General features: G+C 35.8%; 13 protein-coding genes, 2 long non-coding RNA genes and 4 pseudogenes across 47 annotated transcripts in view; 11 read left to right on the top strand and 8 right to left on the bottom strand.

Annotated features, from left to right (window-relative positions):
• The window catches only part of ATR2 (P450 reductase 2), a 4,996-nt gene extending 786 nt beyond the window's left edge, over positions 1-4,210 (bottom strand). The window contains exons 1-17 of the mRNA XM_008225472.3: positions 3,717-4,210; positions 3,524-3,583; positions 3,329-3,405; positions 3,153-3,210; positions 2,927-3,010; positions 2,749-2,785; positions 2,538-2,607; positions 2,232-2,429; positions 2,043-2,135; positions 1,684-1,909; positions 1,500-1,583; positions 1,245-1,396; positions 961-1,057; positions 577-726; positions 403-480; positions 157-279; positions 1-61 (exon numbers count right to left, since the gene is read on the bottom strand). The exon at positions 1-61 is cut by the window's left edge and continues 53 nt beyond it. Coding sequence (XP_008223694.1) covers positions 1-61; positions 157-279; positions 403-480; positions 577-726; positions 961-1,057; positions 1,245-1,396; positions 1,500-1,583; positions 1,684-1,909; positions 2,043-2,135; positions 2,232-2,429; positions 2,538-2,607; positions 2,749-2,785; positions 2,927-3,010; positions 3,153-3,210; positions 3,329-3,405; positions 3,524-3,583; positions 3,717-4,067 — 1,999 coding nt within the window. The 5' untranslated portion in view covers positions 4,068-4,210. The remainder of the gene's footprint in view (positions 62-156; positions 280-402; positions 481-576; positions 727-960; positions 1,058-1,244; positions 1,397-1,499; positions 1,584-1,683; positions 1,910-2,042; positions 2,136-2,231; positions 2,430-2,537; positions 2,608-2,748; positions 2,786-2,926; positions 3,011-3,152; positions 3,211-3,328; positions 3,406-3,523; positions 3,584-3,716) is intronic.
• An 11,573-nt stretch (positions 4,211-15,783) lies between these two features.
• Positions 15,784-21,844, top strand: LOC103323474 (Afadin/alpha-actinin-binding protein). Of its 3 annotated transcripts, none has more exons than XR_513537.3 (16): positions 15,784-15,952; positions 16,035-16,063; positions 16,194-16,305; positions 16,387-16,484; positions 16,774-16,870; positions 16,954-17,043; positions 17,151-17,213; positions 17,363-17,437; positions 17,533-17,598; positions 17,674-17,751; positions 19,517-19,627; positions 19,711-19,788; positions 19,882-20,001; positions 20,938-21,012; positions 21,081-21,138; positions 21,558-21,844. XR_513537.3 is itself a non-coding variant. In XM_008225470.3 (16 exons), exons 1-16 carry the CDS (start codon positions 15,920-15,922, stop codon positions 21,570-21,572), a joined length of 1,137 nt encoding a protein of 378 aa, XP_008223692.1. In that variant the 5' UTR covers positions 15,784-15,919; the 3' UTR covers positions 21,573-21,829. The 3 variants fall into 3 exon arrangements, 2 of the variants coding, with proteins under 2 accessions (XP_008223692.1, XP_008223691.1); XM_008225470.3 differs by having other exon boundaries at positions 20,969-21,012; positions 21,111-21,138; positions 21,558-21,829; XM_008225469.3 differs by having other exon boundaries at positions 15,785-15,952; positions 20,969-21,012.
• Positions 21,845-22,875: 1,031 nt separating this feature from the next.
• LOC148920056 (uncharacterized) lies at positions 22,876-23,946 on the top strand. Its single transcript, XM_089046617.1, has one exon. It carries the CDS (start codon positions 23,131-23,133, stop codon positions 23,761-23,763), a length of 633 nt encoding a protein of 210 aa, XP_088902743.1. The 5' UTR covers positions 22,876-23,130; the 3' UTR covers positions 23,764-23,946.
• Positions 23,947-25,098: 1,152 nt separating this feature from the next.
• LOC148920055 (uncharacterized) lies at positions 25,099-26,012 on the top strand. Its single transcript, XM_089047186.1, has one exon. The coding sequence runs from the start codon at positions 25,126-25,128 to the stop codon at positions 25,792-25,794; it is 669 nt and encodes a 222-aa protein (XP_088903312.1). The 5' UTR covers positions 25,099-25,125; the 3' UTR covers positions 25,795-26,012.
• A 4,782-nt stretch (positions 26,013-30,794) lies between these two features.
• Positions 30,795-35,832, top strand: LOC103323552 (replication protein A 32 kDa subunit B-like). 2 transcript variants are annotated; one of them, XM_008225553.2, is made up of 10 exons: positions 30,800-31,010; positions 31,347-31,457; positions 31,530-31,627; positions 31,732-31,773; positions 32,056-32,133; positions 33,649-33,727; positions 33,835-33,894; positions 33,974-34,053; positions 35,386-35,454; positions 35,571-35,832. In XM_008225553.2, the coding sequence occupies exons 1-10, from the start codon at positions 30,909-30,911 to the stop codon at positions 35,653-35,655; spliced, it is 804 nt and encodes a 267-aa protein (XP_008223775.1). In that variant the 5' UTR covers positions 30,800-30,908; the 3' UTR covers positions 35,656-35,832. The 2 variants fall into 2 exon arrangements, with proteins under 2 accessions (XP_008223776.2, XP_008223775.1); XM_008225554.3 differs by lacking the exons at positions 35,386-35,454; positions 35,571-35,832 and adding an exon at positions 34,236-34,522 and having other exon boundaries at positions 30,795-31,010.
• Positions 35,833-39,789: 3,957 nt separating this feature from the next.
• Positions 39,790-43,504, top strand: AIL5 (AINTEGUMENTA-like 5). The gene is made up of 9 exons (XM_016791837.2): positions 39,790-40,270; positions 40,386-40,803; positions 40,967-41,049; positions 41,480-41,488; positions 41,741-41,829; positions 41,936-42,009; positions 42,132-42,182; positions 42,268-42,344; positions 42,434-43,504. The coding sequence occupies exons 1-9, from the start codon at positions 40,147-40,149 to the stop codon at positions 43,150-43,152; spliced, it is 1,644 nt and encodes a 547-aa protein (XP_016647323.2). The 5' UTR covers positions 39,790-40,146; the 3' UTR covers positions 43,153-43,504.
• An 8,848-nt stretch (positions 43,505-52,352) lies between these two features.
• LOC103323563 (uncharacterized) lies at positions 52,353-53,288 on the top strand. Its single transcript, XM_089044532.1, has 2 exons — positions 52,353-52,832; positions 52,920-53,288. Exons 1-2 carry the CDS (start codon positions 52,353-52,355, stop codon positions 53,286-53,288), a joined length of 849 nt encoding a protein of 282 aa, XP_088900658.1.
• Positions 53,289-63,082: 9,794 nt separating this feature from the next.
• LOC103323551 (VIN3-like protein 2) lies at positions 63,083-71,010 on the top strand. Its single transcript, XM_008225552.2, has 5 exons — positions 63,083-63,474; positions 63,631-63,717; positions 64,899-65,577; positions 68,860-69,179; positions 69,502-71,010. The coding sequence occupies exons 2-5, from the start codon at positions 63,693-63,695 to the stop codon at positions 70,692-70,694; spliced, it is 2,217 nt and encodes a 738-aa protein (XP_008223774.2). The 5' UTR covers positions 63,083-63,474; positions 63,631-63,692; the 3' UTR covers positions 70,695-71,010.
• LOC148920054 (uncharacterized) lies at positions 63,724-64,410 on the top strand. Its single transcript, XR_016123820.1, has 2 exons — positions 63,724-63,891; positions 63,986-64,410. It is a non-coding gene; the product is annotated as an uncharacterized LOC148920054 (long non-coding RNA).
• A 108-nt stretch (positions 71,011-71,118) lies between the features above and the next one.
• LOC103323562 (pentatricopeptide repeat-containing protein At5g66520 pseudogene) lies at positions 71,119-74,595 on the top strand (annotated as a pseudogene). The gene is made up of 2 exons (XR_016123819.1): positions 71,119-71,587; positions 72,260-74,595. The product of XR_016123819.1 is annotated as a pentatricopeptide repeat-containing protein At5g66520 pseudogene (transcript).
• A 147-nt stretch (positions 74,596-74,742) lies between these two features.
• On the top strand, positions 74,743-76,051 carry LOC103323550 (ribulose bisphosphate carboxylase small subunit, chloroplastic-like). The gene is made up of 3 exons (XM_008225550.2): positions 74,743-75,007; positions 75,090-75,221; positions 75,621-76,051. Exons 1-3 carry the CDS (start codon positions 74,861-74,863, stop codon positions 75,867-75,869), a joined length of 528 nt encoding a protein of 175 aa, XP_008223772.2. The 5' UTR covers positions 74,743-74,860; the 3' UTR covers positions 75,870-76,051.
• Positions 76,052-77,537: 1,486 nt separating this feature from the next.
• LOC103323549 (U4/U6.U5 small nuclear ribonucleoprotein) lies at positions 77,538-80,306 on the bottom strand. 3 transcript variants are annotated; one of them, XR_016124677.1, is made up of 3 exons: positions 79,590-80,306; positions 79,142-79,245; positions 77,538-77,795 (listed from the first exon to the last, which is right to left on the bottom strand). XR_016124677.1 is itself a non-coding variant. In XM_008225548.2 (2 exons), the coding sequence occupies exon 1, from the start codon at positions 80,224-80,226 to the stop codon at positions 79,597-79,599; it is 630 nt and encodes a 209-aa protein (XP_008223770.2). In that variant the 5' UTR covers positions 80,227-80,303; the 3' UTR covers positions 77,538-77,795; positions 79,590-79,596. The 3 variants fall into 3 exon arrangements, 1 of the variants encoding a protein (XP_008223770.2); XR_513544.3 differs by lacking the exon at positions 79,142-79,245 and adding an exon at positions 78,312-78,363; XM_008225548.2 differs by lacking the exon at positions 79,142-79,245 and having other exon boundaries at positions 79,590-80,303.
• An 8,458-nt stretch (positions 80,307-88,764) lies between these two features.
• LOC103323547 (putative receptor-like serine/threonine-protein kinase At5g57670) lies at positions 88,765-92,244 on the top strand. Its single transcript, XM_008225547.2, is given in 8 exon segments — positions 88,765-89,115; positions 89,216-89,251; positions 89,254-89,469; positions 89,602-89,759; positions 89,891-89,970; positions 90,068-90,203; positions 90,341-90,490; positions 91,762-92,244. Coding segments are annotated over 8 exon segments (1,155 nt in total). The 5' UTR covers positions 88,765-88,907; the 3' UTR covers positions 91,933-92,244.
• Positions 92,245-95,576: 3,332 nt separating this feature from the next.
• LOC103323546 (Transducin/WD40 repeat-like superfamily protein) lies at positions 95,577-103,854 on the bottom strand. The gene is made up of 16 exons (XM_008225546.2): positions 103,571-103,854; positions 103,307-103,480; positions 103,015-103,200; positions 102,378-102,786; positions 102,107-102,225; positions 101,940-102,017; positions 101,081-101,221; positions 100,438-100,482; positions 100,162-100,328; positions 99,875-99,953; positions 99,709-99,794; positions 98,911-99,040; positions 98,352-98,484; positions 97,936-98,102; positions 97,080-97,278; positions 95,577-96,229 (listed from the first exon to the last, which is right to left on the bottom strand). Exons 1-16 carry the CDS (start codon positions 103,688-103,690, stop codon positions 96,024-96,026), a joined length of 2,439 nt encoding a protein of 812 aa, XP_008223768.2. The 5' UTR covers positions 103,691-103,854; the 3' UTR covers positions 95,577-96,023.
• A 6,605-nt stretch (positions 103,855-110,459) lies between these two features.
• LOC107880557 (uncharacterized) lies at positions 110,460-116,767 on the bottom strand. Of its 25 annotated transcripts, XR_016124565.1 has the most exons (10): positions 116,608-116,767; positions 115,967-116,361; positions 115,586-115,674; positions 114,575-115,292; positions 113,383-113,448; positions 113,189-113,219; positions 112,785-113,061; positions 112,453-112,596; positions 111,200-111,663; positions 110,460-110,877 (listed from the first exon to the last, which is right to left on the bottom strand). It is a non-coding gene; the product is annotated as an uncharacterized LOC107880557 (long non-coding RNA). The 25 variants fall into 25 exon arrangements; XR_001677450.2 differs by having other exon boundaries at positions 113,383-115,292; XR_016124559.1 differs by having other exon boundaries at positions 112,785-113,219.
• A 2,618-nt stretch (positions 116,768-119,385) lies between these two features.
• On the bottom strand, positions 119,386-122,231 carry LOC103323561 (protein DJ-1 homolog D pseudogene; annotated as a pseudogene). Its single transcript, XR_016123571.1, has 3 exons — positions 121,925-122,231; positions 120,691-121,130; positions 119,386-119,760 (listed from the first exon to the last, which is right to left on the bottom strand). The product of XR_016123571.1 is annotated as a protein DJ-1 homolog D pseudogene (transcript).
• Positions 122,232-127,500: 5,269 nt separating this feature from the next.
• Positions 127,501-134,197, bottom strand: LOC103323559 (lysine--tRNA ligase, cytoplasmic-like). Of its 2 annotated transcripts, none has more exons than XM_016791673.2 (16): positions 134,070-134,197; positions 132,038-132,113; positions 131,675-131,743; positions 131,413-131,578; positions 131,228-131,321; positions 130,607-130,692; positions 130,185-130,303; positions 130,042-130,104; positions 129,732-129,857; positions 129,327-129,615; positions 129,135-129,231; positions 128,881-129,040; positions 128,312-128,455; positions 128,142-128,210; positions 127,906-128,049; positions 127,501-127,792 (listed from the first exon to the last, which is right to left on the bottom strand). In XM_016791673.2, exons 1-16 carry the CDS (start codon positions 134,144-134,146, stop codon positions 127,676-127,678), a joined length of 1,896 nt encoding a protein of 631 aa, XP_016647159.2. In that variant the 5' UTR covers positions 134,147-134,197; the 3' UTR covers positions 127,501-127,675. The 2 variants fall into 2 exon arrangements, with proteins under 2 accessions (XP_016647159.2, XP_088900799.1); XM_089044673.1 differs by lacking the exon at positions 134,070-134,197 and adding an exon at positions 132,314-133,126.
• A 2,466-nt stretch (positions 134,198-136,663) lies between these two features.
• On the bottom strand, positions 136,664-140,461 carry LOC148920053 (uncharacterized; annotated as a pseudogene).
• Positions 140,462-140,692: 231 nt separating this feature from the next.
• Positions 140,693-141,877, bottom strand: LOC148920052 (uncharacterized; annotated as a pseudogene).
• Positions 141,878-142,360: the final 483 nt, after the last annotated feature.

Raw genomic sequence — 142,360 nt, 5'->3', positions numbered from 1 at the left:
TAGCATCACCACAAACATAAATATAAGCTCCCTGAGATAGCATGTTCCAGATGTCTGAGGCCTGAACACAAACCAAAACATGTCGTTAATTTCTCAAATTAACCAAAAATAATGTCAGGACTGAAGGTCAGTAGTCGATAAAAGAAGGCGCCAAACCTTCTGCGTCATTTTATGCTGCACATATTCCTTGGTGGGTCCCTGGCGTGAGAATGCAACCACTAGCTCAGAAAGTGCACCAGTTTCTAAGAAGTTGTTCAGCTCATCTTCGTAAATGTAATCCTGCAATGTTATGAGTATATCAATTATCAAATACCACAATTACATTACACAAGCAAAGCAACACAGCATGCACCAACAGTCACCCACCACAACCATAATAGATTTTTCCTAGGGCACACTTACCGTTTTACTATTTCTACATCCAAAGAACAATGTGGAGGGTCCCAGTTCCGCTCCAGCTTTTATAAGAGCTAATCTTTCCTGAAATAGTAAATCCATAATTACTTATAGTCTTCTAGGATATTGAGACTTATAAAGAGTGCAAAATGAAGGAAAATCAAATCATCCAATAAATACCTGCAGGAAACCCCTGAAAGGAGCCAATCCAGTCCCAGGACCAATCATGATAATGGGTACTTTAGTGTCAGTAGGAAGTCTGAAGTTTGATTGCCGAACAAAAATGGGTGCCCAACTAGGATCATCGCTCTTCTCCAAAGGCACAGAATTCTGCAAAGGGATTAAAGAAAAAAAGAATTTACATCGGTTCAAAATTATAAGAAACATAAGAAAGCTCCATTCCCTATAAAATTGTGCTGATATTTAAAATCAGTAGCATTTATAGTAGTTTATTAATAGACAGGAAAACTCGATTCACTATTTTTTAGCACGATATGTCTCAGCAAACAAATTTTTACGCTTTTCTTGACCAACAAGATTGCAAAAAGAGAACATGTAAATTACCTTCATCCAGGTTGAACACACTCCTTTGTGAATCCTTCCTGTTGGTGTCTTCTCATAAACTAATGCACAGGTTACGTGAATTCTAGAAGACGCCATCCTGTTGAATATATTTGTAAAAAGTACATGGTCAGTGGTCACAAATACGTTAAATAGGACATGAGACAAAAATATAACTAAGAAAGAGAGATAAAAAAGGTCACTCTATATCTTATAGCATTTGCCTAGTAAAACTTCTGATTTATGAACTCAATTTCCAGTTTAAGGAAAAAGAAAGAAACATTTACCTTGGGGATGACGAGATTGAATAGTATCTAGGCTGCAATCGTGGGGCGACTGCTGCAAAGAAGACACCGAGTGGGGGCTTGGCTGATGGATATTCAGCCATGACCTCAAGAAGGCTTCTCTGACTTGCAACCGCCCATTGTGCATATTCATCCTGCACAAATTTACAAGAAAAAGTTAACACACTGACAAACATCTAAGAATAAGATATTAGTGAAGTAATATTAACATAAAGTACTTAGTACAGATTTTACTACCTTTCCAGCAGGTGATGCAAGATGTCTTAATCGGTCTGCTTCAGTTGGGTCAGATGCATGAGCTGCTAAAGCGAGTAAGGCAGACTGGAAAAAAAACCAAGGACCCAAAGTCGCATAAGTTTTCATCAGAAAAACTGTGAACCAACCAACACTAAAAAGGAAATAATTGGGAGTAAAAGCAAACCTTTTTGGGAGAACTTAAAAGATCAGCATATCGAGTTAGTGCTGTTCTTAATGTGCATGGTGGGAAAGGAGGTGCCAAGGAGCTTCCACTAAGTGGTGTGCCATCCTCCTTATCAGTGTGTATCGAGAAATATGTTTCTGGCGACAAGCCCAACAAGCTTAGCGCCTCTTCCACAATTTCAGGAAGATTCTCACAGTAGACACCAACATGATCCCCAGTCTCGTATCTGAGAAAGAAAAATGAGACAAGAATGTATTAAGCACCATGTGGGCATTTTACTTTCCACTTTCTTTTAAAACGTAACATAGCTTCCATTCTCAGAAGACGATGAAAACAATTTCCTTGGCAAAGCAACTTACGTAAGTCCAGTGCCAGCAATATCAAATTCGAGATGGGTGCAAGAACGGTCGGATGCAGGGGTATGAAGTTCCTTTCTCACAGCCACATTAGCTCTTCATGCAGCAAAAAGAAATGTCAAATAACATTTACGGGAAAAGTACAGAACAAGCTGCAATCTTCGAACCTTAAAAAGGTTTTTTTTCCCTCACCTGCATGGATGTTGAGCATCAATGACAGCATGACCATTTGCATTATTCCAGCTCTTATTCTCTACTGATGCATCTGCAGAATCTTCAATTACAACTCGATACTCCAACACAGCAGCAGTGTAAGGTGTAGAAATTGGTGTCATTGCATCATCCTCATCTCGAAGCAACTGATCCAACTCAGGCCAAACAGACTCTCGCCTAGAAGAGCATCAGTCAATGTAGAAATGTATGAGAATTTAATAAATAACTAATGAATGGTTATGCTCTCAAGCTATTAACTCAAATGGCTATCAAACTTCTCAGTACCATGCACTGAAGTCATCCTCAATGCATTGATCATCATCTCCGAGACCCACTGGAACAAGTCGCTTCGCACCTGAAAATGGTAACATTCTTGTTAGCTAAAGTAACATCCTGGCAACGTGAATCATCTCAAAATCCACAAGTTCCCACTCCCACATGACTTCCATCAGAAAGGAAAAAAGTCAACAAAAAATAAAAGAAAGATGGTGCATACCCTGCTCAGTGAGGACATCATCGACAACCACAGCAACCTGATTAACAACAGGAAAAATTATATACAAATCAAACACGATCCAACAGGAAACCAGAGAATTTATAAGTAAATGTCAAGCTCCAAAAGCTAGAGTGACATGAAAATAGAATTTACTTATAAACTTAAATTCATTCCAAACCTTGTTGAAATGCTCATACTGCCTGTTTCCAAGGCCGAACACTCCGTAATGAAGCTTCTGAAGCCACTCTCCTCTCTCATTACCCTATAACCATTATCACAATTCGCACATTATAAATAAATAAATAAATAATAATAATAATTCAAATTTCGATCTAAATTATAGCGCACCATAATAACAAAACCAGAAAAAATATATTAACGAAATTTCCAAAAACAAAATTTACCTCCGTAAACCACTTGTAAAACCTGGCAGCATTATCGGTTGGCTCACCATCACCATATCTGCATCCACCACCAATCAAACATGTTATTTATGAAACCAAAAAATTAAAAAATTAAAAATTCAATAAATCAATCAATTTTTTTCAATAAAAAGTTTCTAGTTGAATTTTAAACTTACGTGGCCAAGAAGAAAAATGCCAAGCTCTCCTTCTTCAATTTCTCCTCATATGCTTCGTCATCAGCAGCATAATCGTCCTACCATGTAAACAACACCATCCAATTTCATCATCCCAAATATATTTAATAAATAAATAAATAAACCAACTGCAACATAGAAAAAAAAAACATAAACTAAAATGAAAAGCAAGCATACCAAATCAACAACTTTGAATGTGACCTTCTCGTATCGAGCTTTTCCTTCCTCGGCCAAAGCCTGCATTTTGAATCAAACAAAACGTTGGGGCAAAAAGAAACACCAACATCCAACAAGTAAAACCAAGCCATGAAACGAGCTAACAAAGCAAAGATATTGATTGAAATTGAAGTGTTCTGATGTAAAACCAGACCTTAGCGAAGCCTTCGGCGGTACCGGTCTGGGTGCCGAAGAAGATAGTGACCTTCTTCGTCCCGTCGTCGACCTCCGGCTCAGGCGTCACGATCACGGGCGCCGGAGGCTGAATGACTCGCGGCTTCTGAGGGGCCGACGATCGCCGCCAAATCAAAACGACGACGCAGCCGATTAGGACGGCAATGGAGGTGGTCAAGATCATGACGAACTCGCGGTTCTCGAGCATGACGGAGGTGACCTGTGCGCCGGATAAGTCGGCAGAGGCGTTGCTGGGGTCCATTTTGCCCTTGATGATCGCCGCCATCAGATCCAATGGCGAGATTTTCATGGAGCTGGAGGAGGAATCCATCTGAGCACAGAAGGTGGTGGTTCCAAGGAGAGCACAGAAGGTGGTGGTTCCAAGGAGGCGGCGGTGTGTCCCGGAATCCGGTGGCGGGAAATGATAGTGTGTAGGGGAGAGGAGCCGGATTCCGGTGGCCGAAGAGTCACCGTAGGAACTCTAGAGACTGTAGCGAACTGTAGTGGGGAGAATTCGAGAGGGAAATGTGCGGTGTGGTGGTTGGGGTAGTTGAAGAGAGAGAGAGTTAGAAGTTTTCTGAAGGGAGAGAGGGAGGGAAAGGGGCTTATATGTGTGTTGGGGGAAAGATGAAATGGGGTGTGCGTGTGAGGGTGTGACTGAACCAAACGCCTACCAAACCAGACTGGTCAAACCCACCTAACACGAACATATTTTGGGCTTAACCATGGTTAATCAACACTCCAATGATAACACCTTCTCTTTCCCCTTCTTTCCTTATTCCCTTTCTTCCATGGTAAAAACAAATACGGAAAATGCTAGCTACATTCCCTCTTGTATTTCCCATTCATTTTATGTCACGTGTATTCACACTCGTTAACGCACTTTAGCACTCAAGTACCAATGGCTCTCTTTGGAAATTTTTTCCCTCCACTTAGAAAAACATTTAATGCCCTTTTTATTACCTTTATTTTAATTTTCAAATACCAATTTTTATTAATAAGTTTGAATATAAAAATAAAGGATATTATTGGAAAACTTAATAAATTTTCATTCCTAATACTTCATAAACCAAACATGGAAATAATAGAAAGTCTATTTCCTTATTTTCATTCCTACCAAGTTGATTCAGCGAACCAAACAACCCTTAAATGTTGACCAGAAAAAAAAAAAAAAAAAAAATCCCCCAACATAAATAAAAGGAAAAGGAAAGAAGAAAGGTAGATAACATTCCTGAAATAATCATAAACTAAAATGAGTGGAGAAATTTTCAACAACAATGATATGTTTTTGGATGTTGCGCTTTCTAAAACAACATGCTCTATCCTGTCTTTTTCTTATTGGGGAATACGTGTTGATTAGAAAATAATAGTAGATGCCCTCGTTTGTATTGTGCCTTTTTTTTTTATTTTGGAAAGTAAACATGTTATACTTATTATGTATTATATATGATTTTTTTTTTTTGGAGTTTCACTAAAACATCCAAAATTGGGGCTTAAATTATAAAAAAACTCAAGCACTATTTAAACATATAAACACACCCAAAACCCATCATTACACACACTCAAAATCCATTTATAAACACACCCAAAAAGTTGATTTTGAAGTTGATTTTGGGTATGTTTCTATGTTTAAATAGTGCTTGGATTTTTCTATAAATACATGTCTAGGATTGGGTTTATTTATAAATTTGTATTTTTTTTTTTTATGAGAACAAGTTTAGGGGTAGAGAATATCTCATTCCAAGGTTAGGGCATACTAAGGCCTATTTGAGGACTTACAGAGGGGATATTAACTTATTTTTTGGTTTTTTACAGATTACTTATTAAGAGGGATTGTCGACAGCGGGACCTGAACCTAAACCTTGATAGCAAAAAGAACGATTCTTACCAACTCAATCAACCCTCGTTGGCATATATAAGGGCCAGTTTGGCATTCTGTGCTATGAAAATAATCACGATTTCTGTGAGAGAAATCATCTGTGAGATAAAGCAGTTTGGCATTTGGTAAAAATTTTGTTAAAAGTGTTGTTGGTATTGATTTTACGCATAATCAGAAAATGATTGTCACATAATCATTAAACCCAGCACCTCTTCGAAACCGATTCCTGCATAATCAGAAAATTAAAGCACCTCATTAGCTATTTTTCCTTATAGCTTTCTCTCACAGCAATTTTTAACAATAAGTGATTTTCTCACAGTTTACCAAATAGGTTGGGTTTCTCAAAAATTTTAAAAAATCATTTATCACTCCAAATAAGCAATGTCAAACGGGCACTAAATATTCAATTGTGCCACAATAAATATGTGTTCAATAACTTTAATTAATGTTTTGCATTGAAGGGAAAAAAAAATTACTCGTTGTAGTTGTTCTTATTTTTTGGTATAATATTTGTATTGATTTTTTTTGGAATACAAGTGGTTATATAAACTACAAGGGACGAGTGGTTTCTCACATACGCATTACCAAGATGCTATGGGGATTTGAACATGAGACCACTGGTCTATAAATCAATGTCATTTTTCACTAGACTAAACCCCGTTGATTATAGGATTTGTAAAAGCGGAGGCACATGCAAGTCGGGTTTACATTAAATTATACGAGTTAGGGTTGATTAATTCTTTCAAGTTAGGATTAGCATTTTCTTAATCATTGTGCGTAACGACAACATTATTTAATATGCTGACATGGTGTGACGTAGGGGTGGGCATCTCATCCAAATTATCCGCGTACCAACGGTTTAGTTTGGTTTAGTTAAATAATTATTTTTTAATTTTAATTATTCCAATCCGATCCGTACCGAAATGTTTGGTTTGGTTAAGAAAAACAAAATTCCTAACCCGACGAAAACCGTACTAATCCGATATTTATACTTATTTTATTATTTAAATACAAAACAAGAAACCAAAGGTAAATACAATCAGCATTTTGTATTACTCCTTTATCACCACTGTATCACTGCTTTATCACATTTTATCACTACTTTATCATCACTGTATCACTTCTTTATTACCATTGTATTACTTATCCAGATATTGTAGCATTGTTTGGTCAGAGAGGAATTTATGAACTTCCTATATTTTCCACTTTCGACCTTTGTCCCATTTTTGACCTGTAACTTTCCAACTGTTAGTCCAAATTTTATGTTCTTTATATAGTTGGATTTAACATGAAAAACTAAAGAGCTCAACGCATAACAAATGTCAAAACCATTTACATAAATGTAGAGAATTCAATAAAAGAACACTCAAATGTTCAAACAACAAATGCAAGTGGCTCCTAGTACATCTTGAGTACATATTGAATGATATAGTGACTAAGTTATTTGATTTCATACTTGGATGAATTAGACTATGGATTTATATATTTTACAAGGATAATTTGGTGTATTTTTTCAAGAACTTATGTTATGTGAAAATATTATAAATTATATTTTTATTAGTATGTTTTTATTACGGTACAACTGAATATTAGGTTAATCGATCCGAAGTTTACCGAAGTCTTTGGTTTGGTTAATGAAGAGCCTTCTACAATTCAACCGATCCGCGCCCATGCCTAGTAACGAATCCGGAAAATAGAACTGGGTATTTAATAGAGCAAAAAAAAAAACTGGGTATTTAAATCTAGGGACATTTTGGAAAAAGCAAAAGGAGAGAGAAAAAATTTAAAACAAGCAAAAATAGACAAAAATGCCTTATTTATTTTTAGATTTCTAATGAATCCAATACATTTGTATGCTTTGATTTAAAAGTTGAGTGGTTTTTTTTTTTTTTGAAAAAGCTTTGCTTTTTCCAAAAGTGAATTTTTTTTTATGTCTAAAACCTAAAAAACCTTTAAATCTAACATGACTCGCGACAGATTTTTTCCAGGATCTGAGCGATATTTTGCAGGCCAATCAAATTCCAGGAGTCATTGAAAGAGACCCAAAAGTCCGCTCTGCTCCAATACGTGGAGGGCATCCCATTCACAAGAATCCCTCGGTTTAAAGGCATGCACGAATCAAAGACATTAAATTCCATTCCCCTCCCCATCCCTCCTAAAAATATATTTAAAATTCTTATAAATTTTTTCTTTTTTCCTAAAATATACGAGCATAAAGATTCAAAAATGTCTCGTAGGCAAAGTTTGGCAAAGTTTGGCCTTTTGTGGGGTCTAAAGAGACAAAAACGCACAGGCACTTTTAATATCCATGACTAATCTGGTTGAAGGTTGTAAGTTGTAGCCTGCAACTTCTAACTTGTTGTCAAGCTCTTTTTTATTACTTTAATACCAATGATATTGAAAGATAGGGAAATTAAACTTAAGACTTTGGGTGAACGGGTAAATATTTTTAATCACTTGAACTAGTAGTCTCTTGCATTGTTGAGTTAAATTTCAAAATAGCTTAATAAATGTTCATTTTGGAGAATTTCTGTAGGAAGTACAATTCTAGAAGTGGTTTTTTTATTTTTTTTATTTTAACAAGTAATTATGGGAGGGAGTTTACAAAAATATTCACTGGATGTTTAGGGGTTTCGAATCTATGTCCATATTTGTGAAAGTTGAAGAATTCAACCAACTAAGCTATACCCCACTGACCTAGAAATGCTTCTATTAGAATAGAGTCGCAACCGTTACTAAAAATCGAAGTGTTTGAAGAACTTTAGAGAAGCACTGCATCGAAGGTTGGTATTATTGAGGTTTTGAATGTTGTTGTTCACGGCTGGGTAGGTAGGCGCGCAAGCTGCGGTGCCCATTGCTCTACCTACTACTATTAAGTTGCAATTATGGCAATTGCCAAATGAGTGGCTTGGGGGTGGTTCATTGGTTTTCATTATTCACTTTTGGTTCAACTAGTGGTGCATAACAAAAGACGATTCCAGTACCCTGTCCCGCTAATCTTTTTCCACGTTAAATTGGTAAATCACTTACTAAAGCTTTTAAATACAATTGAAACTTTTTTATCCGACAACTAGATTTGAAATCGGTACAAAGTTAGTGGGTTTTTTTTAGAAGAAGATTTTATTCATAAACCAAAAAGACAAACGAAAAATGACACAAATACATGCCTCGTTAAAACCTTCCTAAGAAAATCATATAGGACAAACCCCACGATAGGAAAGAGTATCACACGTGTCATGGACTAACATGAGAGTATGAGCCAGGCTACTTTGGGCTACTAATAGGAGAGTTAGTGGGTTTAGATTTGATTGTTGTTTGACACAAATACATAAACACAAATAGTAAACGGGTATGAGTTATTGTCAAGTTTAATAACTCAAATTTGACATGCTAAAAACATTTAATTAGTTTTGTATTTATTGTATATGTAGATTAGGTTAGTTGGGCATAGCAATGTGACCTCCTCTTGTACTCAAACTTAAATCTCGTTTCACGTAAATTATAATAACTCAAAGTAGTTTGGTTTGTCAATTGTATAAATAAATAGAGTAAAAAAAACTGTCATGGCAACATGACACATTTATAAACAAGTTGAGTTAGTGATGAATCATTTGGTACAATACATAAATAAGTTGGATTAAATTAATACAAATTTATAAATAAACCCAATTCTAGACATATATTTATAAAAAAACCCAAGCATTATTTAAACATAGAAACACACCCAAAATCAACCCCAAAGTCAACTTTTTGGGTGTGTTTATAAATGAGTTTTGAGTGTGTGTAATGATGAATTTTGGGTGTGTTTATAAAGTATTTTGGGTGTTGGGTTTTTTTATAATTTCAACCTCTATTTTGGGTGTTTTAGTGAAACTCCCTTAAATTAACTAGTTTTTGACACTAACATTAAATGACATGACGCAAACACAACCGACAACACGAATTTGCCACACCTAGTTTTGAAAGCATTTATACCACTTGCTTGATGCTGTGAAAAAATCTTATATATGATAAGTTTGGTATCTTTTGATTAAGCCTTTTTTTATACTACATTATGGTAATGACAAGACAACAATCTTTCTTCTCTTTTTTTCCCATAAAGATGCTCTCGCGACATTGTCAAATTGCAAGCGCGGCCTATCAGATCCAAGATCCAAGCTCCCAGGGTCTTATGTAGATTAAAATATTAAACAAAACAGTTAAAAGCCAGATGTAATGTAAACATTAAAACTTTATAATATAATTTATAATAATAAATAACGTGCGATTTGGCTCACATAAAAAATTGATACAGTCAAAGCCCTGAAAATCATGACTAGTAATAGGACACACTTTGAATAATAATACCATAAGAAAGATGTGCTGCTTATAAAATCAGGCGTCGACCATTCACCTTGGATTTCACCAGATTCAGCTCCACCTCCTTACTCTGTATTTGTAATGATATTATATTACCCACAGATATGCTGTATCAGGCTGGACATAACAGAGAGGGTGAGGAGGACTCATTCGATCTCGGAACATCTTTTAAAATTGAAGAAAGAAATATTATTAGACTGGAAGCTAGTAGGGGTTTTTTTCTTTTCTTTCTTTCTCATATTCATCGAGTTTTAGATTTTTTATAAGGAACTTTGTAACTCGAGCGATTAAACATACAATCAAGGTTATGCGTTTGATTTATACTGTTATATACAGAGTTTTTTAAAATTCAAAGAAAGAGCAAGAGGAGAAAGTCAAACTATGTATACTCTACGAAGCCTCAATTATTGAAGTGTACTTTATAACTCAGGGTCAAGTTTGATACAGTTTGACCTTACTAAAGAAATGAAAACAACACATTGCATGGGAGGAACATAATTTGTTGCTGCAAGCAAACAGTCAATGGGTCCAAACATTCAAAATTGAAATGAGGGAGAATTTTGGAAAAGAAGAAAGAAAAACAAAAAGAAAAGAGGGGGACTAGAAAATCATGCACAGGTACAAAACATAGTTGTTAAATATAATAATATATATGGGCTTCTTATATCTATATTCAAAATGATTAGTTATTATTGGGTTTAGTCCACGTGTTTTTGGTTTTAGATGCAGGTCCTTAGACATTTATTACATTTTTTATTGTATCGATTTTACCCTCTGAGGTAAATAAGAAAAATACATTTAAAATCTAAATTTAATGCATTATTTCCTTATAATTGAATTTCTTAATTTAAATTTTGAATTCTTTCCTTGATAATATTTACCTAATATATGCATAAAATACAATTTAATCCATGAAAAGTAAAGACCCACATATTATACCAATCAATCAGACAAACACCCACATGAATTTATGTACCTGACATATAGGTAAATAATGTTATTATTAGCAACGAAAAAAACGTAGTGATAAATCGTGTTACCTATAAGTTAGGAACCTAAATTAAAAGACTGCATATAAGTTAGGAATATAAATTAGAAGACTACCAATAAGGTAGATACAAAAATAAACAAATAAAAATTGTATGTTACCTATAAAAAAAAAATGTACATAAAATACTATTATTGTTGAAAATATGAAAAAACACATACATACCTATGCAATAGGCAATAGAACAATATACCTACACTATAGGATTTCTACTATATATATCTACAAGAATATGTAATATACCTATACCATAGGGTGAATAAAAATAAAAATTGTTACCTATAACTCATGTACTAAACGATGTGTTTGCAAACTGATCTGGTTTTTCCTTGCATGCTTCAAATGATCTGGTTTTCCTTACATGCTTCGATTGGAAACCTCATAAATGCGTAGGTAGTTGTTTTAGAGGGAAATGCTGTTTTGGATAATTATTGATCCTTCTAGCTGCAAGTAGATCAAGTTGTCTCTCTCTCTCAAGTGGAACCCTTTGTGTCTTACAATATAAATTTAGCAAATGAATGTCATCATCCATCACTACCTCTCTTTGATCTGCTCTTGCGTGTGATGTATGTTTCCGTGTGCATACAGAGGTACTAAAAGTTCCACAATCAAATGCTTTGGTCGACAATGTATAATAGTTTGTAACAACGTAATTTTTGGGATATGTTTGCGATTTTTTTCCTTTTCTATTCAATGACAAATGTTATAAATGGCTAATTATTATCACATAAATTACAATTATTCGATTCAAAGCATAAGGGGCAACATTGGAACAGAAAATGATTTTAAAAAATTAAAAATAAAAAGATTACATCATAAAAGATTAAAAAAGGAATGTAATCCTATGTGGCACAAAAGTCAAAGGACTTGTATCAAAGTCACCAATTAAGCACATGATTTGTCTTATAATCATATATTTCATTAATTCAAATAATCTTATTAATTCATATTCATGCATTTAGCTCGTGTATGCATACATGAATATAAAATAAACTTCCATTGGAAGAGAAAGTGAAAGTGACAATGTTACTATGTTAGTGGTTATAAGTTTACGAACATATTTATGATATTGAGACTAAATATGATACTATCAATTGTCGAATTAAATATGGTAATCAAGTAATTATCGAATTCCCTAGTCAATTAACTTTTTAGAAATATGGAGTAAGGTTTTCTATCGAAGTGGTGATGTTCATGAACTTATGTTTTGATAAACTTCTTAATGGATTAGATTCGATTAGATTGTCATTTATAGACACTGGCGGATCCATTGAGGGACGAGTGCATGCACTTGCCCTCACTCAATATATGGGATACACTCATTAAATTGCCCAGCTGGTTTGTTGTTTCCTTGAAGCATGGGGCAAACAAAGCCTGCAAGGTATTCCACTAAATGCCCCAAAGAGGAGGTTGAGCATGTTCTAATGGGGGCAAAATGTTTGATAAAAGTCCTTCGAGAGAACATGGAGGGACGAAGTTGTGATGGCAGTTGAGCTTAAGTCAGTTAGGCTCCATTCGGTAACGTTTTAAGGGATTGTTTTCATTTTCAGAGAACAAGAATGAGGCAAAAACACGTTCGGTGGCCCAAAAACAGAAAACACTGAGAATGTTTTCATAAAATGAAAACAAGTTCATATGTACTTGTAGAAAACAGAAAAAAGTTGTTTTCATTATCATGGGAAATATTTTCATAAAAATAACTCACATATTATTATTTCAAATTGTACTACCAGACAAGTTTTCATTGTTTTTGTTTTCTAATTAATCTACCAGACGCATTTTCATTTTCTGAAAATGCAAATTCATTTTCTTGTTTTTATTCTCTGAAAATATTATAAGAAAACATTCTCCGAAAACGTTACCAGACGGACCCTTAGTGATTTGAACTTCTACATTTTTCCTCCAATGCCAAAAGTTTATGGATCCACCACTGTCCACGTACAGATGCCAAGTCTTTGCTCTCACATCAGGTTGCTCACACATACTTCAATTAAAAACATTAAGTGGAGATGTAGAGAGTAGAAGATCCCAGGCCAATTTCCTATTTTTCCTATTTCATATCTTCATAATTGTTATAGTAATATTACACAGATGTGAACATGTTTTTTCTTCTAATAATTGCGGAAAGAGAAATCGAACTTATTAGAATCTTTCTCCATATAAACAAGATCTTATTGTTGCAAAGCAGGCAGTAGCATATGTGATATAATTTATTGAAATCTTCGTACAAGGAGGCATGGCAAACACTTTTTCCTCTTTAGTTTCCATCACCCAACCACCACACCTTATTTGATATGTGAGAATTATTGCTGGAGAATTCTAGAACAATCACCATTTAAGATCCATGACTTTTTGGTGTGTATTTTTTAATACAAGCAAAGCGATACTGAAAAAAGAAAGAACGAAACTTAAAATTTCGAGTGTAAAGTAAATGCTCTTAATCATTTTGAGCCACTGACAGAAACCTATACACAGTTGGATTGGAACCCACATGAGCACGGCCCCCCCACCCCAAACCCCACAAGCTTCAACTTTCCAAAATCTACTAAGTTTGTGGAGGAAAGTAATATGCTCCTACACAACAACGACACCAGAAAAAAAAACTTTGGGAGTTAAATATTCTACAAGTGAGGCATCCTGCATGGCATGAGCTTAATTAGGATCTGTCACCAGCGCCGCACACACTCATGGCTTGTTTCTTTCTTCATATATAATCAACGGCATTCATATGCGCCACATGTGACATATGCCGCGCTCGTCTCCATTTTTTGCATGTAATGTGTGTTTCTTGTGTGGCCATTTCATTTTTATAGTCACACACCATCCTTTGTGTTTTTTTAGTTATTTATTCACGATTTCTATTTTTTTAACCTTTTACTAAGCCAATATAGTGGCGGACGTTTTAGCTCAAAAAGAACATATTTTTGTGGATATGTGTATTTGGTTTGAGATTTTCCTACGAAAATGTTATGTAGGATGTATTTTGATTCGTATGAGTTAGGATTTTCTTCTGCAAATACTTTTTCAATGGAAGGATTCAATTGGTCCAAATGGGCTACTATACAAACAATGTAGTAGGCCCATGTAGAAACAACACAAGTCCTAACCACATAAGTTGAACCCAAATAATAATAGAAAAAGCCCAATAAATTAGAAACCCCAAATTGTATGTTGAAGAATATGAAATTCCGCATCGGAAATTTGATCAATTAAAACCTAATATACAATGAATAGTTTCACTATTAATAGCATCAATGACTTTGTGAGTTTTTATCAAAAATAGCCAAAATTTGGTCCGTATTTTCATAAATGTCAATTTTTATAAAAACTTTCAAATATAGTAGAAAAGTCACATGAATAGACTTAAGTACCCTTAAATCTAAAACTCACAAAAACCTTAAAACCAAAACAAGCGTTCAAGGAACACTCATTATCTGTAGCGTATATTCCCAAAGTTCAATTTTTATTATGTATTGCTACGTTTTCTATTTATTTTTTATAATTATTATAAAAATGTGAGATATATTGATAACGAAACAAAATTGCAGAAGATCTTCCACTAAAACATCATTGAAAATATGCTGTTGAGTATTCTAGCAAGACTTAACTAACTTCCGTCTGTTACAATAGCAACATGCAAACCATCATCCGTCCAAAAGCCCATCTATTTTCAACAAGATGAAGGACTGCTTGAATCACACCCCTCTCATCCCCTTCTATCACACACCATTAAATCTTTATATCTTGGATCGGTGCATGTATAAAACCATTAAATTTTGAGGTAAAAATTTATTTTTACTTGAATATTTGTTTACAATATCCAAAGATATTCACCATAACTTTACATCTTCCAAATTTTCTCAATGTTAGAGGTATGTATGCAGAATGAAAAAAATCAACAAACTGATCTAAATGAAATTATAAATTATATATTCTCAAAGTTTCATCTAATAGGGTTTTGCCTTTTAGGTCTACGTGGGTTTTGTTTTGAGGGCATTTTAGTCTATTCAAGTGGGTTTTTGGCTAGTATTGGGTTGCATGTATGTTTCTTTGTCATTGAATAGGGACGGTAATGGTGCGTTTAGGGTATTGCATTATTGATTTCAGGGTGAGACCCACATATTTTTTTATTATTTCTTATGTGTTAATAAACATTAGCCTCTCTGCACGTGTTTCAGTATTTGAGAGAGATTAAAAAAGATAATGAGTATTTGTGTTTTATAAAAATAGGATCTATTATCTGATTTTTAAATTTTTTTTAAAAATGTGAATTTACCATATTATTCTTATTTAATTAATAATTTCAATTTTTAATAGTTGTACTAATCAAGAGTATTTTTTGATATTTTGAATGTTTTATTTTGCTTTATCTGAAAGAAGTTAATGATAAAATAATTCATTTTTTCTCATACCTATTTCTAACACGTTAGAATTCGAACTCCTCAATTAATAATCTTTAATAAATATCACGTAATTTATCGGAAAATGCATAATAACGGGGGGTCCACAGGAATCACTTTGCTCACGCCTTTTGTGGCTTCTGGCGCCATTTACTATATATCCTCTACACTCAAACGGCACCATTTCACCACCAATCCACCACTAAAAATGTACCACGTCCGTATATGAAATTGACCCAGTCATAATGTCCGAAGGCTATTGGTTCCTGCACAAAATGTAAATAGACTTGTGCGCAGCAGCGCAGGTGATCATGAGCGTCGAAACTAACCACCGGAGTCTAAGCCAAGTCAAAAAAAATTTGAAAGCAGTGCAGTTTTTGGACACCGCTCAGATCTATTGAGAGAGACGCACACTTGAGAGACTGCTCCGAAACCAAAACCAAATCTCTCTCTCTCTCTCTCTCTCTGCGAGATTGAAGAAAGCTCTGCCTTTGACAATGCCAGCCACTGACGCAGACTTCGATCTCAGAGTACTATTCTTCTAAACCCTAACAATGCACTTCCGTTTTTCTCTGTAATTTTCTCACATTACCTCTCTCCGTTTTGTTGCAGCCGTCTCCTCAGTCCGCCTTCGCAATCGGGTCAGTTTCCCTCCTCCATTTCTAGTTTTTTTTTTTTTTACATATGCGTTTGGGCATTGTGTTTATGTGAATGTATATGTATGTGTGTATGAGTGTGTTGATGTCTAGGTTTTTTGATTTTGTGCTTCAGAGAGTACGCATTTGCCGATGTCGGGAATTTAGAGCATTGTATTAAGTATTTGAATCAGACCCTTGTTACCTTTGGATTCCCGGCTTCACTTGATCTCTTTGCAAATGATCCGGTCAGTTTGCTTCAGAAAAATTCAATTTTTTTTTGTTTTTGATACATGTATTTATTTAGATTTATCTGATGCAATTGGTAGGTTTCTGTTGCTCGGACTTGCAATTGTATGTATTCGTTAATTCAGCAGAGACAACGCGATGTCGAATTTCGAGAGTCTGCTAACGAACAGAGACAGCGGTATGATTCTCTCCAGGACTAATGCGTTATGTGTTTGGACTTGGATCTCTGAATTAGTAAATTTGGGGGGAAAGTGTGTATAAATTTTTTTCCTTTCTGTTTCATAGGGGTTTTATACCCATTTTGGGTTAATTTAGTGTTATGCATGTATTTGATTGAGCACATTGTCATTAAGTTTATGTTTGTCCACTTTGTATGGACTTTTAGTTTACTGAAAAGTTTTGGAATTTCAGTATTCAGAATGATACCGGTGGTCTTTTTTCTTTAATTTTTCTTTTTCACTATATAGGCTATTGTCAGACATATCAAGATTAGAAGCTAAAGTTGAGAGGCTTGAGGGGCAGTTACAAGCCAAAGATAGGGAGATAGCAACAATAACACGAACGGTTAGAAACTTGCAATCTTGCAAAAGTGACTTCATATTGGTTTCGTATTTTTATTGATTATTTTGGAACTTATCTATGATTAGGAAGCTAAAGCTACAGCAGCTTTTAAGTCCCAAATTGACAAACTACAGCAGGAGCGCGATGAGTTTCAGAGGATGGTCATCGGCAATCAGGTTGGGACATTTGAATTTAATGCAGTTTCTTTGCTGAATTTTGGTAGCTACTACGTGAAAATGGACAAATCCTGACAAGTATCAATGATCTGCTGATGCTACCAAAGCAAGTTAGGACTCAACAAATGCATGAGATGAAGAAAAAAGAAAAGGAGTACATAAAGTTGCAGGTACTATATTTTCTACATGTATTCATATATTGTGAGGAGAATATGTTGGTTACTTATGTTCACAGATTAGAATTTTATAACGTGACTGATTACATAGGTGGATGAGATTTTAGATTTTGAAAGAAAGAGTCATATTATTTTAATTTCAGGAGAGGCTAAATCAAGTGTTGATGGAGAAAAAGAAGGAATCTAGATCAGGCATGGAGATAATGAATTTACTTCAGGTATTAATTGGCTGACTTACTTAAATGACCTACAGAACTTCAAATTCATCCACCTAATTTTACTTTCTTTCTCCCTTAATATTATGTGCAAACAGAAAGAAGGGCGGCAGCGTGGAACATGGAACGGAAAGAAGGCTGATAATGAATTTTATAAAAAGATTGTATGTAGCTTGATTGGCTTATTTATCTTTTTACAGCCACTTCATGTCTGATTTTTGCCTTTACATTATTCGCAGGTGGATACTTATGAGGCAAAAAATCAAGAATTGATTGCAGAGAATGCTGATTTAAAGGCATTATTGCGATCAATGCAGGTAATGTTAATCATTATCGAAGTGCTGCCATTATTGTCAATTTTGTGGGTTCATGACTCCCAATTTTCACTAGGGTTACGTAGCTTTCTGTGGCAGTATCTTGAAGCACGTTTGTTGATTGCGATGACATCTTTTTCTTCCTGTTTTTCTAATAGTAATTTGACTGGTGTATTTTATTTTGCTATTTCATTGCAAAGACTTATTGAACATATGAGTTCTTGGCTTTCAGTCACATCAATAACCTAAATGGATCAACTTTGTTTAATATTCCTGTCCCAGTGGGTGAGGGTTGAATCAAAAATTTTGCTAGAAACTTTTTGGTTATGTTGAAGCAAAACTCTTTGAGCTGTCTACATCAGAATAAAGATAAAGAGAGTAATTTCCTGTACTTGAGTTTGGCAGCAGAAGTCCTACAGTGGGTGAGGGTTGAATAAAAAATTTTGCTAGAAACTTTTTGGTTATGTTGAAGCAAAACTCTTTGAGCTGTCTACATCAGAATAAAGATAAAGAGAGTAATTTCCTGTACTTGAGTTTGGCAGCAGAAGTCCTACATAGGGTTAAGGGAGCTGGGATTTATTTTCATTTTGTTTGTTGTATCTGCTGTCCTAATTTACGTCGGGATGATGTTAAGTTTTTTTACTGGACACACTATTTTATCCCCTTTCTGCGTGAGGATTATGGATCAGTAACTCATTGCATAATCTTACTACACTCTATTATAAGAAGTTTACTTGCTACCTTTCTTGGGAACAAGCATGAGTTCAGGATCCTTTAGTGTATGTATGTGTTCACATTTCTATGTTAATTGTGTTTGTTAATGTTTAATTTTATAAGTTGAAGGACACACGTGCATAATTGCCCTCTTTATGTCTCTTGTCTCATCTGTAATCTGTGTATATGGGAAACAATATCCTGGATATTGGGCACTATGGAATTGAAACATTATGTACCTCCATTGGGTCCCATGGGTGTTGTACCTATTTGTTTTCTTCCCAGAAAAATTAGCAGCCTTTAACTTTGCTGTCCTCTTCTTCATCTCTTCATCATGTTCGTTCATACATTTTTAATTCCTATTCCCCTGCTCTGTCTTTAATGCGTAATTTTTTCTTTGGCCCCTGTTTACTTTTCACTCTGTCTATCCTACTGCATGACAACAGCTTTCGAAAGAACCGTCAGTTGCTCTATTGTTGCTCACATTTTGTGACACCCATTTATGATTCCTTTCTGTCTTTTTCTTTTTGTTCTCTATATACTGATGCGTCAGTTTTCATGTTTCACTATAATGAGAAGTCCGTAATTTGTTGTATGTCATGTCCACCCTATAATTTATCCATACTAGAAAATATGTCATGCTTGTGCTTTGATTTGGAACAATATCCTGTAATCTTGATAATACTAATAAATTCTGTAAGTTGGAAACTAAGTTTTTAGAACTCGTGTTTTCTTAGTTTTTGGGCATTATCCTCGTGTTGTGTAGATCTGCATTGGATGACATCATAATCTGCAGATTCTTTTGTGCTAGGAGTTCAACTTCTGCATTTTGTGTAGATTCTGATGGTGCTGCTTATGTGCATGTTAAGCAGTACTCTAGTCAGCATCTAGGAATTCCTCCCCTTGCACCTCCCCCTTATCCAATGTCTTTACTCCACCAGATTAATTTATTGTTATTTTTACTTCTTGTCATATTTGTGGTGAGAATTCTTCAGTTTTATTTTTCTTTGCATATCAATGGGTTGTAAGTTATACTGGAATGGTTTCTGTACAGGTGGATATGCGTGATTTCATAAATGCTCCAAATGGGCAATCCAAGCAGTCTCTGGCTGCCAATGAACGAGTTGAAACTGACCACACACAGTCTCCATTGGGTGGGAGGACGGTATGACATTCTCTATGTTATGTATGGGTGAAATTTTTCATTCGTTCAAATGCTATTTGAATCACCGAGTTTGCTCCTTGCAGGATGTCTTTGATCTGCCTTTTCACATGGCGAGAGATCAAATAGAAGAAAGTCTCCGAAATAAGATGGCTTCCATAAAGGTAGTTTGTTTTCCGTTTACACATGTTCCTCTTGTGAATCTTGCAAAATATGAGCTATTGATGGGTTTCGTTTCTTATGTAACAAACTTGAAGGAGCGCATGGTTCAATTGCAAGATGCACAAAAAGAAGCAGAGGTTACATCTGAAGTAACTGAGAGAGAGCTTGAGCTTGAAGCCCAACTGGTTGAGGCTAGGAGCATAATCCAAGAGCAGGTCTCGTTCTTTTACTCTTATGCATCAGAAATTAGATGTAAGGCAATCTACGTGTTAATTGGATACAGATTAAATGAATTTTCTTTGAATGAATCTTTCAATGCTTTATACAAGACGTCCCATCTTTCTTAATGACAGGACGCGTTGAGAAAAACCTCAGTTCCACTTCAACTTTGATCCAATTTAATGACAGGGTTGAATATTTACAGTACAGAATGGGCCTTGCCCAAAATTTTGCTACTTCAAACCTAAATCAAAGTGATAAACCAATGCGAGACTATAAACCTAGAGTGTAAGATCTAAATGATGATTCTACAACCCTAAAATAATCAACCATGTCAATGAATGAGTTTAAAGTCGAAGAAAATTGAGTGGAGGCGAGATTTTCTCAATGCGTCCTGCCTTTAAGAAATATGGGTTTAGGGGGTATAGAGAATAACTGGACTCGTGCCAGATATTCGGCTTATTAGTTGCCAGGCTGTGAATCATGACCCCTCATTCAAACATGATTCTACCTAATCAACAATTTTGATCTGCAGTCAGACAAGGTAACATGTTAGGTTGTTTGACATCTTATGCATTGATTATTTGTTAAGTGATTGTCGTAGACCATGCTTATATGGACTTCTCCATCTCCTCTTGTATCCCTTACCTCTTTAGTTAAATAAGTTTTAATTTCCTATATATATATATCTTTCTAAAAATTTTTGTTTGTAGCGTTACCAGAAAAGTGCACAAAGTTGCAACTTTCTAAGGAGTTGAATCTACAAGTTTTAATCATGTTGCTTCAAATCCTAGAATTGCCTTGAAATTTTTTATCCCTGTACCTGTTCAATGATGTCCTCTTCTTGCCTTTCAATTTGTGCAAGTAGAGTGCACTAATCCATCTACCAGTGCAGTGATGTAATTCTGCTGTTTATTATGTTTTTGGTTCAGGAATAAATATAGAGAATTGGTTTTGTTGCAGGCATCCATAATGTCTAAACAATTGGCCAAGTCTGAGAGACCGAGGTATTCCCCTTCTCCCTTTTAATCTCTATGTGAAGTAGACATTTATATGGTTATATGTATTCATGCAGGAATCTGAATGGCCATTTTAATTCTGGCAGGGAGTCTATCATTTCATCTCCCGCTGAGGTAAAAATAAGATATTTATGCAATTTTTTTTGTAATTTCTGTGTTTTAATGAAATTGAGCTCCCAGGGTAGATAACTACTAAAATTTACAGTTTAAGGATAGCCTTAGATAATGGCATGCCTCGAATATCAAGTCTACCTTGGAAATCCTAGGAGAGTGTGTGGGTTTGAAAATGGTCATTTAGGTTCCTAGAAGAAAAAAGGTCATTTAGGTTTTTCATATTCACATATATTGCGTACATTTTATCTGACTAATTTTACAAGTTATTCCCCGTTCCCTTTGAATCTTAATGGTTTTATGTATGAATTTGAAAACCCCATAATGAGGTACTATTCAACATCCGACCCAAAAAAGAAGTGAGCTATCAAATATGAAATGCTAGCAGTATTGGTCTGATTTTCTTCTTGATTGATGTTCAGGGGGTAAGAAATTAACCAGCTTGGTCCCACCCAAAATTTGTAGCGCCAATGTTAAAGATTATTTGAAGTTGGCTGTATGCTGAGATGAATGGCAGCAAGCATCTAAGCTATTGTAGATTTATTTCTGACCAGAGCACCCAGAACAGATATTTCAGTATGTATAACCTAGAAGACTTATCTGTATTGCCAGTGTAATTATTATCTAGCTTTTCTTATGAATATATGTTTAAACCAGTTCTAGTCCAGTTTTATTTATCCTTAATATTATCCTATCTTTACTTTCTGCATGTTCTTACGTAGTTCTTTCTCAACTGTTCTTATCCTACAGACTTTTTCTTCAATTTGGATCTACGGCCTTTTTACATCCCCGACTAGACTTGTCAGTTGATCGGATTTTGATTTGAGTTTGAAATGTTAATAGGGTAACAGATTGAGATTTTCAGTCCTATAATCTAATCATGATCTGAATCCGATAACATGTTGACTTAAAAAAATCAAAACCATTTCCTCTTCATATGAAATTTTGAATTTTTATTTTAGTGGTTGCTTCTTAATACACTTCGTAGCAATTGGGTTTTAACATCACCTATATCAGTGGAGAGATTTATGGGATGACAGAGGAACATCTTTTTTGTGTAGTCAACAAGTCTAATGAGTGGAATCCAGTTTCTTAGTAAAGTTTGGTTAACTACTTCCTGTCTAATTTCAATTAATTAATGTAATTAATCATTCTATCTTTCCAAAACATCGAATATAAAATGCAAGAAAAACAAAACATGCAAAGTCAACTTCATACGTGATTTTATGGTCGGTTCATTGAATCAAAGGTCCTCCCAATGCTACTTTGTTTCTTCAAAACTAGAAAGCCATAATCCTAGTAGGAAAAATAAAAAAAAGCCAACAGTGGAAATGGATTAACTTGCAAACTAGTGGTCTCAAGTTCGAACCCCCATGACAACATTGATGACAACGTATGAGAAAACTAGCATCCCCTTATATTGCTTGTATAAAAATAAAAATAAAACAAAATAGGGGCACTTCTAACCTTCTAGATTTCCAAGATGGTGTAGCACTTTCTCATCCCAAGAACCGGTTGAACTGGTCGATTTTATTTTGGTATATATTAATGCATGAAGTGGTAAATAAGAAGCAAAGGTAGACTTGTCTTAAGGGTTTGGTAATTGCACATGCACCACAGGCCACCCAACACAGACAGAATTGATGCATATGTTTAACGTAAGCTTAAGAAGAAAGATAAATTTCCTTTTTCTCCATGGTTTGCTTGCCAAAATCATATTTATATGCCAATATTCAAGTCACTCGAAAGACAAGGAACAAATTAAATCACAAGTAACTGAAACTAAACCTGCTTTAGATTGTCAATCAATCATCAAAACAACAGGATCATGCACCCCCAAGACACCATCACATGCCTTCAAAGCCGGATTCAAATCCCTCTCTCTATATATTTATACACAACTCTTCCCATTAACTCATACAATTGCATCTGACTTTTCATAATTGCCGAAACAGTACCCAGAAAAATCAAACTCTGAGAACACACAGAAAACCGATGGATTTTGAGCTTCGAAGGAAGATGGAGATCAAAGGAGTTTCAGTACCTGGAGGGGTTGATCAAGAGCTTTTGTTCAACAGAAACCTATCAAGAAACCCCTCAGTGGGTTGCTCTTCTAGGATTTATTACTGCAGAAGCAGTGAAGGGGTTCCATTCAATTGGGAAATGCAGCCAGGGACACCAAGAAACCCCCCCAAAGAAGAAGCAATTCCACCAATAAGTCCCCCCCCAGCTGCGGTCAGCTTAGGGCTGCCCAAACCCTACATGGATCAACAGCCAAACAAAAGGCCTCCAACAAGTCCACTACCCAGGCTCAAGTTTTGGAGAAAAAGTAAGAAAAACAAACAACGTAAGAACAATGTTAATGACAACGTTAATTATGTGGTTGGGGGGTCAGATAAGTTTGATAAGGTGGAGTTTTGTAGCTCTGACACTGAGTTCATGGCATCAACTTCGCCTCTGAACTCGAGCTCTTCGTCTTCGTCCTCCTTCTCGAAAGGTCGGCTTTCGAGGCAGTGCTCGAGTTTGCAGAGCACTCAGGCAAGGGAGTCTTTCAGCAGTTCTGGTCATTTCAGCTGCAGTCCTTGGAAGTTTAGCTCTGTCCTTATTAGCAATGCAAGGCGAGTTTGATCCAGTATAAATTTGTGTCATTGAGTTTTGCATTATGCTTTGTAATATATATGTATTAAATTAATCTTTTGTAGTAAGATTCTTAATTAAATCCTGACTCACTCAGTTCATAGCCGTTAATTAGATCATAGATATCAAAGGTATTGTACGGTAGTACTGTAGTACTGTGATACATGTTATAATATGGATGAACTATAAGGTTAGAATTTCTCACTTTTAAAGGTATAGTATCAATAAATATACAATGAACTTTTACTTATTACTTACGGGATGAATAATGATCTGAAAAGTTAATTAAATTCTAACTTTCTCGGTTCTTAGCAATTAATTTGATCATAGATATGAACGGTTAATGAGATATATAGCGATAATGAGATGCTATTTATATCTTATTTTTTGCTTATTCCCCTGAGACAATTAATCCACACCAATTTTGCCAAAGAGAAGCAAACACATGAAGATTTCTGAGATTGAGATACCACTAGACCAACAACATTGTAAACTTCAAATGTCTTTTTTGTTTTTGTTTTTTGTTATTGAGTAATTTATGATTTCCACCCTAAACTATATGATAGTGTCAATTTACCCCTTCAATGTTTTTTGAGGGCTTTTTGGTCATCTTAAATGTAATTGGTAGAAATATGATGGTAGGGGATAGATCCACCAATTTTATATAGAAAATTGACTGAAGATAAATTGATACTATCAAATTCAATATAGTTAAGGAGAAAGCGGCTGATTACCCCTTTTTTGTTTTTGATTTGGTCAACCTTCAATCTACTTTCCCATTTACATTTCTTGAAGTAAAAAAAAAAAAAAGGATGGAAAGACCCTTTTGAAAATTAAAAATGCATTAATCATATGACTTCTCCATTTAGTCAAAACTTGATTTCTGAAAACTTTAAAATCAATTGCAACAAAGCTCTCTCTATTACCTTTTCATGTTTTTGAAGATGGAATTAATAATATTTATTACCTTATGGAAAAAAAAAAGATTCGAATTCCCTGCATCATAGACTGTATGGTTAGCTAAGTTGCTATAATTATGCCAGAAATTAGGAATTATAAAAGGTAGAAAAAAAAGAAATTGCAGGCGTGCAAACTAAAAGGTAGAAAAATAAGGAAATTCAAACCAGACATATTATCCCTTTATATTTCATAACATATTTTAAATTTGGAAAGAGACTACAAGTTGCTGATTTAAGTTGTGATTTCTCGGGTTTAATTTCCAGAATATATGTGAAATTGGTATGACTTTTATTTACCTTCCAACTATATGCTGACCTAATTCCTTATATAATAAACATAAATGTGTCAACGTAACAGACTGTTAATTCTCTCAAAAGAAAGCAAAAAAAATCCATGGAGAAATCACCAGCAAAAGGTTCTGATCTCAAAGCCCTTGCAATTTTTCCGGCCAATGAGTTTTTTTACAACAAAATTCTCTCAAGAAACTCATCTGTGGGCAGCAGCTCTTCACGTTCTTATTTCGGTCGTGTGACTGGTTCTGTTCCTTTTCAATGGGAAGCAAAGCCTGGCAAGCCCAAGTTGGAGGCACATGATGAGGAACAACAACAACATCAAAATTTTGATTTTGTGCAAAACCCTCCATTGATTATTGGTCCTCCACCAGCTACACAAAGCCTGAACATGAACAGTTTGCCCTACTCCTCAGGCCCATTCAGCAATTCTAGGGTTTGGTTGTGGAAGAAGTTGAAGAAGACTCACAAGTTGAAGAGGAAGTTGAAGAAGATCAACAAGAATAATGTTGAGGGAAACTTTGATGTTGCTGGGTTGGATCAACTTTATCATCAGGCTGACTTGTGCAAATCTGATGAGGAGATTATGAAATTTGGTTCATATGGCTCATCATCAAGTTCTTGTAATTCTTCATCACTATCATCAACGGCTTCAGCTTCAGGTTCTTCATCATCTAGTTCTACATCTGATCAGATTTTCGACCCTCGAAGATACAAAGGCTGGCTAGGGGTTTCATCAGATGGGCCTTTTAGGTTATATTATTTTTCATGATTTGTTCATGTGGATTTATCACCAACTTCAGCAACAATGTGCCCTTGGTCTTTGCCTTTGTTTGATTTTGCATATTAAATCTTAGGTTAATAATGTGTAGGAGTATTCATGTGATGCAATAATGGTGAGAAGGTGATTGAACTTTTGATTTCACCAAAAACTCTATTGTGAAGTCATGATGAGTTTAATTACCAGTGTTGGTACAGTGCAACTATTGAGCCTTGCTGTATGGAAAACCACAACAAAAAAGTTGGATTAATTGGACTACAGAGAATACATAATTGTTGTTATCACATACCGATGTCGTAAATACAGGATTGATTGTTTTTAATCTAGTTTATTTTAGGGAGTTGTTATTGGTACTCCAGAGAAGTCATCATACCTCTAGGGAAAAAAAAAAGAGTGATCATATATTCCTCATTTATGTATAAAAACAATTTTCATAAAAGAATAGTGCAAAATAATCTTTTTGGAGTGCCAATAAAAAATTGGGAGTTTCACTAAAACACCCAAAATGGGAACTGAAATTATAAAAAAACCCAACACCCAAAACACTTTATAAACACACCAAAAACCCATCATTACACACATTCAAAACCCATTTATAAACACACCCAAAAATATACAATTGTTGACTTTGGGGTTGATTTTGGGTGTGTTTCTATGTTTAAATAGTATTTGGGTTTTTTTTATAAATACATGTCTAGTTGGGTTTATTTATAAATTTGTATAAAAAATTCTTTTATTTTAATTTTCCTTTTGTGTTTTTTTTTTTTTTGGGGTAAAAATGGGGAGGGGATTTCAAGTTCGTGAGAGCAATGTATCATTGACTGATCTTACTTATCTATCAACAACTAGTGCTTTTATTTTCTCAATTCGTTATATTGACTTAACTTGAGTGTCTTGATGATTTTATGAGTGATTATCTTGTTGACTGCAATTGTTACAGAAGCTCACTTGTGTAAATAGGTCTTATTTTTGTAGGAAATGTGGCCAATCATATAAACAATATTCATAAATATGTTACATGTAAACAATATTCTCTTTTGTTCTTTCTCTCTCTCTTAACAGGCTAGGGTTTTGTGTATTCTCCCAACCGTATGTCACATGTAACATTATTTACAATTATGATGCCAATGTGTACTGGATGATAAAAGACACAATAATACTATTTGTATTATATTTATTGAACACTTTGTTGATCACCTTTCTAATAGAGTTGGGTCCCACTAATATATGCAGGACCTACATATATAAGAGAGGTGGTCAGTAATGTGATAAGTAAATATGGTGCAAATAGCAACAACGAGAAAATTAGTAAATGCTTAAAGCCAAAGTATGGAAAGGGGTGAATATACAATGGTCGACCCATTTACACAAGTGTAAATGCTTACATTATGTTGACTTGTACATGTAGTTTAAGACTGCAAGTAATTATATATATATGCTTAGAGATAACACAGAATCCGTTAAAAGGATGACCTCCTCGCCCATCAATTTGTTAAGATTATAAGCTGATGAAGCAAAATCAAAGGAGTGAATCAAGCTCTCTCTCATATTATTTGACCACCTGTAATATTTGAAATTTGAAATACAGTTTGCACCTCTATTATATCCGTGTAATTAACAAAATTACTTTTGTATCAAATTCCATGTTTATTTTCTCCATCAAACTCACTGGAAGTGAAATTCCAACTTTTTTCTTCCACACAAAAATTGGTATACTAAACCATTATTTTCGCTGTCCATTAAACTAATTTCCTTCATGGCAAAAAAAGAAAAGAAAAGAAAATACAATTTTCCTTCGACCAAAAACCTATTGACTATTTGGCTTTTATGGTGCCTCATATGTGTCATTCCTTATAAACGTGTTGTATATTCCTCAATAAAAGAAGACTGAATCAGATACATTACTCAATTTCTTAGAACATGATGTTCGTTCTTTATTAAAGAATGGACACGCATATTGATATTTTTGAAAATATATTAATAACATATCGGTACGTTTTGTTGGCGATAATGATATCTACACATTATCGATGAGACATCAACATTGAGTTCTTTAATAAACAATGGACGCCTAATTCCATAGCCATACTATATTTTTTGGATAATATATTTTTTTCGATCAAGATTGTATCATGTCAGAATGTTTTAGATTAATAATAGTCTGCCAACAAAAAGCATTGTGGCATACATACATGAACACATTGAAAGAGTCAGACTAATAAGTTTATATTATGTTGTAACTTAATCAGTGTAGAGAGTTTGCAGAAAATGGTGTAGCTAGGAACCAAACTCATCACTCTAATGAAAGCTAGCATTTTCTAATTTCTACCCACCAATTTATGGTGCACACCATCATGCAAGTTTCCTATCTTTTCCTAATATGTACATATCAGGCTGGAAAAATATATGTACATAAATTCTCCCAACTGCAAAAGCATCATTTCCAGTTTTGGGGGGGTTTAGACTTATAGGGTGGAAACATTTACAGCTTACAACTGCTTATTCTAGAATAATCAACTGCACATGACTGTGCTGTTCATATATACTCATAGAATGTTAATTAGAGCTAAAGAAGAGACAGAGAGATGCCATTTTCTATGTCGGAGTTGTAGATGGAGATGGAGAAGGAAGAGAGTGGAAACAGTGTTGAAGCTAATGGCACCAAAGTGAAGATTAACCAGCAAAGAAAGAGAGGAAGGCCAAAGAAAAATGCTAAAGGTAAACTTGAACTGGTCAACGATACAGAGAAAGCAGAAGCTGAAGAATCCAACTCCCCTGAACTAAGAGAAGTAGTTGATGCTGCTGCTGATGATGATGATGATCAGGAGCCTGCTGGAATTACAAGCAACCCACCAATGCATACGAAGCCGCGGAGACGGCCGCGCAAGGGGACACCAAGGCGAGCTGCAGTTTAAATTTCTAGACCTCCTTTTCTCTCTTGGTGATCGGATAATCAGAAAAGCTGAACTTTCTATTGGGAAAAACTTCATTTCTAGCCTATCAATGTGAGGGATGATTTTCCAGTAAAATTTGACCCATGTTTCAATCAGGGTTGTTCTTCATTTCCTCATAATTGCTTGGTTAATTACACAATGTCGCTAGAAATGAGCATCATACATGTTAGAGTCTTATTTTAATTTATTTACTTCTTCTATATATATGACAACAATTGCAACAAAGGTGGATTCATTCACATGAAAATACTTCTCATATACAGTATACTTCTCATCAGTCTTTCTACCTATTATCAATTGAATGTGAAAGTTGCTCTGAGTTTTATGGTTGAACCTAATTAATTTCTGAACTAGAAGCACTGTGGTGCCATCTACTTGACATAATTCCATATGTTTGAGCGAGTTAATTACCTTCATTGTAATTTTCTTTCTATTTCAAAAAGAGCAAAGAAAAACAATATTTTTTTCAGTTCACATCAAAGCAGGGTCGGGGAACAGATCACAACCTTTAATAAAATAAAAAATGCTTTCTTATTCTTCAATGTTTTATTCTGTTCATAATTGTTACATCCCTTTTTCGAGGAATGTCCTACTTCTCAACCACTCATTCATCTAGCAAATTGAAGGTTTTTGAGGTCCTCTCGAAAGGAGCGCAAAAAGAAAAAAAAAAAAACCATACACTAAGGATTTTCAGCGGTCGGCGACGTCCCTCTACCTCTCAACATGCCCCCGCACATGTTGGCAACTTTCAAGCCTAATACGTAAATAATATATATTAGGTGATGTGGGAGCACGTGTGGCCATTAGGCCCAACATGTGAAGCCTTGCTTTGATACCATGATAGGAGTTGAGGTTCCACCGCAAAATCAATTGGTAATGGGGGTATTAGCTCAAGTCTTTATAAAACCAGGCTAGGTCACTTACTTTTCAATGTGGGATAAACACTCTCAACAGATACTCTATTTTCTGGTTTAGAGGTCATCGGCAGGTTGCAGTTGTGTGTGCCTCGTGTTGGTTTGTGGCCATTATGGAATGCGAGGAATGGAGTGCTTTTTGGTTTTGAACCAATGCCCGGAGAGAAGTCTTATATGTGCAAAAAACTATGATGCTAAATCGTGAAGTGACGGTTCCAAGATTCGAAAGTCTATTGGGCAAAACTTACATATTAAACTCGACGATACGAATGGATTTTGTTAATAAACATATAAAGATTCACATAGTCAGAGAGACGTAATGAGCCTTACCCTCAAATGAATTTCTATCAATAAATTAAAATTTAACAAATACAAAAACTAAAACTAGACAATATAATCATGGATCACGCTTAAGATAATTGATATTAAAATCTTGATCATCATCGACTCTTTGATTCTCAATTGTTTCAACTTGAGGCTCAATAATGGGAGATTCGAGAAGATTTTAAAGAAGAGATATCAAACATCTCAACAAAAATAAATCAATTCTCATAATAGAATCTATGCATTTAATTAAATATACTAACACCCAAAAAAAAAAAAATCTCAACAATGCCAACAATTCAAACATCTCAACAAAATTCCTAAAATCAAAGCCCTAATTAATAACAACAAAATCCTCAAATTTTAATTCATTCCTAATTAAACTTTAGAATACTCAATTTCAAATTAAAGATGCATAAGATAATTAAAAAAGAAAAAATGAGAAGAATAATTGTTGCCAAAAAGAGAAGTTGCTAGCAAGAGGAGAAGTTGATGTCGATATGTCAAGAGAAGTAAAAGAGAAGTTGATGTAGACAAAAGAAGTGGAGAGAAGTTGACTAGTCAATAATAATATATATATATATATATATTCAAAAATTGGGCAACAGTGCTCTTAACATAGAAATGCCCTTGCGTGAAAGGCATTGCAAATGGTACTCGCTATAGGATAGCCGTGATGGTTCTCACTCTCTACTCTAACTGGACTATACATCGACGAGAGTTGATTGGAGCTAAATTTAAACTTTCATTGTTAGTAAAAGAAGTGGAAAATAATAAAAGGAAAATAAAAGCGGAAAAATGTGGCGGGAATCAGATTTCCATTTATACTCTAAGTTTCGGTCTTTCAATACTCAGCAGGGTCATTTGATTTGATCAAACTAGCCTCTTAGGGTTTCTCAGAGATCAGAAAGGCATGAGCTTCACCCAATTCGATGGCACTGCGGCCTTCTCTGGCGGTGGCTTCATGCCCCCTCAGGCCACCCAGACCGCCGACCCCTCTTTCAATACCTCCAAGGTACCTCTCTCTCTCTCTCTCTCTCTCTCTCTCTCTCTCTTGTGCTTACTGTGTTTGGTTACGAACAAACCGGAGGAAAATTGAAATTTTGAATGCAGCAATTGTGAACTTCTAGGGTATTGAACTGATGGGTAGTTTAGAACACTGTTCATTTTCTCACGATTTCCATTCCTATGAACCAAACAGTATTCGGGATATGGATTGTCTTGTGCTTTGTGAGATGGCAATGCTTAATTACAGTATATATTTGTGTCTTATAAAAATAACAGCACATGCATGTATTATTCATTGATCAATTAAAGTGCGGTTTTTAAGGTAATTGTGACACTTTTTCAGAATCGTGACGTTCAGACATTGCTGCCACTTACTGTGAAGCAGATAAAGGATGCATTTGTCTCAGCAAATGAAAAATCAGAATTTGTTATTGACGGTGTTGACGTCAACAATGTGGGTTTATTTCTTCAGATTGTTTTCTTTCTTAAATTGTTGGTGGGGTTTCTGACTTTTATTCGTTCTTAGGTTACACTTGTGGGGATGGTCCGTGACAAAGTTGGAAGAATTACAGATGTTGCTTTCATTCTTGACGATGGGACTGGACGGTTGGATTGTAACAAGTGGTAAGTTTTCTCAAGGCTTTTCTTGTCATCAGATTGATAATTATATGTTAGTAAGTTTCTTAGTTCTGTCAAATTGGCAATGACGGCTTCTGGTGCTTGTTTAGGTTTGATGAAGCAATAGACGCAAATGAAATGGAAAGAATCTTGTATGCTTCTTTCTTGCCTAACTAATTGCACCTGTTTCTGTGTTGTACTTCGATTAACATGTAGCTTTATTTGGGTGTTTCTCACTCACTTATTTGAATAAAGCCATTTCTCTCACTTTTCAAATGTTTTCTTAATTATCTAAGATTCAAAGCTGTTCATATCATGATTGAATTTTGTTCCACTTTTTCTAGATATATTGCAATTTTTTTTCCTTCCCCTTTTACTATGGAATCAAGTGAAATTTTAAATTAATGCATTCTAATATTTATCCTTAATATCAGGGATGGAATGTATGTCCGGGTTCATGGACGCTTGAAGAGCTTTCAGGGCAAAAAGACCTTAAATGTCTTCTCTATTAGGTATATTCCCTTTTGTTTCACACTTTAAGAGATTATACTTATGAGTAGGTCTCTAATTCAGTATTTCGGTAAACTTTGTTGTACTTTGTGGAACTCTTTGTCTTGGGTTAGTGTTAGCATTTTGTTTGCCATTTATTTTATGAAGTTCACTTCTATTGATCGCTTGTTTGCTATTGGAGAGACTATAGGCTTGAGTTTTGTTTATGGCTTGTTTAGCTATTAGGAAAACAATAATCATTCCATCATTAGAATGAATGAGTCAAGGAATCGCTTGAAACTAGTCAGCAAGTACAGTGATTGATATAAATTCCCATGGAAAGAAATAATACAAATTTATAAATAAACCCAATCCTAGACATGTATTTATAAAAAAAACCCAAGCACTATTTAAACATAGAAACACACTCAAAATCAACCCCAAAGTCAACTTTTTGGGTGTGTTTATAATGGGTTTTGAGTGTGTAATGATGGGTTTTGGGTGTGTTTATATGTTTAAATAGTGCTTGGGTTTTTTTATACTTTCAACCCCCATTTTGGGTGTTTTAGTGAAACTCCCAAGAAATAATTGAAGTCTTTATCAGGATTAGTAGTAATTAGTATATTGGTCTTTCTGATGTAAAATCTGGGCCTGTCGACTTTTCTGCATGTGGTAGAGAGTGGATAAGTTTTGCAGGGAAGGTAGTGCGTGACTTATATCTTGCAGAGAAAATAATAAAATTGATTAAGCAACTAAAACTAGTTATGCTTACAACTAAAAGAATCTATCAATTTTATCTTTTTGTTATCTTTTTATGAAGAAGAAACTTCAAGGGAGGTTACAAAGTTTCTAATGATATGGTACAGTTGAAAGGAAAATTCGTATCAGTACGTATGGTTGTACTTGTGTCTTTTAGGATCTTGAATTGTTTCGTTGATGATAACTCTCTGGCTAATATTATTGTTCTAACTGGAATTTGCGGTCTACCCTGCATCGATCATGTTACGTTCTAGAAAAACCTTGCACTGAGATACTCAATATATGTTATTTTGTGTAAATACAATATGTCATCCCAAGTATTTTCTTTCCAAGCATTATTGTGTGTGGCACACGAGGTAGTGACTTCAAACTTATATGGAAGTTTTTTTTTCATAAAGAATTAGTACGTGCCACAGTATTGGAGTTATTTTCAGAGAGTTTAGTAATTTAAAATTGGAGAGAATGCTGCATTCTTGATCTTGTTATGTACTCTGGGTCCCAAAGGGCCACTTAGTTAGTGAAGATTTAAAAGCTTCTTATGAGAAGCATCCACAAGGTGTGACCACTAGAACCAGTAGCATCATTTCGCTACCGTTGTCCTGTAATTGTTTGATATGGCTCTCAAGGAGAGTCCAAATGATTGGCCTAGATATTAGAAGTCTTGGAAATTACTAAGTCATCATTGGATTTCATGAAGCAGGGTCCAATTCGTTGACCAACATATACTTATGCTATCGTTCATATTAAGGTTTCAACATTGAAATTGGTGTGATTTTCAGGCCTGTGAATGACTATAATGAGATTGCAAGCCACTTCATTGAGTGTATATACGTCCATGTCTACAACAGCAGGTTACAGGTATTGGCCTAACTACTGAGAATCTGATTGTAACTTGGATTGCATAGTTATTACATTATGGAAGTGTATGCTCTGGTTTTCTGATGTCTTTGTAAATATTCTGATAGAAAGCACATGTTGATGTTGGCGTCACTACTCAACCACATATGACAATCCCAACAAATCAGGTTTGATGTTCAACTATAGATTTCAGTCTGATATATTTTTTGTTATTGCCTTACTAGTCTAATTCATTGTTTCTTTCAGTTTTCTGGCCAATATAGCTTCGATGGACAGAGTAGCACTGAAATAAAGGTCTTAGAAATTTTGAGCCAGCCTTCATACCTGTGAGTACATACCTTGAAAATAGTCATGTTTAGCTATGAAAATATTGCTGTGAAGTGGCCCGAGTGGCAAAACCGTCTCAAAATTTAGCTGATTGTGGTCTTGTGTTACTTTTAAAGCAGCCTCAAACTAAAATCAAGGCTTAAGAAACTAAATATTGACATTATGTGGGTTTTTGGGACAGCAAAAATCTTTTAGCATGTTGCAAGTCATATGCTGCATGTTTAGTGGCTTGAAGTGATCTATAAGGCCCCGTTTGGTGGGCTGGCTTGGACTGGTTAGGATGCGCTTTGAAGCATTGGATTGGAGGTTTGCAAATCCCTTTGGTTGGGGCAGAATTTATTATATTTTTCATACAAAAGCACTCATTGTATTAATTACCCAAGTGTAATGGGTGTATTTTGTTGATGAGTGCTGCAAAAACAGAATCACATTTGTAAATCTTTGACAATAAATTGTCAGATTGATGTTGATGGCCCGAGTAAATGAAAATCACATTTGTTTGAAATTTGAACGAGATTGAGATAGATTTTGGCCCATGAGAAGATGATCAAAGTTATTTATGGGGGAAATTACTAGGAACACTCACACAGAAGGTAAAAAAAGAGCCCCTGACAAGATTGTTTACTAATCTAGTATTCAGTTCGATTATTGAATAATTTGATATAGGTATTCTCACTCAAGGACCAATCTTATGTTGGAAAATGATAATGCCAAATCATAATTATAAACTCATCTATTTGCAAGGTGTTACTTTGTTTTAAAAGTTGCTCAAAGTTTTGACAAGAGTGTGGCTATTACTTGTTTTTGGCTAGAACTCGGGAGTGCTTATGTGAGTGACATTTCTATTTTCTGTTAAATAAATATAGTAATTAAGGAATTCGCACTCAAGCAATAGCTGTATGTTAATACTTGATACAAGGTGATTGTCAAGTGGCTCAAGTCACAATAATAAATCATCTGCTAGATGTTTAGTATAGTCTTCTTTGTTTTGGATATTTCTCTAATTTTTGGCGTGATCTTGATCATTTGAATATTATTTGCATTCCATGCTTAATTTTGACAGCTTCAAAATTGCAGTAGTTAATAACCAAAAGCCAATGGCCTTAAAGGCCTTGTGCCATAGTCCGCCTTTTATAATCAAGGAGGTGCTTAAGAAATGGCGTGCAGATCAATGATGTACTGAATGAATGCATATACATATTTGTACATCATTGTATGATAGTGTCAATTTGTTTCTTTTGTATGCAGATGTGTGAAATTCATGGTGTAAGCTTTTCCTTTTGCTTCCTTTCTGTTTCCCATTTAATTGTAACTAGCTTTGCTTGGTTCAGTGCAAGGGAAGAGGGGGCACACCTTGATGATATAGCCCGACAACTGAAAATTCCAGTGAATGATCTCATGTCTCTCTCTCTCTCTCTCTCTCTCTCACACACACACACACACACACACACATTTACCTGCACATTTCCGCAGCAGAAAGAATATCTAAATCTTACATCTTTTGGATTTTGAACAGGTTAGCTGTTGATAATCTAGTACAGGAAGGCAAAGTTTACTCAACAGTTGATGACTTTCACTTCAAATCAACTGCCAATGCTTAAGTCTTTACCCTTGGGTTCTTTTACTTTGTTCTGTGAACCCTTTGAATACAGAGGATTGCTTATTCAAGCAACTATCTGCACTTTGTTTTTAGATGTGCATCTTATAGACTAGCTTATCCAAAATGTAGACAGCTGAGATATTACTAATAGGCTCATTTCCATTTGCACCTGAGCAAACTGCTTCTGTTTGTTTTACTCTGTACATAATTCTTCCCTTTCTCTTGAATTATTAAAACCGGTTTACTATCTTCTATTAGAATTGCTCAAGTGATTAAGAGCATTTATCCATACACTTAAGGTTCTAGGTTCGATTCCCCCTCCCTAGTATTGCTTGTATTAAATTTTTTTTTACTGCAAATGAGTTCATACATGAACAATTTGAAGCTTAATCAAACTCGCTAAATTTAACCTCAGGCATAATCTAATATAATTCTGACATAAGTAAAATCAAGGAGCTTTAAGTCAAGCTCAAGTTTGGCACAATTGGGTTATGCTCATTTTAATTATCCTCTAATCTCCTTTGGTGCATTTAGAAGTTTTATTTATTATATAGTTGAAAATTTTGACAAACCCTGTCCTCACATAAAGACATGTTTCAACTTCAAATCAGAGAGTATTTTCCTCACACACACAGAATGTATATACAATATAAAAAATTCTTGCAATGACAATAATAGTATCTAGAGATTAAAAAATAAAAAAATTTGCAAATAAGAAACAAAAAGAAGAAAAAGATGTCATGTGAGATGTGATCATGAAGTAATAATAAAGAAATGGGGAGCGAACGTGAGGAATGATTCGTTTCTCTGACCACAAACCCACCATGCACATTGCTTTATTAATTACTTTAATTTAAACATAGTTTGACCGTGGACAAAATTTGGGGTTTCAATTATGAAAGCCAGCCAATTTCATACCAATATTTTTTTTCTTCAGCTTTTACTATAAAGAAAGAAAAAACAAATGCAAATTCAGCCGAACTCTCTGCCAATCTCTGCTTTCTCTTCTTTTATTATTACTATTATTATTTTATTTTTCATATATTCTTTTAATATGTAGAAAACATCATAATATACCAAGATGAGTCATTTCATCTTTACAAAAGATTATGCAATGTTTCCATCACTTTTGTTTAATAAGCGAATTCAATGTGATCTAATTTTTTAACTAATTGATTTCAGATTGAGTTCAAAACTTCAAAAATATCGTAATATAATGGCAGGAGTTTCGAGGCTTCAATACTCGTTCACTTGCATTGCACCCTTTTGTACACTTGTGGGGGGTTGCTTAGTGTAAAAGCAGTTTTAGCTCTTATCCGGGTTTTGAGGTCTGCCCCTTGTCTGCCCACCTTGCAATATGTACCTAATCTTTTCTTTCTTTAATTACTTTCTCATTCATGTGGATTTTGCTTTGTCCCGCAGCTTCGATTGGGTGGTTGGTCAACTTGGTCTTGTCCCTCACTAACTATGCCTTAGGGCTATATATTTAACACTAGGCCAGACAAAAAAATATATTTAACAGTTGAGGGCATGTGGCCACAGCCTCCGGAAGCAGAAAAACTTACCTATAATGGAATATCATTATTTTGTTATTCTCAACTAATAATATAATGATATGTGAAAAAGTTATCCTACATGTCATACGTTATTAGCAGCGGATAGCAAAAAGTGCTATTCCCATTGCATGAGAGTTTCTCTCCCCTGAAAAAGAGGTGGCATTTGAGAGAGAGAAGAAATAATAGAACATTATGCAAGAAAGATTTGAGATTTCATGGATTGTTGTTTCCTTGATGCAAATAGTGAGAGAATAACTTAATTCCAATGACTAAGTTTCAAGTGATTAAATAATGCTTGTGTTATCACATTAAAGTAACGATTAAGTTGTGGTAAATATGTATTGAACTTTTCTGTAGTTAATTGCCACATGTGAGGTATGTAACACACATCCAATAAACTTTGGTCCAAAAGCAACATACTTCAACTTTTCTTCCGCATGTTATACAATACCCTAGAGGCTACAATTAGAATATCACAAGATCTTATAACTTTTTGAATCGTGTACTCTCTTATCCAAGAAAAAAGAAATCATCACATCAATACATATCTTCTAGAAATGAAAGCAATTTTTAATATATGATACTAGACCAATTATATGTGACAATGTAAATTATTCTCATTAATTTGTGTGTATGTACCCTTTTAAAACCTTATATAATTACCTCTTTGTATTGGGTCACATTACATAAGAAATTCGTTAATGCTAATCGTATCAAAGTAAAATTATCTCTAAAAATTGCTATAAAAGGAACTGTAATATTACCAAACTGTGAATCTAAAACATGCATCACCTACTACATCAATGATCCAAATTTACATCTAGCAACATGACTAATGAAACCCCATGTTAGAATTTGACAATCTAGGTAGCTATATAGGAAGAATACAATTATATAAATAATAGTGAGAGAGAGAGAGAGAGAGAGAGAGAGAGAGAGAGAGAGTATGGCCTCAAACACCACCAAGGAGATCCCAATAATAATTTGAAGACCATATTAAGTTGAGTGATAATGCATCATGCTGCATGTATAGCAGCAGCTTCAGGTACCACATACCCTGCTCTTGCTTGCTCTATAATTGCTTGTCATAATAAAGACTCATAGTAAAGATATGAATTAATATTCACAATCCGATTTCATTTTGGTTTTCATGCATGCAGCATGACACGTACGCATCACATTTATAAATAATTGATATTATTTTGTAGTGTACACGTGTCGTTGAGATGACATGCACGCATGTGGATGCCATTACCAAATCTATCCTCTCGCAGACAATGCCACCACTCCCACCGTCTCTCCCCGCCTCTCTCTTTCTCTCTCTCTCTCTCTCTGAATTGTTTGGATGCTAATAAGGTCACGTAGCAAGCAATATGCCGATCTATACTGACATTCCCCACTCGCATCTTGGTCACGTTCACTGCCTCTCTTCTTATGTTCTGTGAGTAAAAGTTTGGATCGTTTCAATTAAGGCAACACAAAGTGTGAGAATGTGAAGGTAAAGAGTTCCACATTAGAAAGTTGAGAAATCTAGCAATTGCTTATAAGGAGTTGGGTTACTCCTCCCATTACCAATTGGTTTTGAGGTGGAATCTTAACTTCCTTCATGATATCAGAGCAGGTTAGTCCACGTGTGAAAGCCCAACGGCCACACGTGCTCCACGTCATCTAATATATGTTGTCCACATGCTAGGTTTGAAAATTTTCCACACGTGCGGGACGCGTGAGAATGTGAAGGTAAAGAGTCCCACATTGGAGAGTTGAGAAACCTAACAAGGACTTATAATGAGTTGGGTTACTTCCCCTATTGCCAATTAATTTTGAAATGGAACCTCAACTTCCTTCAAAAACAGCATTTTCAACATGTATATCAAATTGTTAAGAGTGGATAAAGGCCTTCATTGATATGAAATTTCCTAATGATATATTTTCTATAAGATTCTCTTTTAACATGGTTGCCAAGAAGCAAAATGTTCAAATACATAACAAAAGCCTTAAAATGGGCTGATGAGGCCAGAACAAGACTGAAGGGCAACTGGCGTGATGTTTGACACATGGCAGCCCCAAAATTATAGATGTGGTTAAAAATGGAAGGGCGCCCGAGAGGTGCGAGTTGTCCTGGCATGAGGCTTCAGTGTTAAGCAAATGAAGAGGATGAGGAAGAGAGGAGGTATATTTTTACAGAGGGAGGGAGGGACAAAAAGAAATGACACGCGGCAAAGGAAGGGAGGATCCGAAATGATTTTATTTACGAGTGTCCTCTACTATTATGGGTCACGGTGTTTCTTTTCTCTCCCTCTTGCTTCCCCACATTCATACACATCACATACCCTCTCTCTGTCTCTCTCCTCCCTCTCTCTCTCTCTCAAAAATCATGTAATAAAGTAATGGCTTTCTTCGGTCAACAGACCCAAAAGAGAAGAGAAGATGATATGAGAAGAGAGAGAAATATAGACACACACCGCCCAGTCATCCCATCAAAAGCTTCCACTTTGCTTTCTTTGTTCCCTCTCTCTTTCTCTCTCTCTCGCCATTTATTCTACTATTTAATCTCCCCTTACTCATAAAACAAAAGAATCTCGATCCTCGTGCAACCCTAAACATCACTCTCTCTCCTCCTCCCTCTTTTATTTCATTCATTCATTCATCTCTTTCTTCATTCACCCCATCAAACTTCTACTACTACTTCTAGTCTTTAAGTCTTCTGCTAATATCACCTCCTCAATATATGTGTCTCAACGCAAACTGAACCCTTCCCATTTACCTTATAACTTTGACATTCACGCTCTATCTTTCTGTTTCTGTGAAAGAAAAAAACCACACGTCTCTGAATATTTTGCTCTATTTCCAAAGACAAAGAAAACCCACAACCCAACACATACATCTCTTTCCACCATCATCACCGTCATCAAAACAAATTGGAACACTAAAAAAACATGGATTCTTCTCCTCAGAACTGGCTCCTCGGCTTCTCTCTTTCCAACCACTCTCATCACCGTCACCCTTCCCATGATCTCTCCCTCTTCGAGGCCTTCGCCTCCTCCCCCTCTCACACTTCAGGTCCCCAAAAATCTCTCTCTCTCTTAAATAATTACTAATCTATTTTTTCTAATTAAATGAACCCAAATCTATTTTAACTTAACATCAACTATTTTTTATGTTCTTGCTCTTGCAGCTCATCAACAACAAGATCACTCAAACCCTGGCGGTGCAACTCCTCCTCCTCCAACCGACCTCTCAATCTTCAGCTCCGGCGTTGGCGGCCCCAAGCTCGAGGACTTTCTCGGCGGCTCCACCGCCACACCGACCTCCCTCGCTCACTTCTCTGGTACTACTGCTGCTGCTGATCACCACCACAATCACCAACAAACTGCTCCTCTTGCTTTGTCCGAAAACGAGATTTACGACTCCGAACTCAAAACCATAGCCGCTAGTTTCCTCCGCGGTTTCTCCACCCCCGCCACCGCCTCCGCCACCAGTGTCCAAACAACCAAACCCCAAAACCTGGTCCCTCTCGCCTCATCCGAACTCACCCCGAAAAAAACAGCCGACACCTTCGGCCAACGCACCTCCATTTACCGCGGCGTAACAAGGTAAAAAGGAAATAACTGCTCTTAATCGCCTCAGCTACAACTACAAGTTGATATCGTTATGAATTTTTATGTATCTATAATTATTTTTGAGAATATTTGCTTATTATTATTGTTATTGATAATTTTTGTTTTGGGGTTGGTGGTGGTGGGTTTGAATTTTTAGGCACAGGTGGACAGGAAGATATGAAGCGCATCTGTGGGATAACAGTTGCAGAAGAGAAGGACAAAGTAGGAAAGGCAGACAAGGTAATTTCCATTTTCTTCATTTTTTATTTTTCTCACCATGGACCAATCTTCCTAGGGTTTTAAGGTTCTTCGCCCCTGTTTGATTCTAACGTGCGCCTAAGGGGTACGATAGTTGCTTTAAATCCAATGGGTCCACTGGATCCATTACTGGGTCTAGCTCTGGCAACAGTCCCGATCATTCAGAGCAAATGAGCAGAGAAGGGCTCAGGCCTCAGATTGAGATTAGATCTTCTGGCCTGTGACACCTAAGGCGCACACTAGGCACAAAGCAGCTAGCTCTGCTATCGTGCACATTGTGTTTAATTTCATGAGTGGTGAAGATTCTGATGTGGGTTTGCTTTTTTGTGGCATGTACATGACGCAAATGATTGCTGCTATGGATATGCTTTAATCATCATCATCATCATCATCATCATCAACTTCTCTGCAGTTTATTTGGGTGAGTTTTTACTGGTGGCCTTTTCTATATAACTATTTGCCCATTATTAATTAAAATCATTATTTTCAAGTACAAGGATGGATCATGATCAAGTTTTACTTGGATTAGATAGATTCACTCTAGATTTTGGTCACTGTATCAGAAAATATTCTTCGCACGAATGCACCAAATCATGGCTCAGATTCTTATTTATGAAAAAGTAATTAAATTAAATAAATACTTATTGAAATTGTTTTGTAATAATATTTATAGGTGGATATGATAAAGAAGAAAAGGCAGCAAGAGCCTACGATCTGGCAGCTCTCAAATACTGGGGTCCGACTACAACCACAAACTTTCCGGTGAGATCAGCGGCCGGCATGCAATAATATCTTTGAGTTTAGGATTTTTTTTGTTTTGTTTTTTTTCTTGAAAAGCTATGATCTAACTGTGTCATCAATTTCGAAGGTTTCTAACTATGAGAAGGAATTGAATGAGATGAAGAACATGACTAGGCAGGAATTTGTCGCTTCTCTTCGAAGGTAAATAATAAATATTTACATGTTGTCGATTACTTTTTAAAAAAAATTTATATATAAATTAATACTTTTTCTTGTTGCTGGGTTTTTAGAGATTTTTTTGTTGTTTTTTTTAAATTTTGCAGGAAAAGTAGTGGATTTTCTAGAGGAGCTTCTATTTACAGGGGGGTCACAAGGTTTGTAGTTCACCTTTTGTTGACATTAATATATATATATATATATATATCGTCTAATTAAAATCCAATTTTTTTTTTATTTCAGGCACCATCAACATGGTAGATGGCAGGCAAGAATAGGAAGGGTTGCAGGCAACAAAGACCTCTACCTTGGCACTTTCAGTAAGTCCCTTCACTTTTTCCTTTTAAAAATTTCACAATCAAGACTTTGTGTTGTTAACTAATAAAGACCTTAATTTTGCTTTCAACAGGCACCCAAGAGGAAGCTGCCGAGGCCTATGACATTGCTGCCATCAAGTTCAGAGGCCTAAATGCCGTGACCAACTTTGACATGACCCGCTACGACGTGAAGAGCATTGCTAACAGCAACCTTCCCATAGGAGGAATGTCCGGAAAATCCAAGAACTCGTCGGACTCCGATAGCAAGAGCATCGAAGGTAACCGTTCAGCGGATGATCGAGATCTCTCCTCTGCATCCTCTGTCACCTTCGCATCTCAGCAGCCTAGTTCCTCCACACTAAGCTTCGCAATTCCCATCAAACAAGACCCATCAACAGATTACTGGTCCAACATTTTCGGGTACCACCACAATGCCAAGAACCCTAGCACTGTCTCAGTTTCACCATCATCCTTGTTCCAATCTTGTACGACTAATGTGCCCTATGGCAACAATTCCTCACAAATACCCTTCAACATGGACTTCTCAGTCTCAGCCACCTCTAGCACTTCTCCCTCTGAAACCAACAACGGGTACTTTGGTAATTACAATGCCCATGGTCAACAACAACAACAAGACCAAAGTACAAGTGGTACAAATTCAATCCCATTTGCTACACCTATTGCTTTAAATAGCAACAGCGGATTTGAAACTTCTTCTGGTTATGGAAGCTGGATTGGGCCAAGTCTTCACACATTTCAGACCCATGCAAAGACCAATCTCTTTCAGACACCAATTTTTGGCATGGAATAAATTTTAGCAGCTGAGATCACATGAGGAGATGAAGATGAGGACCTCTGCAAAAACTATGGAAAGTGAAGGAAGAACAAAAGGAAGAAGACAATGTTTGTGGTTTGCATGCACATGTGGGGGTCAAAAAAACTTTAGTTGAATTAGAGATGAGGTGGACTGACAGGCATAGGTCATAATTTGACACAGGAGAGCTCAGCTCACACTGTACTAACTCTACTTCTTTTGTTGAGATGGTGCTTCTTACCTTTTCTTTTTTGTATTTTTTTTTCTTTTTGTTCTTTTAGCTTTTTCTTTTTCTTTCTACTGACATGATTCTATATATGGGTATAATGAAAAAGAAATCCTTTTGGAATCCTTTGTTCTTGCTTGTTACTGCCACAAGTTTTCCATGTGAAAAAAAATTTTGAATGACCAAGAAATATCTATTTCAAAAGTTTCTTTTGTATGAATTATGTTCATTTCTCGTAATATTTTTGGTAGCAACCATGCATCTATTTTCTCGTAATATTTTGGAGGAGAATAAATCCAGTCTGGGAGCGCAACTCAAAGGAGAAATACTTCTCTATTTCTGTTTTATTCTCTCTTAAGTAACATGAGGAGAGAGATAGAAAAAATAGGACAATAAAACGGGAATAGGGAAGTTTCCTCTCATATCAAAAAGGGATAATGAATAATTGTGAGGCCAAACTTTAGGAGTCCCGCTCCTCTCAAATAAAACAGTGAAGTAAACTGTAGAACATGCTTCTTAGTGTTCTCTTGTGATATTTAATATTAAATATTTTGATAAGAATCAACTTCTTCCATCGTTAAATTCCTAGTTTGACAACATAACAACATAAACATCGTCGATTGTATGTCGTTCACGATGAAATACTGGAATTCGAAGTTTACATGAACTATTAGTCCAAAAATTGACAAGAACAAAATAGAAAAGGAAAATGTTTCCAATATATATATATATATATATATATATGAAACTGACCCCACAGAGAGTACATGCTCGTACTAAATTATCAATACTTATAAAAGTTTAGGGAGGTTTTGGTTAGGATAAAATGACTTTATTATATACTTTAGCAACTCATATCAATACAAATAATTCTGGAAAAGTAACAATAAATACTCAATTAGATTGATTCTTGGTAGCTTTACTTTTGCCTAAAATTCTCTTGTATATGCAAAAAAGGCGTTCCACTCTTTTGAGTCGTAAAGACTGTTGGGCAAGAATGGCTTGACCAAAAAGTGAGAAAGCCAAAATTAAGATAACAGACTTTAACAAGATGATAATAATATGCAAGAGGACAAGAACAAAACCCATCTTGCATGTTTTGGGGTGAGCTTTTTGGTTGATCAGCTCCCAAATATAAAGAATCCTGTCTTTTCTTGTCTCTTATAAGATGATGGCATGCAGTCCTTTCCTTTGCATCTTTCGGCGCCCATTAGATCTTTGAACCACCTAGCTCCCCCCATCTTTGACCATTATGTTGAGGTTTGACCATACATATGCATACACACATAAACTCGTTCAAGTGTGCATGAGATGCATTACTTTAAGGTGCAGAATATATAAATCACTACTGCTTAAAAACTAGACTTAGCCCTAATTCAGAGAGGGAGGTTCGAATTATGTCTGGTAATAGTTTCGTAATTATCGATATCAATATAACATTTCGATAGTTTAACAACATAACATGTTACATATCTAATAAAATCATAAAATCAAAAGTGGAACATAATATGATGCATGCATAAGATTTCCAAAAAATTATAACGATAAAGGGCAAAACGAGAATTGGAATTATTTCTAGCCAAGATTCGTCAATGGTCATGGCTTTTCCTTCCCAAAACCACCCCAATTAAATTCTGAATGAACAATTAGTTTCAGGCCATTGGAGAATATAATAACTAAAACTCTATCGCATTATTGGACCTAATGGCGTCATCTTGGATTATACGATTGTGTGCCGAATTTGCCTTGCGGCTTCACCTAATGCAACAATTGAATGTTGTATAGCTTCTGGATATATGTATCGATTAAAAAAATTTGCATTGTATGAATAGTATAGGAAGCTGGGCGTCACAATGGTCCAATATGTACAATTTCAGCTAAGTCTATGATCATGACACCCAAACTATTGTCTAGGATTGGCCGAAATATTGGTCAAACATATTGATTAAGATATTTGTCTTGCAATCTGCAAAACAAAAGTTAAGGAAGAAAGTTGTCGGGAATGATTCAAATGTTGTGTCAATCAAATAATTTTTTTTTTCTTTTTTGATGTATGAGTTTCGACAAATTGAAGTGTTGTGTCGGGCTAGCTAGTGAGTAGTTTTATAGGCAATACCTATCAATAGGGAGGGATAGTTGCCTCTTGACAGCAGCATAACATGTTGTCGTAGTAATTCTTCTTCTATACTTATCAGAGAAAGAATCATGTTGTCATCTAATTAATATGGTGTGATGGTTGATGTGTTATTTGTCGTAATAAACATTGACGTAATTTTTTTGAGCGAAATATATATGTAATTGAGAAGTTAAGCTAAATTATTAGCGAATTAACGTGAACGTATCATATTGTATATTACATTTCTAATAAATGTAAAAATATGGTACCAAGCGTGGTACAAATAAACTTATTGGGTCTGAAAATGTGGTCCCCCGTGACTTATTCATGCTGTCACGCTCGTGCATATTAAACTCAAATCAAATACTTTGAGTAACTCTCGGAGATGCCGTTGATTTTTTAAACTCCTTGAAGTAAGCTACCTCTAGGACTCGAGCTATATATTATTAATATGCTATTTGAAACCTATATATAAGGTTGTTAAATTACAGAAAGCAACACCCAGAACTATGAGATATTAAATGTAGCTATAGTTAAGAAATATTTTTAAAGAGCAGCACGGTCAAAAAAAGCAAGATGTTTAGGTAAACTGCCGAACTGAATTTGAATGTTTCTTTAAACTCTCCTCCAAATAAAATTGCGGATGCGTTTCGGTATCGAATTTCCAGCTGTGTTTCGGGGTTGGATCTTTACCACCATCCTTTTTGCGGTTGCTTTATGTTTGGAATAAGTCACAGAGACACTTTGAGTTTTCTATGTAGTTTTCACCTCTTATTTTGTGAGAGCTTTTCACCTCTCACTTGTGAGAGTTTTCACCTCTCACTTGTGAGAGCTTTTCACCTCTCACTTGTGAGAGTTTTCTCTCTTTTGTGAGAGTTTTATTTGTACTGTTATGGTTTGGTTTTTTTTCAAACTTTATCTATTTTTAATTATTATGAGTTTTCTCTCTTAGTTGGGGCCTATGCCAAAGTTTCTTCAATTCTGCTTGATCGTTAGTGAAGGAGCCCTAGATTGTCTTAACTTTGATGTTAGATCACTCAGTTATTATAATGGTCCTTTGTGACTAGTTTGTATTGGCTCTTCATGGCTAGTGGCTTTTTTGGTTGAATTATGAATGCAATCTTAGAATTCTTTATATAAAAGAACTACTAGGGGAAGTAGGTTTCTAACACATGCACACTACCAAAGGTACTATAAGAATTCGAACCTGAGATTGCAAGTCGAGACTCTTTTCCATTGGACTAGACTTCGTTGAGAAATTAATTCACTATGCATTTTATTGAATTCTAGAAACTCTTCTACAAAATTAATGGAGGAAATCCAGTACTTTGCAATCAAGCCAAAACTAATATACCATGATTGTCTCTAGTACTGGATGGCCCTTTGATTAAAAGGGAAAAAAAAACACAAAAGAAAAGAGAAGAATCTCAGTGATGAGAGCTAGCTAGCTCTAGCTAGCATATAGAAAAGTGGACCCAACCCGAATATTAGTGATTTAAAAGTTTTGTAATGTACAAGAAAAACGTTGCAAATTAAAAAAATAAGTGAAAGGGCACCAAACCCCTTTGTACTGCATCTGCATGCATGTCTACCAAAAACTTTGTCTTCAAAATTGAAGGCCACCACCACCTCACCACTCAGCAGCACATGACACTACCTGAAAAGGCTACGTTTTAAAATGCAAGAAATACTAGTCAAATTCTGCAAATGATCATCCATCTACATTTACCTTTTCTTTATCCCCTTTAAAAGACTTGTAGGGCTGTTGGGGGGGACCCTTTCCCCTTGTTTCTTTGAACTTCAGTCTCCATCCTTGTTTCCCTCTCTTTCTCTTTTGGCCTACAACCAAGTTTATGTCGGCCACACCCACCTCTTACCTTTTTTTTTTGGTTGCTTTGACTGACTCATCCAATAGTTAATTAATACAGAATAATCGGTATCTTAGAGACGAAAAACACTGTTTGTTTTTGTTAATCAATGATTAAAAAGATATGGGATAACTTCCCTTCTAAAAAATATTTGGCTCTTTACGCGTAAGGAGTTATTCTCCTTTGACATGTGCGTATAAACTTTTCTTTGTTACATTTGCATATATATGCCAGACTGTGATTAGTCTGTACGGAAGGAATGACTCTTTACATGTAAGGAGCCAAATAGCATCTTCAGCATGAGCCTTGTTAATGTGTTTGGAGATGTGAACAAGGACTCGTGGATTTGAAGCACACAATAATAAAAGTAGGACTAGTAATAATACACTAATAGCCATCTTAAACATTGCTTTATATTCTTCCTTTTACATTCTTTAATTATTGTGCGGGAGTAATTATTGTAATAATTTGTGGATGCTGTTCGCTAAGTATATAATAATCATGGGGCAATGAGGCCGCACGTGCTGGCTGACTGGGGTTTTCGGCGACGTGTGCGGTTGAATGTTGGACTTGGACTTGGGAAATCGAATCTATATTCTTTCACCTTCATGTACAGAGCTTCTTCTTCTTCTGTTTTTTTTTTTTTTTTTTCCATTGATAAATAATTGATAGGATGTGGCTGTTGATAGCTGTTTCTTGAGACTGGATATTGATCTGTACCATTTTTAATAGTGGCCACTAGGGCAAGTAGCCTCTTTAATTTATGTACAATAATTGACCAGCCCAAACAAAACGCTGTAAATTTTCTTGTTCTACATGTTTGTTCTCATTGTTTATTCTTTTTACCCTTTTTTGTTAGGTAAAATACACATTCATCAACATGGACCTTTCAACCTCACTCTCTAGTACTCTTCACTCTCCAATCTCAACCGTTTGTTCTTATTTTTATTTTAGTTTTAGGTTGGAGGGCTCGAACTCTCTCATCATGTAAAAGAACTTACATGTAACGGAGATGTTATTGTGGCTGTATTCCAAGCCAATCACGCATTGTCATGTTGGAAAGTTAAAACATAAGACAATGGGTGATTGGCTCGGGATAGCGTCATGGTGGTATCCCCGATATAAGTTTTTCTCCTCATTAAAAATGTCCCACATTAGAAAAATTAAGAATTTGAATAACTCCTCAAAATAATAATAATAATAATATCTCCTCTTAATTCATCACTTAAGTTACAAATTCCTAGTTGTTTTCAACTCTCTCACACGTAATAAGATTTATGATATTGTGGAATCCATTTAGAGCTCATATCATGTGACCCATGTAAGGCCTATTTCATGTGAGAAAGTTAGCAAAAAGACAATTAGGAAAAGAATTCGATTGTATAGCATTATAAAAGATTTAAACCTTTTGTGGTATTTTTGATGCATCAAATGTGAGTTGTAAGAATTGTATAGGTTACATTTGTAAAAATGAGTCCATTAATGTTGAGAATCGAAGAAGGAAATAAATGGATCGTAACAAAAAGATCATGTAACCCAAAACCCAATTACTATAGTGCATGAATAAAACTTCATGGGTCTAGTGGGCCTAGTGGCCTTATTACTGGGCTTCGACATATTAGATGGGGAGGACTATTGGGTATCATCTTCTAATACTTTTTTTTTTTTTTTTTGCAGGACATCTTCTCTTAATTAAAAAACCGTGGTCTCCCTGTTTTTAAGAATTCTACAGTGAGGACTTTATATATGGCTCTTAGGTGAGATCTTATCTTTTAATTATTGGATCAAATTGGTTAGCTATTGGATCAAATTGATTAGTCTGATTCAACAGTTAAAAGATAAGGCATCACCTAAGGGCCTTTTTGTCCTATCAATTCACCTCTTCGTGGCAATAAGAAATACCGCAAGCCATGCTCCTATTGGGCTTGGGCCTCTCAACTTTTCATTTATATTACCCGAGAATCCGAGATGACTCATCTTCAAGAAACTTAGTGTTAAAAAAATAAGAGTGGTGATTTACCCACTCCAATTTTATCCACTTACACTTCATTTTATAACTAAAAAAGAGTGTAAGTGGATAAAATTGGAGTGGGGAAATCATTACCCAAAAACAAAAGCAAAAGAGAAAGTTAAAAGTAAACAAAATCAACTTTAAAAAAAATGCTTTAAAATTTTGAGTACCACAAAAACGAACAGGAAAAAAGAAAGTAAGATTTAAACAAACAAAAAAGAAAAGGGAAAACTTTAAAAACTGATCGTTGGATAAAATTTTCGTTTTTTGACAACGGAAAAATGAAAGCATTTTTCATAATAGTTGAAAACGGAAACTAGTTTTCAAAATAACGGTGGTTTTTGAAAATAGCTTTAAAATATTCATTTTTTAGATTCTGTTTTCATTTTTTTTATTTTTGTCCTCATTTCTCATTCACCAATTCTACATCACCACATATGTACCACACTCTAGTCCCTAAATCGAGTATTTGAGGCCTCTCAATTGGATTCGGCCGCTTAGGATTCTCGAATTTCCCTTGGCTCGACACCCAAAATTTAGCAAAAAATCATCATAAACTTGCTATGAACTCTTTGTAAGATGCACTTTCATTCTATGATCTCAAATTCACAATTTGAGCCCAAGAAAAATATCATTTCCAAGTTCCACATAAAACGTATGATGTGGGACTTGCCACCTTGAGCAAGCAAGCCCACTTTTTACCCCCGTGGCGACGACCCTAAGACTCGTATATGTGTCCATGTTGGCACGACACTAAGACATGTATATGTGTCCACTTGTTATTTCAAATTTCTAATCAATTTCAAATATTCCTGTGGCTCTGGCCCTGTTATTTTCTTCATTTCTTTCTTATCCAAATCCTGGCATACATGGATTATAATAGTTTATACAAACAGTTTTATCTTATAATTTCATATAAATCCATAAATTTAGAATCCTTCCATCCAAATAGAACCTACATGACTAGCTTAAGCGGTTTTATTGTACTGGCCTACTCTTTAAAGTCTCAATTGGATTGACTGAAATTATCTTATGCTTTGACCAAAACCCTAATTCTCATGCATGAAGAGTTTGCAAGACATTACTATCATCATACATATATCACTCAACAGATGATAATATTATCCCTCCCTAGAGTGGCATGGTATATGTCTTTATGCCTTTGGAAACTTTAGTTATAGCATTAAAACCCAATGTTAGCTTTTATGCAATGCCAAATTGACAAATTGCCAATGATGTTGTCATTTTCTCAAATACAATGCAAATTGTTGGATAGTGAGTAAGAAGCAAAAGCAGTCAACTTGAAGCTTAACTAAACTCCATTCCTTACAATCCAGAGAGTGACCAAGTCATTTGTTGATAACATCGATATGCAAAATTGTGAATGATTGAATCTGCTACACAACATCAATTAACAGACAATTTAAATACCTTAGATGATTAGAAAGTACAACTCTCTACTGCTAAGGAAACGTGTTCGCTTCAACATAGGTTTCATACCAACCACAATATAAGCTTCTTAATTAAAAATACTGCTTGCTTTCTTTCGCTGTAAGGAGACATTATTTCTTCCGATAAATCATAATTAATTGACACATGTATAAAAATAATTTATAAAAAGAAAATTTTCTATATACATATTAAATTATAATTGACATGAAAATAGGAGTTTATATTTACGAGAGAATACAACAAATATTTTCCCCTACTTAAAACCATCCTCAACCCTCGGATTATTTGGCTAAGATGGCACGTGCCACGTGTCATTCTTGCATGTGTAATGTGCAAAGGAGAAGAAACAAAAAATGATGATATGCTAATTGCCAATTTCTCCACTTCACTCTAAAGAGGAATGAAATAATAGGAATCTACGGCCGCACTTAAACGACTATAGTCCTAATCCCAACTATCCAAGGGCCACGGATTCAAGATTAAGACAAACCTTAGGTCCAATTAACCCACTAATCTCACTGGAAAACAAATCAATGGTCCCAAAGCAAACCAATCAATACGTGGAAAGTGAAGGGTATTTTGGGAAGGAAAATACAAACAGTAGAAAGGACAAAGTATGGAGTGGTGGGGCCCACCATAATTGGATCTCCAAGTCGCCAAGTACTAAAATCCGAGGGTTTCCTTTGCGTCATCACTAATCATCCAACATATATAAAGTTTTAAACCAACTTACCAGCCGGATTTTAAAATTCCAATCCGACGTTCCAAATCCGTTCTTCATTTACAAGCAGACAAGCGCGGACCGCCTTTTCTTCTGTCCGATTGTCTACGTATTTTTCCATTTTTTTGTCAAGCAGGTTTGGCTCGGCTAAAGATTAAGCCACAGGTTCAGATTTGTTGTTATACCTACTGATACATACACAGAGCATCGTTTATGCATGCGAAGAATTATTGTGTGTATCTAATACACCGCGTGATATATATCAAAAATTATAAATTTTAATAAATTTTTGGTGTTAAATTATGAATTTGAATGTGATACGTGTGTTATATGTAATTTGAATCGATTCATCGAATGCTATATGTTAGAATGGACTCAACGGATAGACTGCTTAGACACTGATCAATATTGCTGAAATTTGGTGCTTGAGTTTATTAATCCCACAAACATCTAGTGTTTTGTTGAATCATTAATCATTAGGGATTAGGGCTTTTGAAGTGTTTAGCAGCTAGCTAGCCAAGCTCCCGCTTATTAAGCCAAGCTAAGGCAAGTTGGAAGTAAATCATGCACACGGTTAAGAATATAAAATTGGACAGGGGATGAAGGTGAAGACAAAACAATAATAGAGATGGGTATATGCCTATAATAAACTAGTATTCATCAATTCTTGGAGCAAACCTTATATATAGTGCCAACCCAACCCCATGTATTTTTCACATGCCACTCTAGAGAAAAGCCTAATCAAAGCTCCAATACTACACGAGCTCCTAGCTAGAAACCCTAGCTAAAAATTTGTATTGTGAATGGCAGGACCTGAAGTATTCACAAAAACTACAACTGCAACCAGCAGCCCCACCAACAACAAAACCATGGTAACCAAATCCCCATCAATTACGAAAACCGCACTTCGAAGGTACGTTGGGGTTAGGCAAAGGCCGTCAGGAAGATGGGTAGCTGAGATCAAGGACTCATCTCAACGTGTGAGGCTATGGCTAGGCACTTATGACACACCTGAAGAAGCAGCAAGAGCTTATGATGAAGCTGCCAGAGCCCTACGTGGCGAAAACGCACGTACCAACTTTGTGTCTCCTGGGCCTGCTACGAACCCCAACTCAAGTCCATTGGTCTCTTCTGTTTCCAATGGGGGCTTTATGTCGGGGTCTGATGGCAGACATGGCGGCACAGGGGGGCTTAGCTTCTCTTCCTTGAAGGCCAAGTTAAGCAAGAACCTCCAAAGCATCATGGCTAGGAGTAGTGATCATAACAAGTCATCCAAGAGTAGGGTGAGTGATCACTTCACTTTTGCAAGTATTTTCCACTTCAGGAAATACCAATACCAAAACCCAATAAACCCTTCAATTGATATGAAGAATATCGAGAAAGTGGTGCAGCCTAGCATCATTGTGCCTCATAACGGAGAAGGTAGTACTAGTACTGAGCCTTCCTCTTGGGAAAGCTCTAGTATCTCAGACTGCAGTGCGGAGTGGGCTCACGGGTTCAGGCAAGCTGGGGTGGACTCAGAAGGGTCTGAAATTGGGGAAGGGAACATTATGGACCAAATTATGGGGTGGATAGATAGCCCAGATAATCAGATGGGCAGTAGGATTAGTGTTGGTGATGATGATAGTGAGGAGGGGTCAAGGAGTAAGAGGTTCAAGGTTTCTTCTTCAGTCATGGTGCCTCCAACATTTAGCACTGGATCTCCATTTAATAATATTAATGGAGAAACTTCAAACTAAGGCAGGAGGCTGCATGTCAAGATATATGCAAGTGTACTTCTTCGCCAATTAAACTAGGGCAACATGGATAAGCCTTCTTCACAAAGGCGGATAAGTTAGCCAATGAGAAGTTTATTGTTGTTGCATGCTGTTGTGATGAGTGATGTCTCAAAGCTAGAAAAGTGCTTCATCAAAGGAATTAATGTACAGACAGACAGAGAGAGAGAGAGAGAGAGAGAGAGAGAGAGAGAGAGAGAGAGAGAGATAAAAAGATTACAATGACTAGATCATGAGATATTGTCTGTTTCCAAATGAAATGACCAAGTTAGGTGTTAATGGCAAGGAATAAGTTAAAATCAAAGTAGAAGACAAGTCTCGTGTACTTTTTATATTGTTTAGAGTTTTAATTAAAGGCGCATTCCAAACAAACCAACATCACAGATAGATAAGTGACAAGAATAAAAAGGTGTAGTACATCTCTATCTCCTGGATTATTGAACTTTAGCCATTGATGAGGTCCCTCTTCAGTCCAAATGAAAGCATCAACACAACAAAGTACTGCAAATCTTGTACGTTGATGCACCCTACTGCACCTTCATCAGGCAGGGTTTATGTTTTCTGATATTTTAATCAGTTAAAGTTGACACGCCATGGCCACCTCATGAGCATCAACTTCAACAATGCATTAGTAAATATGTCGAATCTAAAACCAGTCATAACCCTGCCACTAGGGCCAATAATTATGTCAGGCGGCCTTTGTTTGGCAAGTTGCTGTAAGTTTTCGATGATATCTTTTGTCTAGACAAATTCATACACCTCGTTTTGCTTATTCGGCTACCTTGGGTGAAAAACCTCCAGTAATTTGTACATTGCCACCATGACTTCCCCATAAGCTCGATTCGGATAATGATCGTCTTGCTTAACCTGTATATATCTTTGGTATAGGGTTTTGTATTAAGTTTCCAACATTCATGGAAAGAAAATCGTTGAAGAACTTTATAAAACATTGATTGAAAATAGCAGAGATGCGACGGATAAGAAAATTGAAATGGATGGCAGGGGGGAGCAGACATTTGCATTTTCCCATCTGTATACTTATATCAACTTGGCGTATCAAATGCATGTTACTCTACTATAATTCCAAGTACAAAAAGGGATAATGAATTGCATTTAGTTCTGCTTAAATAAAAAACATACAAAGGTCCAATATTCTTGAACAATTCTTAAATATTCATAAATAATAATAAATAACTATAAAAAAATTGAAAACAAAATAATGAAACAGGAGAAAAATCCTAGACATTCTGTTGATCCCATAAGGTTGAATTTGCTACTTTGCTGGATTGCTGCTGAAAGATCGAAAACAATAACATGCTGGCTATTTTCGTGTGAAGCAACTTGCTTGAGTGCGAATTCCTAATTGGCCATATATTACCCTGTACATCAATATATTCCAAAAACAACTACCATTGCCCAAGAGATCGAAAACCGTCTGTCTATCTCATACACCACTGTGACATGCCAATGTGGTGTCGATACCATTGTGACATGCATGCCGATGTGGAACGATACCCTAAATTCAGCATAGCGTATTAGTTATAGTATACATGTTATAATTTAGGTAAATTTGACGTACTACATTGACATGTCACATGGCATATGAGGTACTTATGATAATTTCTACATATTTATGCTTTCAAGGTTTACCGTCCATTTTGGTAACTATATTTCTAATAGAAGCAAGTAAATAAGGAATTCTTAATACAAATGGAAAATTTTAGGGAAAGCTTGATCGATTCAGGTGTAGATGTATTTATAGGGTTACAACTCTATGAACAGAAACAGATAATAATTAAGATGAAGTTAAGGATGAGATTAGTAAATACTGTTCACTTAGCTTTACTCTTACCTATTCTTTATAGCATCAGTTTTGTTGATATCCAAAAATGGAACCAAATTGAAGTAAGTCTGCTTTCGGTCAAGGACATCCTTTGGCAGTTGATGCGGAGATATGTAGGAAAGAGAAGCACGGTAAGAACTTTGGCATCAATGTGGTACCGGCCGAAGGCACTCCATTACTTAAGTTAGCACAAATGTGATTTGATGAGTTTGATTCGACAAAGTAACAATACACGTACAAATTAACTATTATCTGGTGCATTGGAGTGCGTGCCTATTTATAGGCAAGGAGTGGGAGGCACCTCTTGTGATTTCTTCAATGTCATACTAGTAGAATCACTTGTCATAACGACATGCGTCCCTCATGTTTAGCAGCACTGCAAGTGCCTTGGTCAAAGCGACACGACATGTGACTTGCTAAAGAGGAGCTGTGCTCTTTCCTTATGTTGAAGGTAGATGCCTCGTCCCTTGCCGAAGGGAGTTTCGGTGTTCACGTGGTTCGGCAAAGGACAAGTTGTTGAAGAATATAAAGTCCCATATTAAAAACTTGACAAAATCAATATATGTACCATATAATGAATGGTTCAACTATACCAATGATACCGATGTCTTTTGTGATAACAACTCCACACACCTACTGGGTTATGTAGGTAGTTAAGTTGGGAACAATATTGATGTTGCTAGCAGTGCGCCGTTAGTTTGTTCCTCTGAAATTTAACACATGTTAAGCGATTCCAAGCTCACTATAGGCTTTCAACATGCATGATCGTCATCCTACCGTTGGATCTTTATCAATAATGCTCGATCAGATATTGTATAAACAAGTTTCACTAATATTCCTTCTTCTTTTTTTAATATTTTTTGCAAGAGGTAATTCACTACCTAAATAAATGGTTTAAAGCAATAAATGGGTTTTCATGTTTCATACAGGTTAAGGCCGAGCCCTTTGGCTACTGGTTGGTTTGACATTGGATATAAGACCAAATTGAATGGGCCTGTGAGCTATTATTGCTCAAGTAATGAGGATCTGCAGCCCTCATAATCAATGTCTAAACCAGAAATTAAATATCCCTCGGGGGGGATCTAGGAACTGTCTAAGTTCATGAGTTAGGCTGTGCCAAAAGAATTCATCGACTTAATCATTGATTAAAGAGAGGCGTGAACACAGGGAGGCTTTTTTTCCCAAACTTCGGCATGGCTATAATGACTTTCTTGGCTTTGAGTCTGAATTTTGTACCAAAATTGACCCGACTAATTCGTATTTGGAATTCGGGGTGTGTTTTGGTAAGTGTGATAATTTAATAAATAACATCACCATCGGACTATTTGGAAATGAGACTTTTGTAGTGTTAAACCCTAGGGCAATGGCGGAAAAGAAAATGTCAAAGTAAGAGCTTGCCCTGCCGTCAAGCTCTCAAAAATTTGAAGGCTTGGACCAAAAAAAATGATATTCTTTTGTCAAAAGCTGGCTTCTAGTGCACTCAAGAAACTGTGTGCTTGCTTGATCATGTTGTCTTGTATGCACTTTTAGCCAAAAGCAAATAAATGGAGTAATCGCCACTCACTTTGATGCTCTCTCTCAATGATTCTTTACACACTCTTATGGATAATAGTTTATCATCATTTATGGACATACACTAACTCCCTTTTTCTTTTTCTATTTTGTGGTTCACGTGTTATAATATAAGTAGATATTTATTAATATCATATCCTAAACATGTGAAATATCAACATCATCGTCCATACATATTATACCGATGGCAACAGTGTCGGCAGTGCTGGTCTCTATGTACACATGAGAAATTGAATAATCTCAATCCCATAATATCATTACAACCCAGAATCACACGCAAGAACGCAATTGCCATTCCCATGAAACCATGCAATCATTTCATAATTCATAATTAATTAATTGTCTACAAGGACCACATAGATGAAAGGAAACAACACATATAAAACCAACCCTTATATATCATACGTCGTCCTCAACCATTTGCTCCTCCAAGTGGCTGAGGTAGGTGGATTTGTTGTTGTTTAATGAATTTCTTGTTCCTGCAGCCTAATTATTATAATTATTATTATTTACTTCACCAGCTGCAGTTTCAGGTGCATAGCAAACTGGAAATTACCAGTTTACCGTCCATCATGGTGGTGTTAATATTTTTCACCCTGTCTGGGGGAAGGAAGTAACTAATATTAAACTCCATGTTGCAGTGAAATCTCAATTTTATTTACTTGAAAGTGCAACGGGTCTCCGCAAGTGAAGGTAACGTGCAAATATGGTTCGTTTACAAGGCCACAGATGGTGGCTTTAATTAAAGTGCAGGTAACTACTTTTTCCAAGGAGTAATTTATTCTAAACATTATTATCTATACCTAATCCAAATAATAACACTCCAAAACTAGCAGTCAAGCTAGTGCAACCATTGCCCTGTCAACCATCGATATTGGGGAGGGAAGTTTTCTCACACATACTGTCAAGGTGCTATGGGGTTTAAATATGAGACTATTGGTTTGCAAGTTAAGGTTATTTTCCATTGGGTTGGACCTTATTGACCATTGCCCTTTATGTTCAAGTACTTAGTGCCCGTTTGACATTACTTATTTGGGGTGATAAGTGATTTTTTAAAAAAATTTTGGGAAGCTCAGCCCGTTTGGTAAACAATGAGAAAATCACTTTTTTAAAAATTGTTGTGAGAGAAAGCTATACGGGAAAGCAACTAATTTTTCATTTTCTAATTATTCAGGAATCAGTTTTGAAGTGGCACTGAGTTTAATGATTATGTAGGAATCATTTTCTGATTATTCGGGAAATAGTACCAACTACACTTTTAACAAAATGTTTACCAAACGCTAAACTGTTTTATCTCACAGCAAATCTGACATATTTTCACGGCACACAATGCTAAACTAGCCCGTACTTTTTTTTAAAATCAATGAGAGATGAGAATTCAAATTTGGGGCCTCTTCTAATGCTGAGAAAAAAGAGAAATACCACTAAATTCATAGCTAATTTGTATAATTTGCATTATTCGGGTTTACAAATTACAAACCTTTTAACATTCTATTTTAATTTCTCAACCAAAAATTATACTTGAAGACATTGTGTTAAAGCGTCCACTTCTTTTATAAGGCTTCTAAACTATTAGATAGACACTATAAATAAGACATTTTAAAAACTAACATATGCTCTTAGCCTTGTGAGAATTAGGAACTTATCATTGTTACAATCATTGGTATCAACAACTTAAGTTGTTGGAAAATGGGCCAACAATGTATATCAAACTTACATATTTCCTCACATGAAGGTTCATCTTATCTGTCGATAGATAAGTTGGTGCATGTTTGTCCTAATTCTCAAAAATCAAGTTAACCTACGAAGAAATGGCGAACATGAATTAAACACAGGACCGCTTGCAAAGATACTATATTAAACCGTGAAAATTTAATTTGATCGGGAATAAACCAATAATGTATATAAAAGTTACAATTAGAATACAATACTAGCCGGCAGCTAAGTTGTTGAATAATAATATCCTTGTACGACTGCTGGGGGTTGAGTAGATGATCAACCCAGTATAATTACCACACCAATCACTCCGTCCGGTCCATTCCTAGGAATCCATGTGGCAAAGCAGTTTTTTTTTTTTTGGTCGAATGCAAAGCAGTCGGTTTGATAATTGATTCCTAACGCCAACAAGAAAAGAAACATAGCTGAATATTCACGACCTCTTTAATTTCATCCAACCATTTCGTATGGAGTTTTATGACAAAATCTTAATTTGTCGGCGCCCAATTAGCTCATCTCCTTCCCCTTATCTCCAATAATTAATCTTTTGATGGCTTTGTTAGGCATACGTCTCTTTCTCAAATATATAATTGAAAAGAATAAAATAGTTTATCTTTCAATTCTTCAACTGCTCAATAATGTCTTACATGAGAGCTTGGCTTGAATATATAGCTTTCATCGATGGATCTTTCAAATTAGCTTATTTGAGAGACATCTTTGTAGGGCTTACTTCGTATTGTATTTCATTAATCCAAACCGTCTATTTTGTAGATACTCATTCAAATATCATCTCTATAAAAAAAATCACTTGAATCCTATATCATTTGGCCACTTAATTGAATTATTGAAATTTTAGTACTTTCTTGAAGCGATTTTATAAGACATAATTGAATATTGAAACGGTTTCTAATTTGTGTGTGTGTGTATATATATATATGTATTGTGATGTAACACCATCCTCTTATTATTTATCATGGGAAGCATAGAATTTTCTACTTAATATTTTTTCGCCTTTATTTGTATGAAAATGGTACCATACTTATAAAGGGTGAATGCGGTGCGGTTAACCGGACCGACTGGGCAGAATTTTCCATTGTTCTTGTGTAGCCCATTCTATGTCGTAAGCTTTATTTATTTTTTTCTTTCTGGATATTCATAACTTCAAGACCTTGTGATGTTCTTGGAAAGAGGAGGTACGTTATTATCACATCCAGACCTGATAAGACTCCATATATAAGTAAGTCAACTTGATGAGCTGGCACTATGGTTGGTTTTTTGTTAAACATCAGTTAGGCTAGGATTAGTTGAGGGTTTGTTGGGTTAGCACTATATTAGTCAAGAGAGTTTGTATTGTGAGGTTTGTTGAGAGAAAATATTGCATTCTATCAAACCCAGCTAATATGACTCTACGATCTTTGGATCAATGTGGTGTTTGATCAGCTGCCTTCGAAGTTAAAACAAGAAGTTTGACAATGTGACCTTGAGCCGAGTTATTTACACTAACATCTCCTGAGTTTGGTGTTTTCACAGAACTCCTTTAGGTTTTAGAATTACACGAACACCTACTGAGGTTTCTAATTGTTTTCACAAAATCCCTTATGTTAATTTTGCACCTAAAAATTATTGGCAACATCAAAAAATTGTTTCAAATGACAATATTAACCTCAGATATTAGATTGCACATACACTCTTGAGGTCTAATTGTTGAATTAATTTTGTTTTTTGAAGAAATATTTTTAATAAAATCATCAATTTTAAAAGAGTGTCCGTGTTAATAACTCGCTTAAGCCTTCAAGCAAATACATTGACCATGATAACTTTTTGGAAAAATAAAGTTTTTATTTATTTATAATGAAACAAAGAAAACAATAACGAAGGATCTCGATATTCTAAAAATTAAAACAAATTTTAACTGCCATATAAAAATAGAAATTTGAAAAGAAGAAAAAGAAAATGTTGGGAGTAATTTAAAAAACAATAATAATAATAATAATAATAATAATAATAATGGCTTAAGCGAGTCACGAGTCAGGACCGACCGTCCTCCCTGCCCTCAAAAGCAAAACATGTTTACGTGCCGTGAACTTACATGACTTATGAGAAGACGACACTACATCCAATCTTATCCATTGCTGTTAAATCAACTCTAAATATAGCATCATCTGTCACCATGCAATACCACCAATAATTACCATATATAAATAAAACACCCCCTCTCTCCATCTTTTCCTTTTCCCCTACAGCATGTGTATATAATTCATATCAATGTCAGCAGATACTTCTTGCAATCAATGTAGGTAAACAATGATTGCATTTGCAACAGAAGTACTAAGCTCACGAAATGTATTCTTAAATTGAGGTCATGCTTCATACTGCTTATGGAAATGTTGAAATGGCTTTCTGTCAAAAGCGTTTCTGACAGCATTTAGTAGAAAAATTCTAAGTCATAAAAGTGCTTTATAAGAATAGTCATTTATGACTGCTTTTGTAGGAAGCGATTATGCTCATTTGAAGAACGTTGGAATTTTTATTAAATATTCAAGCATGGAAAAAACACTTATAAGTATTTCCTAGAGAAGGAAAGCTTTTATGACTCAAAAACACTTACAAAACTTTTTCTGCTAAATGCTAATTGTCAAAAAATGCTTACACTCTCAACACATGTACTTGTTCAAGAATCACTTTATATTTTGATGAAAATTACCGACATTCTAAACTATTGAACTTTTGTAAAAATTGTAAAAAAAATTTAAAGGTGCACAAGGAACCTAGATCTAATTTTCATAGTTTTCTTGGTCTTCTAGTAATAAAGGAACTAATACTCAAATTTGTCAATGCCAAAAATTTAGTGTCATATTTGACGAAATAAATGTGGTATCACGAAACATATGACCTTGAATGCAATAGCGAAAGTTCAATTACATAAGTTACAAGTCCACTTTGTAATCACGAAACACATCAAAAAATAGCATACCATTAAATAAGAGATGCTTAGAATTGAGAAGGGTAAAATAGAGAAAAATTTGATTGGTACCAACCATTGCTAAACTAGGGTTTGGCAAGGCAAAGGGTTGGTTGGCATGGGGAGCACTATCATTGATTTACTGTACAATTTTATATGTTAGCGAACAAACTGTCAAACTTTAAGAAATGATGCATAACCAACCCTACCCTTCGCCTTATCTGACACATATCATACATGTGGGGGCACTCCTTATGCATTGACAAATCCATCCCCCTTGTCTTTCTTCTCATTCTATTCAATTGGCTTATTGGCACACAACAGAATCAATCTGAGTTTTTCAGTGTTACTTCAGAATTGACAATTATAGCCCTCTTTGGGTCCTCCCTCAATCCATCGGAAGAAGGAAGACAATATTTGGCTCCTTGTTGGTAAGGACATTTTCATCCTTACAACTTTATGTAGCCTAACAACATAATTACACATGTCGAATTTGTCTAGCATTTACAAAGAGCTTGTAGCTCAAGTGATTAAGAGCCTTTACCCCTACAAGCGAAGTCCAAGGTTTGATTCCCCTTCTCGCCCACTAACGCTTATATTATTAAAAAAAAAATTCTTGCATTTATTAACTCAACAACTAAGCATCTATTCAAATGTTAGAAACAATGGCATAATTCTATAATAGATCTTTGTGGATCTATCATTTATCGATGTATCTACTTGAAAAGGAAAGTCAATTGGTGCAGATATGTTATCTTTTGGTGCTTACGGACAGTAAGTTGGCTTTGTAACAACAGGGTTGCAATCCGGCTGATTTAGTTTCTTTATTTTTGGAACAAGTCTCATAAACTCTCTTTAGATTTTATGTGTAATTTTCATCTCTCATTTATGAGAGCTTTTTGTCTCTCTTTTGTGAGAGTTTTTAATTGTATTGCTTTGGCTTGGTTTTTTCAAGCTTTATCTATGTTTAATTGTTCTAATTTTGCAATCTTAATTGGGATGCCTATGCCAGAGTTTCTTCAATCATGCATGATTGTTAATGGATACACACCAAATTATCTTAATGTTGGTGTTAGATTTCTCCGTAATTGTAATGGCTATTTGTGGCTAGTTTATATGCACCGATTTTGGCTACGTGATTAGTTAGGATCCAACTATTGTCCCAAAAAAAAAATTACAGTTTTCTCGGTTGCTCTTTCACTTTATGCTCTTTCTCCCCATATTAATTTAGTTTGTTATTATGTTTGATCATTAGAGAAGATTTACCCATATTCGGCACCATAATTGCTTTGTACCTCTTTTCATGAGAAATTATTATAGACAACTTTGAAAAAAATAATCAATATTAACACATCACACGTTGTCACATTTTGATGGTCTTCTTTGACATATGAAAACTCAAATACTATTAATGAGGTATAGCCTAATAGAAAAAAGTCTTGACTTACACACTAGTTGTCTAATATTCAAACCCCCATAACACCTTAGTAGTGTGTATATGAGAAACTCCCCTCCCCTTGACTCAAATACTCATCAAATAATAAATCACAACTGAAAAAAGAAAAAAGAAAAAAGAAAAAAGAAAAAGGTTAGTACAGTAATTTAGTATTTCACAATAATAAAATCAATAAATAATGAACCCACAAAAATAAGGAAAACTAAGGCCCAAGTAATTAAGCAATATCATCAGATGAGTGAGTCAGTGAGTGAGTGAGAGAGAGAGAGAGGAGAGAGGTGAAAAAGAAGATGACATGCAGCCGCTTTTGCGCTTGTCGTAGCCTCAATTCATGGTCATAGCCTCTCTACTCTCTCTCTTAAATTTTGATGGGGATTTGATACTTTTTCCCATCTCTTTCTCTCTCAATTTCTCTCACTAAACTCCCTCTGTCCCTCTCTTAACAATTCGAGGAAGAAGAAGAAGCTGCAGATTATGAGCCCTCTTCGAATCTCCTTTCACTGCATCTTCGGGTCCTGAAAGGAACAGAGAGAAAAGGAAAAAGAGATTGAAGTCATGGATTCGTGGGCTGTGTGGCAGAATTTCAAGCGTCTTTTTCTTGGTAGTTGTTATTCTATTCCCTCTCATTCTCTCTCTTCATTCATAATCCCTTTTGTTTCTCTGTCTTTCTTTTTGGGGTTTTTCTTCTTTTACTATTTTTGTTCCTATGTGATGTGGTGGTCTCTGGGTGTGTCCTAATTGTTTCTCTGATTTCCAGGTTCACAAAAGTTGGGCTCTTTGTGGTAATGTGGAGGCTGGACTGCTTGTTATTCAATAACTATGGCCACGGATTCTTCATCTGATGGTACCCTTTTGTTTTTTTAATCTTTTATTTTTATTTTTATGCTCAAATTGTTTCTGGGTTTTAATTCTTAATAGTTGTGGATGCTTGGTTTTGATAATTTTCTTGATTGGGCAATAAAGTTCGACTCTTTTGCTGGATTTGGAATATGCATGGTAGTCAGCTTGAAGGAAAATTGTGGGTTTTTTTTCTTCCCGAATTTAGTGTTTTCTGGTTTTGATTCGAGCTTATGGGTTCTAATAGGTATTGATGAATATTGATGGTCTTGTAGCTTCTAGATTGATGTTTGATTTTAGATCATCTCCCGCGTGATTGTATTCAGCATTTCAGAGCTAAATTGTGAAGGGTAGATTTCTGAGTTGTTCAGCTGCTATTAATCAGATATAATGAAGTGGTCTCTTTTTCACTGCATAATATTATCTCCTTGCATTATTTAGGAGAAGTAAGCTTGTAATTTTATTTTTTTGGTAGTAGTTTATGTTCATGACTACGCTACCTTATCAAATAAGTCATGTGTAGGCTCTTAAGAAAATGCAGAGCCAAGGGAATTCCAAAGTCAACTGAGTTTGTGTTTAGTTCCAGGATTCCTGTGGGCTTGATGGATCTTACCCAATCATGTGTGACCATCCCATGCAATTCTTATTATATTTGGTGTAGTTAGGCTGTCTTGTAAATGAAAGTCAACCATTTTCCTAATGATGTTAGTGTTGCATATACTTTGTTTAATTTAATACTAAGTTTACTCCACGACTAAAATTCAAGATTGGACCGGGATTCTGATGAGTCTCCATGACTAAAATTAAAGACTGGACTGGGATTCCTAATGAGTCTCTGAAGTGGCAGGCAATGGAGATTAGTTGACACTTTTGTAAGGGTGCATGTTAGTTGTTTTGGGATTTGTGCTACTACCTATATCATGTTTTTGTTCTTTATTGTTGACATGTCATGCTTATGGTTATATGGATTTAAAGTGATGATCCTAATTGAAAAAAGATGCAGAAGAGGAATTTTGATTCAATGTATGGTGTTTCTGGCGAAAATCTTTTTGTTTCATTGCCCATATCTCTTTCTAAATATATTTACCCTTTTTTAGGAATTTTTCAGAGATCTATGTTTTTCTTTCCTCAGTTTGACTCTTCTACTTTCGATATACTGATATACATATTCATTCATCTTGGTTACAGGACTTGCACTTGATCAGTCAAAAAGCAGTAAGTTAAGTGTGGAGAAAAAGAGAGAGCTTGTATATGAAATATCAAAGCGGTCACACGGTGCCTGTGAAGTGCTACAGTCATGGAGCCGTCAGGAGATTTTACAGATCCTATGTGCAGAAATGGGGAAAGAAAGGAAATATACTGGCTTGACAAAAGTGAAAATAATAGAGCACCTTCTGAAAGTTGTGTCTGAAAGGAAACCAGGGGGAAATGAGGTTTCTACAGACCTTAAACCACAATCATCTGATGCACCTGGCCAAAGAACTGCCAAAAGGCAGAGGAAAACTGAGAATCCATCTCGACTACCTGTTCCAGAAAACAGTATTTCAATCAATAGTAGTGGGAGTGACGTAGCTAATACTACGTTCTGCAAAAACTCAGCTTGCAGAGCTACCTTAAATCGAGAAGGTGCATTTTGCAAGAGGTGTTCATGTTGCATCTGCTATCAGTTTGATGACAACAAGGACCCGAGCCTTTGGTTGGTTTGCAGCTCGGAGCCGCCATTCCAGGGTAATTCATGTGGCATGTCATGCCACCTTGAGTGCGCTTTAAAACGTGAAAGTTGTGGTATTGGCAAAGAGGGAAGACGCAGGGGACTTGATGGGAGCTTTTACTGTGTATCTTGCGGCAAAGTGAATGATTTGCTCGGGTAAATATTTGCACATATTAACTCTGTTTTTTATCTTCTTTTATTTTATATTTTATGGTCACTCTATATTTCACAAAATTTTATGGACAATTCCGTAGAATCGTGATGGCTTTCATTTTTCTTTTTATAAGTCTATCCTACGCCCCCCAGTGTTTTTTTTAAATGTATTGCACAATGGACATATTGCTAATTTTAATTCGAATTTATGATTTTATATTTATTTTATTGCACTATCTTAAGATGAAAAATGCGTAATAACTTAATCTGTGGGCTTAGTTTCTTACTACAGTGGTTGTATACTAATTTACATCATTAAGTTTCATTAATGTACCATATTACTTTTTTCTACAAATTCGTAGACTTCGGATAAAGAACTGCAATCTTCTTGAATTCTTATGTAGGACTTTAAGTGCGCAATTTATCATTTAACAATTTATGAGTTTTTACAATTGTTTACAAAGCAGTATTGAGTTCTTCTTTTCTTTTCATGTTAATCAATTAGTAGTGTTTAACTCTTAAATCTACTGGCTTGTATCAGTTCTAGCTGTTCTTTTGGGTGGCTGTGATGGGACCTTTTATTAATTTGAGTTATTCTAGATTTTATGTGGGCTTATAAAATATGCAATCAAGCTGAATTTTTTGTTTTCTTTTTTATTCATTAGAAAGTAAACTTGGGTGACTAACCATCATCTGTAATGCAATTTTCTTAACGGGGACTTCTCTCAGTTGACATGTAGGCATATGTTGAAGAATGTTTGAGCAGGCTTCTGTTTCTCATCTAATGCTTTGGCATTTAGATCTAATAAAAATCAATAAAAATCAGTCAGTCTCGAGAAGATCTTAGCAGACTCGTTGCATAGAATCACATAAACAACACATGCTGGGATAGATTTCCTGGGGTGATTCTCCCTCTCCTTCTCAAGAGCTATACTGAACTTTCTTGACAGTATACAAAGCGTACTAGTTTTGTATTTGGTAACTCTGAAGGAGAGACACATATATAATGGCCCTAGTGCTTATACTTTCTGGAGCGTTTGTCTCCAAACCCTTTGTTCTGTAGAAATATGAAGCTCATGGCTGTTGCATAAATCATAGATATCTTTATTCCAATTTTAGAATAAAGTAAAATAAATTTGAAGTCTATATGACCTCTAATTCTGTACTTTCACCTATTGGATGTACTTTTTTTTATTGACTAAACTACTTTCACTCAAGTAGGCTGCAAAAAAAGTGCAAGTTGTATTTCTTTATAAAGTATAGTTGGTTAATGTTTGACACCAAGCCCTATTCTTTTGGAGCTGTGTCTTTCTTACGACAAGTTTAAGGGGTATTATCTGGATAACAGTCATCATAATCACTGTTACCCATAAAATGACAGAGTGGATATAATAACTTTAGAGCCTTATACAGAAGTTTCTGCATGCTCCCAATTTAATACACGAGATAGCATTAGACATTTTTCCTTCAAGTTGTAACATTTCATGAAACTTGCCAAGCACCTATGACACCTATGAGTCTATGAATGATTGATTTGATGAGTCGTATTGAGTTGTTAAGATTCTTTGAAATTAGATTGTGAAGTGGGCAGCATTGTGCTACAGTTCTGATATTGAAGTTTTTCCTGACATCGTAACTTTTGGAGCTTGATTGCATTCTTCTATTGAAAAAAATGTTTTGGTTATTTTGAAACTGTAGTTTGGTTATTTTGATGCTAATGCCAAAAGGTTGATACATACAACATATATATTGACAGACATGCATAAGTACATGTTCATGTATATATGTTAATATTATATCAGCTCCATCGTTGCAGAGTTGATACTGTTGCTAGTTGTAAAAAAAGATCTCTCTCTTTCTCATTGATAAATAGTGTAGGAAGATATTGACTGATTTATGATTACTTGATCGATGTCTATTCTATTTTCATTACCTACAATTAAGCTGATTTGAACTGATTAGATTGATTGCTCGTAATTAGGCTATCACTAGATTTGACGTAGGTTGATTACTTTTAATTAGGCTATAGTTTGAATTTATTTCCTAGTATTGCACTTCTGTTCTTGTATAAATTCCTCCAAGATGGAGAAGACTAATAAACAAGAAAAAGGGATTTTCCTCTCTTTTCCAACATGGTATCAAGGCAAGTTTCTAGAGGGTAGATTTTGGCTCTTACACTACTTAATCTAGATAAAAGTGTTGAGCTGGTGTTTCCTTACCCTTCTACATCTGCCACCTTGTTTCCTTGTTCTGGGCCTGGGTACTGATATTTGTATCGGCCAATAAATTCGAAGTGTCGAGGCCTTGATATCTCGGCTTGGTACAGATATTTGTTCTGGTGTTATAGATATCTAAAATAAAAGTGAGGGTATTTGTTTGAATTTTAGCCAGGGTACCAAACCTGTACCATCCATAACTCGTAATCTCACTGTGAGATTAATTGCAACATATAGAAGAATGATCACTATCCACTGGTTTGAAGAGCGATCATCATCATGGCCTTGAAGGACCATTTCAATGTGGAGGACAAGAACTCTAACTATTTGCTGAGGATTGCTTCTAGTTGAAGCGGCTTGGTCTGGACATACATCAACGGCTGCTGCTTGGTCTAGACAATTGTCAACTGCTGTGTTTGGTCTGGACTCTGGAGAAAATGTCGATTTCTGTGCTTTGTCTGGACAAAATTTTGATCGCTGTGCTTGGTCCGGACATAATGTTGACCGCTGTGCTTGGTCGGGGCCAACATCGATCGGCACTGCTTGGTCTGGCTGGATGTTGACCGCAAAATCTTTAATTGGCACTTGTCAAGCTGGGCATTTGAAATACCCATGCTCCAGCATGAGGGTGCTGGGGTGGGGGGTTGGGGTTGGTGGTGTTGCTGATTTGAATTGATTAGATTGATTGCTTGTAATTAGGCTGTCACTACATTTTACTTGGCTGATTACTTGTAATTTGGCTATAGTTTGAATTTATTTCCTAGTATTGCACTTTTGTTCTTGTATAAATTCCTCCAAAACGGAGAAGACTAATAAAAAAGAAAAATGGATTTTCTTCTATTTGTAAGGCATTGTAAGTGGTTGACTAATGAATTTGTTGCCAGTTAATATGATGCAAATAAATGGTTGCTATTTCTTCTCTGCGAATGCTGTTTATAACTAATGCAAAGCATGTAATATCACAACGAAGCATGTAATTATTACTAATTTTCTGTACCAGTTAGCTTAGATATTACTTTTTCCTCGTGTACAACAATCTGATTGGCATTGTGTTCTTGCATGTATTTAGATCCTGGAGGAAGCAACTAGTGATGGCAAAGGATACCAGACGAGTGGACGTACTGTGCTATCGTATCTTCTTGAGTCATAAGCTTCTCCGAGGGACTGAAAAGTATCAAAAACTTTATGAGATTGTGGATGAAGCTGTGAAGAAGCTTCAAGCTGAAGTGGGTCCATTAACAGGCTTACCATTAAAGATGGGTCGGGGTATTGTTAACAGGCTTTCTTCTGGACCAGAGATTCAGAAACTTTGTGCATTTGCTGTGGAGTCACTGGATTCAATGCTTTCCAATGCAACGTCGCATTCATTGCCCAAGCCTACTAGACAAGGTAATCTAATTCTCTGCAACTGTCACTCCCTAACCAGAGTCACTGGACTTGCATTCCACAACTTTGCTGGTCACCTTATGTAGCAAACATACCAACGTTGTAATTGTAATAAGTAATTAGTTTCATATGACCTTTTCATTTATGTTATACCAGAGTTGTCTGGTTTCTTCGTTTCTCTCATCACCTCTTCCTAATTGAATCACAAAAAATCCATGATGTTATTGTAGATAATGTATCTTATCTTGTTTATTGGTTTCTTCAGACACGTGTTCATCAAGGGATTTAATGGTTGTTTTGTTGTTGTGCTCTTTTAAACTTTCAGATCCAAGTTTGATTGCTCCAGACATGGTTAGATTTGAGAATGTCCATGCTACATCCCTCACTGTGGTTTTGGGTTCCGAATATCCTCCCCCAGAAAATATAGCAGGTTACAAGTTATGGCACTGTAAGGCTGATGATATGAATTATCCAGCGGAACCCACGTGCACGCTCTTTGCACCGAAGATGCGGTTTGTTGTGACTGGACTAATTCCAGCTACAGAGTACTGTTTCAAAGTCACTTCGTTTCATGGTACAAGACATTTGGGCATGTGTGAAGTTCGGCTCTCTACAAGTACTGCTGGAGATGAAGTCCCTAATTGTTCAGTGACAGAGAGAAGTCAGAGCCCGGCTACCAACTGTAGCAGCCTTTCTAATCCTTCTTCAGTGGAAGATGAAACTAATAATGCTATTCCATATGGTGATCAGGCTGATAACCGAGCAGACAATTATCTTACTTATTGCAAGGACACTGACAAAACTGTTTCTGCCAATATATCAAATGATGCTATCAACTGCAATAGCATGGGCGGAGGACCTACAGCAGATGCAATTTCTTTGTTGGACGAGGAACAAGCCAATGGGATGGTTGGCTCTGTATCTAATTCGGATGTCCTAAAACGTGAGTGCAAGAAATCACCAGAGGGCCAAATCATCGAAGACATCAGCACTGATAATGGATCAAATTCCCCTGTTCGAACTGGAATGGAATGTGTACCATTTGTTGGTAGCTCCGAGGCTGGCTTGCCAATCACTCCTTGCAAAATCGAAACACTCAAAGATGGGCTAGGAAGGAATGAAAAATCCAATTCCAGTAGCAAGGATTTAAAAAATGGGACTGGGAAAGAAGAGGAACCCCAAGATGGCAGCACATCGAAGAAGAGAAGTGGGGAAAGGCAAGATGAGGAATGTGTGGCAAATGGTGTTTCAAATAGGGACTTTGAGTATTATGTGAAGGTTATCAGATGGTTAGAGTGTGAGGGACATATCGAGCAGAACTTCCGGCAGAAATTTCTGACTTGGTATAGTTTGAGAGCTACCCCTCAGGAGGTAAGGATTGTGAGAGTGTTTGTAGATACCTTTATTGAAGATCCTGCATCTCTTGCAGGGCAACTTGTTGACACCTTTTCTGAAAGTATTTCATGTAAGAAATCATCTGTTGTGCCAAATGGGTTCTGCATGAAGCTTTGGCATTGATTATCCTCTGTTAGGGTTGTTGGTATAAGTTATTAAGAGTGCCTGCAGCAGCAATTCAGTTGGATCTCCTGGCAATGTCATTATAGTCCATCATCAATTATATTACCATCCTCATTTGCCATTCTTATGATGTAAAAATGCTAGATTTCATTTCTTATTTAAATCCAGTTTCGGCTTCATTCATGGATATGCTGTTTCTGCTAGCAATTTTTTCAGTAATAAATAGCAGTTGTATCTATCAATATGTATGCTCTTGGACCATCATTGGTGATTGGTTGACTGTTTATTTTAATAATAGATTGTCTATTCTATTAAATATTGAGTTTCTCGTCAAGGAACTTGTTAGCTTGAGTGGTTAAAAACAATTATATTTGCACCAGAAGTCTTGTGTTCGATTCATCATTCACGCACCCATTAACATGTAGAAGTTCTTGCATCTCCCTATTATATACAGGGTAGAAACATAGTGGAGTTTTGTTGGACCAAAATATAGGGTGTCACGTTATTTTATATGTAGTTATATGAGTGACATGATTTGGCAGTCGGATTCAAGAATTTCTCGTTGAGGTGGGTAGATTTTCCGGCAACTCTTTTTCTTCTCTTTTTCTTTTTGGGTTTTTTTTTTCCGTGTCAGGACTCTTTTCTCCTCTATATCCCCTCTCTTCCCAACTGTTTTATGGCAAAATTTGAAACTCTCTCTCTTCATCTTTTTCCCATCCCGCCTTTTTTTCTCCCCTGCTCTTACCCCGAAGTCTTCAAAGTCCAAACCCTCTCTCCCATATTTGTGCCGCCTACACCGAAACGGGTCGGGTCAGGGCTGAGCTCGAACTCCTCTTAGAGCCCTCTCCTTTGACAAGAGCTCACACTCCTCTCACTCCTCCATTCGGCATCAGGTAACATGTTTCCAATTGGGTAATACAAAATTCTGGACTCTTTTATTTGTTCTGTTGAAGGGTTTATACCATTTGGGTTTTGCAGAAATTTTACTGAAAAAAATAAAAAACAAACTTTGATTCTGATTGGGTATTACAAATATCTTGGTTTTTCTTAGGTTTAATTTGTTGAATGGTTTTATTGGTTTCAAGGATTATTTGTTCAATGGGTTTTACAAAGAATTTACTGACAAAGGGAACATAGTGAGTATTACTGAAATCTGGGGTTTTTGAAGGATTTTCTCATTCATTTAAAACCCATTAGGTGTGTGCTCTGATTTGCCCATGTTCATTTATTTTGTTTAATTTTTCTGGGTTTAGGGTTAGCAAAAACGAAAAACAAGCAAGAATGAGAATGTTAGTGACTTTAGCCAAAAGAATATGAAGGAAACATAGTGTTGTGAGGATCAAAAGATGTTATTGCCATTTATTAAATTTAAGACATCGGATTAATTTTTTATAATGGAAATAACAATATTCAATTATTTCAGTACTCTATCACTACAACTAGTAGTCAAATAATTGTTTATAATACCAAAAAAAGGTATCCCATCCTTTCTCTCTCTCTTCTTTTTGCCAGCTTAAAATTCATTTGTTATTTTGTGGCTTTCTCAATATTTATTATATCTACAGTGACAGGTCTTGGATTTGATTATGTTTGAGTTTCACACAGCTGAGCACTTTCCCCACAAAGTCTGATAAAAAGGCTTTACATGGAGAAATTATTGTATGGTACTGTAGTACAGTCACATTATATAATATGGGTGGACGACATGGTTGACATTCCCCACTTTTAGAGTATAGTATCATGAAATATCCACTTGTATTATAACACGTGAACGAGTTATATCATGTGGACCTACTACGCTACCACACTATAGCTGCTTCTTTGTCAACTTCAAAGTGTAGTCTACCACATGAGCAGCAGAGTCTTCTCTAAATCAGTTACAGGCCCTCCATATCTTCTCCTACTACAAAGATGTTCAAGCTTGAACGAACTTAAGCAAATCCATGCCCAAATAGTCACCACCGGTCTTGCTCGTTTCACCTTCATTGCCAGCAAGCTCTTAGCCTTCTCTGCACTATCAGAATATGGCAATCTGCACTACGCTGAGACACTATTATACCAAATCACCAGACCCAACATCTTTGATTGCAATTCCGTGATTACGGGTTTCTTGAAATGCTCAGAATCTGAAAAGGGTCTCTCCATTTACACCAAAATGCGAAGGATGGGCACTGAGCCAAATGCTCGTACTTTCACTTTTTTAGCTAAAGCATGTGTTGATGTATCTTCGCTTGGTCAGCTACATGGTCAGATAATGAAGTTTGGACACGGTTGTGATGTTTATGTTATTAGCTCACTTATTAGTATGTACTGCAAATGTGAAGCTGTGGAATTTGCTCGTAGAGTGTTTGAGGAAAGTTTGGATAAGAATGTGGCTTGTTGGACTAGCCTTATTAGTGGTTATTGTAGTAATGGGTTGGTTCATGAGGCTCGCGATTTGTTTGATGCAATGCCAGAGAGAAACGATGTTTCTTATAGCGCAATGGTTTCTGGGTATGTTTGGAATGCTTGTTTCAATGAAGCTATTGACCTGTTTCGTGAATCGAAGAGTCATGTCAGGCCCAAAGAGTCTCTTTTGGTCAGTGTTCTTAATGCTTGCGCGTCCATGGGCGCATTGGAAGAAGGGAAATGGATTAATTTGTTTTTGAATGAAAATGGTATCGAGTATGGACTTGAGCTCGGTACTGCACTAATAGATTTTTATGCAAAATGTGGATGCATTGAAGATGCACAAGAAGTGTTCAGTGTGATGCCTAGTAAAGATGTGACTACTTGGAGTGCTATGATCATGGGATTTGCTATCAATGGTGAGAATGATATGGGGCTTGCACTTTTTGCAGAAATGGAAAAGAAGGGACCTAAACCAAATGCTGTGACATTTGTTGGAGTTCTCACTGCATGCAATCACAAAACTCTGGTAAATGAAGCATGGCGCTTGTTGGGACGCATGAGTAAAGTTTATGGTATTGCTCCAGGGATTGAGCACTATGGGTGCATGGTTGATCTCTTGGCACGCGCCGGACAAGTGAAGGATGCAGAAATATTGATAAGAAGTATGGCAATGAAACCAGACGGAGGGATATGGGGGTCTTTGCTTAATGGCTGTCTGATTCATGGCCATGGTGAGTTAGGGGATAGGGTGGGGAAGCTTCTGATTGAGTTAGAACCTCAACATAGTGGAAGGTATGTTCTTCTGGCCAACATGTATGCCGAAATGGGAAACTGGGAGGATGCGACGAGGATCAGGAAAATGATGAAGGATAGAGAAGTAGTTACAAGTTCTGCTTGGAGCTTCATTGAGATTGATGGTGTTGTCCATAAATTTGTAGCTGACGATAAGTCTCATTCTCATTCCAGAAAGATATACAGAACTTTAAACCAACTCAGAAGGGATCTTGAAGGCTTTTCAATTGGTAATGATGCATCGTTGCTTTAAAGAAGTCTTTATTGGTGTATTGGGAAGATCAAATCCAGAGGCAAGTCTATCCTGTTCTTCCAAAGATGCATCTAGCTGCATATCTTTACATTGAATGCTGTTGTATTTATTTAGCTCAGAAGCCTGCCTCCTTCGGTGTGCCATTCGAACAATTCGAAGTCCCTTAGGGAGGGAAATTATTAGAATTAAAAATATTTTCCATAATTAGTATAGTTTATGGAACAAGATTGTCCATCAGTTGGCTAGAAGTTTGTTGAAATACCCGTCCACATCCAGCAATTTTTGAAGTTTTCTCCGAGCTCCATGAAAAGCCAATGACAGAGATGATGAGCCATTTCTTCCTATATATTTAATTCCAACGGTTAGTCTGATGTCTGCAAAATTGGCTAAAGGCTCCCTAGTGGCACCATGAATTGGTGGGGCCCAATCCTCTCTTGGCAGGCCAAGTGGATTTTGATTTTTAGTGAGAGGATGGTTAAAGCAGGAATTGAAATACCATTGTACCCACCGTCTTCTCAATACCACTCTCCACTGCCACCTAACCAAACCTGAGATCAGCCTTACAAGCACCAAAGCTGGTTCCTTTTGTTTTCTTCTCCAACCACCTCCACCACCTTCAGAAGAAGAGCCTTCAACTTTGTGTTTGTGTAGCTTCAAGTTTGTGCACGACCAGACTTTGCTGTTTTCTCATATATTGATCAATCATCCTGGTAAACAATAAAGCTTGAAGATGTCTTCTGCAATCTTCAGTGCTCCGGTTGCTGCATCCGGCTACGTTGGCCTGTCAACCAACCCTCCGAAAATTTTCCCGGTTAAAGATTCGATTGGATGGACCAAGAAAACCGTCTCCAATGGTTCAAGAACTCACTGCATGAAGGTAATGTTAAATCTAACAGGTTGTTCTATGATTATATCCCAAGTACCCAAGATTCTTATTCTTGGTTTGTTTGATTTTACAGGTATGGAACCCAATCAACAACAAGAAGTTTGAGACTCTGTCCTACCTTCCACCACTCTCTGATGATTCAATTGCAAAGGAGATTGACTACATGCTCAAGAAAGGATGGATCCCTTGCCTCGAATTCGATGAGGTCAGTTGATTTTAAAACTTTAGATGTTCTGTGTTCTTTTTTCAATCCAAGGGATATCGGGGGAGGAGGGATTTGGACACAAGACCTCGGGTGCAGAGTAACGGCTCTTAATCACTTGAGCTACAAGCCCCTTCATGTTGTTCTGTGTTCTTACCGTAATAGATTTCAACTTCTGCACTATAATGTATTAGACTGGACTGGACTGGACTGGACTGGACTGTACAGTCTTTAAGACTCTTTACCAGACTTAATCGATTTATTCCAATCAACAAGAAGTTATCTCTAGGGTACTTTACTGATGAGATCTTTAGGCTTGCAGTAGGATTTATCATTGAATTTGATAAATTTTTGGGAGATAAATTAACACTCATTAATGTTTGATTGTTGCAACCATGGAAGATCGGGCATGTTTACAGGGAGAATAGCACGATGCCAGGCTACTACGATGGGAGATACTGGACATTGTGGAAGCTGCCCATGTTTGGTTGCACTGACCCGTCTCTGGTGCTCAATGAAATCTACCAGTGCAAAACAGCTTACCCAAATGCTTTTATACGCTGTTTGGCATTTGACAACATCAACCAGGGTCAGTGTATGTCCTTTATCATTCAGAAGCCAACCGCCGCCGCCACCACCACCAACGCTTAAAGTTTTACAGTTTTCCCGGGTCCTCTATAGAGCTTTCCCTGAAATCAGCTTTCCATTTTCACGTTGTCGCTGTTTTCCTCTGTAATTTATGTGGCATGTATGCATAAGGTGGTTGTCGTTTTTACTGCCCCTGTTTTGGGAAGATAATAAGACACTTTAGTTATAATATATGCTTTTGTTAATTTGTTTGATCTTTATCCATCAGCCCATGGTTTTCAACTTGCCTTGGTTTTGGTGGGACTAGGAGTTATAATACAGAGCTATTTATGCTGCTGACACCTCCTAAGGTTTTTTGTATTCTAGAGCTTTTTTAATAGGGAGGGCTAGACTAAACTAGGCTTGCAAAATGTTCAAATTTCACGTGCATTTAAGGCATAATATGAATATGTTGTTTAACTTGAAAGAAAAATGGAGAATATTCATAAGAGTTTGATGACTAAAACTTATCCCTTAATAAATTTTAGTCATCAATCTTTTTTAAATAGTCATCAACAACAATATTCATGGCAACAATATTAAGTTGTTTTCACAAAACCCCTTATATTAATATTTTATCGACAAATGATTGATGTCATGAAAAAAGCTTCTTCAAATGACAATTAACCTCAATGATGTGATGTATGTACAATCTAATTTTTGATGAAATTGATTTTGTGAAATCAATTTGAAACTTCATTAGGTGTTGGTGTAGTTTTTGAAACCTCTTGAATTTTGTAAAACAGTAAAAACCTCAAGAGTGGCCAACGAGGTATAACCCAAGGAAAAATGTCTTTACTTGCAGACCAGTAATTTTAGATTCAAACTCTCATAACAATATTGTAGTGTGTGTGTGAAAGAAATTCACATTTCCCTTATAATTTAAACTATCGCTTGTATTAAAATAAAATAAAAACTCAGAAGTGTCGGTATAAATAACTTATAATTCACTATGGATTAATGTTGGCAAATGCTGGCCCCACCCCACTAAAAAAGTAACCACTCTCCTGATGATTGGAATATAAAACTAGTGGAATTTGTCTTTTCTCTAAATATCGTGTCAAGTCTCATTAAGATTCGATTTTTAAACTAGTGGCATTTCGAAAGATGTCCTATCCTAAATTCAAATTTCTCCTCTCACGTTTGAAGTAGGCAACTTAAAACAGAGTTTCGAATCTGAACAAAACAAAGTAGTGAATAGCAGTCCTATATATGATTCTCTCTCATAATATCCATGTGGTACTCTCTCATTTTGCGATTACAATATGAACGTCTTGAGAGGACAAATTTCTATAGGCCCCAATATAGTGGAAAAATTCTACCGCTGCTAGCCTACTAACTTTTCCCATAGAATGAACCGCAGATGTGGTATTAAACTAGGACTTATGCACTGCCTAAGAGGGAATTTCAGGATAATTGCAATAAAACCTGTCATAGATTCAACTCAATACCTTATTAAGTTACTAATTTAACTTTGATCTTGCTTTAAGTTTGTACTAGTTGTCTTGTTTTATGTAGTGGATTTTAGCTCAGGGCCTTACGCCACTATCATTTTGCCAGTGTTAACAAGGTCATGAAGGCTAGGAAGGAACTATGTAGATCCTTGAGTTGGGAGATATCAGCACCTTTGTTATCCTCCTTTTCACTTTTCGCATTTTCCTTTTATCTTTGTTTTCTCGAGAGATGCCCATGTTTACAAGTAGCTAGTCCCATTAATGTTGCGTTTAACAACTAATTCAACTCCGAAGAGGTGAACCAAATGACTAATTTGTTCAAAACTAAGAATCAGTCAATCAAATGAATCTCATGGGAATCCATCATTGGATGCAAAATACAATGAACTAGAGAAAACCTTACACGGTCTGACTGATTCGGGTCCATCCTACCAATGGCTTTCAAGTATCCAAGTCTCTCCACATGGTTCAACTCATGCTGGAAGGCCCTCCTCGTCTGCATGTAAAAGAACCTGATAATTAGAGATAACCGAAACTACAACAAAGAAAACTTTCACATGTAATACTAATAATTTATCATCCCTGTCATGTACACAACTCAAACGCAAGGTTTTCTGGTCATTTTAAAGGATAAAAAGGTGAGATAAAACCAAAGGCCGAGTGTAAAAGAAAAATGCATTTTGAAGAATCCTCCAAGCAGCCCATTTTATGTCATGCTTAAGCTACACATGCAAAAAACCACTAAATTAATCCCCAGAATACACCAACATATCATCTCGCATCTTTCACAGATTAGTCATCGCGTAATAAAGACAAATTCTAACATCTCTAAATCAGGAAAGTCAAAGAATTGAATCACTGAGAAAGATAATGAAGAAATGTCATAATTTCACATCTATGTAATAAAAATTCAAAATCGGAAACGGGAGGCTCATATGAAGCACATACCTATGTTTAAACAATCTAGAGGAGATCAACTTAATTCTTTACACAATTTAACCAGGTAATATACCATTTTGCTAAACAGACAACACATTCAACACCTTTCCAGTTCCATTGCCTCCCTACAACACTTTGAGAAACGCTGTGAAAACATGTTTGTTGTATTCATCCCCAATCGCTCACATTTTATTTACAATGAAATCACAAATCGAAGCATTTCAGCCCTAACCAAGAAGCAAGAAAATCTTGACCAGAGAGTACAATAAAAATGATGTGAAACATAAAATTCAATTTGAAGCACCAAAAAATTATGATGAGAAAAATATGTTAAAAGTTAATTCACACATGACAACAAGACACAAATGTTCACTCATGTCAAATTGTACTTCTACTTCACGTGTAATGATCATTTTTTTGACACTGAATCTAACATGATCCATGGTTTATGAGAATGACTTAATTAAGGGAGACAGAGAAACAAATCCCTTTTATGAGAAAGTCAGGTAAGCATCCTAAAAAACCTTGAAAAATTGCAGATGACTTCCACAGAAAATGCCATGCAAACTAACAGAACAGAAGCCATCATCTTAAATACAAGTAATTTAAAAGCTTGTCAGTAAATATTTAAAATGTAAGATTAAGATAAATGAGAAGAGAAATAGAACTACGCATTAACGAATTAGGCAATTCCAGAACATATGAACAATGTTGCATTAACAAAATCAAATCAGAACCCAACTTCAAAAGTTAAAGGCTCTTGCTATCGTCTGCACCAAAACTTCACATATACTCTACATCTTCAAGTTTTTAGATTAGAAACTAGCGAGTACTACCACACAAGATAACCATATGTCAACATTCAACTAGAAACAATTATCACCATGCGAATTAACTAGCTACCTGAGTTTATCCCACAATGTCATAACACCAATGCACTTCTCAAGCAGAACAAATCACCATCTGAATACTAGGAACAAGACTAACCTACCCTAGAAGGCTAGAACCTACAAAATGGGAAAAGTACACAATTACATGGATTTGTTGATGAATAACTTAGGTCAATTGCACCATGAAAATAAAAATAAAAACTTGAAATATAAACATTGTCATTCGAATTACCACAAACAAGAACAAAATAAAGCATAAACTAGCATATACCACACTCAACAATATCCAACTTAGTTTGTAAACTCAAAACAGCAAAGTAAGCACATTCCAAAACCCTAAGTCAAAGAGCAAACAAGGGGATTATAAACCCTAAAATATACCAACACTATCCAACTTATTTAGTAAACTTAAACAGAAAAATAAGCACATTCCAAAAGCCTAAGGGATTATAAACCCTAACCAGTAATCTAGCGATTACGCTCAGCAGGCAAAGGCCGATTAAATCCACCGCGGCGATTCATATACTGTCTCGGCTGCCGCTTAGTGACCGCCCTAATGCCGCTCACATCGGCGCCAGGCACGGGCTTCCCTTTCGTCGAGTCAAATCCAGTCGGAATCCCAAATTTCTTCATCATCTCAATCTCGTCCTCGTCCAGGCCTTCGTCACCACCGCCATCGCTGCTCTGCTTCTGCTGAGTTTTCTGCTCCTTCGCGATGCCCTCGACGAAGTCAGCCACCGCCGCCTTCTGCCTCTCCCTCTCGTCCTCGGCGGTCGGCTCGCGCTTCTGCCGCTTGCGTGCCTCCGCAGATGGGCTACGGTTGTGGTGGTGGCGCCGACGGTGGGACCGGTCGTCCGGAGAGCGAGAGCGGGAGACTGAGCGAGTGCGTGAGCGGTACCGGTCCGGCGAGCGCGTGCGGGAGCGGGTGTGGCGTGGTCTGATGCGCTCCGGTGTACGCGACCTCTTGCTGCGGACGCGGTCCCGGTCCCGGTCCCGATCACGATCACGGTCGTCTCTGTCCCGGCGTCTTTCTCTGTCTCGATCTCTGTCACGGTTTCGGTCGCGGTCCCGGTCCCTGTCTCGCTCTCGGTCCCCCATAGTCTCTGAGAGAGTAAATGGGGGGTTTCATGATTTTTGAAGCAGAGGATGCTTTTATCAGGTCGAAGTGAGTTGATTCCAGTGTGAGTGTTTGGATTCAGAGTTAAGACCCCCAAAAACTTAAATAAATAAATAAAGTACCAATAAATTCAATAAATTCAATAAATAAAAAATTACTAATCAAATCTCAATACTATACTCATTTGGAAGTGATTTTTGCGATAAATTCAAAAATAAAAAGTTATTTAATCAAATCTCAACACTACATTTAGGACTTATTTGAGAGTGATTCTAACAACACTGTTATTGTTGTGTAATTTTGTAATGTTGTTTGTAATAGTTATGGGTAAGGGTAGGCCAAAGTTGGATTGAATTGGTTTTACATCAAACTACAACAGAATGGTTTGGTTTTGACAAAACTCACTAAGGGCTCGTTTGGGAGCACTTCTTCCCGAAGTGCTTATGCCAGTAGCACTTATGACATAAGCGCTTTTACAAAGAAGCAGTTTGTCGTTTGGATATCACATTTAAAAGTGCTTTTACACCACATAAAAGTACTTTTGATATTTTATTGAGTGTTTGGCTTACACAATAAAAGCACTTCGATTTATCTGGAACTCTCCTAAATTGTGAGTCTTGTGGACTTATGATATCACTAGCCATGCGACAAACGACATCTAAAATTATCCCAACTCACTTTGACACCATCTCGCCATAATGTTGAAATTGGACCATTCTGGTGTCCAACTCTAAAAATATTAATTAGGGTAACGAAATGGTCTTTTAGCTCAGTCTTAGACTGCATCCCATCCACCATTGTGTGCTTGTTTCATTCTTCCCAACTGTCAGAAGCATATCGAACTGGCATTTTCATCCACCAGAGATAGGGCTCCAGTCTCTCCGGGCAGTTTCAACACTGCACACCTGCATCAACAACATTTGTGACATTAAAACAAAATATCAACTGAGAAAAATAAATTCAAACATTTGTGACATCATGGCATAGCAATTGGAGAAGCTCAACCAAGCATCACGAGTCGTTTTACTACCGCTAACATAATCAATTGCGTCGTCCGAGAGTGTTGCAATCACAAAGCTCATTAACGCTTTATCAGTCTAAAGCCACTCCTTATACCCCGCAGTAACCTCTAAGGTGACTCATTCTTCATCCAAAATAGCAAATTTTTGGGGAGCAATGGTAGATCCATTGAAGTGGCCAAAAAGACCATAACCTTCCAAGACAAATTTAATTTGATACCGCCATTTTAAAAAATTATTATCTCTTAGGCACAGAGTAACCATTCCTAGCAATCCTTCAATTTTGAGAGATGAAGCCGTCATTGATGCAGAAAAAGAGGAATTTGTCGAACAATCACAAAAGAAAGATGAGAGTTCTAGAATCGAAGAAGAAGACGTGAAATGATGAAGGAAATTGAGCTTGAAATCGACGAAATTGATTCGACGAACAAGAATTGAGAAGGAAATTGACAAAATTAATCAAAGAAGAAGACGTGAAATTGAAGAAAAGGAAGGAAAGAGAATAGGAAATTAGAGCTGAACACAGAGGAAGCATATCAGGATCAGAGGGTACGAGCTACGCAGGGCTCTGATACCATGAAGAAAGTTGAGGTTCCACCCCAAAATCAATTAGCAATGGGGGGAGTAGCACAATTCCTTATAAGCCCTTACAAGGTTTCTCAACTGTCAAATGTATGACATTTCACCTTCACATTCTCACACGCCCCCGCATGTGTGGCGAATTTTAAGCCAAACACGTGGACAACATATGTTGGGTGACGTGGAGCACGTGTGGCCGTTGGGCTTTCACATGTGGGCTAACCTGGCTCTGATACTATGCTAACGAATGAGGAAGAATTGAGAAGAAGAAGAAGAATCGAGAAATCAAAGAGAGAAAATGAGAATATTATCTGAAAGTTTGTTTGTAATTCCTAAATATTATAGTACTTCAGAGCCATTTATACTTAGAGTTTTGCTTAGTAATTAAACCAGCTCTTCTTAACTAACAGAGAGATACATATAACTATTACAACAACTAATACAAACTAACACCCATGATAAACGCAATTGTCTTGACACCTCAGCACCCTTGCTATTAGCCAAACAAGTCCCTCTGAGTTTCTTTATGAACCTTTTCTAGCCCAATGAAATACATGGATTGGAACTTGGAGGTGAATTCCAGGCTAAAAACTTTAAATTTAACTTTTAACCTATTGGGTTGGAGATGGCCTTCTTAGGCTAATAAGCCAATGATCCTTTTTAAGATCTCTAATTTGGGAAGTGGGAGTTTCTGTATGGATCGATTTTGTATTTTGGGCTGTGGTGTTTGGTGCCATTTAGTTTTTCTTTGGGCTTAGTTTTCCCTGATTTGGGTTGTTTCTGCTTTTTCTATGTGCAGTGGATTAGCTAGATGTTCAACAAAATTACCTAATAAATATTTATTATAACTGAGTGTATATTTCCAGAAGTTGTTCAGAATAAATCAATAAAGTAATCAGTTTGCCTAAACCCGTCTTTGTTGAGGTTAGTGAACCACTTCCATGGCTATTTTGGTGCTCCTTATAGGATCCAACAAAAGGCCTTATACAGGACATATTTCGTTCATATTATAATTATTATTTATTATGAAAATTGTTATTGACACTATAAAAAAGACAACTTGTACTCATTCCCTATGTGTTTACAAAGAAAAAGGAGGAGTGTGCGATAACTTTTTCGAGTGCCAATAACAGCTCTCTTTATTACTTGTTTGGATTTAAGATTTCTTAATTATTATAGATGATAAAATAAGACAACTATCTTCTTACAATGAAGTAGAGATAATACTGCCACTATATCAAATATGTATCATCATCGTGTGAGTTAAATATGCGAGCTCATCCAATTAAAGTGGAGACGAATACCGCTATATCAAAGATTAGTTGATGAGTGAAGCTCTATGTTAGCATAGTTGTAAGTTGTAACCTAATCAAATGTAAAAAAAGCATTTTATATTTCTATATACTGAATCCAATTTATAAGGAAACATTTATATGCTACAATATAATTAGAGGCAGAACCAGGATTTTAGTTTACTGGGGCCACCTTCCAGTTATGTTCATATTACAAACCTCAAGCATATACTAGAAGATTTAATGTAGGTTATAAAAACAAGTATCAATATATAATATATATAGGTATTATCAATGGATAAGATCGAAAACCAGTCCTTGACTCCTTTCTCACACCCCCATGATTAATTATCAGGATCGAAGACAGCAACTATTCCCTTAACCAGGTCCTTTAACTTGCATGCGTACACGGAGAACTGGAAAAAAGCAGTTAAGACTTGGACCCTCCCATCTTCCAAAATACTTTTGGGGACCAGTGATCCATGTTGGAGGAGCTATTCACCAGCTCCAAAGTTTAAATAAATACCACTAATCTTAATTTTTTTAAAAATTTGTTCTTAAATTGGTGTATGTCCAAATACAAAAGCATAAACAAACTTTGGAGAAATACTTCGCTTTTCATTTGGTAGTAGAAGTTGTTTTTCATTGCATGCAAATAACAGTTTGACATATGTGTGTCAAACTTTTTCTTTTTTGAAGAGATTTGTAATTACAATCACATGCAGTGACGAACCCATATAGGCATAAGAAGGTGCACCTTCCCTCACCGAAAAAAACTTTGAAGGTGCCGGAAGATGCCCCTCTATTGATACCCACCAACTGTTTATGAAAATGCCTCAAAGAGGTTGAGTTCTTTTCTTTTGTGCTCACCTATATTTTTTATATAAAAAATTTAGTCCAAACGACAGTGTTTTGGTCCAAACAAAAAACAAAAAAAGATAAAAACAAAAAGAGGAAACCTAATACAAAGGAGCCTTGCCTTACCGTCCAATCCAAGGCTTGCATTGTGTTGAAACAAAGCATAGCATAGCACGACTTTGCGTTGAAGAAAGAAGCCCAACCCAAGCCTTGCTTTGATATTGATGGGAGCTTCTACAATGAGGAGTTAAAGTGAGGAAGTTATTTGAGGAGACCGATCCGACCGTTAAAACATTTAAAATATTTAAGTCCCATGATTTCTTTACATTTGTTGATGGTGAGATTTGACTTCCTCAAATAACCTCCTCACTTTAAGCTCTCATTATAGCCTTTCCGGATATTGATAACTATAATGATGAGAGCCTATGAGAGTGAGTGAGTCAAGCCTTAAGCCCGGTTTGGTTCGGAAAAAAATTTGATAGAAAATAATTTCTCATGTCTTTTCTAATGGATGAGAGATTAAAGATTATTTTCCCATGTTTGGTAATGTTGGGAAAGTAATAAGGAAATACCACTTTATTTCCTTCACCTATTTGGTTTGCATAGAAATATAAAACAAAGTTTGTTTAATTTTTCAATTATACCCATATGAAAATAAATAAATAAAAGAATGCATTTAATGTTATATTGTAATTCTAAATTGTTAATGAGAACAAAATGGTCATGAAAAATGTGAATTTAATATTGGCTTATTTTCCCAAACTTTTCTACGATGAGGGAAAACAAAACCCAAGGAGGGAGGAGGGCTTCATTTTCCCCCATATTTTCTCATGTGCTAGGCAACCATTTCTCGGACTTACCAAATATGAGAAAGTAATTGATTTCCCATCCCCAAGCGTCCTTTCCCATGAATCAAACGGGGCTTAAGGTTTGTTTTTGAAATCTTCAACAACCACTTCGTTTCTTTCTTCTTTTTTCCTTTTTATTATTTAAAATATGTTTTTTTTAAAAGAAAAAATTGGCTATCTCTATATTCATATGATCAATAGCAAACTTGAGAAGAAAGAGGTTGTGCAGTGCATGACTCGATGTATGATCATGATTTGTTTGTTTAATCGATAATTTGATATGTATTTTGATTAGATTAATTGATATTAATTTTTGTTAGATTAATTGATGATTTGATATGAATTTTAGTCACGGACCAAAGACCCCACTCATGTGGTTGTCTAATTTTTTTTAAAAACCTTCTAGCCTTTTGAATATTGTCTCTCTCTTAAAAAAATTCATGAATCCATCACTAGTTGCATGTTACCAACTTGATGCATAAAATGTCATTTTTTTCTGCCAGATTTTGATGACTTTTTGGGATCCTTAGAAAGATCCCACCGCTCCCCAACAGTTTCATTTCAGATTCTCTTCTCTCGTTTAAAAAACGAACAATGTGAGTAAAGTAATGATTCTGTTTTTAATCCCACCCACACCACACACAGACACCAAAACTTTATTTACCGCAACTCGTGAAGACCAGTAAAGCATCACTTTCTTTATTTATTACAGAACGGCCCCTGCAGGGATAATTTGGTGGAAAAAGGTACCAACATTTTTATAGTTCTTGGTTGGCGGGAAAACATCCCTATCTGAATGAAGGGTGATTATATACTGCACGAGCTGTCGCACGGGTGACGTGCCGTTCCACTTGAGAACTTCTCTTAATAGATTGCAATGTAACTTCTTTTTTCCGCCTCCTCTCTTGACCAATTAACCACAAAAAAAAAAAAATTGCGTTTGTAATTTTTTTTTTTTTCAATATCGACAAATGTCTTAAATTCAAATATCACTCTCCATTAATATTAATAAAAAAAAATTATTGAAGCTTGGGGCTATACAGATACAGTCAAAATATAGAGTAACCGGGTAGACTTTCCCCACCTATGATCCCCTTGGGGCTTGGGGTTAAAACCTAGAGTTTCCCAACAAATTTTGACCAAACAATTTATTATAATTTTGAAAACTGGCATTAGCTTTCTTTAACAGCAAGCAACCTTCCTCATTTCCTTTTTCTTGGACTTTAGTTCATTTCATATTAATTTATTTTTTATATAAAATATTATTAGTCATTATATCAGCAGCATGTTTTAAATCCAAACTAGTTCAATAATATTATTATACCCTGATGTATTTTTTCCTTCCGTTTCCTAGTGCACATCCTTTTCTTTAATAACAAGCGGGGGCGATTTAATTCATCGTTATTCAAAGACATCTTGTTTCACGCCATGAACATATAAACAAATCCACATATATATTCAAGATTGACTCCTAATTAATTGAGTGACTATGTTCCATACCCTTTGTCCTGGGATGACATTTAATTTAATGGAGCCCTAATTCAATTTGGTCCTACTCGATGAGTCACTCTCCGTGCAATATAACAGAAGGCTACCTATTACTTGTAGCTTCCTAATCTATATGGTCCTAATCACTTTGTCAATTTTGTAACTGCTTTAAAGCTGTACGGTGGATGTATGTTATGTGATGCAGAGCTGGAGGAATTGTAATGAACAGTCAAATTTAGTAGACGTATGCGTAATCGACTGATGCTAACAAATTAATGGCTCGAACTGCTAGACAATCCTTTAAGACAAAGGTGCAGTCTGGTAGGGTAGGGGAAGAACAGTCGCTTTTGTATTTGATATATTGGACGTAGGTAAAGCTGTCTCAAAGTTTAAAGGGAAGTTAATGGAGATTAGGAAATAACTAGTTTAAAGAAGCTGGTGGCATGGGGTGGTTGGTCTTGTCACATTTCAACAAAACTTTTGTACATAACAATTATATGGATTAACATTATCATGTTCCAAATCCATTGGTGTCCAGTCACTTTCACTGATCAAGGTTTGATAAAGAATTTGAATTAGTGATTAATAATAGTTACTAAAACTACAAAATCAAAAACACATAAGATATTGATTAGACTCTATATACATAAAATTATCCGTAAATCATACGTATCAGATAAACTTGAAGAATTTTGTTTTCGTGAGGATTTGAATTTAATCACGTCTTATATTCATCATTTTAACATTGAACCACTCTTTGTAAACAAGTTCATTTGACTTGTTTTGCTTCTTTGCAGGTTTTTTGTGTTTCCAATATTAGGAAGAAAAGTACCATTAAACTAAAAGTTAATTGAAATACCAAGAGAAAAAAAACTTGTGTAGCATGAGAAATAGAAGCTATAGGTTTCTACTTTCATAATTGAGAAGTATTACTTTCCATGGCATATACTTGAGAATAACAAGCCGAAAGCATACAAATTCTTGTGCATCTATTAAAACATTTTTTTTTTTTAATGATTTCGCTATTTAATTCATTTTTTTTACTAATAATAATTAATTAATGCATTTACTAATACCCATGCATTTTGGCGTGTAATAACACTAAATAACAGAAATGATGATCTCTTAGCATCAATTATATATTACATTTTGAAACTTCTTCCGTCTTGACTAATATTTTGTTTGGTTAATCTTTGCACAAGGCCTAAAAATACTGCTTAATGATACTACGCCTGCAAGGTCCTAAATATTGTTCCAAAGGCCATTACAATTACGGAGAAATCTAACATCAACATTAAGACAATCTGGTACACATGCGCTTCCACTAACGATCAATTCAAATGATTCATTAAGTGAATTTTTATTTGAATGCATTAATTCATATTAAGCAATTGACTATAATATATATTACTGTGAAATAAATTACATGATAGACTAATAATTGGTAAAAGATTTCAGACATGAGAATTAATGGTTGTGAGAAAGGCCGGCCAGAAGCAAGTGGACAATCGACAAGGAGCTGGGTTCGAGCTAGCCATAGACCCATTCCCTTACCCCACCGGAGCGCAACCAAATGACCCATAGCCGCTCCCAATTGTCTTTAGTCTCATGCCACTTTGCTAAAGCTAAAGTCCAAAACTCTAATTAAATATTTATAATTTATACCCTTTTTATTCTGGCTTTTAACTTTTATTTTCAGTAAAAAAAAAAGTCTAAAACAAAGCATAAACGGCTATAAGGCACAGCTCATGCAATATTTTGAAGGGAATTGAGGCTCCACTTTAAAATTAGTTGGTAATGAGTGAGTAGTTTAATTGTTTATAAGCAATTATTAGGTTTCTCAACTGTCTAATACGAGACATTTATTCACATTCTCACATCTCACACACCCCCGAACGTATGACAAATTTTCAAGTCTAACACATGAGCAACACATATTGAGTGACATAGAGCATGTGTATCTCTTAAGCTTCACATGTGGGAAAACCTGCTCTGATACTACGAAAGAAGTTGAGGTTTCACCTCAAGACCAATTGGCAATGAAAGAAATAATCCAACTCTTTATAAGTCCTTGCTAGGTGAACTTTCCAATGTGAGACGTTTCTTCACACATTTGTTATGTATTGTTTAGCTTAGAGAAACCCCTTTTACCCGCATTAACAAGTTAAAAAATCAAATTAGTGGTAGAATGAAGACGCATGTTATCCTTTAATTAAAAAATTTTGTGTGCTAAACATTTGACATCAAGAGAATCCTACAAATTGTTTTCTTCATTTAACCCTTTGTCGCCCTTCTATAAGAGTAATTATCCCATGCATGGATTAACCATCATTCTTCCCAACCAAGTCCCACAACCCCCACACCCACAAAAACAGGACAAAGCACTGCCTTTGAAGTGTGAACCAATATAAAGAAACAGACATCCCTCCCTGCCTCTTAAATTGAGAGAGAAAGATAAGAGACTTTGGCTCCCTTTGCGTTTGTTTCAGTTCAGCTGCTGGAGATTTGTTTCTGTGTTGAGCAACTTTGCTTGCTCTGCATATGAAACAGGGCTTTCCCTGTTGAAAAGTTTATAGCAATGAAATACATTAGGACCAACAGCTTGAAACGGCTATTCTCACTCAAATGGAGAAGTTTAGAAGAAGCCACAAGCCTAAATGGTTCTAAAGGGGAAGAAAACAATGGAAGCTTCAAGAATGTTGAAGAAGCTGAGCTTTCTCCCAAACCCACCTGGAAATGCTTTTCCTATGAAGAAATTTCTGATGCCACCAATGGTTTCAGCTCAGGTTTGTTTGCTTCCCAGATGAGTTTAGAAACTGTTAGATATTTTTTTGGGCTTTTCTTTGGGTGATAGAAATTGATATTTTGTGATGTGGGTTTTGTCAGAAAATTTGGTTGGAAAAGGAGGCTATGCAGAGGTGTACAGGGAATTCTAAAAGATGGTGAGGAAATTGCAGTAAAGAGGCTCACAAAAGCTGTCACTGATGAAAGGAAAGAGAAGGAGTTCTTGAATGAGATTGGGACCATTGGCCATGTGTGCCATCCAAATGTCTTGTCACTTGTGGGTTGTTGCATTGACAATGGGCTTTATCTCATCTTCCATTTCTCCTCTAAAGGCTCTGTTGCTTCTCTTCTCCATGGTAAACATGCAACAATGATTTCTGGAAAATACCCATCTTGTTTTACTTATTTGTTTGTTGGGTTGGTTTCTGGTTTGTTTTTCATTTTTGGAATAATTTTTCTTATGATGTTTCTTGAAATCCTTGTTGTAGATGAGGATTTACCACCCATGGATTGGAAAACAAGGTACAAGATATCTATTGGGACAGCTAGAGGCCTCCATTACTTGCACAAGGGCTGCCAGAGAAGGATAATTCACAGGGACATTAAGTCCACAAATATTTTATTGACTCCAGATTTTGAGCCACAGGTACTCATTTAGAATCATGGTTTCTTTCTTGTGCCTTTTCTTGATCAAGAACAATGTTGATGTGAAATTTTGTGAAGTGGGTTTCAAAATGCATACAATTTGATGTTGTTTTAATGTTTGAAATACCACAGATATCTGATTTTGGACTGGCAAAATGGCTTCCATCTCAATGGACTCATCATTCAATTGCTCCAATTGAAGGGACATTTGGGTACTCAAATCTTACAAGCTTTCATCAACAAAATCAATGATTTGAATCCATCAATGTCAAAATGATTGCTGATTTTATATATGTATATATTGTGCAGGCACTTAGCACCTGAGTACTATCTGCATGGAATTGTGGATGAAAAAACAGATGTGTTTGCTTTTGGGGTTATTTTACTAGAGCTCATTTCTGGCAGAAAACCAGTGGATGGCTCTCACCAAAGCTTACATAGCTGGGTAACAATAGCAACCTTCTACAAAGCTTATTATATTGATTCAGTCTATTTCAAGTCACCCCCATATGCCTCAAGGATTTTATTAATTATTATGCAATTTCTTATGGTTCTAATGAAGTTTAAATCTGACTTCAACAGGCAAAACCAATATTAAACCAAGGAGAAATTGAAAAGCTGGTAGATCCAAGGCTTAGAGGGGCCTATGATGTTACAGAGCTGAAAAGACTTGCCTTTGCAGGATCTCTCTGCATTAGAGCATCTCCAACATGGCGCCCTACCATGACCGAGGTAGCTATTAATTTTAATTATTAAATGCATGCTTTGCTTTACCTGAACAACAACATATTAGATATTAATAAAGCTTATCATACATTGACTAATTGAACAAACGCCAATGTCACACATTTGCAACTGTATAGGAAACTCATAATTAAAAGGCCACAAAACTTTCTAAATAAACTGCGTGTGACCTGAGAAATCAGATCTTCATAGATATCTGTGTTTCCATTGTCATATTGATGAATCCAAATTCCAATAGTAAAATTTGGTTGACTGGCCAACTAACACAGCTAATATGCATTAAAATCTAATGTCTTTATATATACAATGTACAGGAATTCTACTATTTGAATGTCACGGACGTTATGTACTTTTTACTATATTTTTTTGCTTCTCTTTATATTTATAATGACATTCGCACACAATAATAACGTGCAGACATTTAAATAAGAGAATAAATATATACTTATATTTATATAATTATATATACACACACCATCTTTAATAGTATCTTCTGGTTTCAAAAATGGTACGTGGTGGTTTGTCTGTAATGACTTTATGCATCAATTTTCACCAGTTAATACCAAAAAGATGAAACTTAGATTTAGTTTTTCTTTTTGGTAGTTGGTGGCAGGGCATTTGGGCTTTTTCACGCAATTCTGATTGCCCAACAAATGGTTCCATTCCACCTAACCTAAATATATATATATATATATATATATGCTAAATTGTAGAATATCTATAATAAGGGATTAATGCACCTGATTAAGAAAGATTAAAGCTATGATCACCAAAATGATTGTGAGAGTGGATCCTAATTTGACTAATTATTGTAAAACCATGTCAATTTCAGCAGTCATTTTCATTTGCATGTTGAATACAAAAAAACATATATATTCTGCACAAGGAAAAAGCACAACAATTTCTTCCTCATTCATAAATTAATGAATTAAACATGGCATCAAATCAATGTGGGGCTTAATTTAGTTGTGATAATTTCCATATATAGGAAATTTTAATTGGGTTCCTCTCCTAATAGCTTGAATATAAATGTAAAGTCCATTAGTAAATTTAGCAGCTGAATTTGCTGTCAACAAAGTAACAATCTTGTGACACAAGGAAGTGTGTGTCTCTGTCTACAAATGAATGTGTCTTCAACTTTAGGAGAAGAACTTGTATGTCATGGGAGTATTAGCTTCTCCTTCTCCTCTGCAATATATATATATATATATATACGTCAAATTGACATAAATAGTAACTTAATTTGCCACCATTTGCAGGTATTGGAGGTCATGGCATCAGAAGGGGACATAGATAAAGAGAGATGGAAGATGCCAGAGGAGGAAGAAGAGCAAGATGAGTTTTGGGGTTTTGAGGATCTAGAATATGAATGCAATAACAGTTCCTTCTCAATTTCTCCACATGGTTCCATTTCAACAGGAAGTTGTTGATTAAATTAGCATCGACGTGTACATATTGATTTACAGATGTTTGGTGTATATATAAAGCAAGCATGGAGACAGAGAGAGCTGCTGTTAGCAAGGCCACTTCACGTGATGAGATTGTTATAAAACTTGTAGTGATTTGACTCCACAGCGCTGGACATCACTTCCCAACACTTTTTTCATTTACCTTTTTTTCAAATATCTTTCATGCTTTTGCTAGATTGAGAAAATTGAGACTGAAAAAGGGACTGATATGGTGGGATATGTTTAATTTTATGCATTTCAGTCACCATTAATTTTGATTTTTTTATTACTAAATTTTTGGTTTTGGTGTTTTTTTATTCATTTAAATACAAGCGATAATCTAAAGCAGAAGAACATAAAAGGGTTTTCTCACATACACTATCAACGTATCGTAAAGATTTGAACTTGAGACCACTAACCTGCAAATCTACTAGGTTAGACCTCATTGAAGTGTTGGTGATATTTTAAATATAAATGAAAGCTGCCGACTTGGGAGAAGTAACATGCAAGACAAACAATGACATTTGACATGCATAAAGAAATCAGGCAAGGACACATATCATGCATGAATTGTCATATAATACAGAAAAACAACTCATTATATGATAAGGTAAAAATAATAACTTGGGATAAGATGTACGTATGTCATAATAGTTTTAGGTAGTGGGATATAAATATCAGAAATTGCTCTAACATGAAAAAGGGTTCTTACATCATCCCACATGTTGTACTTTTATTTTTATTTATTATTTCTTTTTATGAAGAACGTGTTGTACTTCAAGTGGATATTATTGGCCTACAAAAACAGGCGAGAAGGCTGAGATTAGTAAATACTTTAAAATTCACAACTATACTAATTACTAATAGTTGACAAGTATTAAAAAAAGAGTGAAACGACATTATTTTAGTGTAATTTTCAACATAGAATGAACCGGTTATTATATACTAATCTACAATATTTGATACATTGCTGATATTTCGTCGGCATCGTTTTGATATTTAGTAATAATCTGTATAATACAACAAGAGTGAGACAAGGAGTGCTTTCATGAGAGCAGCTGGCAAAGAGTAAGTCTTCCTTATTGTCATATAATATAGAGAATATTATTGAGGGCTGAAATGATCGTAAGTATTTAAGAAACACAAGGAATTATAATTTCCGTTGTATTTTTTCCCTGGTTTTTTGTGATTATTGAGTAATGATTTATATTGGACAATTAATCTACTTGCTGTCATGACAGAAGGCATGTATGGTTCGAGCCCTACCCAAAAGATCCAGTAAAGCTGTCACTGATGGAACCCAAGGCAAACTTTTTTTTTTTTTTACTCATAATTTTGTATGCCAGCAACTCATCTTTTAAATAATTGTGTTGCTACATTATTTTCATGCAGCTCCATTGCCTACGTCAATCATTGAATGACACTTTCTAATGATTAAAATTAATTGATGCTTGATTAGTTTTGGGCACACTCATTTTCTCATGAAGTAAGTCTGGTCACATGATATAACTTGTTCCCATATTATAACACGTTTATAAATTATACTGTATGGCCGTACTTCAATACTATTCTATAATTTCTCGAGGCGATCTTGGAGTTGATCATTAAAAATGCTGAAAATAATAACAATAATAATTTTAAATTTAAGAATCGACTTTCAATTGCATTATTATATATATAGCCAAAAGTCTTCCTTTATTATTTCCTTTCATGTTTTGGATATGTATGTGTCAATGTAAGCTAATCATAGGCAACCAGGTGACAAAATATCCTACCAAAAATAGAATTGGATTAATATATTGAACAGGTGCCCAGGAGCAGTTATATCCATATATATTAGAAAAACATAGTGATTAGAGAGAGAGATAATGTATGTATATGCACTGGAATGAATTAATTTCAAAGGAATTTAAGAAAGCTAGCTATTTCGAAATAAATAACAAATAATAAAGTATGGCTTTACATGCAAACACAGTGGCAGTTGATATTAAAAAAAGAAAGGTGGCAGAAAATGGACGGTGCATGTATGCTCAGAATACCATTATTTTGAGGCCACATATCATGTGCAGTGTGTTAGGTGAACAGTAACCATCCACGGCCGCAGCCACACAGAGAGAGAGAGAGAGAGAGAGAGAGAGAGAGAGAGAATCTGTATCGGATTAGTGGGTTGAAGGGTTGATCATATAATATTTTTGTTTTATAAAAATGTTACTTGAAGTTGTGATTAGTGGGTTGAAAGTTGGTTAACTTAAAAAGACTTGGGGAATAATAGGGTGGTGCAACGACAATAACTATAATGCTCTAAAACAGGGGTGCCCTGGAGCTTTTAGGAGAAAACTATGGCGTACAAATTTAGAGTTGTTGATCAGTGCCCTAATTTAATTAAACTATTATTGGAGAGAGTTTTGGTGGCTTGACAAAGCTTGCTAATGACGTTTTTTTTATAAATAATACGTATTATTATTATATTAGTTAATATCCACTCTTATTAGCCTTATTATTTGTTTTTTTGTTTTTTTTTGAGAGCATATTAGCTTAGTTATAGTTTAACAAACTTAAACGGGTTCACCAGACTGTCTTAGTTTTGATCTTAGATCGCTCCGTTATTATAATGGCCATTTGTGGCTAGTTTGGATTGGTTCTTTGTGGCTAGTGACTTATTTGGCTGAATTATGAATGCAATCCTAGAATTCCTCAACAACAAAAAAAGTTTCAATAAGGAGCCTATAGATAAGAGAAAGGGCTTGCTTGCTATCCAATATGTTCATTACCAACTTTCTATGTACATTGTATTTGACTGACTAAATAGATTTATGGGAGCTATAGTATTGCATATATTCTCCTATGTAATATTTTATTTTGGTGGTGACTGACTAATATTCTCTTATTAGACTATTTACCAGATAAATGTTGATAAACTGTATATCTAAACGTTCAGAAATCAACGTAATGATGATATAAATAACTTAATTTTATCAAGATAACGTTTCTCCTTGTATGAATTTTCACGTATGCATGAAGTTATCTGTAGGATTATGTATCTATCTACAAAATAAACAATGTTTTAAAGTAGATCAGTGTGGAGGCATATAGCACTCTACGATTTTAAAACTACTAGTGAGAAACCACTATTAGAATTTGGACATTGGTCTCAAATGCAACAAAAAGCACTGTTTTGGTTCATATACCACATGCGCAACGTCTGTAATCAAAGCTATAGGGGGTTACAGACGTTGCCATTGCCCTTGTTTTTCAACAGCATTCTGCTATGTGCATTCATATGATTTTATGCGTGGATCATAATGCATAAACAATGGAGAGTGATTAACTAGTACCGGGTACCAATGTACAGTATTCTACGGATATTTTATCGACGTTTCCACATAACTATCAAGTACGAACAAAATATCGAATAAAAATCGACCATGTACCAAGCACTGTGTAGCAGCATCCGGTTTCAAACAATCTTTTCCCAAACAATGAATTGTGACTTCTTGCTTCCAGTCTACTAGAATAGATCCAACTTTCTACGGGCCAACCATGCTACATGAGAGATGCTAATTATGGTATAAAACACCAACTTAGCAAATTGACTTCAAAATACAATGAAGCTAGCCTTAGTATGATTCAGATAAAGGTTCAAAGTACTGTTCAATAAAGCACACAAAAGAATTTAAGATACAAACTCATCAAAATTTACAAAATTTTCTGTAGAAATATAGGACTACAAAATTGTGCTGTAATCGTCCACTTTAAATTACAAAATTTCTAAAGACAACGGAAATTCAATTGGATGTGAATTCCGTGCTTCTCATACGGCCTTGTACTTCGGTCAACGATTCAAAATAACTCAAAATCATAACCCTGGCCGAGGCTTCTAAATTTGCAAGTTCTAAGTTCCTTAGATTTGACTTGGTGTTAGCATCATTTATATCGCATTCAGTTTTGCCTTCTGCCCCAAAGCCACCAAATCTATGTCACACCCCAGCATTATCTTTGTTGAACAACCAGGCATCTAAACCTTCTTCACACTTTCGCCTGATCTAGATTGCCAGTCGAGGGCAACAAACAGGTTATTCTACGGTGGCAGTCCTCTTTTCTAGCAGTGATTCCATAAATTCTGAACACAGTTTGGTGAGGGGCGGAAGATTATGTGATGACCCACTAAATAGGGTCTCCCAAGGCCTCTGTGATGGGGCAGATGGGGCCAAGAAGGCCTGATCTCTCTTTAAATCAAACTGCGGTAGCTCCCCATAGATAGATGCATATCCAAATTTCCCTGTTAAATGAAAAATTAAATTAGCATCAAAATAAAACACTGTAATATGGGTACACACATGTACAAACTCAAATATCATTCATCATTATGAGGTCCTCGAACACAACAGCTGCATTAGTTATAACTTCTTCAACTGGCTTAATTTCCCAAGCAACTCAAATTATGGTGCTAATTCTTCAGTTGGAAAGCATATATAGTATGCATGTAGTTCAACTGACATAAGACAGACCACTAAACCAATTCCTGTCGCAAAAGCTTACGTATCGGCATATAATCAACTTTTTCTAACCTTTTCCCTTGAATATTTATGATACATATGTTAACGTATGTATGTATGCAAACTAACGTATGTATGTATGCAAACTCTATCTGTACATGGGGACAAAAAGTTAACTCATGAATATACAGTAACTTTTCATTCCAAACTGAGCTTGAAACTCATGGCGACTATAGGCATCTCACTTCCAACTAGAAAGTCTCCTTGAATATTTAGACCTAAGTCAATACAACATACACATTCATATTCTTCTTGAACACAAGTAGTATACGCCCTTTTTTTTTTTTTTTTTTGATAATGCACCACACAACAAAAGATCTAATTCAAGTCTCATTTTTAATCTGACAAATTATATATGCTATGCTATGTTAAATGGCACAGGACAAAATACAGTGATATGAAAAATTTACAAAAAGTTGGATACAGAATCATCAATAAAATAACATATACTATATTCGATGCATGTTAAAAAAAAAAAACAATTATAAATCGATTCCTTGTTCAAGCGTCATGTTCATCTTTAATCAATCACACACAAAAATAACACAAAACTAATGCACAGTGAAGCTCTACCTGTTTCATCAAGGGCAACATGACTCTCCCGCTTGGTTAGACTAAGTTCATTTGTTTCATTGCCATATGGGTCAAAGATGATGTACTCATGGTCACCATTCATGTACACAAGTAAAGTTTGTGGTGGTTTCCCATCTAAAATATTATATTGGAAGGAATGCTGGTTCCCGTTCAGAAAAGCAAGACCCCCACCCTTAGCCTGAGATATAAGCACAGAGGATTAGAATACAATTCATTCTTTTCTAATACCATGAAGTGCAATTACAACACAGAAAAGCATCACGAATTCATGCCTGTAGAGTTCGGATTAAAGAAAATAATTGTGTAGATTTGTGTCCCTTGAAAGAGTTGGACCTTTCAAACAAAGTGACAGGAGAAAATGCAACCACACTTTTTATCAGAGAGGAACCATCCTCCTGCCTAAAATAAATTAATAAACCAATAAATAAGGCACACAAATGTGCACAGACCAGAAATCAAGCAGTTGAGTTATTTTCTCTTGAATTCTAGGTTTTTCCTGGTTTTGGTTTTCCTCTCTTAGGTTTTTTCTTTCTCTTGGGTGGGGATTTATGGATTCATGCATCTGAAAACACATTTCAACATGCATGTCCATATCCATAACAGCCTCAGATTCTGTATGACACTGCTGTGGGGCCCAAATTATAGATTTATATCTTTGTTCATAGAAAAACAAATAAATCAGTTAAGTCTTAATGTTAATGAAGGTTAAAGGCAAAATAACACTGCATCATTTCTTATATTTTTTGTTAAATGGATTCTAAGTGTAAAAAGAAAATGGGGAAGCATATACCAGAATGGCTCTCAACAAAAGGCAGAGATTTTAAGCACAGCATACCTTTCTTACAGACCACATGGCCAATGGAACAGGATCTGTCGCATTGAATAATAAGATTACCCCATCTTTTCCTAAGAGAGAAGGTTCATTAGAGCCCATACAAGCAGATGATTTGGGAAGAAGGGCAAGAACTGCAAACGATGATGAATCTGGCGCACAGGTAACATCTGAAAAATGCACAAATAGCAGAATTTCAAATCAAAGTAGGATGCCAGTGACATGACTGTCATGATCAGTAAATAAAGGAACACTCAATTCAATGCTAGTGGAATAAAGAATGGGACACAATGTTGTCAGCGTCATTCTGAGCTCTTTGGGAGTTATAAACATAAGCCTAGCTGGTTGAACCATTATAAAGTTCATGTGATTAGGAAAACCTCAAGGAAAAGAAATAAAAACACACGAGAGATGCAAACCTTCTATGTGAAGCTTGTACGACCAAGATTCAGATAGTTTTGACATGCTCCACACCGATAGCTGTGGTTTTGAACCTTGGGAGACAGACACGAGATACTCTGATTTCCCAGCAAAAGACAGGGTCACAATTGGCTGAAAAAAATGAAAACAGCAACATGAGAGGGTGAGAGAAGCAATTCATGAATACTGAATGCAGTCCGCTGAATGGTTTTTCTATATCTTCTAGCAACATTGTAGCTTGAACCAGCACAAAGCATAAACATGATGTGGTAAACATGATAACAAATAGCATATTCTAAAGATACTCCCCATTACAGGCCTTTTAAGACCACCCTTACAAAAATTTACTAAATAAATAAAGACAACCATGCTCAAATTGGAGCAGTAGGGAGGTCTGAAATTCTTCCATAAATGAAAGATCAAGTCCCAAATGAAAAGATTGGAAATAGACAGGCCATGACTGGTACTTTTTCATGCACTAATAAAATGATTCACACAAAATAATATATGTTTCTGAAAAAGAATAATCCAAAGACAATTGGGATCTGAAAAATTCACCATCTGTGCCTCTCCAATCACAGCCACAAGTGCATTGTTGTTAGGGTCCCATAGTGTAATTACAGTTTCGGCTGCAACAGCCAGAACAGAACCGTCAGCAGAAAATGCAGTAGCTGTCATTGGCTTCTTCCTGCAAGGGAAATCATTGTTCATAATACTGAGAGTTTTCAAATAAGTTCATGTGTGATGAAGACAACCAAGAACCAAGAGTTTTGAATAGGAGGTTATTATATATGTGCCGAAAACATCTGATCTGTACATTATTCTATTTTATTTTACCACTGTATTATATCCTCAGCCATTTTTTTGCATTAAGTATATCCACACATGAGGTGTCAACTTTTTTTCTAAAAAGAAACAAAATTTCGTTGAAGGAAAATGAAACAGTTTAAAACAGATGACAAGGTGTACACTGGTCTATAAGACCTGAATCCTGGCAAGTAATCTCTAAGAAATAAAAAGACACAAAGAACAGGACTCTAATACACCTACAGCATCAAAAGCTTTATTGAACAAAGGCCCAAGACCAAGAAATCCACACCACAAAATTCACATAGCTTCTATGACTAACCAATATTCAGTTACAACATCAACATTGAGATCTGAGCAACAGCCAAAATAAATTTTGTTCATTAAACACATAATAGAATTTTAATAATTCATTCATAACTTTAGACTATTCATGAATTAATCATGTCTTCATAGTTAGTAAATTTTAAAAAAAAAACGAGTAAATGTAGGATATTCAGACTGCCTCGACAAGAAAGTTTTGTCTTCCAAGATAAAGGGGGGACATACTTGTATGAACCTACAGCGTGACACATCCAACCAGAATGTTGCAGTGCCTCATGTTTCTGCTGAATCTCATCACTGCAAACCCAAATCTGAAACCGTGCAATATATTTGTAAATTTCAAAAAGAAACAGAATCCTCAACAATAAATATACAAATCATTCAAAATTACCTTGAAATCCCCACCATAAGATGAACTGACAACCATATGACGGGTAGGATGGAAAGCCAGAGAAGAAATTCCAGCATCCCTATACAATAAATGAATATTCAGCTTCACAACTTTGTAGCATATAAGAGATTGTAAATTAAGAAGATACAAATTTTCCTTGTGCTTAATAAGTTTAGTAGGAATTGACAGTCTATCATAAGCAGGGCACTCAGTGAATATCACAACTGAAGAAAAATATCAAATTCTGCCAACTACACTTTTCTAGGTAGAATCAGTCAAGTCCAAACCTGTGAGGTTCATAAACAATGGTGGACATGGTGAAATTTTTGTCCTGTGATCCTGATGCCCAAAACTTAAGACAAACAAGACCACCTAATCCCTCCTCAGGCAGCTTAACTTCAACAGTGCTCATTATAGAGCCATCTCCAGATAGAGACACCAAAGTCACTATTACCTGTGACCACAATATCCCAAGATATCGTCAAATTAGTGATGAGATGTTTTAGTAGAATGTAATAAATGAGATGGTGCTCTCAAGCTATAAAGTAAAATGAGCAACTTACTCTGATTTCATCACCTGGTTGATGGTTTCTCTCACAGACTTGAACCTGCGAAATGCCCAATCCAAAATAACTTAAGTCACATATAATCACTTATAAACAACAGAGCAATCTCTCTCTCTCTCTCTCTCTCTCTCTCTCTCTCTCTCTCTCTCTCTGTATATACACATACATATACTTTATGTATGGGAATAAATTTGATGCACATGAAAAGGAGAAGGAGCAAGTACATGATGCATCCAACTGGAAGATCCTCTAGTGGCCCAAAACTAACAACAACAAAGCAATATCAACCTTTTTAATTTACAAGACTAAAACAACACAGACTCACCAAAAGTATATTTATTCAATTGAGAAAATATATTATGTCGATAAATATTTCAATTTAAAACCATTTTTCTCTTCCCAACATGTACATACAACCACAACCACAACCACAAACATATTTATCAACACAATAATTTCACATAGCTAGCAGCTTTGGCTAGTACTTGCACCTAGGAATTTATGTTGTGGGTATTTATTTACCAATCAACAAACTCCCTTACAAGGACAATTAAAAAACCCAGAAAGCAATAAAAAGTTCTCTGTAGCAAATTCAACAATTATCCATTGAAACATCAAATAAACAACAAAACATCTTCACCTCAGAAACTTCACGGTCATCAAATAAGCTGTAGAATTGGATTCGATAATTCTCTGTACGCAAGGCAACCAACCCAGCAGTGTGATCAAAGGCAAACCTGTTGCATATTCCTTCATATATCTCTGGAACTGAATAAGGAAGCTGAAAAGTAAACAGTTCTAATTAGAAGCTTTGACATTAGTTTATTTCTCACATAAATATGCTGGAACTAACTTCACAGGCAGATTCACAAAAGGTGAATGAATCCATCAAAACATCAGCAGCCATCCTGGCACATGCACACATTAGCATTCAACCCGAATGCAGGGTTAGAGATTTAAGGCTCATCTTAAGGCAAGGCAGTTATAGAATGTCTCAGCCCACTATTATTAAAAATTTCATCACGCACATAAATCCTGGTATATCCCTGAAAACATACAGCAGCAATGCTGGTAAATTCATACGAAATGTAGCTTAAGCACCAGCTCATTTAATCTCACATATGCACACATTAACATTCAAGCTGGAAGGCGAAGCCGTTCTAGAATGTCTCCATCCTATATTAAGTAGAAATTTCATCCTCCATATACATCCCAGTCAAGGTATGGTGCAGACTTTTTGATGTCCTTTTTATCACACTTGCCTCACAAACAAAGGACCAGTTGACTCTAGCCTGCTCATCAATATACACCATACCTGTAGCCAGGTCCTAATGATGTGCACTGTCAACAGTGTACCCTACTAATCTGTGTTTCTTACGAAAACATAATGTTTTTACTAATAACTGCTACCTCAATCTACTAAACGTTTATAATAAGTCAATAACACACAATAGAATGGCCTTGAGAGACACAAACCAGAATTTCCAATTGAAACAAACCTTGATCCCTGAAATAGACTTCACGATTTCCATTAAGGGCATTTTTAGTATATGAATTTGATTATCTGCACAAGATATCTAAAAACCATATATCAGTGAAACCAGTAGAATTCATTAGTTCCTCACCACAGAGAATGCACAAATATGTTAATTGAAAATCTTCTTACAGAAGAAAGTGAAGGATCTGGAGAATCAGTCAAATATAGAAGCGGAGATCCAATTCTGGGCAAGAATTTCTTTTTCCCTGTGTCTAGCTGCCAGACCACAAGAACTCCTTCCACTCCCCCTGGATACCACAGAAGTGTCAATATATATGACACTTACAAATTAAGAAATTCAGACAAAGAAATGGGGGGCAGGGAGGGAGAGATATGATGAGGAAAGGGAAAGACATATTCCAGGTCCATTTTCACCTGCACTTGCTCAAAATCCACATACCTGAATATAAATAGGCTCCGTCAGAAGAAAAAGAAAGGACACTTATTCCAGCAGGATGCCAATGCCATGTGGTGCAAGAATCAGCATCATCATCTCCCCTAACTCCAGGTCTTTCTTCCTCATTATTCATTGATGTTCCATTTTCTAGTTTGCCACCATCAGAAAACGTACGATTACCAAACCCTCTCCAGGTTAGAATTCTCCCACTTACATCACCTGCGGCAACAATTGTCTTGGTCGGATGAAATGCAAGAACCGTCAAGTTTCTTGTATGATGCAATGTAATCTTCTTAGAGACTAAGAGTTTAGAATCTATAGCAGGGACCCTCCATATATGACTCTTCCGCTTGTTCCGGATGCCAAAGAATTTTCCCGAGGGACTGACAGTTATAACCTCTGGTTCTTGAGTCTACCAAATTGAGTAATAATATCAATATCAAATAGGGTATAAATACATCAGCAGACAACATATAACAATACATGATAACAGATAGCTATCAACCAATACGAAAAAGGACTAAACACATAAAGTCATAGAGCTTTGTAATAAATAATATCATTGCACTTCCTTTTTGTTTCCTTCATATACGCAATAGAAAAAACCTAAAAGCAAATAATTTGTAGTAGATTTTTGCACCTCTGCGAAAACACCGCCACCCAAACGAGATTCAGTCAAATCACACTTCCGAATCTGCCCACGCAAAGCCTTCGGTGCATTTGCTTGCACTTGGGTATTCTCAACAGACAAGTAAGCAAAAACATGAACCGGCAACGCACTTTCTTGCATTCCTTTCTCCGGTTGGCCCAAAAAGGACGGAATAACCTGAAAATCAAAACCAAACAACGCTACCCATGAACATTCTCTCGGTTCCCAAACAGAAAATAAAAGAATAACAATAAATAAAAAAGCAACCAATCTAAATAAATACCATAGAGAAAATGGGCATTTTAATATCAATGGTCTTCATCAACTCAGCGACTGCAAAGTCCCAATAGCGAAGGGTGCCGTCGAGGGAGGCAGTCCAGCAAAAGCTCAGAGCTTTGTTTCCGGGAACTACTATGACGGAGGTGACCAAGGCATTGTGAGCCTCCAAGGACGCTATCTAAATTAAACAAATAAAACCAAATATTATCATAAGAGGGAGGGTATGGGAGCGTAAATTGAGGAGGAAGAGGAAGGTAGAACTGGAAACCTGTAAACCGGTGGAGGTGCTAAAGATGGAGACGACGGGGCCTGTGCAGACGAGGAGGCGCTTGGCGTCGGTGGAGAAGGCCGGAGGTGCTGACACGTAACTCTTGCCGCCAGCAATCATCTCTCTGTCTCTCTGTCTCTCTGTGCAACTGTTTGAGTTTGAGAATTCAGAGAGTTGAGCAGCCTCCCTCTTAGTGTTTTGGAGGGTTTTTGTTTTAGGGGTTTAAGACTTTGGCTACCGAGAGTTCTTCTACATTTTTTAACGAAGAAGCCGTCGAGGGTCCCTTCAAGCTTTCTTTTTTTTATTTTTTTTATTTTTTCTTACTTTAGGGCCCACGCTAAGGCCCAATTAACCACATAAGAGTGGGTTTCGCCCGATCACAATACTTTGAGAAATTTTCACCAAGCAGTTTTTACTCTTCCCATCAAAGAAAGAAAAATCAATGGAAGCTCACCCGTTCCCTAAATTTATTGGCCCGATCACAATACTTTGAGAAATGTTCACCAAGCAGTTTTCACTCTTCCCATCAAAGAAAGAAAAATCAATGGAAGCTTGCCCGTTCCCTAAATTTATTGGCTTTGTGATATAATTAAAGGTTAGTGGGTCTTAAGTTCGAAGACTGGCACCGATCGGATCAACGTATTACCAGAAAAATCAATGTCGGGAAACACAAATGGGGAAATCATGAGAGCTAGGAAAATGGTCCATTAGGGGCAATTGCCCCTACTAGCTATTGGTGATTTATAGTTGGTGAAAATACCTGCAGGATGACTCAAAATGCCTAGAGGAGGGTGAATAGGCCAATTTAAGATTCTAATCAAATAAATAAAAATAAACTTCGGTAGCAGGATTGATATGGCTTATCAATCCTGTAGCGTCTTCTGGGCATAAAATAAAAGAACACAGAGAATTATTTTACGTGGTAAAACCCCACCTCTGGGAAAATCCACGGGACTCCTCGATCCAACACAAATCCACTATAGAGCGATGATTACAAGAAGTACTCACACACTTATCCTAGACACATTCTAGATAATGTTTACCGACTTCTTCGTAACTCAACTTCCGTCACGGATGATCTTCGACACTCCTTATGTTGAACGCAACACCTGGCCACGATTGCTTCAAGCTCACCGGAGGAAAACCGCCTACGGTCTTGGTGCCCTCAACCGTATGAGTCACCGACATGCATATGAATGCAATATGAATGATTAAAGTGTTTGATAAATCACCAAGTAAACATTGAACACTTGATGATTTATCTCAAATATCGCACAGCAGCTTTTCTTAGAATTCTATATGCTGAAAACAAATATCTCAAAAAGCTCTCAAATAAAAGAATGGCACATAATCTTTTATACAAGACTTGTTCTCTCTCATGGGAGAAACCCAATAGGTCACGAATCATCAACTTCCTATTGCACCACAACCTATCATCAATAGGAGATTTGATTCACCTTGGACTCAAAGTAATGACGCCTCTCTTTAAACCAAATTGACTAAGAGGTAAGCAACAAGCAAAGTCACAATAGGAAAAGATAATATTTTAACTTCAATTAAAATAGAGTTGAACTAGGAAAGTAATCTCAAGAGATAAAATCTAATCCTATTAAAAATAAGATTAAGATAAAAATACTTTGAGTGAAAAAAAAAACTCCAACTAGGAATCCTATAATGAATGCATGATTATGTCATGATTTACCTGAAGTCAAGTTTCTCATATCGGTCAAGTCATGCCTCGGATGTATGGGGTTGAATGAGTTGTGCCAAAACATCCAGTAAACAAGTCTAGGAAATGACAATACAAATTTCGTACTAACAATCTCCCTTTGGCATTTCCTAGACAAAACACCTATTACAACTCAAAAGAAATTACATGGATTTAACAAATGAATTTTTATTCTAAGCTTGAAGCCCTGAATCCCTGCACATTATGAAACAACAAAACCAGTGAAGCATGTGGGAGAAGAAATGTAATTCAAAGCAGAATTACAACACAACTCCCCCTTAATTCCATAACACAATCTCTCCCCCTTAATTCCACAACACAATCTCTCCCCCTTTTTGTCAGGAAATCCAAAGGGCAAAGAATGAACATAAGGGAGCATATATAAGAGGGAAAGAAAAAAAAAAAATAAAATAAAATCAGATTGCATTCCCAACATATAAAGACATAGAGAATAACCAATAAAGCATGTAAGAGGCTTTATCTTGAAAACAAACAAATTTTTTTTTTTTTTGGGATAAGCGACAGGAAAATAGAGAACTAAAAAGAATAATGAGAAGTAGTTAAGAACCAAAACATATAAAAACAAAAGCAATACACTCAAGACAGAAAGCTCAAAACAATCAAGACATAAAACATACTGTAGATGCAGACCCAAAGTTCTCTTGAAGATATAATTATTTTCCATTCATAAACATGCCAAGTTTGTGAGTAAAGAATGAAAGAAGCAACAAACCCTTTGTTGTCTTGAACGCATGTGAAGCAAAGCATGTCAGGGACAAACACACGACAGCACACGAGACTCACAAACTCACAGAGAACAGAGAGGCATACCACAGTCATGGTGAAAGATAAAAAGGCATCAAATGAGTCTACCATCAAGGAGCAAATGTGTTAAATGAACTCTTTTTCAATTAAGCACAAAAAATATGTCCACACAAGACGAATCCCACCAAAGATTGCACAAACACTAAGTGCATAGTAAGTATAAGAAGATCAATTTATATATATATTTTTTAATACGAATTTAGTGGCTCACTTTATCTAGCTTTCGACATGATCCATGTAACGGATGGTCAATCAGTGTGCTTACGTCAGATGACTGGAGGCAACTGGGTGATGAAGCACCCCTGGGGAAATACTGATCCGAATCATGAAGGCTCCAAAGATAAGCAAGGATAGCAAACCATCACAACCTGTTGACTCGAACCTCGACGTTGGTTAGACAAGAGGCCCGGTTACTGAGCAATGAGTGGTTGACACCCTTTTTTTTCTTTTCTTTTTTTTTTAATTATTATTTTTTTTTATAAACAAATCAAGAACTTACGCACAGTAGTGTTATGGCAATCCAAAGAGAGACAAGTGCATGATAAGAGATATTCAAAGGACTTCAAGGAAAAGAGTGTGGTGTGCAAAATAAAAATAAATAGATGGATAGATCATTTAATGCAGTTTATAATGCACAAAGACAATGGAAACCTTTGTGTGAAGCTGAGAGTGTAAGTTCTTAATATAGTGCAATGTCAGAGCCCAATCTAAGATCAACAAATACGTTCAGACAGTTACAGGATTGATACACCTTAACAATCCTTGCACGAACTGGACAGATTTATAAACACAGAAATTAATTGAAAAATCATAAAACATGAAAGAGGCTTTGGCATGCAATAAACTCAAATTAATCTAGAGCACATATACCTAAAGACTTTCTAAGAGTGTCAAATCAAGATTATCCAAGGGTTTTGCAGCAATACATTTAAGATCCAAACTTTCTAAAGCAACGGGTTCATGCACAACATTAGTGGAGGAAGACATACAATTATGATTTTCCTTTTTCCTCCAAACTAACTTTGTCTTAGTTGACAAACAATGAAAAGAAGATAGTTTGGATAAGCGGTTTACCTCTTTCATAAGATTTGAAATCTTATGTTGGATACTTACTTTTCCACCCATGCCATGAGAATTTGAGCGAACAAATTCGTTTGAAGCTTATTGCATCTCGGTCTTATGTGCCCACGAGTTCCACAAAGTGACAAATTGGAATAAATTTCTTGACTTCATGAGAGGCAGAAGGTTCAATAGGTGAAGTGGATTTGACAAACTTTGTTTTAAACACAGCGGAAGACTTATTACTTGGTTCAAATCCCAAGCCTCGTTTGTCACCATCTCTTCGTCCCATGCTAATCATCTTGTCAATTTTCTGCACCAATGGTTAAAGAAACAATCCTTTCTTTTGAATTTTTAAGTTCAAGTTCAAGGGCTTTGTTGTCAGAAGTTAGAGAAGCAATTAATTTATTATGATCAGTCAATTTTTTCTGCAAAAACATCAATTTTTCGTTCATACCTGCACTTACCTTTTCGGAATCTGCATCAGGGGATTGAAACTCGTTTGCAATCCTGCAATTTTCCAGCTTCAGCACAGCAACTTCTTTGACGAGCTCACTATTTTGTTTACTGAGCTTCTGAGATGCAGCCAACAAATCATCATATTTGTTCATGATAAACTCAATATTTATACCTTTACAATCATCATCCTCACGTGATTCATCCAAGCTAACTGTGGTTATAAGTGCAACCGTCTTTTCATCATTCTCGCATTCCGATTCACTATCACTCCAAGTAGTATGCATTGCCTTATTCTTGCCATCCTTTTGTTTCTTTAAGGTGTTGGCACATTCCGAAGATATGTGTCCATAGCCTTCACATTCGAAACATTTGACCTTTTCTCTTGGATTCTTTCGCTCATTTAACCTGCAAATTTAGATCCACCATCAGTATAGTTAACAAACCTATTTTTAGAATTTATACCTTTTGAATCTCGACTCCTTGATCTCTGATTCTTGAGAAAGTTCATGAATCGTTGTGAGGTGTTAATTCCTCATCACTGCAATCTTCATTTGAATGCTCATCATCTTCTTCATTCACAACCTTGAACGCATAACATTTTGCTCTTTTTAAGAGGTAGATGTTTCATCTCATAGGTTTGTATGGACCCTATGAGTTCTTGAACTTTCAAGGTGTTCAAGTCACGGATCTCTTCAATAGCCGTGATCTTTGGTTGAAACCACGTTGAGGCAAGGATCTCAAAATCTTTTTCACAACTCTATCTTCTGAATTTTTCACCTAAACTGAACAAGCATTCACAATTACACAAAGTTTAGCATAAAATTCAGAAAAAGTTTCATTCTCATCCATCATAAGTGTCTCAAATCGTAAAGTGTGCATTTGAAGCTTGGCCCTTGACAGTATCTGTTCCTTCATGAGTAACCTGCAAAATATCCCAAGCTTCCTTAGAAGTATCACAACACATATATATTCAAATTGATCGGAAGAGACAGAGTAAATAAAGCATTTAACCCTTTTGATTATTAGTCTTGTGTGACTTCTGCAGATGGTCCACTCTCTCTAGTTTTGAGGACTGGGTTTCTTCATCTCCTTTTCCGATCGCCTTTGTGGGTTTAGAAATCCATGAACCACTGTGCTCCATACACGTTCATCTAAGGACCAAAGAGCGACTTCATTTTGGCCTTCCAAGCGCCATAGTTGTTGCCATCAAATATGGTGGATGTGCAATTGAGCGAGGCACGATCCATCCTAAGGTATGTTAGATCTTGCTGAGTATGTCCAGCAACCTGCTCTGATGCCAATTGAAAATACCTGCAGGATGACTCAAAATGCCTAGAGGAGGTGAATAGGCCAATTTAAGATTCTAATCAAATAAATAAAAATAAACTTGGTAGCAGGATTGATATGGCTTATCAATCACCAACGTCTTGGCATAAAATAAAGAACACGAGAGAATTATTTTACGTGGTAAAACCCCACCTCTGGGAAAATCCACGGGACTCCTCAGTCCAACACAAATCCACTATAGAACGATGATTACAAGAAGTACTCACACACTTATCCTAGACACATTCTAGATAATGTTTGCACCGACTTCTTCGTAACTCAACCACTGGGATGATCTTCGACACTCCTTATGTTGAGCACATACGGCCACGATTGCTTCAAGCTCACCGGAGGAAAACCGCCACCACGGTCTTGGTGCCCTCAACCGTATGAGTCACCGACATGCATATGAATGCAATATGAATGATTAAAGTGTTTGATAAATCACCAAGTAAACATTGAACACTTGATGATTTATCTCAAATATGCGCACAGCAGCTTTTCTTAGAATTCTATATGCTGAAAACAAATATCTCAAAAAGCTCTCAAATAAAAGAATGGCACATAATCTTTTATACAAGACTTGTTCTCTCTCATGGGAGAAACCCAATAGGTCACGAATCATCAACTTCCTATTGCACCACAACCTATCATCAATAGGAGATTTGATTCACCTTGGACTCAAAGTAATGACGCCTCTCTTTAAACCAAATTGACTAAGAGGTAAGCAACAAGCAAAGTCACAATAGGAAAAGATAATATTTTAACTTCAATTAAAATAGAGTTGAACTAGGAAAGTAATCTCAAGAGATAAAATCTAATCCTATTAAAAATAAGATTAAGATAAAAATACTTTGAGTGAAAAAAAAAACTCCAACTAGGAATCCTATAATGAATGCATGATTATGTCATGATTTACCTGAAGTCAAGTTTCTCATATCGGTCAAGTCATGCCTCGGATGTATGGGGTTGAATGAGTTGTGCCAAAACATCCAGTAAACAAGTCTAGGAAATGACAATACAAATTTCGTACTAACAGTTGGGAAAAAAATAAAACAGCAGAATATAACAGTTCGAAAAATGGAAAAAAGGGAAAATTTGAGTACAGAGTAGTTGATAGGTCCAAGTTAAAGGGAAATATTTTGGATGGATATGAAATTATGATCCAAAAAATTTCAACTTTGGCACGCCCAGATCATGTATGACATCTGAAAGTTCCAAGTTACAAAAGTTTCAAAACAAAACCGAATTACATGGGAATGAATCAATGGAAGGAAAGAGTTGGCCAGTCTCTTATTTAAGCAGTTGTAACAACACATGCGAATATAGATTAAAGAATAAAACTATATTTTCTCTTCCAGGAAAAAGAAAAAGAAAAAGAAAAAGAAAGAATAAAACTATATATTTGAACTGCATATACTGATCATCAAATCACATCTCTCACCCCCAGATAAAATGATATTAAGAGGTAATGCTCTTCCATAAACACAATTGAAGAAGAAAATGGCATTTCATTGATTAGTTATCATATTTACAGTCACATACTTATATACAACCAAGTGATCCTTTAACTAGCCCAACAGAATTATTGCTCATCAATACCTAATCCTCTTAAGTATAACTATAAATACAACTGAGAATATATTTAAAACTATATCCGCAGTGTTCTTCTGTTATTATGTTTCCTTCCGATATCCTTCTAGTGAGCCGGCAGACTTGCTTCCTTCTGCTGCTGCTGCTTCTGCATGTATGGTTTGCCTAGATGAAGGGAAATTGATTTTGTGCAAATATATCCTTCCACTCGTAGCATGTTCCACCTAATCTGGATGATTATGAAGGATATGTATCATTCAACTTTTTAATGGCAGGGAGTTGCCAAAGCCCAAAGGTGATTGCTTATTTCTGTGGCCTAGAAAAAAGAAACAGAACAAGAACAAGACATCTAATGAGACTCACGGATTTTAAAAAAAAGAGTAAGTCTAGGAGTAGAGAGCATCAATGTTTAGAAATTAAGACAAGGGCATTTCTCTTTTGAAAGCTTCCACCATGTTTTTGCAGGATTTGATTGTTCATGGATTTTGGGATAGATTTTGACAACCAAATTCTTACTTGCAAGCTAAATAATTAAAAACAATGAGTAAAACAAGGATCATAAAACCTTGAAAGTACAATGTTATAAATTCAAGAGAGTTGGTAGATAAATGAAAATTGAATGATGAGCAAATACATACCTAGGCTCTGGTAAATCATTGATTCGATGTTCTGGAAAAGGGAAAGGCAAGCGCTTCAATATGATCATCATTGTCCTCTTCATCTTGGCCTTCAGCCGCCTCACAAAATTCACCATTTTCTCTCGGTATTTCATATTGAACCCTAAAACCTAATTGGTAATCAGACGAATAGAAAGGACTGGTTTGGTTACATGATACACTCTCAGAGTCTTTATCAGGTGATCTTTATAGATGAGAAATTTAGGGTTCAAAGGACCCTCAAACAAGAGACGAATAGAAGGGAGAGATTTTTTAGAGCACTGTACATTCAAGGAAATCTTCATTCTCAGAAGGGAGGCCCAATTCCTGATGGCTGGAAGTTGAAGAGTGAAGTCCAAAAGGACAGATCTAAAACCTCGTGCTACTGGTATCCAGCAACTGGTCAGCACTTTTTCACCTATGAACCTGATATTAGGAGCAGTGACCTGATAAATAAACACATATTAAAACGTTAGAATATTCTGAAAATGAAATTAGTGATATAAACCTAGCTACAAAAATCAGAGGTGTAAACACTGAAACTGAAAATATTCTCTAGCAACCAGAGTATTAAAAGTACTTCAAGGATTTAAAGCTGACATTAATTATATGACATCTAGAGCTCAAGTTTGATACTGAGCTCGAACCCTCAGAGTTATTGAGTTAGAAAATTAAGATTTATTTCATCACAACCTGGAACTTAATTGAACTAAACCTTTATATTTCCAAATAAAACCAATTTGATATCACTTGTATTCAACATATTCGATATAAATACAAAAGACTAATTTTCTTTTTGTAGAAAGAAAGAAATTAAATAATATATATATATATATATATATATATATAAGCCTACCAATAAAAAGTTGACATTTTGGAAGCAGAAAATCAAGAAAGAAATTAAAAATAATTGGGTCTATTCAAGATCGACCCAAGCAAGATACCCCAAGAAAGATAACTTTTTAGCATATTAAAAGCATCAGGACACTACAAAAAATAGACCCAATTGGGACTGTTTTTCGGAATCAGATATGGGCAGTCCAATTAACCACAGTTGGCATCAGCATTAGATTTTTCTTCTCCGAATCCTAAGAAAGCTTCTGTGCTCAGAGGCTAAGGTTTCATAAAACAGAAACAGAACTTCAACGATACATATGATAATAAATAATGATAAGTTGGAACCATGCTAAAAAATGATCAAGAAGCCTAAAGAGGGTAAATTTACTGAGGTATACCTCTCTGGTAAATCAAGGATTCGATGTTTTCCAACCCCAGCTAGGTCAGGCTCAGTAACGGCTCCATCATCCTCTTCATCTTGGCCTTCGCACGCCTCACAAACTTTTACCATTTGCTCTCCCTATTTCTGTCTCAGTGGAACCCTAAAATTTATTCAGTAATGAGAGGACCAAAGAGGAGAGGAGAAGTTTGTGCACAGATCTCAGTCTCAATATGGTCAGTTTTATAGATGAAAAGGAGGGTTGTAAAAAATTTGGCTCATTTGAAATCAGTGGTATTCTGAAATCAGATATGGGATGTTATCTGCAGGTTTGGTAAGTAATGTTGTTACCTTAAAAAGAATAAAGAGAGGTTGCCAGGTGCAGTGTATGCTTCATTTCAAATTGGCAAGTAAATCTGTAAAATCTGGAAATCAAATTTCAGGCAGCGGTAAGTAAATTCTGCAAAAAACGATGTTATAAACATACTCTTGTTCTTGTAATCTAGTTTTTGGACATTAGAGCATCTCCAATGGGCTCTCTAAATGACATCAATCCATGTAAGGAAGATATTATGGATGACTGGTTACGGGAAGGATTGAAGTTTTTTCTTTTTTGGGTTTCCAATACCTGATAAAAAAATATTGACATCAATTCATGAAACAGCCATAAAATCACATGATAGATTTCAAAGCAAGTTCCGCAGAGGCATTTGAATGGGAAGACATGCACCCACAAGTCATTCTAATGGTCATACCAGTTAACGAGCAGCAACCATATACTAACACCTGCAAGGCATTCCAATACGCATATATTATATATACCAACACCAAAAACCATTCGGTTAGCGAAATTCCAATTTATATACTGGAAGGAACATCCAAGCACTTTCATAAATGTATAAGCATATTGCATCTCATCCTTGTTCGTACTTGGTTTTGGACAACTTACATTACCAATTGTTTGCAAAACAAACCCAATGCATAAACTCAACTTTTGCCATGCAGCCTCCTCCAACTAAAATGAAAACCAATCATCCAGTAAAAATGAAGGTTAAAATTCTCAAATAGTTCAGTGTACATAAAGATCATACAGATGATGAGTAATTTAGTAGTGATCAATTCCATGATGCGATATTTTCTTGTACCAAACAGAGCTCTAAAACTTAAGAGTTCCATAAAAAGTATGTAGGATTTTCTCAGAGGGAAAAAACAGTTCCCCCGTTGATACTCTTCACCCAAGTGCTCTGAGTTGCAAGAGGTCCAAAATGTATACAGTTCCAAAAATAATTCTGTGCTAAACCTATGATCATAACTATCACCATCAAGAACCATAACGAGAATAATTGCTCAACAAATTGCACCTAATTGACAATAAACCATAATAATCACATTGGGAAGAGACTACTTCTCCAACTTAATTTGTATAAAATACCATCACGAGATCAATAAATCAATCAATTATCCAAAGCTTAATGTATCTCTACACGAGACTTCCACATAGTACTCAACACACAAGATGGCTAGCGACACAAATACACATGCTTTGTGAAGCAGATTCAGATATATAACTGATATTGATCAATACCTTAAGGGGCAAAATTAAATACCCCTTCGTGCATGCATTTATGAAAAGAAAACTACAATTCAGGCTTATATGAACATAATTGATCCGTTTTCCATGCGTGGGAGGTACATTAGAACGCTGCAACAAAAAAGGTATTTTAATTACAACACCCACTGAACATTGTTAGATCCATTTTCTGTTGATACTAAAACAAGACTATTGCCAAAAACACACAAGACTGTTGCCAAGCCTATCTCATAAAGAATAAAAGCAGCGAAGAAACACCAAACCCTAGTGACTTATCATTCAACCAAAAACAGACTTTGGTACAAAGCCTAAGGTACCTATTCTTAGAGGCACACGGTATGCACCATGCCTAAATTGGCACTAAGCTTAAAATTTGTCTCTTTTTTTAAAAGAATTTCATGCTTTGAAAGCAAATAGGGATTGGAAGTGGACTGAAAGCTGGAGAGAGTCCACTGGTTCAGATGAAGACAATGATTCGTAGCTGCCATAATTCCAAATACTTTGGATGAATACACACCAAAAAGAAGTAAAGCTGGTGTACTATACTTACAAGGAAGGAGGCTTTCTATGTATGCGTTAAGTCCGCTGTACACGTGTTGAAACAGATCTTCATTCATCAAATTCGTCCCAAGTTTGGACTGTTCTGAAAGGAAGGATAACTGGCAAATGGTACACACAGAGATCTTATGAGAGGGAAAATGCACTGTGATTGTTGCGGGGGAAAAAAAAAAGAAAGAGAAAGAATCAACAATCTGCATGAAGAAGAAAGGCCTTCATTGATTTATTATCAAATTTACAATCACATAATTATATAAACCAAAAGAAAGCCTTTAAGAAGCTCAACAGATTTATATCAAGTCAATCTCTTGTTTACAACTTCATCAACAATGCCCTCCAGTTGAGATGTTTGCTTCTCTTCAAGTGAATTGGCAGGCTTAGCCTGAGTTAGGAAATGTGAATGAGTGCAAATGGATGGCAGGGAGACATGAACGCTACCATACTAAGCCCATGACAATAGCCACAGACAAAAATGGGAATACATGCATTTAGGACTTGCATATACGAAGGGGACTTGATTTGCTGCAAGATATATATCATTGCACTCCCACCATGTTCTACCTAAAATTAAGGGTACGGTTCTACACGACCTGTTAGCAGGCCATTAAGTTATCTGCCAATAGGTCTATCGAGTAAGCCAATGCAGTTGCACTGGCTTCACAGCTTCTTCTCCTAGCTCTGCTTATCATCAGCTCCTGCAATCAATATGACTGAAATTGAATTAAAATACAAAATACTCTATATACCGAAACATGACATGTAGTCCAAAGATCTAGAGCTGAATCTATATGAGGACAGTAGTTGATAGGTCCAAGTTGGAATATTCTAAATTCCCCTGTTGATTCTTTTAAACCAGGTACAGAGTACGTACTATGGCTAAATTGACACTAAGCACGCTTATAAATCAAGTAGGAAGCATTGGAAATGAACTTAGACTTTGAGAGATCATCCACTTGGTTCAGAGATTAAGGCACACAAATAAAAAGAAGCCATATATACTTACAAGGAAGGAGGCTTTCTGCATATATTAAGTCCACAAGAGAAAGGTTTTCAAACGGATCCTTGATCAAGTTCGTCCCAAATTGGTCTATTCTGCGAGAAAGGAGAAAGGTGAAAGTTAAATAAGGAAATCTTATAAGCATGTTCCCCCTCTTCAATTGTTGCAAAAAAGAAGATGTACAATGTGCATGAAGAAAAATGGCCTTTCACATCTATTATCAGATTTACAATCACATAATTATATACAACCAAGTGAGCCTTTAAGAGCTGAACAGATTTAGAGCTCATCAATAAGTAAACCTCTCAACTAACTATAAATACATGAATCATGTTTACAACTCTATCAACAATGCCCTCCTGCTAAGATTTTATATCTTCAAGTCACCTGGCAGACTCCCTTCCTTCTTCTGCTCAAATAAGTAGCTAGCTTCCCCTCAGCCCGTATTATTAGGAAATGTGGGAACATGTGGATTTGGAGGCATCTTTCCTGTGTTTCAAGAACTGTCCCATTAATGCCTTGTTGCCTTTGAAAGTTTAGGGTTAGAAGGACCCTCAAACAAAGAGGAAGTAGAAAGGAGATATTTCTGAGAGCATTGTTGAAGGAAAGAATCATTCTCAAATATGGCAGATAAGCATTCGGATGCCCCAATTCCCGATGGCTGGTTTCTGAAAATTCTTTGCTGAGATTGAAGGCTGTCTCCAAAAAATGGCTTTTGTTGATTCAAGACAACCACTTTTCCCAACATATGGACCAAGGCACCCCTTTTGACTCTTGTTTATCTGTATTTGCGAAAACAAATGAGATGTACTTCATATTAATATCTACGGCTGAATTTATATGAAACCTAGAACTTATAAAATTTATTTTTCATATGAACCATATATTCTAAAAGGGGATGTTAATTCTCACAGTTTGAGTCGGAAAATTAATATCAAATTCATCTCAACCTGAACCCTAACGAGCTAAAACGTTTTGTAAGTTCAGGGGAATTGGTGGATAAATGAAAATAAGATAAGGAAATATACCTCTTCTGGTAGATCATCGATTCGATAATTTTGAACTCTAGCTAGGTCAGGCTTTCCAATACCAGCACCATCATCGTCTTCATCTTCGCATTCGGAAGCCTCACAAATTTTGACCACTCTCTCTCCCTCTGTGTCTCGGTTTTTTACCAATTTTATTTTAAAAATAGTATCGCCGCGCGGCTATACTCATATAGTCTAGCCGACGGCTACTATAGGCGGACGGCTATACATAGCTACGTTTTTCCCAATTTTTTTTTAAAATAAGATACCCCTTAAGTAGCATAATATGGATTTCTCTTTTTTTAAATTACTTTAATTAATAGTTTAAAAGTATCGCCACATGGCTACACTCTATAAATATAATATTTTAACGATATAGCTGCGCGGCTATACGCCATAAATATAATATTTTAATTGTAGAGCCGCTCGGCTATACACCTTGGATATATCATTCTTCTAAAGGTATACCCTAAAAATATTATATCTTTAAAATGGTGCCTTGGGGAATAATATAGCGTTTCATGTCGTCAACTCTGCTAACTCGCCATCGATTTCAACTGATTCATTTTGTTTAATTCTTACACACAGCAATACAATGCATGCTTCAAGGTCTGAAATTGAGCAACGTTTGTATTTTTACTGCTTTAATGTTGCCTGGGCTCCTATCATGTCTCCACTACTTCAACTCAGAAAACTGATGGATGGGTCTGATATACTACTTACGTGTTAGGTACATTATGTTATATTTATATTTACCTAGTAATTAAGTATATTATCCTATATTTACCCAATAATTAGATATATTATATCATATTTACCTAGTAGTCAGGTAAATATTTGTTGGGAAGATATCATCAATAATTATCCTACTTCCATTGTTTTATATAAACTTCTTTTATGTCATGGTGGCAATAGAAGGATTCTAAATTTAAAATCTGAAATCTATTTAGAATGAAAGAATCGATATACTAATTTGGATTTTCAATTACTATTCTTTCCTTATTTACCTCAAAGGATAAAATTGACACATGAAAAAATTAATAAAAGTCAATGGACCCAAATCTACAGCAAAAAAAGTGTGGACTAAACCCAATGACGGCTAGGAATTTTGAACTTAGATCAAAGAACCCCTAATAATTTTTTTTGATATAAACCAAAACAATAGGCTTAAAGTGATCATTATAAAAATTTAAAAAAAAACAGATAAAACAGGAAAGTGGTAAGTTTCTTTCTATCGATTGTTTTGGTGGTTTGCTTTTCTTACTTGCTTTTAAAAGTTTGGGGTGGATGGATTACCTATTTAGTTGATTAAAGAATTAATTAGAATTTAGAGTTTCCTATTCCTATTCCTCTATATTTAAAATTGATGATATTTTTATTGACAAAATAAATTTAAAGAAAAAAAAAAAACAAAACAAGAAACTGGACTAAAGCCCAAAATTGGAAGACAATTTATTCAACATCAGGGCCATGAAGTTATAAATATAGGGGCAATTCAAATTAAAAGCCAAGGAATGTAAAAACGAAATAGAGAAACCATATCAGCTTTTTAATTCTTGTCAATATAGTTTCACTAAAACCCCCAAAATGGGGGCAGAAATGTTAATTTTGGAGTTGATTTTGGGTGTGTTTCTTTTATTTTTGTTGCACTGCAACTTGAAAAGGATAACACAATGAACTCGATTGGTGTATAATTTTATCCTATCATACTAGTTTGAAAACTAAAATGAATTAATAGATTTGTTTAGTTCGATTATGCTATTAGGTTGATGCTTAAATCAATCTAACATGAATCATAAATTGGCCGAGTTGCTTATCCCTATTTACTTATCAATGTCATGCCCAACAAATTTATGACTACGCCCTTAGAGTGATGTTGCTACTACTATCATGAGTCCAAGAGTAGGAGATTCTACACATAACATAAGTACATGTACAATACGACTATTGTAAGTTTGTTTTTTAAAACATGTGAGGCGTATATTGAACACGAATGTATTATTGAAAAATACATACGTATGTGTATAATAAAATATTAATTAAACGTGAAAGTGCTAAATTCTTTATACTAGTAATAACTTTGGAAAAGTAAAAAATTAAAAGGGGAAAATAGAGACTTGGGTAATGACCTAATAGTAATGGATAACTACTCTTATCGATAAACGAAAATTGGGGAAAAAATTTAAAAGACAAAGGATCCTAGTACATATATAAGTATAGCCGCACGGCTCTACTTTTTTTGACATGTCTAAGAAGCATAGTAGCACAGCTTGACTGGGTTTTTTTTTTTTTTTTTTTGTTTTAATTGCCTTTAATATATATATATATATATATATTATGGGATCCGATGTTTCAATAATTTTCAATAATACATCCGTGTTCTGTACACATCTTAAAGACTTGGTAAAATTCACATTTCAAAAAAAAAAGCAAACGTACAACACTCGTATTGTACATCTACATATGTATTTCTCATGTTTAATACACTTATTTTTTTACAAAATTTTCAATAAGACACAAAATTCATGTATTATACAAATAATTCTCACATATTATTGAATAAAAATAATATACATGAAAAGAATTATATTAAAATCTTATATAGTGGCTGATTAATATCTACTTTGGATATGTTAAAACTAGCAAATTAATCTCTAAAGTATAAACTAATGCAACATGGGATGGTGCTTTTTTCTTAATTAATTATTTATTAACGATATGGAAATAGTCGGATTTGACTGAGAAACGTAAAGAATATGGACCAAATTGATAGTCGGATCAAATTTCTCGAAACAAAGGCGTAGCCCGGCTTAAAGGGATTAACCTTACCCGTAGAACACCAGCAGCAGCTAAAATCTGCTGCCCGTGGTAGATGGATGCAATTGGTTTCCTGGCTTCCACAATTTGCTTCACTAATGCAATAACTTTCTCATCCAATGCCAAATATTCTAAGGCTTGACCTCTAGGGATTACAAGAGCATCATAACTTGAGACATATAGAGCTTCAAAGTCAGCTGTTAAAGTGAAATTATGGCCCGGCTTCTCACTGTATGTTTGATCACCTTCAAAATCATGGACAGCAGTTGCACAGATTTCACCAGCTTTCTTCTTGGGGCAAACTGCATCAACATGGCATCCTAGAGCTTGAAGAGACTGAAAAGGCACAATTACCTCATAATCTTCCATGAAGTCCCACAAGTGTTGAGGGAGAGAAAGTGAATGATGCTTAGTAACTGTGAGAAATATAAAATTTTGATCTTTGACTAGAATAATACGTAAATAACAATTAGTTCATAAACAAACAACATGCGGCTTTAACGTTCTTGTCAAGGGGTTTACTAGATTTACAGTGAATTATAACACGTAGCCAAACTTGATTTATGGACCATCTTATCATTGTTAAATAACCAGCTTTCCAAACGTGGTGGGCTTTAAGGTTTGTCAAGTTGTATAACTTTTGGCACTGTAGGTAGAGAAGTTTAGGTATGCTTCAGAGGATTTGGTTTTAAAGGGAAAACAAACAACTGGTTTCAAGAAAATAGGTTCTTATGAAATCTGACAGCAACTAATTTATGGGTCTAGGGCAGTAGTAGCATTTCGAATTTGGAGACCTAATTGGCTTGGGTATTGGAGGTATTCAGTTTTTGGAGAAGGGTCAACTTTCCGAAAAATTAAAGTAAAGAAGTCATTTAAAATTCATAAAGGATGTACTTGTCTATATATCATGTTTAGAATCCATAATTCAAACAACTTGAAAAATGACCAGTATGCATGATTGGATTTACTTTCACAAGTTCACAACTCACACAAATGACCTGACAAACAAGTATTCCAATGGGCAATGGACCCAGGTAAGCAGACCAATGAATCATACCACCAAAACATTGAAAAAACACATAGGAATGAATGATGGAAACTTATCACACCAGAATTGTGCAAATCTGGTAAAGCCTATTCAGGTTATTTTCACTATCTTTCAGAAGTATCTGTAAAGGGGCAAATCTCGATACTATATATACTCAATATTGATTAGCATCACAATTTCATATTTCTCATTGCACTACGAAGGAAAATAAAACTTACCCCACAGAGAAACAGGATCCTCCTATCTGAACCAGTTATGTTACCTCCTAGTGCCTTCACAAAAAGCCTAATTAACTCAGGATGGCCTTCATATGTAGCCCAGTAATTATATTACCATCAACAACACACGCCGACGAGGTCTCAGGTTCCACCCAATAAGCACCTGCAGCAACAAGTACAGGTCTGACAGCTGGGAAGGCCGTACACTTCCTACCTTTAACCGAGCCTGCAGCTGCTAGGACAAGTTGCCCATGGCAAACCGAAGCAATTGGCTTTCAGGAGTCAGAAAACTTTCTCACCAATTCTAAAACCGACGCATCCAAAGCAAGATATTCAGGTGCCCGTCCTGCTGGTATTATTAATCCATCAAATTTGTTAAATTCCATGTCATCAAATGTTGCATTGAGTGCGAAATTGTGACTATGTGATTCAGAATAAGTCTGCAACCAAAGAAAAAAAATACAGAAAACCAAAAAATATATTAAAACAAAGGGGGACCAGAAAGACATGTAGCATTTGAAGATTTATAAATTAAACACAGATCACGATTCAGCAAACCTAGGTAGCCCATTATCAGATCATTTTCACTTAGAGACGAGAGCACTAATGCAATTTTGTTTATTGAACATGGTGTACGCAGTGACGTTGGAGCCAAGAATTTGTGCACGCTGTCTTGTCCCCAGAACTCAAGCTCAAATCAGGTTGGTTCTCTAGCTCATAATGAATGAGCAAGCACTCTAACAAAACTCCTAACATGTGTTCTTGTTTGAGCTTACTTTAGTCTCGCTGTCCACACAACCTAGAACTATAACCTACGGATTGCTATTTGTCAGTCTAATGAGTGGCTCTAATAAACAATAAAACTTATTCATTTTGTCTATATTTAAGGCTACCAACGATTGGCTGATGCAAAAAACTAAACTTGAAAGCGTGATGTTCGTTCGTAAACTTGACAAACTAATTTCCAGTCCCAACAGATTCCAAATTTTAGAGGAGGCAACATAATCCCATATGTGATAATTGTAAGCACTTCAATCTTTGAGACAAATTTCTTGTTTTGGGTTTACAAATTCAAGTGAAATAAGCATTCAATCTTCAATCTAATTGAGTGTGCTTAATTACAGAGCATGGAAAAGACCAATTGACAGTGCTCAAGTGATGTAATGAGGCTAAAGAAAACGATTTTCATTAAAAATAGAAAAAGGAAAAGGCAAAAGAGGCAGAGGTGGGTGACCTGGTGAGCAGAAGAAAGTTGATGAATGGCTGTGCGGCAGATATCACCAGCTTTCTTGCCAGGACAGACGGCATCAACGGACACTCCATATGCCTGCAGTGCTTGAAATGGAACCATCGCCTCGTAGTCTTCCTCGTAGTCCCCCAATACCAACAACACCCTGCGTTCACCTTTCGCCATTTTCTTGGAATTTGAGAGAGAGAGAGAGAAAGAGAGAGAATTTGGTTGGACTAAACTCTCATACGGATGAAGAAATCGAATATGTTAAAACGTAAAGCCGGGCGGCTATACTCTATTCATAGAACATGGTAAACGGTATAGCCGACCGGCGGTACTATATAAATATACCGCCGCCCGGCTATACTCTATAAATAGAATATCCAACAGTATTGGCCGTTCGGCTATGCGATATAAATAGAATATTCTAAATGTATAGCCGTGCGGCTATAGTCTAATAGAATATGTTAAAAGTATAGCCGTTCGGCTATACTATTTAAGTAGAATATTTTAAACCGTACCACGCTCGCAGCCACCACCCCCTGCCCAGATCCATCATCGCCATCACCATCTTCTTCCTCATCGTCATCATCTCCGTAAAATTCCGAAAAATTATCGTCTGATCCCAAAACTGAATGAAATTCTGAAGAGTTGTGGGAGAAATTCAGAGCAGGGTTTGTTGTTGTTGTTTTGCTGATAGTAACACTCGTCAAGTCTCCAAATTGGCGGTAGCGTGCTACAAAGCCCTCCTATTTTCCCTACAATACACCGCGTTTCAACTTTTTCACCATTGATGATCCTTCTTGCTTTTTTCTTTCGCTTACCACACCCTTTTGTTTTCTTTCCATATTTATATATATTCTCTCTCTCTCTCTCTAAATTTCTAAACACACGCAGACCGTAATATAATAAAATCCACTCCCAACTATCATTCATGCACAGATCCATCAAGCCCACCACCACCAAAACCAAGAATCCAGCTATCATTATTTTGTTTTTTGTTCGAAACCTTTAGAAATTTCATTGAAAAAACCTGGTCTGCAAAAAATACAACAGGGGTGGAATATTTTGGTTCATTTTAATTTCCATTTGGAGGGTGTGGGGAGGCAGCCAAGGTATATGTTACAGACAAAGCTTCAATCTAGCTCCCTCTCAGAGACACACCTCCGCCTCCGCTGACACTGATTGTTCGGGCTTCTCGCTGGATGGGGCTGCTTTTTTATTTATTTATTTATTATTTATTATTAATAATTATAATTTTTTTATTTATTTAAATGTTATTCTAGTTTTCTTATTAATTTTTTTTCCTTTTTGTTTGATTTATTTTACTCGAAATTACCAAGTTTATCCTTATGAATTAATCGGAATAATTGGATTGGAAAATTCACACAAATTAACGGCAAATGCTAAATTTGCCATTTAATTAATTCGGTTGTTAAATTTGCTTACTTTTTAATTCGGGGGATTAAGTTCGATTGGGATCCTAGTTCGGAGTCGTGTGAGACAATTTACTCTAAATTAATTTAAGTTATTTTAAATGAAACTGAATTATTATCCCATTGAATTTGTTAAATAAATTATTTTCATATTCGAATTATATTTGGATCAAAATTCGATGCATTGAGAGGTAAATCTCTAGTTTGATTGAGTTGCAATGCAAGAGTCACAGGATAAACCTAGAATGTGATATACCACTTGAGACTTGGACAATTACTTGTGCTGGACAGACCAAATTCTGGACTTTTTATATACATATAATTGGTCACAGAACATCTGATAGCATTGTTAAGCCTTCAACTCTGAAGATCAAACATTTGAGAAGATAAGGGGTGATGTGATGAATAGGCCCTCTTGCTTCTATTTTTCCCTTCTCTGCTATGTTTTTTATTTATTAAATAAATTGTTGATTCACAGAAATGAAAATCTAATATCATGTGAAAAATACACTCTAGATGCAGCAACAAACGAAAAGGACAGTTCGGTGAGTGATAAATCAAATTTCAATATAAAGCACAAGTACTAGGCATATGAATATATTATCCCAATAGTCACAATATTCATCGCCTCTGCTGATAAATCAAAATTTCAATATAAAAGCAGTACAAGTAATAGGCATATGAATATGTTATCCCAATAGTCACGATATTCATTCCCTATGTTAGGAATAGCATACAATATGAGATTACCTCTTCCCCCTCTTTTTGTGTGCGTCTCATTGCCCTCCTGTCCTCAATCCGCACTTGTCTACGTCGTCGCCTTCGGTACAATGTCAACCTCTCTCTAATCTGTTGTCACTGTGACTCCACCCACTCTTTGGGGTCTGGTTCGATCAATTTCGGATTTTCCTCCCTTGCTATTTGGTGATTTGTCACTTTGTGTTTGGCTTTGGGCCTCGTATCCTCTGGTCCCTACCATGTCTGCACCCATTTTTGATGATGATACCTTAGTTTCTAGGTAGACTTCATGGTTCTTAAGCGCTTGTGCACTGATGCCTATTCTGACAAGCCCATGGAGACTGGTCCAGTGGGGTCTCCTAGGAGCCTTCCTTAACTTGTAATTGGAGCATTCGTGATGCCAGTTTTGTTATTGTTGCATGGTGTTTTCTTAGTTATCCTCTCAGCGCATCTTTGGCTCTTCTCCTGTCTTAAGGATTATGGATTCATAGGAAGTTTCCTTGTTAATGTTGGGATGATACGAAGTGAAAGACTTTTTTGTTTCGTTTTTTCCTAGGCTGTTCGTTGTACTTTGTCTGTTCTCTTGTGTTGCTTCATGCAAACTTCTCTATTTCCAGCGCCATTCGTTATTGGAGGTGGATAAAGCTAGTGTGCTTTGTGGGTTCTCTCTTTCTTTCTGGAGCTTTGGTGTGCTTTGTGGGTTCTCTCTTCCTACCATGGAGTTTGTTTCCTAGGAATGTTTCAACGAGGCCACTGTATTGTGTTGTTCTATGTACGCTATTTCGATTCTATAAATGAAATTCATTTAGATATAAAAAAATTATCTAAGTCATCACAAACATAAGCTAGCCGCCACTACTACCCCCCCCCCCTTTTTCTTGAATGAGAAACAACCCGATTGAACATTAAACAATTGAAAGAAAAATCTATTCAAACACATGCCTGGTTTTATTTTAAAATCCCTTGTCCACAAAATAATTAATTACTATTTATCAAGTCATTTATGAAATCAGTAATAAATTTAAACATTCAATAAATAAATAATAATTAAAACATAATTACTAATTAAAGTAATTCAAAAAGTCTAAGATATTACTTAATTACATGTATTAAATTAAAGAAGTTGTAAAAAAAACGTAAAGAAACTAATTTTATTTTATAATTTTAATATAAAACAAAAACACAAAAACACCTCTACCAACGAACGTTTGTCGGCACATGTCTATGCCGGTGAAATTTGTCGGATTAGACCTCTCCCGACGAATATTACATATGCCGACGCAATTTTGTCGGGAGATGTCTAATACAACAAATTTCAATGAGATAGACATGTGCAAACGAAGTTTTGTCGGAAGAGGTTTTTTCGTTTAAAATAAATATAAACTTAGTATGTTTAGGTTAATTAATTTTTTCTAATTTTATTTTTAGTAATTAAATAATATATTTGCCTGATTTAATTAGTTAACTACTAATTAAAGTAATTAAAAAAGATAAATGCATATTATGCCACTTGAAGGGTATACGTTTAAGAAAGAGAAATGCATATTATGCATATTATGCCGTGCGGCTATACGTTTAAGATATTCAATTTTTGGGGTATAGCCGCCCTTCTATACTTGTACGATATTATAATTTTGGAGTAAAGCCATACGACTATACGTTTAAGCTATTATATTTATCAAGTATCGCCACACGGCTATACTTTTAAGCTATTCTCTTTTGGAGAATAGTTGCGCGGCTATACTTTTAGATATTCTATTTTTGGAGTATAGCCGATAGTCTATACTTGTACGATATTATAATTTTTGAGGGTAGAGCCGCCCGGCTATTCCTTTAAGCTATTCTTTTTTGGAGAATAGATGCTCGCTATACGTTTAAGATATTCTATTTTTAGTATAGCCGCCCGGCGATACTTGTACGATATTATATTTTGGAGTATACCCCCGGCTATACGATTAAAATATTCTATTTTTGGAAGACCTTGCAACAAGCAGGGCCTACTACAAATTTACCAGTAGATATTGAGGTAAAATTTCCCATGCACACCCAAGAACATTATGAAGTGATGACCAACACTTTGTTATGTCACCCGGGTTCCCTGGCAGCAGTAGCCCTGTGATCCCTAGAGGTAATAAGCCCGAGAACCCTAGAAGCAATAGGCTTGGGATCCCTGGCACTAGGCCTGGGATCGTTGCAAGGTCAAAGGTGGTGGTGATAGTGACACATCTGCCAAAGACTTACATAATACATGCTGCCATTAGCAGTAGTGAAAATATTGCTTGAGCTTCTCTAGACATGGTTATTGAATCCAAATAGGGGGTACTTCTTTATTTACATTGTAAACTTAAGTAAATGGAGTAATATAAAAATAAATGAAAGTAAAAGGACAAAGACATTTATTTAAATGCTGAAAATGGAAATAAGGTAATCTGTACACTGGAATGCACCACCACAACTGAGCAAGTGGGCAATTTGAAGCACCTCATTGTGCCTTAATAGATTCGCCACAACACATGTGGGTACATATCAAAACGTAAAGTATTTGAAATAATATACATATAGAAATACATAACATTATATTACTTTTAAAATATATAAAAACTTGAGTGGGACCCGAGACCACACTGTCCTAGTGTGGCTCCGCCCCTGGACTCTAATGATAACATATTAGAATGTGAGCTTTCAACTCAAAACCAATTGGCAATGACTACTCAAGATCATTTAAACTATGGCAAGGCTTTAATTCCCCAATGTGGGATTCTCTCTCAGCAAGATGCGAGAAGTCTGCCAGCACACTTGAAGAGAATAATCAGAAGTGCTTCTCAATTGCGGGCATTTGATATTTTTGTAAACATAATTCAATTGTATTCTCAATGTTATGCAACAATCACAGAGTACTTTCCTCACGTATACTCTGTGAAGAACTTGATGGTTTTGATTAATCTGAACAAAGTTGATGATCTGGCAAGCTCTTTTGAGATATTCCAAGTATTTTGACATTTTTGTTCCCAATTGCTTTTCGAGCACATTGGTAACACGAGAGCAACTTTAAGAATGGTGCTAGTTCAGGTAGTAAATGAATTTCGAGCTTAAGACTTTGCCTGGAAGTCTTTTTTTATTTTTAAAGCTATAACTACAAAACACCCCCTAGATATTTGAAGTCATTCTCAATATGGGCCACGGTTTCAATTTCATCAAATTACACCCTAATATTTTCAAACTTGTTCAATTTAATTCTTCTGTTAAATTGACCGTGTGGTCATTCATTAACTGCTGATGTTTGGCCACTGGTCAGTCGGTGGGTTGAGTCCGACGGTAAGTAACAATGAAAAGACGGCAAAATTCAGAAACCAAGCATATCATACACCGGACGGAAGTGCATTTTTTCAGAAACCAGGCATATCATGCATGCAAACATATTGTACAATTTTCAGACTTTATTCTTAAAAAATAAATTATAATATCAAATTACATATAAATTTCACTGTCTTAACTTGAAAAAGAAAATTCTTAACGATTTATTTCATATATAAAAAAGAAACATAACATTATGGAACTGGTCATCAAACAGCAACAGAATTCACGGGACAGCCAGAAGATTTTTAAAATTATGCCAGAAAGGTCTTCCAACATCAGAATTAGCACCTTTAGCAGAAGGCTCAGCATGTGGTTTCATAGCCGGGAAGAGAAGAACTTCCTATCCAACCACAAACAATAGACAGTGAGAAACCATTAAAGGTGACATCTCACACATGACCACAAACACAAGATTATTGAAGGGGAGAGGGAGGAGGGATGGAGGGCACAAACCTTGATATTCTGTGAATCAGTTAACAACATACAGAGCCGGTCGATGCCCAAACCCCAACCGCCAGTTGGAGGTAAACCATACTCAAGAGCTCTACAAAATGTTTCATCTAAAGGCATTGCTTCATCGTCACCTGATTGTCGATCCTGAAACTCAAACCACATATCATAAGAAAAAGAAAAAAAAAATAGCCAAACAATTTATAATAAGATACCAAAACTAAACAGTGAAGTCATACCTTGAGTTGATCAGCAAATCGTTGGCGTTGTACCACAGGATCATTCAATTCAGTGTATGCATTGGCGAGCTGCCCAGCAAAATAACATTTGGTAACAAGCACAACGCAACAAACCAAAAGATGCCAAATAAATAAATAATTCAAACAAGTCTTCAAGTTGGTAAACATACCTCATGCTTGTTGATAAACAATTCGAAACGTTCAGTCAAGCCCGGTTTTGATCTATGCCACTTTGCTAAAGGACTCATTATCTCGGGATGGTTAATGATAAATGTAGGATTTACACAAGTCTCTTCCAGAAAGTGCCCCACAAGCTGCAATGATAGAAAATGTCATCAACACAAGAAAAACATGAGATTGAATTACCACATTAAAATGCCATTCCCTGCCACCCAATAGCAAAATTATAACCAGATATGTTTGGAATTTGTGAGAACCATTTGAATAAAGTAATGGAAATGGAATTATTCAAATAGTTCTTAATGGTTTACATGAAGTTTTCGTATATATACACAGGCGTAGAGAATCTCAAAGTTATGTGAATTTTTTTTTGGGATGAGAATATGCCATCATAATTCACACTCTATTGAAACTGCGATGAGTGTATTCAATGTCATTGCACCTATGAAAAATACCATTAGCTCCTCAAAATACTCTAGTTCAAATTGGATAAAATATCCTGATTCATGTACTGGATTTAGAAGAATATTTTGGAAAGGGGAAAAAGAAAAAGATTTACCTTGTCCAACAAACGAGTTGTTGTTTCAGGAGGAGAACATTTGATATCAAACTTCTTGCATGCCTCCTTAAGATATTTGTTAGCTTCATCACTAGAGAGATCTGCTGGATTTATGTTGAGATCTGCGATCTTATTTAATTCATCAACCATGTCGATCCTCCTGCAATACAGTACCAGTTAAAACCATCAGATAAGTTGTTTCAAATCTGTTTCAGTTATAACATGCATGACCAATAATGAATTAGTTTACAGACCTGAAAGGAGGAGTGAAGTCAATCTCAATTGGATCCTTATCGAGCCCATTCGAGTGATACTTGATTTTGTATCCACCAGTGAGTTCCTTGACCATCTCTATTTTAGATTTAATTAATATTATGTCAGCAAAGAAATCCAAGTAGTTTTAAAGACATGGAGAAGTGCAAAAGAAGCATATGTTTGAGCCATACCACTTAACATTTCCTCGGTCAGGGTCATCAAGTCATTGTAGTCTGCATAAGCCATGTAGAATTCACAGGTAGTGAACTCAGGATTATGAGTCAAATCAATACCCTCATTTCTAAATTGTTTTCCAATCTCATAAACACCGGTACGAGACAGGTCACCAACAATTAACTGCTTGAGATATAGTTCAGGTGCAATGCGCATGAAAAGCTTCATGTCAAGCTCATTGTGATAAGTCACAAAAGGGCGGGCAGCCGCTCCACCAGCAATCATATTCATCATCGGAGTTTCAACCTGAGGGTGGGAGAAAATAGAAGAACCAAATGACAAAGATAGAAAAGACAAGGCACCATCAACAAATGGCCATGAAAACGCAATGGATACAGAAAGCAAGCTGCTGAAAGACCAACCTCCACGAAATCACGGTTGTCCAGGAACCTTCTAACATATTGAATGATCTTAGATCTGGTCTTGAATATTTGTCGAACCTCAGTGTTCAACATTAAATCCAGATAACGTTGACGATAACGAGTTTCCTAGCAAGAAATACAATTAACTTAACACGTAAAATAATGGAAAACGAGAACAGAATAAAAATTTGAAAACTAAGGGAATAACGTAGTATGACTACTTAATCAAAACCCAGAACTGTAATCTTAGTGTTCTCACAGATACTGCAAAAAAAAAAAAAGGTGTAAAAGTTTCTTCATCAATCAATACCTGGTCTTTTAAAATATATGTTTCAGGATTCCTTGGGCTTCCTGGGACCCATCCATCAGTCTTCTGCAGAAGTTTATGTAATGGAGTCAAAATAGGAGCACAGGCAGTATTAAAGCAGTAAAAATACAAACATTATTGCTCACCTTCGCATTAGCATTATCAGAAGCAGGACCAGCTTTATGCCTTGGCATCATATGAAGACAATGTGACAAGACTATAAATGATCTTGGGAAAATGCTCAGCTCCCCCCTCTTTGTCTTCCCTAAGAAAAAGAAAGAAACAAACAGACAAAACAGAAAATTGTGTAAGCCAGACAAAATGAACAGTTCATAGTCACGAAACATACAAAATCCAGCAGAAAATTATGTCACAGGTCAATGTAGAGGAAATGAATTTGTTCCTATAGTGCTTAGTAAGTGAAACATAAAACTATAATCTGGATTACACCATGCAGCTATTACAAAAACACTTGTGCTTAGTAAGTGCTTATTCTACTGGATCATATAATTCGAAAGCAAATTATTATAAATTACAAGTAAAAGGTATATCAACAGCTATTACAAACCTGGGAACCCAGTCACTCCAACAATATCACCACGCTTAACACTAGAATGGAACTTAGAAAATTCAGATTCATCCAACTCCGATTTGCTGCATGAAAAAATGAAGTCAATCACACATAAGGAGAAGCAAAATAGTTTACATTTATCTAAGAAGGGTGAATCCAGAATTTTCCATGGGAGTGAGCATCCAACAACACTTCAATACAATAATTAGCTTTCCACTTTCTACAAGACCAACGTCATGCCATCATCTTGTGGAAAATTAGATGGAAGATGAGAAAATATGAAAAGAATCAGTTGATCTTATTTACACATAAAAATAGTATTTGATGACTAGCAACTTCAGAGCAAAATCAAACTTAAACCAACTGCTATATAAGTTTCACCAAAGAAACTATATAGACTTGGGCATGCTAAGTGTGTCTGCCTGCACATATATACTAAATACAACTAAAATCTTCAAGCAATTTTTAAACCCTAAAAAAAGATGATATAAGAATTGTTTCAGATAATAACAAATGCAAAGATGGCAAATGTAGTTCATTACATTGTTCTAAAGGATTACTACTACATTAAGATATAAATTACCAGAAAAAGAAGTGGGGTTGGCAACAAATTTATACCTTAAATCAGCCATGACTTGAACCTTTTCACCGCCACCATGTAAATCATAAAAGAAAAGCTTAGAGCCGGAGGACCTTTTGCTCATGATTCGCCCTTGCATAGGAGTAAAATTATTCACATCAACAAAGAGAATGAAAGTGATATATGATACCCTAAATAAATATAAACCCCTAAGTTTGAATACCAGCTAGCGATACACTGATCTCCTCCTCATGCTCCCCATTGCTTAAGCCGTCATACTTTTCTACATATTCAAGCAGAGTCATTGAAACTAAGAATTTGTGAGGATATGGATTTTTATTATCTGCCTTCTGTGTAGCAAGATGCTTCAGCCTGTTTTCAAAGTATTGCTGCAACATGATAAAAAACAAAAGAAGAAAAACGGATGAGGCTCGGGTCATAAATGAGTGAGAACAAAATCAAAACAGAAAATAATTAATGTATACCGTTGGATCCATTTCTTCATCTTCATTAGCTACATTTTTCTTAACCTGCGAGCTTTCTGTGGCAGCAGCCTGTAAGATAAGATCAGACTTCATAATCAACTGGGGTGAGCTTCTTTGTGTACAGTAAGAAATTACACATTATCCTTCAAGTGTATCCAGAGTTCAAGTGACTATTTAGTATGAATTCACTTTCATGGTTATTGAAATATTAATTTTATGCCTTCAAATCACCAAAAAATATATAAAAAAGATTACTGGGAAACCAATATATATAATATAATTAAGCACGCCACAATTTTTTTCATCCTTTTCAAAAGACCAAACAGAGAAAAAGAAATAAAAGCATGCTAAGATATTAGGTACCTGCTTTCCCTTCTCCTCCTCTTTTCGCCGCCTCTCCTCTTCCTTCTGCTTGTTCTTCAGCTCCTTCTTGTGTGCACTGTAAGCATTCCACAAGATTCAAAACAATCAAAAACAAAAACCCATATGGATTAAAAATAAAAGAAAACGCGTCATGGACCAAAATTAACATATTTTTACGTTCATTATTGTTTGGAACCCAAGCAAAATGCCTAAAATCCCTCAATTCAAAGGCAATCCCTTTCTCAGGGACCAAACAGGGTTCTAAGAGGCACGTACTTTTTGCTCATAGTTCCTTCCAATTCCATTGTCAAATCTGAGACCTCTTTCGTTGTTTCGTCAACAGGGCCTGCCATTGCAGCGACTCCTTATGTGAAGGGAGAGCAAGAGGGTTTGTGGGGTTTTTGTGTCGTTATGTGAAGGGAGAGCAAGAGGCTTGTGGGTTTTTGTGTGTGTAGTAGCTAGGGTTTGGGGTTTTACGCGGGTCGTAGAAATAAGCTGGGTGATTTATAGCAAGCTAAAACCTATATACACTAGGATAATATAGAGTTATTTACCCAAACACCCCTGATATCTTAAATTATTTTCACAAAATCTTTTTTTTCTTAAAATTCCTTCAAAAAATTGTTGATTTCATAAAAAGAAAATATATAATGACAAATCTGCCCTTAAACTTATAACTATAAAATAAATAAATAACTAAAAACTAAACCCACCAGCAGAGTCTCCCCCTCTTACCCTCTCGACAAACACCCACCCGCTCAAGGGCGGGGATTGGGAGTCGATGGGTGGGGTTGGATCCGAGATATCAGGGGTGGCGATTGAGAGTCGATGGGTGAGATATTAGTTTGGGGACATTGTTCCTAAAACTAAGGTGCCAAGAAATCAAGGTGGGCTTTTGGGCGGTGGGTGGGACTTTAGGTGGTTGAGGGCTGTGGGATTGTGGGTTAGGGAGGTGTGTGGATGTTGTTCAGGGAAGGGGGGTTTGGGCCACAGAGAGAGAGAGAGAGAGAGGAATAGGAAGATAAGATAGAGAGAAGGGCCATGGCTGGCAACCATGGCCGCGGGTTAGGAGGGGTGTGAGTGAGGTGTTTGTCGAGAGGGGAGAGGGGCAGTATGGTGCCTGGTGGGTTCACCAAAAAAATTTCATTTATGAATTTAAGGGCAGATATGCCATTTTGATATTTTCTTTTTATGAAATCAACCATTATTGAAGGAATTTTAAGAAAAATGAGTTTTGTATGAAAACAATTTAAGACCTTAGGGGGGTGTTTGAGTAATTTTTAAAATCTCAAGGAGTTTTGTAGAAACGTATAAAAATTTAGGGTGTGTTGGTGTAAATAGCCCTCCAATAAACTAATTAGAAAATTTTAAATCAAATCCTACTAAAATCTAGAAACTAGAGAATTTAGGAAACTAACAACAAATAAGGAAATTTGCTCAAGTTCTTTTCCTTTCCCCTTTTTACAACGAAAGGGGCTGGCCTTTCTGTTTATGGCAATATGGATAGGATATTTATGTTAGGCGGGTCGGGTCGGGTTACACTTTCCTAATTTCTGTTAAAGTTTTTTTACTATGTTTACATAATCCCTACGTCGTTACATTTTTAGGATTAGGAATAGGCATCGGACTTTTTTTTGTTCAAGTATTTTTATATTCTCCTTTTTACAACAAGATAGTACTGGTGCTGGCCTTTCTGTTTCATGTGACTGAATTTAAGGTGGTAAGACATTTCAAGTTGGAATCCTTATTTTATTAATTAAGAAAAATTATTTAATTAGTATGTGTTTGAATGGAAAACGGCACTAACAAATGCATAATATTAAAGTCAACTGGAAAAAAAAAAACCATTTTTATGCCAAACTAATTTCAATCTCAAATGGGTTCCCACCACAGCGGTGGTCACTTCCCCCCAGAGTCGAACTCCAATATAACTAAAAATAAAATAAACTAATTTCAGTCCCTACTAAACATTTCACATGATAGTCAGTCAATAAGAAAATGACCAACCAAACAGGGGGTCTTAGGCACGTACTCTTTGCTCATAGTTCCTTCCGTTTCCATTGTCAAATTTGAGGCCGCTTCCGTTGGATCGTCAACAGTGCTTGCCATCGCAGTGACGCGGTATGTGATAATGTGAGGTAGAGGAAGAGTGGGCTTTCTGGGGTGGGTTTTTTTGTGCCACAGTGTAGCAAGGTTTGGCATATATATAGAAATGAGGTTGCCGACTAATTCACCATTTCCTTACGTAGGAATTCTTCGTTCCTTGCTAACCAAGAAAGTCAAGAATTAGGACATTTTTTTAATGCGGGAATGCTTCGTTCATTTTTTTTTTTAATGCGGGAATTCTTCATTCCTTGCTAACCAAGACAGCAGAAAGTAGTCGGTCGTCTAAGGTTGTCTTTTTCCTGTATAAAAAATGAAAATCAAACATGTGTATTTTTTTTCAGTTTAAAGAAAGAAAAAAAAAGGGACCCTCATCCGCATACGGTTTTACTTGGACCCATCCATGTCAATTTCGGTATCTAATATATATGTATAGATTTTTTCTCTAATGCAGACGTCCGCATTTGGTTAAACTACGAATGTGGATGTCCGCATTAGAGAAAACCTATATATGAGTTGTTCTCTACTATGGATGTCCGTATTTTTTCTAACGTCCGGACTACTTGTTTTTTTGCCTTCTTGTAAAGGTAGAATAGAAACCATGCTCTGCCAATACTTAAAAGTCAAACATCACCTCTAGATTGGGCTCTTCCTTCATTGGTGGACTGTATAGAGAATTTGGAGGCTGTTATGTGTGTTTTAGTGCCTTTTTTTTTTTACTGATAAAGAAAAGAGATGCACAAAACAAAATGGAAATGGTGTCCTTCCATTCATTCTGATCATGTGAAAAAACAAAACAAGTCTGGACATTAAGCAATTCCGGATGTCCGCACTAGAGAATAGTCCTATTGATATTTTTCACACATACAGGTACCATTACCATAGGGTGGGGATTTGAACCTAGAACCACTTAGGAGAACACCATTTGATATTTTTCACATATTTCTCAATTACACCAAAGTGCATTTTTCAGAAACCACGCATATTATCATACATCTAACATATTCATACAATTTTCAGACTTATTCTTAAAAAATAATGAAAATTAAATTACAATTTAAATTTCACTTTCCTAAATGAGTAAACATATGAAAGGCACCATCAACAAAAGGCCATGGAAACGCAATGGATACAGAAAGCAAGCTGATGAACTAACCTCCAAGAAGTCAAGGTTGTTTAGGAACCTTCTAATTGATGGCATGTTTACTAATCCTTGGATTAGGAGGAATTAAATTTAGGATGAGTTGAATTGAGGAGAATTAGATTCTGGATTCTTATTGAAGTTGTTTACTAAACCATATATGGATTGAGGAGAGTTAGATTCCAGATTTGAAGTTGTTTACTAAACCATATGGAATTGGGGTAGGAGTGGTACTAATTACTAAAATGTCGTTGTTAAGTTAAAGTACATGGCAAATTTTGAATTTTAAAATTGTGAGAGGATATAATCGGTAAAAAAAGTGAATTCCTAATGGGTTAGTTCTCCAGGAATTAGAATACCATCTCCTATCTAATAATTGAATTCTTCCAAAATCATGAATTCAATTCTTAATTTTGTGTGGGCTCCACTTACTTTGTAATTCTTTGATGTGAAATAAACGCATGAATCATCCATAGATGGAATTCAATTCTTGATTTGTAAACACACCATGAATAATTTGAAGTCGAACCTCAGTAGTCAATATTAAATCCAGATAAAGTTGACCATAACGAGTTTCCTAGCGAGAATACAATTAAGTTTACACATAAAATAATGGAAAACAAGAACAACATAAAAATGTGAAAATTTAATATGGAATAACATAGTATGATCTAAGTGATTTTATGGTGAAGCATATGATAGGTGATTCTCACCATATAATCACTTATAATCACTTAAGTGATTATATGGAGAAGCATGTGAGAGATCTTCTCCCCATAATGGTGCGTTTGGATGAAGGAATTCTAATTTTCATAGAATTTGTAAATGACAGGATTTGTAATTACAACATTTAAAATTATGTCAATTCCAAACTTCAGTGTATGGATATCTTGTATAGAATTTAGGAAATGACGGAAATTACAATTTTCCTTGTTTTGATAATCATAAAAGGAATTTTAAAACTGAAACTCGCAGAGCAAGGAGGCTTAAGAATAAAAAAAAGCATGCAATTGTTAGAAGTGAGAAGTGATCAACTTGATATTAGCTTTCATTCAAACTCGTTTCTTTTGTATTCTTTCAACAATTTATTAAGATCATCCAAGAGGTTCAAGAGAACATATTCGATAAAAGTAAAGCAGGTAACATTCAAATCTCTTAAACAAAAACATTTAGAATCGGCCATTTTGCCAGAGTTTGGTGCATGTTTTCCTCACTAAATATACACAAGGTTATAATTTTTTTGTTTAAATGAGGATGATTCAGATTGAAGCACAGTAAGGACTCAGATACAATCAAGTTGTTCCTCCAGTAAAATAAATAAAAATTATAATCAAGATAAAATCATCTATATTACTATAAATAAATAAAAAAACATGTGTTCCTTATTGTTTAAGGTATTTGTAATAAAAAAAAATTAACAAAGATAACATGAGAATGAAAAATGTGTTATATGCCCTTGGTGAAATAAATATAAACACCATTCCCTTTTTTCTCTCAACTGGAAGTGTCTTCAACATGAGAAATTGTTTCTCATTTTCTATAAACCAAGTGCATGCCTTCAATTGTTCATCTGGATTAAGTTCTAGAATTGCATTAACTTCATTATATACTTCTAATTAATCAAGCTTTTGTGTGGTAGCATTGATAAATTGCTCGAAAGATGAAGCCATTTTAGCTACTGAATCAGCAAGAACATTAGGGATACATCTTTTCTTTGGTAGGCGAATATCATAAGATGATTGATTTCTTTTCTTTGGACAGCTAGAATTGGGTGAGACATCATCAATGTGAGAATTCTCAAAACCTTGAGTATCAGCACCCAAGTCAACAAAATTATTGGGTTCACTATCAAGGGTCATAACCTCAGCAGCTTCAACTAGTCCTGGGCACAATCCGATTTGGCCGTTCTCGGTAAAACGAATTGGAACCGGACTATTCATCGATCCACCGGTTCGAATTTTAACTCAAATACCAAAGAAAACCAGACCAATCAGGACTGTTTATGTCCGATTCGGTTTTGGTTTTTCACAGTTTGGAGTGGCTCTTTAGCCTAACTGATATTTCAACAAACATCAATGGAACAAATCGACGAGTGCATACAAGAAAAACCAGATTTGAAGTTATGAACCTTAAAAGATAAATACATAAATACATAAATACATAAATAAAAACTATCCAGCAAAACAGATATGAACCTCAACTCAGCTTCAAATTTGCATGAAAAATCAGATTCCATATTCGAACAAAAAAAAAAATCAGGTTCAAGAATTTAACCTAAGATATTCAAGAACTTAGATCTGCAAAGAAAGAGATATAGAGGGAGATAGAGAAACATAAAACCACGAAGAAAAAAAAATCAGAGTACTAGAAAATCATATAAAGAGAGGAAGAAAAAAGAAAACGAAGAAGAAATTAGAGGAGAGAAAGAAATAGGAGGAAAAAGTGCTTAGAGCTCCAAAACCACGGCTTTTCATGGTGGACTCTCACATCTCTCTTGTGATGATGACTCACATCAACGTTGAAGAATGCCCCAGATGCCAGAACAAAAAAAACTCGGGGAAAAGAGGTGGAAACAGAAAGAATGAGAGAAAGAGAGAGAGTGTGTGAGAGAAAGAGGGAAAGAGAGAGAGAAAGAGTGAAGTGAGAGAGAAGAAAGAAAGGAATAATGTGATTGACGTTGATGGATGAGATTAGATAGATGGGGTTAGGATATTAGTATTTTAGTATGGTTTGTTGGGTTTGGGATATTATTAGTATGGCTTGTTGGGCTTAGGATATTTAGTATTATATATGCTTAAATGCTACAGTGCCCCTTAAAACATTAGTCAATTCTCACTTTACCCCATGAAAGTTAAAGTGACCCACATTGCCCCATTGACCAAGGTTTGATGTTCCACATTGCCCCTACCGTTAACTCCATCCAAAAGTCCGTTAAGTTTGATGACTTGGTAGGGGTATTTTAGTAATTTTGTGTACATAGGTTTTTTAATTACTTAAAAAACATTAAAATAAAATAGATTTTAGAAGGGGCAAAACAAAAACAAAAAAACCCAACTCATCCCTTCTCCCCCAATTGCACCAAGTCCTCCCATTCCTTCTTTGTCCTTGTAATCCCCCACGCACCAAAAACCCAAAGCTCCCCCCAACTTGCAACCCACCATTTCTCCCTGTGCGAACTTGAAAGCCATCACCCCCACCGCAACCCATCCCTCCTGCAAAACCCATAACCTATTCTTCTACCACCCTCCCTAACCTGCAACCCACCCCTCCTGCAGAACCCAAAACCCATTGGCCCCCTCCTGGTAAACCACTCTCCTAGGTAGAACCCAAAACCCACCGCTCGACAAAAATCAAAACAACAACCCTCCCTCTGTTTTTTCTACCGCACTCCCACAGAACGCCAACCCCCATACCCATTAATCAGCTTTCAAGTTTCATGCCTCCCATCCCAAAACAACGGAGAGAGAGAGAGAGAGAGAGAGAGAGAGAGAGAGAGAGAGAGAGAGTTGGGCTGCCAATTATCTCCATCTAGAATAATAGAATTATTTTGGAAAGAACAATTTTGTTATTCCCAGAAAAATAGCAATGAGCCCCTCTTTGGTACATTCATGCATATATTGAAAAGTGTTTGCTACAGTTGTTCTTTGACAGGATAATCCAGCCTAGCTGCTTCTTGAAGTATCAAGAAATTTGTACAAAAACTTGTCTGAGTGTGAGAGGTTTCGGATCATAACAATTCATCAAACCTTATCAAATGTTTTCCTTTGTTGTTTTTCTTTATGGCCGAAGCCTCCTGGGTGTTTGTGGATTGTTTCAATAGTTGAAGAAATGTTTATATTTTTGTGGCAGCTAAGCTTGCCTTCATTTAGAAGGTAATATGATCAAGGGAAATGGAAAAGGTAAACAGGTAGCAATATTATGCAATCTTAAGCATTGTGCTGCTTAATGTTTGAGTTGTTGGCTAGAACTCTGTACTGGAACAACATGATTTGTTCTACAAGGACGACAAAAGGTTGATATTCTCTCAGCTTGCAATCTTGGAAACTATTTTGGGAAAATGGTTCTTGGGGGTTCTGGTGTTGGTCAAATCACTGTGTATCAGGAAGGTTAGTTTAAGATATGAGAGAGAGAGAGAGAGAGAGAGAGAGAGAGAGATCAATTTTTTAAAGTTTTAAATTTTATGCTTATATTTTAATTTTTTAAAGTAATTACTTTTTTATTAATTTTTTATCCATGATGGAGGTCTACTTTGCCACATTACCCACTCAAATTTATGAATAAAAAACTTAGGTACACAAAATTATTACAACACCCCTGCCACATCATCAAACTTAACAGATTTTTGGATGGAATTGACGGTAGGGGGCACTGTGGAATATCAAACATTGGTCAATGGGGCAAAGTGGGTCACTTTAACTTCTAGGGGGTAAAGTGAGAATTGACCAATATTTCAAGGGGCATTGTAGCATTTAAGCCTATTATATATATATATATATATATATGTATAATTTTATATTTTAAAAATTAACTTAGCTGGTCTGGTTCGGATTGGACCGGTTCCTTTGGGTGGAAAACCAAAACTAGAACCGGTCTAAACCGGTTATGTTTGGATTTATCTCGTTTTTTGACTTTTCTACTCAGCATGGTTTTTTTTTCGATTTTTTTCGGATTGGTTTGGTTTGGTTTGGTTTTGCGGTTCTAATGCCCACCCCTAGCTTCAACACATGTTTCAGCACCCTATCTAGTAGCTCTATCTTGCCACATAAATCCACTATATCATCCCAATTTGCAATTACTTTATATCAAAAAGTTCTAGCATCTTCATGAGACTATAAAAAAAAAAATAAAAAATAAAAAACTCTAAATTTACCAAAAAAAATCCTAGTCATCCAAAAAGGTGTAATTACATTGTAAATTACCTTCACATACTCGTTTCAAACGTTCTCTTTATCTATGGTGATTATCTTTTTTGTTGCATTCCAACTGAATCTACTCTGACTTAATATGTCACTGACTACAACATAAAACCTTTTACATGTCTTGACACGGTTTTTAATGTTATCGGCACTTACTTCAATGTTGTATTGGGCAGACAATATGACATTCTTCTCTTAGTATCTCTACTAATGAACCATCCATATGTATGTTCCAGCATCAATAACATTTGTCATCTCCTTCATGTTCATTACATTGCTTCTCTTTTCTTTTTCCTTTGCTTTTGTTTGGTTGCTTTCTTTGTCATTTTATGTAATTGAAATCATTACAACAACATTAATAAATATCATTCACAAATTTATTCAAATTGATAAAAATATTAAAAATTAAATACATGAAGTAAAAACACTTATTCAAATTAAAACACGAAAAGTTCAAATTGAAAAATCATGAAATCGTAGCGCCTCGTGCTTGATAATGATGAAACATCTGCAATGCTAACGTGCATGAAAAGTAGTCCACTGATCAGTAACTTGAACACATTGTAATCCTATTTGCATTACCCTCTAACATAGAATGATTTGATATCTCATGATCCACAGAAGCTAAAAACCCCAAATATTGATCTTGTAACACAGGGTCATTATATTGCTTGAGTCGGATAAAGTTATGCAACACAAAGCATACATTTATAATCCCAATTTGGAGGGGTATGCAGTATACTCTATCGCTTTTTTAAAAACCAAATGACCTCTATTCATTTAAGTGATATCTAGCCAAAAAACCTTGTCCATTAATGTATCCCGCATCCACAAGATAATACTTATCTACAATACAAAAAGTTTTAAAGAATAATTGGTTATTTATATCTAAGTTTGTGCTTAATTAACAACGAGTATCATAAATTACCATTTGGGACTTGAAATGGATTATCCATGGCTAAAGCATCTCGCAAAACATGAGCGTCAGAAGCATAACCTTTCCATCCAGATATTACATAGATGAATTTTAGATCAGGATCACAAACTCCTAAAACATTGGTAAAATATCTCACTTTCTATTTCGATATCTTGGTCTCTCCCCAGCAGACACTGTTACTGGAATGTGAGTTCCATCTAGTGCCCATATACAATTCTAATGACATGAAAGAAAAACAAATAAACAAATACTTTTAATGTAATTACGAGAACATACTTTTGTTTAGCTCAAACCACTCCCACTTGTCTCTTTATGAACCACCCTATAACACGTGGATGAAGTTTCAAGTAATCTTGACTTATTCTCATAATTGCATGCAACACACTATTAAATTGTGGACTATTTGCTTCTTTAGAGCGATAATAGTTAAAACCAATGACCCTAAACTTCAAGTTGTGCACAAGTATATTTAAGAAAATAGCCACAGACTCTTCAATTAAAACATTTCTTGTTGGAGTCAATCCACCACTTCCATGCAAAATAGTGCATAAACTCTTAAATGCATTCTTGCTAACTCGTAGTTGTTCAATAAAATTAACCTCCCTCCTATTATACATACGGTTCAAGTAACATCGTCTTTCTTGATCATAATCACGTGAAGGCTCTTTGACCAAATAAGTTTCATTATACCATGCTACAACTATGGCAATGACAGATGTAATGGTGCCAAGAATAATGGACATTTTGTCGCTATTTTATTCTTCATCTCTAGCACACTTGCTACTTAAACGTGTAAGAAAGTTATCTACATAATCACTAGCCATACATATTTATATTTCCAAATAATCTTATTATGTAGTCATATCAAACACCAACAAAAATGTCATTGTAGAACTAATTAGTCATACTAGCCAAATAAGAGAAACTGATAACTCTTTGCTACACATGCAACGACTCCAATTACTCTAACCTCTATGTTTAAATGTAGTGGTCAAGCTGGGTGAATATGAATATGAATATGATGACTCAAATAATGGTACAATTTAAGACAATTATTAACTAGCAGAAACTATAGACAAAATTTACATTATGTGTCCACCTTAACGAACCCTGGATCATTCAAGAACCACACCACACCCAAAACAAATCACTCAACACAAAAACATATTCAAATCCACTGAACAATTGGACAATTGACTTTTGATTTGTGCATTAAATACTACGAA

The sequence above is a fragment of the Prunus mume genome, linkage group LG2, assembly GCF_029339155.1.
Source record: "Prunus mume cultivar Tortuosa linkage group LG2, ASM2933915v1, whole genome shotgun sequence".
Taxonomy (NCBI): domain Eukaryota; kingdom Viridiplantae; phylum Streptophyta; class Magnoliopsida; order Rosales; family Rosaceae; genus Prunus; species Prunus mume.
Note: the sequence above shows the minus strand (reverse complement) of the source record. Positions and strands in the feature narration are given on the sequence as shown.

Coding starts and splice junctions, on each gene's coding strand:
- LOC103323474 (XM_008225469.3), top strand. CDS start 15,920: ATGCCAGCCACTGACGCAGACTTCGATCTCAGA. Junction 16,871..16,953: donor TAGCAACAATAACACGAACG/GTTAGAAACTTG, acceptor ATCTATGATTAG/GAAGCTAAAGCTACAGCAGC. Junction 19,789..19,881: donor ATAAGATGGCTTCCATAAAG/GTAGTTTGTTTT, acceptor ACAAACTTGAAG/GAGCGCATGGTTCAATTGCA.
- LOC148920056 (XM_089046617.1), top strand. CDS start 23,131: ATGGATTTTGAGCTTCGAAGGAAGATGGAGATCAAAGGAGTTTCAGTA.
- LOC148920055 (XM_089047186.1), top strand. CDS start 25,126: ATGGAGAAATCACCAGCAAAAGGTTCTGATCTCAAAGCCCTTGCAATT.
- LOC103323552 (XM_008225553.2), top strand. CDS start 30,909: ATGAGCTTCACCCAATTCGATGGCACTGCGGCCTTCTCTGGCGGTGGC. Junction 31,011..31,346: donor CCTCTTTCAATACCTCCAAG/GTACCTCTCTCT, acceptor ACACTTTTTCAG/AATCGTGACGTTCAGACATT. Junction 34,054..35,385: donor TTGAGCCAGCCTTCATACCT/GTGAGTACATAC, acceptor TGCTTGGTTCAG/TGCAAGGGAAGAGGGGGCAC.
- AIL5 (XM_016791837.2), top strand. CDS start 40,147: ATGGATTCTTCTCCTCAGAACTGGCTCCTCGGCTTCTCTCTTTCCAAC. Junction 41,830..41,935: donor CTACAACCACAAACTTTCCG/GTGAGATCAGCG, acceptor TCAATTTCGAAG/GTTTCTAACTATGAGAAGGA. Junction 42,345..42,433: donor CCTCTACCTTGGCACTTTCA/GTAAGTCCCTTC, acceptor TGCTTTCAACAG/GCACCCAAGAGGAAGCTGCC.
- LOC103323563 (XM_089044532.1), top strand. CDS start 52,353: ATGGCAGGACCTGAAGTATTCACAAAAACTACAACTGCAACCAGCAGC. Junction 52,833..52,919: donor ACAAGTCATCCAAGAGTAGG/GTGAGTGATCAC, acceptor ATTGATATGAAG/AATATCGAGAAAGTGGTGCA.
- LOC103323551 (XM_008225552.2), top strand. CDS start 63,693: ATGGCCACGGATTCTTCATCTGATG. Junction 63,718..64,898: donor CACGGATTCTTCATCTGATG/GTACCCTTTTGT, acceptor TCTTGGTTACAG/GACTTGCACTTGATCAGTCA. Junction 69,180..69,501: donor GCCCAAGCCTACTAGACAAG/GTAATCTAATTC, acceptor TTAAACTTTCAG/ATCCAAGTTTGATTGCTCCA.
- LOC103323550 (XM_008225550.2), top strand. CDS start 74,861: ATGTCTTCTGCAATCTTCAGTGCTCCGGTTGCTGCATCCGGCTACGTT. Junction 75,008..75,089: donor CAAGAACTCACTGCATGAAG/GTAATGTTAAAT, acceptor TTGATTTTACAG/GTATGGAACCCAATCAACAA. Junction 75,222..75,620: donor CTTGCCTCGAATTCGATGAG/GTCAGTTGATTT, acceptor CAACCATGGAAG/ATCGGGCATGTTTACAGGGA.
- LOC103323549 (XM_008225548.2), bottom strand. CDS start 80,226: ATGGGGGACCGAGAGCGAGACAGGGACCGGGACCGCGACCGAAACCGT.
- LOC103323546 (XM_008225546.2), bottom strand. CDS start 103,690: ATGATTGCTGGCGGCAAGAGTTACGTGTCAGCACCTCCGGCCTTCTCC. Junction 102,787..103,014: donor GTGGCGGTGTTTTCGCAGAG/GTGCAAAAATCT, acceptor TCAATTTGGTAG/ACTCAAGAACCAGAGGTTAT. Junction 101,222..101,939: donor AGTCTATTTCAGGGATCAAG/GTTTGTTTCAAT, acceptor TTTACTTTTCAG/CTTCCTTATTCAGTTCCAGA.
- LOC103323559 (XM_016791673.2), bottom strand. CDS start 134,146: ATGGCAAGCACTGTTGACGATCCAACGGAAGCGGCCTCAAATTTGACA. Junction 132,114..134,069: donor GAAGGAACTATGAGCAAAGA/GTACGTGCCTAA, acceptor GAATGCTTACAG/TGCACACAAGAAGGAGCTGA. Junction 129,858..130,041: donor CATATATTTTAAAAGACCAG/GTATTGATTGAT, acceptor ATTTCTTGCTAG/GAAACTCGTTATCGTCAACG.